This window comes from Struthio camelus, chromosome 19, assembly GCF_040807025.1.
Source record: "Struthio camelus isolate bStrCam1 chromosome 19, bStrCam1.hap1, whole genome shotgun sequence".
In the NCBI taxonomy this organism is placed as follows: domain Eukaryota; kingdom Metazoa; phylum Chordata; class Aves; order Struthioniformes; family Struthionidae; genus Struthio; species Struthio camelus.
The window spans coordinates 2,929,036-3,073,214 of record NC_090960.1 but is presented as its reverse complement, the minus strand read 5'-3'; the positions used below and the strand labels follow the sequence as shown (position 1 = coordinate 3,073,214).

The 144,179-nt window shown below is 42.6% G+C and overlaps 2 protein-coding genes and 2 long non-coding RNA genes across 7 annotated transcripts; 2 read left to right on the top strand and 2 right to left on the bottom strand.

Moving 5' to 3' along the window:
- The first annotated feature begins 83,273 nt into the window (after positions 1–83,273).
- Positions 83,274–118,162, top strand: KCNJ16 (potassium inwardly rectifying channel subfamily J member 16). Of its 4 annotated transcripts, none has more exons than XR_011135458.1 (3): positions 83,274–83,393; positions 113,647–115,510; positions 116,392–118,154. XR_011135458.1 is itself a non-coding variant. In XM_009679016.2 (2 exons), exon 2 carries the CDS (start codon positions 113,721–113,723, stop codon positions 115,008–115,010), a length of 1,290 nt encoding a protein of 429 aa, XP_009677311.2. In that variant the 5' UTR covers positions 83,294–83,393; positions 113,647–113,720; the 3' UTR covers positions 115,011–118,162. The 4 variants fall into 4 exon arrangements, 2 of the variants coding, with proteins under 2 accessions (XP_009677311.2, XP_068769618.1); XR_011135459.1 differs by lacking the exon at positions 83,274–83,393 and adding an exon at positions 95,846–95,944; XM_009679016.2 differs by having other exon boundaries at positions 83,294–83,393; positions 113,647–118,162.
- Positions 90,092–93,641, bottom strand: LOC138061598 (uncharacterized). The gene is made up of 3 exons (XR_011135462.1): positions 93,593–93,641; positions 92,451–92,513; positions 90,092–91,051 (listed from the first exon to the last, which is right to left on the bottom strand). It is a non-coding gene; the product is annotated as an uncharacterized lncRNA (long non-coding RNA).
- Positions 116,758–129,172, bottom strand: LOC138061597 (uncharacterized). The gene is made up of 3 exons (XR_011135461.1): positions 128,614–129,172; positions 126,545–126,622; positions 116,758–116,896 (listed from the first exon to the last, which is right to left on the bottom strand). It is a non-coding gene; the product is annotated as an uncharacterized lncRNA (long non-coding RNA).
- A 2,529-nt stretch (positions 129,173–131,701) lies between these two features.
- Positions 131,702–142,310, top strand: KCNJ2 (potassium inwardly rectifying channel subfamily J member 2). Its single transcript, XM_068913516.1, has 2 exons — positions 131,702–131,859; positions 136,848–142,310. The coding sequence occupies exon 2, from the start codon at positions 137,064–137,066 to the stop codon at positions 138,345–138,347; it is 1,284 nt and encodes a 427-aa protein (XP_068769617.1). The 5' UTR covers positions 131,702–131,859; positions 136,848–137,063; the 3' UTR covers positions 138,348–142,310.
- Positions 142,311–144,179: the final 1,869 nt, after the last annotated feature.

Below are 144,179 nucleotides of genomic sequence, written 5' to 3'. Positions count from 1 at the left end.
CTGCTAGACAGCAAATAAATGCCCTTTCTGAAGATGACATTTTGTCCCATCCATTTCGGGCATGGGCATATGAATGCGCAATGAGAATTTCACACTCCCTGGTGTTATCCTAAATCTGCTGCCTTTAAAGTTTATCTCTGCCTACAGAGAGGTGATGTAACTCTGCATTTTCATGCCTCGTATTGTGTCTTCAAAATCTGGTGAGTTTACAGTTGGTCGTTTTTCGCCCTGGGCTGGATACATCCTTCCTCTACCCTTACAGCAGATCCCAGAGAGCAAGGCCAGGAGCCGTGCCTGTTTCCCACGACACCCCCAGGGCATCTCCGCATGGGGCCAGGCCAGTCCTTCACTTCTGCCAGGGCAGTGGGAGGGGGCCATGTGCTTTTCTTCATGTCTTTATAAAACCTGTACATGAGGGAGTCATCACAAGGTAAGTGCGAGGCGTGTAAATCTTGGGGCTGTTTGTTGTGATGGAATCTGGGCAAGAAACAAGACTTGGAATTCACCATGGAAAATACTTTTGAATGCAGTCGTGGAAGAAACTCTAGCGTAGGAATTATTTTGGTATACAATAAATCTTTGTAGTTCTGCTGTCTCACTTGTCAGCTCTCACAACCAGCCTCCTCCCCGGCCCAGACTCTGACAGGTTGAGCTTTGGACACCGTGCCCAGCTGCGCCGTGAGGAATTGACTGGATTTCTGTCTTTTCCTCTGTTACTTTCATAAGCCTTCCACGCTATGTAAATCAAAAATATGTAAACTGAAAACATTTCTTTTTGTTGATAGGAAGAGAGAGATTGCTCTGCATGCACATGGGAATGGCTTCTTCCTAGACCACGTGTGTACTTTTAAGTGTCCCAAGTCGGCGCATGGACTTTGAGACCTCCTGTTGCAGATTTTAAGCCCTTACCCTGAACATTCCCCTGACAGATGCCTGAAGAAAATTCCCCTCCTTTCCCCAAAATATTATGGCACGGGCAAATTAATGACTCAGGAAAGGGAAAACAGCATCTTAAGGTTTGTCAACAAATGTGACCCCTCTGGAAGACCACTGGTTTCATTTGGCCTTTGCGGGGTGAGCTGAGAATTGCTCAGACGTCTATCGCATAATGGCGGCAAGAGTCTGCTTGACACATTTTAACACAATCAAAGCAACACAGAAATATTTCAGTGTAGACTACTAGCAGAATGGGAAAAATGCAGATGCATAGTAATTAACCTTGTCCCTTGAAATTTGCTTATGCTATTTCTTTCCTTCTTTAATCATTGTTTAAAACCTTCTGCAGGGATGGGAGAAGTGACAGGACGCTTCAAATAAATGTCTCAGTCCTAAATACAGTTTTGAAACAAAAGAAAATAAAAGCAAAGTGTTTTGTGCCTGACTGTTAGTGGCTGGCATCTTGTTATCGGATCATCAGCTAAATGCAAGTCCAAATGCTAATAATTATGTAGCTAAATATCCAGTTCCTTTAATTTTCTAGATCTTCAGTTTGTGCTTTACTTATGTCAGTGGGATTAGGTCAGCTACATCTCTTAGCCCTCTGACTCAGATTACTCAGAAATCAATTTCTTCACTGGATGGGTAAAATTTTATTTTAAGTGGGGAAACTGGATACGTTTGCTTTGAAAAACAATTATTTGCTGCATAATGGCAGAAATTCCTCTGCAGAAACTGCTCTTTATTCTTCACGGAAAACACCACGAAGTTTTTGGAAAAAGTGCAGCATACTTTATTTGAAACCACCGTAGCATTTTTTCCCATTCGGCTTTGTCAGGAGTATCTTTAAATGGGAAGTATTTCATTCTATAGATGGTTTGAGTTAATCGTTTCCCCTTACAAGCATACTCAGAGACACGTTTAGTCAGACTTTGGAGGAGTCGCATCGTGTGGCGTGAATGGAAAGCTACAGGCATCTGATGCAGAAGGACTAGAAACAGGACCAGAGCCGGCAGTCAAAAACCACAGGCCTGTACATGACCTAGGAAGGAAGCAAAATGATGTTTCCGAAACCCATAGCATATAATAATTCACTTTAATGTTCCGCTGTTGCCTTGCTTCCATGGCAGGGAAATAAAAATGAAAAACTTCCAGTGAGCAAATTTACTAGAGCAAACTTGTCTTCTGGATTTCTGGCTGTCAACTGAAGGAGCAGTGCTTTCTGAGCAGTGGTTCTCGCAGAGGAAGGGCAACCTTGAGGCCGTGCAGAACAACTCTGCAGTGCAGTAAGGACGTCCCCGAGCCAGCTTCGAACGAGCCGTGCCGGCTGTACAAGAGGACAGGGACACAATATTTCAACTGCTTCAGGCCAGTGTCAAACCCTCTGTAGGGGGAAATGGTTATCCTGCTCCTAGGACTGCAGCCCCCTGGTCTTTCAACATGTTGAAACAGCAAAAAACCCACACTGAAACAACCTGCAAACAAAGCAATAACAGGACCTAGCTTCATGCAGCAGAGGAGAGATCGTGTTGCTACTCTTCAAAACAGGGAAATGGGATTATTGGCTTTAGTGAACAATTTTTCACCCTCTAACAGGTATGGTCACTGTATGCCATTAAAAGCTTCTGAAAGTTTCCCCTCTTTTTTTTATATGTCTTGAAGAGCACCAAGCTGTTGATGCCTGATAGAAATCTTCTGACAGCAAAACAAGGAGCAATATCAGATTTTGGTTTGTTTAGATAGAAATGCTAACCATATTCTGGAAATATAGTTAGTGTTACCAGTCTAGAGAATGCTCTTTGCCAAGAGGCAAAAAGCAAATTGCTATTTAAGACATCATCAAACTCCCATTGGGCCTCATCATGTCCGACAGATTTGTGAGTCATTAAGAGGAAATATTTTACTGCTATCCTGTTTGGTCAGCAGGTGGAAGGGAAATAGCTCTTGCAAACCTTGGAAAAAATAAATTTAACAAGACTTAAATTTCAGCATAGTCTTAGTGCTTTTAATCTCAATCTCACTGCTAGTTTCATGCAGGGCCAGCAATTTTGTGGCTATTTTACAGATGAAGACAATAAGACAAGATTCTTGGCATAAGGAGACTTTTTATCATTTTTGTGCTACTTTCCAACTTTTCACCTAGTAATATCTTCTTAACAAACCTAAAGAGCTCTTTTCTTTTCTTTCTTCATTTTACCTCCAGTGTTTCAGAATTCTTACCCCTCGTCTCCAAGAAATTTTGCTGCAAGATGAAAACTATCTTTCTGCAGCCAACCAGAAGTAGTTCTTCTGAAAACTACATACTAAGATCTGAAAAAGACTTAGGAAGTTCATAAACATCACAAAAGGGATGAATTTCACCCCTAAGGAAAAAAAGAAATTGCAGATATCTCTCTTTTTCAAAACCCAAGGAAAATAAGAATGAATTCTGCTGAAGAAACCTGATACAACTATTTCCCGATAGGATTTTGGGAAATTAAAAAAAAAAAAGAAATGTTCCAGCGCTACAGAGAACATAGCCTAGCTGCAAGCCCCAGCCAGCTGATGTTCTAATGAACAAATTGCAGCATCACTCACTTCATGTGCCGTTTAAGAACATTAACTCTCATGTTCTAATGTTCACTTGCTTGCCAAATGCATTTTTAGGATGTTGCTGTCCATTGCAGAAGACTTCACTAAGACTCAGCAACACGAGAAACGAGTGTCATCATAGCAAAACATGGCAATTACTCACAGCACCCAACTTGAGGTACCTCACTCAGCCCTCCAGTTTCCAGTTTCGAGAGAAAGACACAGGCTCCCCTCCGTGAACGGAGCTGCCGTCTGCAGAAGACTCTCTGTCTTTGCACTAGGGTACATAACCTGTGAACTAGTCCATTGGAGGGGTTTCCCGCCTTGCTGATGAGGAAGATCTCAAGTCTGGACAGAAATTGTCCAGGAGAAGAACGTTGTGTGTTTTTGAGACAATCCTATAATAGTGATCAAGCACTCAATATCTACCAAGAATTCAGAAAGCCCCCATATTATTTGGACCTGACTCACATGGGTTTATTGCATCATTGCTGTTAGCCTTTTACTTCCCTTATTACAGTCTTCTAGAAGGAAAGAATAGGATAATCCAGCTCCTTAACCAACCTTGAATATAAATTAGCTTTGAAGGCCTTTCAGGGACAATTTTCCTCACTGTTTAAACATTTCTATTCTGAGATGGATATCTCAGAACAATAATGAAGAAATGAGTCCATTGTTCAGCAAAGTATATAAAAACTCTAAAGTTTCCCTAAAGATGTTCCAAAGTGATATATGATCTTGGGTGCTCAAATCTGAGACATACAAGAAACATTTTACAGTATTCCTAAATAAATTAAGTCCCTGGTTTGGTTCCAGCAAAGCTGATGAGAGAACAAATGTATAAAATAAAGAATGATCCTCTGACCCTCATCATGTGTTTTTTTCTGTAACTCCATTCAAAGAGAGGCTTTTGGGAAGTTCTGCAATGTTTTGATGGATGCGCAAATTTCATTTTCAGGTTCCACCTGGGACTTGTAGTAGCCGAACAGCGAGGAGAGCAATTGTTTTTGTGGTTTCTTTCTGGCTTGAATTGCAGGCTGATGCACCAGAAGTCTTACGAGAAATTCTGATTTGTTGGGATTTCCTGCTCAATTCTGCATACAAAGGCAGTCCAGGCGATTCAGCTGACACAGTTATTGGAACCTGCAGATGCTTTTCCCAACACAGATTGATTTTGGAACCCTGCTTTTCACCCACCACTCTTTGTTACATCCTACGTACTTCCTGTATGATATAATCTGGATATATTTTTTTACTAAACATCACTGAGTGTTATGAAGTGCCATTGTATCCTGTTAAAGCACTGCCATTCCAGAGAGAGCTGTATCTCAATAGCCAGGAAGATTTCCAGTTACTGAGATTTAACAAGTTACCATGCATCAGCTGAGCTGTAGGAAATATCCATATGCGCTTTCTTTTGTTTTCTAAATCTGGGGCAAATGCAAAACAAAGCATCTTGTTTTAAACTTCTCTCACTGTGTGCTGAACAAAGGTGAATCGCCTTGCAGTGATCATGAAACACATTCAGGCACATGTATAGCTAGCGGGTAGTAACTCAGTAAACCATGGGAACTTAAGCAGGAGGCTGAGCCTCATATATTAGAGTGTGAGACAAATCTTAAAGTCTTACAGAGACGACTTAGCATATTGTTTTGCATATAGCATTGCACTGCTTTATTAGAAGTGGCAGTGACTTATTATCCACAGGAATAACAACATCCTAAAGCACCAGCTCCTGCTTCATGACGAGACGTTACCATCTACGACTGCTGAGGCTGTGTGTATCATTACTGTTCTGACACCTCAACCTGTTTAAATACTTCCTCATTTATATAGTGATCAGCAAGTCACCATAATGCCTAAGTTGCTATTCTTCCAAATAGCCAGTAAAGGCAAAAACACAAAAAACCCCAAAACAAAAAAACCTTGGCCTTTGGACTGGGAGGTTTGCCAAACAAAACTCTTTCATTCACTAATGGACGTGCATGGGGCATTTTCCCACCGCTCCCTAGATTAACATTACTCCACACAGTTTTTGCTTTCCTTTGCATTATCTGCATCCTTCATTTCCACTGCCAGAGCAAACCTCTGCACCAGCTAGGGGCATAGGAAGCAAGGTGAAGGAAAAACCATACCTACGAAGGAGAGTAAGACCAAGTTTGCTAGTAGAAAATATTCAGCATGCATGAAGAGAAAAAAAATCTTGATAGCAAAAAAACAACAGCGATAAACATCCAAAGAAAGAGATAAACTAAGGTATTGTGGTTGCAGTGAATAAACGAAAATCTTTGAGGATCAAGAACACATTAACGTACTTAAACGAAAAGGAAGGAAATGTCTATCGCCAGCCTCATTTTATTTGCCCACTGGGGAGGGCAAAGTTGATGGCTTGTATTCTGAGATTGTAACTGGGAGGAGACGTTGCTTTTAGTGGGGAATGTCCACTTGAGGCAGATAGTCATTTGTTGATATAGGCTAAAGCTGTCGCATCTCTCTAAAAAAGCCTCATGAGATAGATTTCCAGCGACACAGTGCCTGACAGACAGGCCGACTTGGCAAGCTCGCTTCTTGGGGACAGGACGATTGAGGTCTTGCTTTGGGGGCGAGGGAAGGAACAGCTTCTCTCTCAAAGCCTCTTTCAGTCCTCATTTTCAGATTTATGTGGAACTTTGATACGGTGATTGGCATTGGCAGACAGATTTTTTTTCCCAAATAAAGTGCTGAAACTGAAGAAAGTCCACTTGCCAAAAATCACAGCTTAATTGCAATGAGATATGGAACTGAATAAGTTAAATCTGAATTTTGGCAATATTACTCCTAAAAGGTTTACTGTACAATGTGAGTCACAGTGTGGTTTGGTCTTTTGTCTATGCAGAGTTTGCAGTATTTTTTTTTTCTTGCAGAAGCAGAAGATTCATCAAAATGTATTAGCCTGATGGCTTTATCAAGTCCAGAGACCCAGGCCTGGCAGTTGCATACCCCTATCGATTCCACAGGAGGTGAGAAAGTCCTGCAAAAGCACCTCACCAACTGTGCAGCAATATCCTTTTGGGGAAAATTCTTTCCTGATCCTTGCTTTAAAGAAGTGATTTGAGATTAATGTAAAGACCATTTGTCATTTTGGTTATAAGAAACGCTAATGGCTTTACCAGCCTTTTGCATTTTCTACAAATTAAGCTTGCATTATGAACGTCTCTGCTAAGCACACTACACAGAAACAGGACAAGCCTCCTCTGAATGGTAAGGACTCAACTGACTCACTCATCAGTTCACTGTTAATTGTCAAATGTGTTTATTGCATGGGAGAATTGATAACCTGTAATAAGATGTGATGGATTTAGCCAGCTGTGTTTCTACATTTTCAGGCTGGTGTATGTCCAATAGAAACCAAGAAAGTTACATGAGTACAAAAAAATAAGCGCAGTAGTGTTGATTCAGCAGTGGTGTATTTTCTTCTCCTGATTATTTTTGTAATAACAAGTGTCTGATAAGTGGGCTAAAGAGTGACTGAGGGATATGGGATTGGAAAAGAATTACCATGATGTTTGTTGATATTCCTCCAGTTAATTGGAAATGTAGGCTAGTCATGGAATAATTTAGACTGGCAACATGTTTCACGAGACTTTCCTTCTGAAAAAAGAGAACATGCTGTCTATATTAGTAAGCACGCAATATATTTAGATAAGTAAATGGAGTCAGAACTAATACTGCCTCCATGAGAAATAAACGGAGACAGAATCCACAGCGGAAAATGTGTCTGCTTCTGACAGACATTTGTATTAGCCATGGCACTGGAGCAGCTCAGTATGAAATTCATCTGCTGGAAAACCCTGCATGTAGATCCCCGCACTTGCCCGTCTCTCATGTGATGCCCTTTCCTTTTCAGCTGAAGCGGGAGGCACGCGTACAGCCTTCTCTGCCTCTTGTACGTGACCACTGTCCTATCGCCGAGCCCTGCTGGGTACCGGCAAACCTGGCTAAGCCACCGTGTGCAGCCAAGGAACATCAGCTTGAAAGGAGCCAGCTCAGACATTCAGCTACCAAAATCCGAGATGCCTCTGCAGGGAAGACTTTCAGCTCCTGACATACCAAGGCCTGAGGACAGTGTGGTGGCACCCTCATCTGGTGATCTTCTCCGTATTTTTCCTCTTTTATTAGTGAATTTCCTCCTACCAAAATCCTGCCAAAAAGTTAACCACCCCAAATACTGGGAACAGTCACTTGATATTTGCAGCTAACCACATCCTCCCGAATCTTTGTCGTTGCCTACTCAGAATACGAGCTCTCAGAGACCAGTTCACTGCCCGCCCGATGAGGGCTTGGATTCAACCAGAATTCCCGGGCAGCCTTGTAAAAATTGGGCATGCTTTGTGAAAATCTGGTACGGTCTTAAAAACTAGAAACGTTCGGATGATGCTTGACTCTAATGAATGTGTAGTGACCATAAAGAGCTAACGAGACATAGCCGTGTCGGCCCTACCGAAATCATACAGTGATTAATCATGCAATGAAATAAGTATACATAATAACAGTCTTCACATAAGACACACATGTCTTACTAGTAGATAACTTATACAGGACACAAGATTACTGAGCTTAATACATCAAACTTCATGAAGGCCTTTGATCTATGCCACATGGGGTTAGATTAGAAAATGCATGAAATGAATACAGTCTTTTCAAATTTCAGGGAAGCTATTCCTTGATCACAACAAAGATATGAATCAAGGAGATTTCCTGAAGGAAAATTCCAAAGTTCAGGGCTTTGACAATGCCCTGAAATACAATTAGGATGGGGTGAACCCCAGTTTGCTCTTGAATTCACCTACATGAACTGAAACTGGACACAGAAACATTATGGCAGTTTCCGGCACATTTTCAGCCTGGATTTCATTAATATTTTGCTGGGGCTGGGATTATTTTGCTCATGACCAGTGTTTGGATCGGCTTAGGCTTTGTCTGGAAGCTGAAAAACTCTCCTAATGGAGGCATCCTTTATAACCTAATAGAAAATGATAGTGGTCTACAACTTTTTTTAAAAAAACAATCATTAAAATTTAATGCATAATTATATCCCACTATGGAATTCTACAAGAGCATTAAAAATAACCCAACAGGAAGCATTAAAGTACTTATTAAATTGTACAGGTATTTACAGTAATTTCTGTATAGGAATCTATTAAATTTCCACAGCACACTCCATTCCATTTCTACCAATTTCCACAGGATTTTTCCAAAATGGTCAGCTATTTTTTTTCCAGTTTCAACGAAAAAAGAAACAAAGAAGCCTGCTTCTTATCTAAGGTCGGATTACATCAGCATCAGGTTCTGCAAAACACGGCACCAGACTTTTAGCTGGTGACGTTCAGAATAAATCTGCTGCCGCTATCAAATCTGGGCTCACGGGCTCCAGCACCTCCTCTGCCTACTGCTCACCTCAGTTCACTTTAACTAGATTATAAATCCATATGTGACCTGCTTTTGGCTCACGTTTACCAGTTAGTCAAGTTGAAAAGCTATTGTTTTGAACTTTGGTATATTTTAGTAGCTGTAAAATTAGCTGTGTTAGTTCATAACTTATGGGAGGGGTTCCTGATATGTTATTCCCTCTGACATTCTCTTTTGGAGATGGACGGAAGAGCCAAGGACTGAGGTCACCGGTGCTTTGTGTTCAGCAGCCCAGGGAGGATCTGCAGAGCTTTCCAGCTGACCGTCTCCCAGCGACGGCCAGTTATGAAACTGGATGTCTCCTTGGTGCCCTGGAAAGCTACAGACTATCTTTGTTAAAGATGCTTTTTCCAAAATAGACCCTGTGTTTCAAAGAATGACACTTTCTGATTCCCCAGACACAAAAGCACAACAGTTTCCATTACGGAGCTTGTCTCCTCACTCCAGGTTGTGCTGGCCCTGAGGAGCTGCTGTCTAGGAGACTACACAATGGGGCTGCGCAGATGGGTCAGGCTTCACACAGCTGGTTGCCAAAAAGACTTCTGGGAACAAAGACGCTCCCTGATTTTTCTGCAACGGTAGTAAATCTCAGACAAAAAACCCAGAGGGAGCTGTTGGCACATACCATGCAGCCATCAAATAGCAATCCTGCTCACAGGTCAGCTTCTTGACACGCAGGAGTTTAGAAACCATTTAGCACATAAAAACTGGTAAATATGTATCTATAACATTATATATATACACATATATATGTATATGAGAAACTTATGCATATGGAAGCAGGGCTAGGCATATCATTTTCCAAAGCTGAAAATGTGGCACTCGGCCTAAGTGCTGAACCAAGAGCAACCAAACTGATTGCTTTAAGGATCATTATAGTGAGTTCAATGAAGGCCTGTAGAGATGCTTACATCCACGGTTGTGGTTTTAACAGGGTGGTTCTGGCTAGCTGTTGGATAGATGCAACAGCATGAAACTATGGTGAATGACAGTATATTCTTTTCAAAACTTTATTCAATGATGTACTGCCTGTGTAGGTTGCAAACTTCCCAATATACGAGGGTGCCTTTGGGTACTGAAAGGTAAGCAGATGTTCCTTTGCAATTAAGTCTAAAGGAGTCACACATGAGCACTGATTTTGCACTCGCTGGTACAGTTTTCTGAATTACTCCCAGAAATTAACTTTAACTTTGGTTTGAGAGCTCACAGCTGAATGAGGAAAAGTTCTCTGCACCTTTGTTTTTAAAATTTTAAAAAGGTTCTCTGCACCTTTAATTTAAAAAAAAATATATTTTGCGTATTTGTGAGACAGATGGCTTGTCCACAGCTACTTTGTGAACTCCCAGCAGGAGAGGTACCACCTATGAAATAAAACTCCCTGAGCCAAACATAAACTGGAGATCAAGGAAATTTTAAAGATCTGCTGCTGTCCTCATGAACCTTCAGCAACTGCTCAGTTCATCTCTCAGTGAACGACAGTGTCTGTGCAGAGCCTGTCTCCATGAAAGGGACGGGTGCTCAGGGAGCTACGGCAGAGCTGTTACAAGGAAACCCTGACAGTCAGCGTTGTATCAACTTGCCCATTAAGTGCTTGATGGACTTTGGTTTTCTCAGATGAGTTTTCTGTTTGGCACTTACTCACCTCTAAGCTACGCTGTGTGTTAGATAACTTTGCTTGGTCTGCATCCAGCCCTGGCTCCACCTCGGGGAAAGCTGCTTTGCTCTGCATCAACAGGCCAGGTTCGCGCAGGGCGTGCACTCCTTGAGCGATGCGTGAGCTCAGAGCGGCTCCCTTGGCAAGGCAGCAACGCCTCGGCTCAGGCACCGCTCTTTAAGAGGTAGCTTCTTTAGTTTCCAGAGGCAATTTGTGCTTCTACTTGCACTTCCAAAAATCTGGTTCCCAGCTCCGATTGCACAGCACAGAATTAGGCATGGGCCACCTAATCTCCCTCGGGGCACAGTTACAGGTTGCAACGTGAAAGCATGTCCTCTGCCTCCTGGTGACTCCACTGCGTGGACACCTCTTTACTCATGTCCACAGCAAAGCTCATACACGTTTTTCTCCCTGCATCTGTGCATCAACAGCTTGTTTTGTTTCTCAAGATGTGGAAATGCTTCTGATAAACTCGTTAGCTTGAATTAGTGCAGAATGTCATTTGCGTGACATTGCTTTAGTGTCATCCTTGGAAGTGCTGTCATTTTGTACAGCAACACTATACGCCTACATGAATCACACGTCCCCACATACTGCCCTGCACCTAGGAGTACCATGAGGATTAATTCCCCCATTTCCTTACAGAAGAAAGATGCCGTTGTCGCACATTGTGTCATGACAAGGACATTTGTCATCTTTGAAGAAATGCTGTTGGTATCATTCAAAATTGGCTCTGTTAGGCACCATGGAGTGCGGTGCAGACGTACACTAGCCCTAGGTCCAGATGGGAAACAGGGAACTTGATGCTCTGCCTGGGCTATTGCACTTTGCTTTTTAGGCTATTGGGAACAGGCTTGTTATCTCCTCACAACACTGGTTGTGCGTTGTATCTATCTCTATCTCAGGAGTCTCTCTTTTACCATGTCTTTAACATCCCTCACATACTACAACAGACTTCAAAACCCTCAAAGAGTATTTCCCTCTCAACACACAGTAAGAGTTGTGCAGAAAATGCAAGTGATAGCTTGTTTTTTTGATTTTATACTCTCCATAAAAGTCCATTCCATTTGGAAGGAGGAACAGAGCAGTGGAGAATCCAACTGTATCCATTGGAAATCTTTCAGCTGACTCAAGAGGAGGATCAAATCTCCGTAATGTAATAAACCAGACAAATGAAAAAGATTCTGTAATTGAGGGGAGGTCCAAATCTCCTTCATGTCAATTGGCAAACTCACTGGATGCTCTTCAAAAGCATATTCTGTGCTGACCAAATAAGCAATGCACAGGATCAGCAGCTCAGCAGTTTTGGAAAGATTGCACGGTAGGAGAATGAAGGGCTAAACTGCTAATCCTATCATGAAAATATAACTTAATCTGGAGTTACGTATGAAAGATCAAATCCAAACCATAGTAAACTCAACAAATTTGCCTCTATCTGCTTCTAGTGCTGACTGGGGAGATCTTTGTCTGCTATTTTGATCGTACACGGTCTGTAGTTGTGTCTAATTACCCCAATTATGCTACGTGCACAGTATTCATTACAGGGGACTATTTCTTCCTGAAAGTCTAATCCCTATAAGAGGATTCCCGGCCTCTCCCTGGCAGAATCAGAAATCAGGCTGTTCACATTGCTCTTTGGAAAAAAAGGAATTCTGATAAGATTTGCATCTGTACCGCAGTTCTGAGGAGGAACTCCTCACACGAGACTCCCCAGCCTCACTGGATAACTAAACAAAGCTTTATTCTGGTTTAAAATGTTCTGGTCTTCCCTTTCATTTTTTCCACTTCTTTGCTTTTGTTTTTGTTCTTCTTAGAGACTCCTGTCATGTCCTTGTGGTGTACTCATGGCATAGTCATAGGAATTAAGCTTTTTGGGTGTTGAACTAGAATACGCTCCACTATATTGACTCTAAGCCACAAATATCTCACCACCAGTGGCCAATCTGCCCACGGGGCCCTAACAGATGTCTCGGCCTGTGGCACTGATCTTACACGTGTCCAAGCAACATATTTTTACTTTAGTGAATTAAAAACACACCAAAGTCAGACCGCCCATGTCCTGGAAGGGGCAGCTCCGCTGAGCTTGGCTGCAAGTTTTACCGTTATCTACCAGGACTGTAACTGAAAACATAGATGCTTATCTAAATCAAGCCCACAGGCACACACAGTAAATAAAGAAAACATTCGTTAGCTTGCCTTTGTTGTTGTTGAAGGAAGCTCAGCTAATTATCCACAGCAAGCAGAGAGAGATTTTTACAAGGCTGAGGACGCTGGCATCACACCGGCGACGGATTAACTCTTGCCCTTGCCAGGCTGTGAAGCCCGTGGCAATCTGTGCAGTTCACTCCGACCGCCCCTGCTCCGGAGACGCCACCCCGGCAGCAGAGACAGGACACACGGGACGGTCCCCAGGGAGGACCTGCCGCACGGCTAAAGCTGACGCTTCACTTGGATATCACGCGCCGGGTTACCGCAGGAACTCGGCCCGGCTCTCCCTGCCTGCTGACGGACACAAATCAATTAAGCTGCCCGATCAATTAGTGCCTCAAGCTGCCACAATGGGAAGCAACATGATAACGAGGCTAGGCTCAGCCTAGGCCAACCAGCAGGGTTCGTTGAACGGCTGGCCTCACTGACGTAAACTACCGGGGAATAACGAACAAAACTCGTCAGCTCCTCTGCCGTGAAGTCACCCGGCAGCACATAGAGAAGAGAAGAGAGAGGGAAGAAAAACTGCTCATGGTTGGATGGACTTTATTTTCCTTTGCTTTAAAGGGACTCTCCACACCTCCTCCGTTGCAGGAGCAGAGATTGGCTCATGGTGCCACGTGAGCCAGGAGGCCCCTCTGCCACCAGAGAGGAGCTGGTCAGAAAAATAGACATCAGGCAGGGACCACGCCATGAGGCAACCGCAACGCCAGCCTGTCCAGAGGACATAGAGGCCACGATGGCACCGACCCTTCGGACCCAGGACAAGAACAAGCTGGGCAGAGCAGAAGAGACTTGTCGTCCCCGAGCTGGCAGCCCACTCCCCTAGGTCGCCTGCAAAGTCATAAACAACCTGTGTCAGTGGAAACGATAGGTTTGAAAGATGAAGCATTGCACAACATAAAAGCAGGAGATTCATGCCCGGTGTGAGGGTACATCATGTCCCACGAGCCCCGATTGTCCTTCTCCAGTTTTCAGCTTCTTCGACAGGGAATCGGTCTTTAAAGCTGTTCACGAAGCATCTGCCTGACTGATAGGGCTATAAGTATCGAGGAAGGACAGCTCTGAACCAGGCCTGAGCTACTCCAGGGTTAGCAGCCACTCGTTAAAAACAAGCTGAAGGACCACTCAGCTCCGGGCAACAGAAGTGGTTCTTGGAAATCAATGAAGGAAAATAAAGCGTATGCTCAGCTGCATGGTACGCAGCAAAGAGGCTGTTGAGGAGGAAAGCGTTTAGCTCCCGGCCTTCACGACGGCAGTGATGAAGGTGCCTGCGTGTCATGCGGCTCTGTGCACACGTGGGCTGCCGCTCCCTGCAGCAGTGGGCACCGCATCTGGCCAGGTGACACTGGCGCAGGTCCATCGGTGGGGCAGAGTCACGTGCCACACGCAGCCACATGCAAGCATGGGTTTAAAAGCATGCAAAGAGCGCGTCTGCTAGCGATCGCCCTGCGAGCGCGCTCCCCGGCAGCGGGGCTCGCCAGCCCTCCCCTTGTAGGTTCTTCATAGAGACCCGAACTGCTCAAACACCCCTTTCTATTCCCTCTCGGAGCTGCTAAATCTCTCCAATCTCCTGAGCTAATCTGGGCTCATTCAAACTATTTTGAGGCCATGCGACAACTGGAACAAACCTGGAGTAAACATTTTCTAGCAGAGAAGTCCTTGCCCTTTTGTGCTCTGCTTATACAAGGGACTGTGGCACTTCAGGAAAATCTGAGGAGCTCTGTGCATGCTGGAGCCATGGGGTATCTTGCTTAGCACATATGTAATTTGTTAATGGGGTAATGTAAGCATGATTGGCTGCAGATGTGGCAGCAAATTTAAGCACTGGGTCTGCATCAGAATTCCTTTAAGGTTGCTAATATAGCAAACTGATTGATTAATTAGCTTGTGAGCCATCTGACTTCCCGCTTTTGCAGCAATATCTGTTGGAATATCAAGTCACTTGACAGTGAGTAGAGAAAAAACTATCCGAGATGCCATACATACCAAAGGCAGCAGATTAATTTTTTGACCAGCCAAATAAACATTTCATGTCTGATTGAAAAATGTCTTGTTTGGAGATCACTGCAGCATAATTAAATGCAGGGAAAGCAAACAACGCAGCTGCCACCTCCTCACTGCACTGATCACAACAACAGTTTGAGGGCTGGGGGAAGCAAGCCGGACAGGCCAGCTTTGCTGAAGAATTGAGTTTTTGAGTGTGTAGTACCAGAAACCGGAGCCAGATTTTCAGTCATGCTCAGCCTCCTTCTCTTGCTCACTTACAAGGGGGGGGGGAAATAAATCACCCAATGCTCCAAGCACTTGTTTCAGCCCAGAGATCTTTTGATAGGAGGCAGCATGGTGTAGCAGGGAGAGCACCCAGGACTTCGCCAGGCTGCTGCTGGGAAAGGCACTTTGCTGAAGCTCTGCCTTCTGCAAAGAGGCATTTACTGGAGGGTTCCTGGCTGCAGGGCAAGGCAGCAGCTTGTTTAAATAAAGATATTTGCTCAGAGGAAGCTTATTAATTCTCACTCAGTGTCAGCAGCAGCAGAGAAACGGCATGACGAAGAAGTTCAAACACTGGGGAAATACAGTCAACCTATAAACAGGAAGTTTAAAAAAAAAAAAAAACCAAAAAAACCCAGCCCAGTGTCCTGCCCTTAAGCACCACACATTCAGCCACCCCTGTGCTGCTTTATTTCTCTTATTGGAGGCAATTTTAGTTGCTTGTCCTCAGCTGAGCCTCTAATCCTTGTCAGGTGGACTTGAAGGTAACGAGGCAGGAGGAGCATCTCTCCCTGCAGAATATTTCTAATCTGCAGCTCAGAGCCACACAGAACTTCTTGTTTTTCTGCTGTTGTGTTTTGGAGTTGTTCATTGTGTCTGTGGTGACTGCAAGTCAGGCTTTAGCTGTGCCACAGAAAAGGATATCCCTTAAAGCGTGACTGAGCTGGTCCTTGCTGCCTGTGCTGCCACTGGTGTCATGGATGGAGTCCTGCACCCGGGTTTTTGCCTAAGGGAAGTTGTTTTTGGCCTTGGGCACTGCAGTGTAAGACAGTGACTGCTCATGCCCTCTGCTGGTTGCATTACTGTGACTTCAAGGGATTTTGTGCAGTGACCCCTTTTTAGGGGCGAATGCACGTAATTCAGCCCTGTGCAAGGCCCTGCAGCTCTAAAAGAGCAGAATTTGCTCCTGAAGGAGAGAAGTGAGCAGGCTGACAGAATTTCTAGCAGATTTTGCATATGTTTTTCTCTCTCTCTCTCTCTCTCTCTCTCTCTCTCTCTTTTTTTTTTTTTTTTTTTTGCAAAGATCCCCTATTAATGGCACTCCGTCAGACAGGATCATGCACAGCAAGCGGAGATGGGCGAGCGGCCAGCAGGGTGACGGACGTGGACCGGGACGGCCGAGCGGGAGATGTGATGGGGTCAGGAACGTCCCCCCCGAGCCGTTTCGCTGCATCCGCGTAAGAGGCGGGTAGCGCGGCAGCAGCCCGCGGGGCTGAGCGAAACCCGCGGTGCAGGAGCAGCGCCGGCTGCCCGGCGCGGCAGGCAAAGGGCTGACGCACAGGCCCCGCGTGCCTGCCAGCACAGCCGGCTCCCGATGACTTCAGCGGCTGAGAGAGTTCGCTGTGTTTCTCCCTCTTCCCTTTCGGCACAGGAATTGTTACTCATTGTGTACACAATGCCAGGTACGGTTTATTGTGAAACAGGGAATGACACGGAGCGGCTGGGCATGGGAATGCAATTGATTGGAACTCTTGATTTCCTATATGACTTCAAATTATAACAATCCCAGATATTAAGATTTTGGCACTGGGACCGGTTTGGAGGATAATTATGTGTTATGATTTAATTTTCAGGAGCTGCTGTTAGTGCCAAATCTGCATGGCTTTCCTGCCTCCCTCGAGAGCGCTTGGAACTACAGGTTCCTTAACTCCCTCATTCCCTTGCTAGCTGTAACTTCTTCTCAGGGTCTTCCACCTTTCTCTGAGTTTTTTGGGAAAGCCTCTATCCCAAACTGGGAGAAGTCACGCTCCCCCTCTAGGGTCCTTGTCACTGTTGTCCATGGGCAGAAAAAAAAATTAAAATGCAACAGAGTTGGCATCCTTGCCTTTCATGCACCGTTCAGTTCTGAAAGTTAATGCTCCCCCAGGTTCAATAACTGATGTCTGCGTCAGGGTTTTAAGGATATACCCCAAAAACCCTCCAACTTTACCACTAAGGACTGAAGAGCCATTTTCTTTAGTACTTGGTATAGAACAAATAGGCAGTTGAGGAGAAGTGCTATGTCCCCGGGGCCAATGTCCCCTGTGAATGAAACCCTTGGAAAGTGGCTTTACACATATGCCCTGAAGGAGCCTTTTGGGACGGGAGGTTCCCCGTGATATCGCCTGAGCAACACTGAAGCTACAGGAGTAAGAAATACAGCTGTAGGTGCACCAGCTTGACCAGCCCGAGTCTGCAAACCGAACCGTGCCAGGAGCCATTGCCTTTGCAGTCATTTTCTACCGTGTAATAACTAAACAAGCACAAAACAAACTGGGCCTAAAGCATGCAGGGGAGATTTCTTTCACTGCCATCCCCAAAATCCCTGAAACGTGCAGCAAAGGCTCTCGCTCGCAGAGACGCTGTGCTCGCGGCTCATAATTCATCTCCTTCCAAGCCTCTTTCAGCTAAAATTGCTCTGGATGTTATCTTTGCTGTGATTCACTCCTTCACGCCAAATATAATTCTGAAATGATGTTTTACCTTCTGTGACTAACTTCAGGCTTTGCGTCTGCCGGCGTTGGCGCATCTCGGAGGCAGCTGAAGGACAAGGCGAGGAGGAGGCAGGGTCTTGGGCCATGTGTGGTGTCACCTGGAGCAGGCAGCAGAGATGGCGTGGGGCTACGTGGAGGAGTGGTGGGTCTGGAAGAAAGAGGAGGACTGAGATGAAGCTTGCATTCAGCTCTTTTCCTCCTGATAGCGAGGGCTGGCATCAGCATAACACTCTCCAGACCCAGCTTTCATCACAACCGTGTGATAATTTTCATCTCTGAAACAGCCTGTGATGCTCAGGGGAGTCGGGCAGCAGCCCAGACAAGAACTGGTGCCTGGAAGAGACCTCCTGGGTGGTTCAGTTTTGTTCTCATAATCTCAATGACCATGGTAAAATCCCTTTCAGAAACATATTGAGCTCCATCGAAAACAATGACAGGTTTTTGTCATATCAGAAGGCTCTTTCCCAAGCCCAGGCTTGAGAGGTTCCAATAATCAAGAACCACGTTCCAGTTTTCAGCTTACAATGTTGCAGGACAGCCAGTTTTGAGATCACGGAATCTGATGATTTTATGCCGCAACTCACGAGCGTTAAAGTCTACAGGAATCAGAAACAATTTGTAAATGGTTCATGAGCAAAGAAGACTCTCAGAGGCAGGGAGATAACTCCAGACAGTGCGTGAGCTACTCCTTAAAAGTAATTTCAAACACAGAGCAAACAGGGCTGCCTTATTTCTCCAAACAGACAGGAGTATAGACCATGACTTCTAAAAGGTGGGTTGTAATTTTGGACGTCTCAGTCTGGGGAGACTTTGCTTCACGTTATCTAAAAATAGTCCGTTTCTAGGAGCAGAAGCCCCCTAAAAACTCTCTCCGCTCCTGCGTGAAGCGGCACGTTTGCCCAGAGCACCAGGGTTGCCCAGCTCCATCGGCAATCTCGGTCGATGCACCGTGCCGTGGGACGCTGCGGCGCCGGGATGCGGTTCGCAACGGCCCTGCGAGAGCGCCTGCCTGTGCAGTCTGGGCTGCTCGAGTAGATTTATTCTCATTTCCTGACAAAGCAAACCATCCCCCTCAGGCTTACTTTTAGGGGGAAAAAAAAATCAATCAAACACTAAAAACATGTTAAAATAAACAACACACACTGAAAATCTGTTTTCCCTTGTTTTGCTTAGTAGGAAGTCAGCAGCCTCGACAGGACTTTGATGTGGGGATACACATTTGATGTCAGCATTAACGACAGGCAGGCCTCAAAAGGCTCCGAACGAGGGTTTGAGTTCACACAAACACTCCCACGTTCGCATACTTATCCGAAAGGGCATCCAAGCGCTTGGAATTGCCTGAGTCTGCAAAACCCACATCTCGAGATCTTGCAAGAACAGGCTCTCACAGGACACCTGCTCTGAGCCGTAGCCAGAACAGCCAGTGCGCAATTATTATTTTTCCACTTTGGTTCCTGTTCTGGCTGGAGATTGAAATACAAGGTGTAGATGCTCTGGGAGTGGTTGGACTTGCAAAGGTTTGATCTGAACTTTGTAAAAACTCAGGTAAGCATAAAAAGCCCAGGAGCCTGCATGAGCTTCTTTTATATGGAACTAGACAGTGGAGGATTTTAAAACTTCTGAGCTACTGAGCGCGGAGCTGCAGCCACCCCCGAAATACGATGGAAAGGTTTTGCCTGCAATGGGTATTTGTGGCTACTCAGGCCCTAGGATTTGCTTTCTCTCCTTGCTGACGTCTCCACCTAGTATTATCGCTACAGTTATCAAGGTGGCACAATCCTCTCAGCCCTGCTGAAAATCCTTCTCGAATAGTCGTTGTCCACCTAAAGCCACTTAAGTCAGGAGGAGTTTTTTTCTGGAGCTTCCGGGCTCCCTTTGCACAGCCCTGTGATTTCCCGTTGGCAGGCGTCTGCACCTCACGAATTCAAAAAGAGCAACTTCTCGAAACTCTCAGTAAACACAAACAAGCATAAAGACGTCTTAACGTTAGATAAAGAAGGATTTTTATGCCTGGGTGGTGCAATGCTCCTTTAAAGTGACGCTCTCGTGCCTGTTGCAGCAGAGCTGGCCTGGAACTAACTAACCTTTCAGCCCTGCAACTTTGGCAGCAACATCCACTTGTACCAAGCTGCTGCTTGACCATAGTGGCGGTTTCTGTTGACACCAGATGGTTTTCATATAACTCAATATTTTAGTTCTGAAATAATAACACTGCCAATTGTGAATGAATTAAATTGTCTCAGCCCTCGCTTTCCCACCAATTATAGTGAATTATGAACAACTCTTGAATAAGAGAATCTCCCTTCCAGTTATTGGTACTACAAGATATATTAGCCTTGTGGCCAGCTCTATATTATTTGACTGATTTATAGATCTATAACTTACGGAATTAGGGGTGATCTTTTTTTCAGAGCTTTAGCTCCAAATGGTTTCTTTTTCCTTTGAAAATCATGTGGAAAATGAAGATGATAGATTTTCCCTCCATATATTTTCAGACCTCAAATAACATTCTCACTTGAAGCTTTCTATTCTTTATCCTTGCCCTATATTAACTCAGAAACATGCCTTCCCAAACACACACTCCACCTATACTGAAACAAACTTGAAATTTCCTCAAATACCGAACGACCAATACGCCTGCAGACAGCCAGTAGAAAACTTAGGAGCCTCTTAACAAACTTATGCAAATAGTGACTTTTTTCCGTTGACTGCCAAAACTCTAGAATCACATTTTATGCAAAGAATAGTGTATTATTAAGTTATCAGCAGAAATCATCTTGCAGTAACCGCTACAGTGCTGTTTGTAAAACATCTTTCTTATAAAAGAAGGAGCAGATTTGTTTGGGACACAGAAGAAGACCCACAATATTTCCCCCTTTTCAAAACTGAACTCACACAATTCTTAAAGCTAGCACTGCAGAAACATTGAAGTATTTTAAGATTATTCTTGTGTTACAGCACTGCTGTGTCTAACCAAAAGTGGAAAGGTTAAGAGTCAAAACGCCTATTGCAATGATGGCATTCCCTCTCCCATCATTTCAATCGAAATTATTGGCATCTCCATGGGAGAGCTGAGATTGAAGGATTGTTTTAGCAGGACAGAGATGCCAGCTCTTCCACAACTATCTGAACCAAAGGCAGACTCTCAGATTTCTCCAGAACTAATCTGTACTTGGAATTGTTGACAAAATTAAAAAAGAAAAGCAGCCTTGTACTTTAAAAGTTATTCTAGGATTGAAAAAATCTAAGAGATTTAGAGATTTTAAAAATGTTCTCTTTAAAGAAAACAGGTTCTTTGGCTTCCTCTTCTGAAGGCTGCTAATCTACTGGAGAAGATGTCTATGAGGAATTCTGCTGCTGTTGGGCTGGAGTTCAGTTAGATTTAAAGTTATTTTTTCTGGTAATATCTAATAAAATGAAAACCTGACGGTAAAGATACCTCTCCCTGGCCCACCTGCAAATGATGTCATGGAATTTCTCTGTTCCCAAAGTGCTGCCCAGCCAAACGTCTCATTAGAAAAGGGGGGGAGGGAGATATTTGTTGTGAAATAACAAAAAAAGAATATTTAATAGGTCAGGCTTGCAAAAATGCCTCCAGACAAGCCAGGCCAATTGGGGTCAGTTAAGTCTCCCAGGGTACAAGGCGTTAGTAATATTTTCCATGGGCTAAGTACAAGAAAGAAACTTTCCTCTGGGTGTTGCTCCAATACCTGTGCTGCCTGCAATGATTTTTTTGAAATCCTGGTACGAAACAGCATCTGCTGTTGGAGCCCTTCAAATTGGGTTATGAAAAATAAGTGGCACTTTGCCTCTTTTCTATTCTCTATTCCATTTTCTGGATCACATTTTCCTTGAACCAGAAGTCCTCCCTTTGCTCCACCTCCCCTTGCCCTGCCCGCTGTCCGGGCGCTCACCGTTCACGCGGTGCTGCTGGCTGGAGGACATGGACGTTGTGAAACAAGCTGCCTCGCTGGCTGCCAGTGTGGGCTTGGGCTCTCTGCGTTGTCTGCCCCATGTCTGCAGCAGCTGCCGTTGAGCTCGGAAGTAGTAGCTGATGAGTGGTAACGCTACTCTTCCACTTCTATTACACCTTGCGCCTGATCCCAGGAGTGTCTCCGGAGAGGGATGGCCTGGGCTCAGTGGTCAGAGAGGATCACGGGTGCTGGAGGATGGCACCCTCTGGGGCATGGGGCTCTGCTGGCTTGAGGTTCAGCACATGCTGAAGAGCTCGGTGCCACTCAGACCTTGTGGCTCACCTCAAGCCCCCTAAAGAGATGAGACCCGCTCTGCTCTTTGGGCAGATTCAGGTCCCATTCTTGCTAGTGGCTGAGATTTAGGTTATCTGCTGTAACTGGGATGGGAGCTGTGGGTCTAGTCTACCCTCAGTTCCCTCACGTAACCTGAGAGCCAAAGCCAGGCTCTTTAAGGGGACCGTTCATGCCACCTCCAACAGGCAGGTATGCTGGGATGGGTGGCAGCACCCTCTGGAGATGCCCAGCTCTCTCCTTGGCCTGTGGGCTGGGTTTAGGGGCATGGGGCCTGCCTGAGTGTCTAACTCAGATGCTAGGCATGGACATCTGCTCCTGCCAAGCTCCTGCCACGTGTCCTGCAAGCAAGTGGCTAAGAGAGCGCCTCTAAGCTGCGCTGACCGTCACTTGTGCAAAAAGCAAGGGAACGGCATGGCCAGGAGAGGGACTGCAGGGCACGACTGGGAGGCACCTTGCCAAGGAGACCTCCAAGGAGCCCATCCTTGATGGCACAATCACCTCTAAGGCTACATATTATTATTAATGGGGTCCCTGAGCCTGTGACGACTTCTGGCCGAATGCCACCGAGCCACTTTGCGTTTCCCGACCTCACATTCTCTCGCCATCTGCAGACGATTATTTCCAAGCTCAAAGTCCACCGGCTCCTGAGCAGCTCGGTCCAGTTCTCCCAGTAGGCTCATCTGATGCGGTGCGCGCCGGGGAGGAAGGGGGAGCAGTGGCATTATTCATCTCAGGAGCGAAAGGTGCTCGACTCTGGTTTGTTTTAACGGCACAGTAACCACAGGCTAGTATTATTAACTGGTCCTCAGCCACATGCCAAAAATCCAGTCCTGTTGTGAGAGGGAAAAAGGAAAAAAGCACTTGAGAATCCAATATCTTTGGTGCTAATTTTAGGCATGTACGCTGGCATGAGGAGCTTGTTTCATCCACTCAAATCTGGTGCAGTGCCACAGGGTCAGATTTACAGACTTTTAGTGTCTCAAATAGCACTTCATGTGCAAGAAGCAAGGGGAAAAACACTGGGTGCCTCGTCTTTGCGGGGTTTGAGCTGAGTTATCCAAACAAAGTTACTTCAACTGTGGAGTTATTTACAGGTTGGCTCATAAAAGTCTTAGTGACAGATTTAAATGAATTAATTTTTCTATGATTTTCATTCCGTTTTCCCTCCCTCTCCCCCTTCATCCCCTCTAGCTATTACATGGAATTACAGGAAATCTTAGTATATCACATCTTCAAAGAGACACAATGAAAAGCAATAGCAAAGATATCCATTTCTTCCTTCTTTACTGTTTTTCTTGGCCTGGAATACCAGGGTGAGGCTAGGTTTTCCTTGCAGCACCTCCAAGCAGCGCTCAGGTCACCTCGCCCAGACCCCGAGGTCCTCTCCCCTCCTTGGGCACTGGGACGCCATCTGGCAACCCTGCGACAGTTGCTCAGTGCTTTCTTGGTCCGTGAAACTGCTCTTCATGACTACCTGAGACGCCGACAGCGAGCAGCCGAAACACAGCCCTTTCTGTTTTTCTGAAGCGTTGAAGAAGGAACGTAAATGCATCTCCTAGAAACCTGCGTGTTTGCTTGGACCCCACGGAGCAAAGCAGCTCCAGGGGCCGGAGCTCAGCGCAGAGAGGGGACGCAGCGGGAGCAGCCCCCGGAGCCCAGCGGTGGCCGCGGGGCGGCCGAGCACGCCTGGGCCCGACGGCCGCGAGAGCCCGCTCCCCAGGGTGCCGTCCAGTGAAACCCTCCGCTTCCCACCACAGCTTTTGCTGTACTGCTTATGCTCTACTTGCTGCAGCTACTTTGGATTTAATTACATTTCCAGCATGTCCAAAGTACTTAATTGTGAGTAGTTAAACAACATTTAAGACACAAGACTACCTCTCCGAATTAATGCATGTACAGATGGTTCAGAGCTACTGTATTCGCTCCAAAAGCTCCATTAGTTGCTTTTATATATATTACGTGATTATTGAAAGAAAGCATAAAACTAGATTAAAAGGGAAAGGAAATCAAATAATGAAGATGGTGGACATAGCTGGATTAAAAGAGAGAGAGAGAGAGAGAGAGAGAGAGAGAGAAAGAAAAACACAGCTACTTTCATTGCCTTCAATGAAAGAAATTTGCTTTTTAAATGGAATAAAAAATGTTTCCACTGAAACTTGGGCAGAAAGTCAGAATCAAATAGATATAATTTGAGACATAGACCCAAATGAGGACTTACATTACTGAACTTCTTTCTTCTAAATGATCCTTAATTTTACATAATGTCACAAAAGCCTCTTAAATAAATATATACTGTTTGAAGTCACGTAGTTGTAAAAATCTTTTTTTTTTTTTAACATAGGCAAGTCAAATGAGAATGGCGTGATCTAAGAAACACAGTATAAGTTTACATGCAAAGGAGGTACTCCTGCTAACACGAAGAGTAAAAAAGGTGCAATCTAGAGTGACTTCCAGACCCTTCCACAGAAGTGTATAAGGGAAACCGGATTTAAATAGAATCAGGTCCAAATTCCTCATCCGTACTGAGGAATTTGGGGACGTGCAAAGGTACATGGGGGATCAGCTCTAGATACGGCTGAGATGACCTAACATTGCCACTAGCCAAACCATAACGCTGATCTCCTCCTTGCAACATTCTGTGTTTTCACCACAATATAAATTAAATTTAAGGCCAGTGATATCACCGTTCCAAAATCCCCTCAGTCCTTAGAGTAAATACAACCCCAGTGTTTTGAGCACTTGTGTAAGTCCCTGCTAGAGAATAATAAAACACTTGTTTGATGAACCTTTATCTTTTAGACGTAGACGCATCCCTGACACAAAACTCCAAAGGCGACATGAGGGTTAAGTACAGGAAGTCAGACTGAAAATTTGGCTCAATTAAAACAGATTTAGACATTTTTTTGGTCTGTTGATGTAGCTAGGGTTACTGGGAAGTGATGTCGGTCATCTCATGCTATCATCAACATTACTGCAGATGTCATTAAGTGAAACGTTTCAGGTGTCCTGGAACATGATATGGTCCCAATCGAAAGAGATGGCCAATACCTAGCTGCGGCTCTGTTGCGTGGTTCTTGCTTCCCAGAAGAAGGTATGATGATGGACTTGGGCAATGCTAAAATGAATTATGGAAAATAGTCCCCTCTTGGGACACTGCCCGGGCTATGGTAAAAACCAAAGCTCTGCCCCGAATCACTAGAGCAAAGGGAGCTGCAGAGTCCTCAAGCCAGCAGTGACCAGGACACATGAAGCTCCTTATACTTCACAATGAGAGGCTCAGAGATGCCAATATCTCTGCTAATGCCCTTTTTTACCCACTTGAAGTATGTTAACTGTGAAGACAGGGAAATGGACTTGGATGTGGGGCCATCCCGTTGCATGTTGCATTCTTCCTCTCCTCGGTTGTTCCCTGCCAGTCACAAAATATAAACAGACTTTCACTGGATTGAGCAGATATGGAAATAATTCAATGTTTTTTTAGTCTCATATTCTGAGAATCTGTAAACTGTAACAGCAATGCAAACAACAACACAAAAAACAGTGCTAACAACAACTTAACCTCTCGCAGGAACGTAGCCAGCACAGGAGCGAGCTGTGATCCTGTTTGGAGCGGGGAATTCAACCTTTTCCAAGGGAAATTTGGAGGGACAAACTGAAATCACCCAATGACGACTATGCCAGGGCACTCCTCAGTCCACTTGATACGAAGGCAAAAACCCCTTGCATATCCTGAGTATGCTTTTCAGTTATATTTTTCTTAGCAAATCCGGCTCAAGCCCCCAGGCTTTGGGTGGGCTTGTGCGCACACACACACATTTCCTGTCCCTCCTTGCAAAAACATCTGGATCAGTGGGAGCTTCCCGGCTCCTCTCCGTGCACCGCGTCACTTCTGCGTGGAGGTTGCACCATTGCTGGGTGTCGAAAGCCCAGCTCAGGCAGTCTGGGGATTATTCACCACATGGTTGTAAGAAAAGAAAAGGAAGTGCGGAAATATAAAGAGAGGCGGTTTGGATTAGCCATTGCAACCAGTTGGTTTTATCATTGACTTAGCTGGAAATGAATCTAGGCCATCAGCAAACATTGCGGACAGCCCTGTACAGCACTGCACTTTTCCAGGTACCCAGCCTTCCCTCAGGATACAGCACGAATGCCGAAAGCTTGATGAGTCTTACTGTCTTTAATCTGATCTTCAGAAATGAATGAATCCTGGTTCAAATCCAAATGGAAATCTTAAATTAGGTAGAGCATAGCGTACTGGTCGAGGTGTTTTGGAAGCGCAGACATGTGGCAATGAAATATTATCCGTCCGCGGATGCTAACCTTGCTATGGTTTGTTTGTTTTGCGACACCTTCTTAGCCCTGTATGGTTACAATTTAGTTTGACTTTTTTTTAACCTAAAAAAGAGTAAAGTGAGAAAACAGAGGGAAAAAAAAAAAAGTGATTTTTAAATCAACTGTCATTTCTGGCAAGGCTGAGGATCCCAGCAAGGTATTTGTTTATTATCAGGTATTTCCTCAGGATCAAATCCAGAGGAGAGAAGTCTGGTGCGAGTTAAAGTCTGCTTAAAATCCTTCTTGAAAAGAGATTTGTGCTAGGAAATTACCTAACCCTAGGCGAGCGAGCGGCTGAGTCAGAGGCAGCGCCGCGCGGCGCGCGCGGTCTTGCTTGCAGCAGGGCTGGCTTTTTTAGCTGCCCCGAGGGCGCCCAGTGAGAACAGCGGCAGCTCGGCGCTCACACCGCTCCTCAAAGCTCCCGACTGTTCCCAGGGAAATGAGCTGGCGGGAGGAGCGTGCCGGCCCTGGGCCCCCGCGGCCGACCCGCGTTCCCGGGGTGGCACGTCCGAACCCGGCCCCCGGTGCCCGTCCCCACCGGGGAGCGGGGCTGGGGGAAGACTTCCGCCTCCCCGTGATGTTTTCTTCATCGTTGGCTGCCGTGCATCAGTAGAGGAAAAGCCCTACCAGTTGGTCCCCGCCGCTTCCTGGCCACCGGGCTGCTGGACGCATTTCGCCGGCTCACGGGACAGGACATCCACTCTGGTTTTTGCAAAAAATTTCCCTGCACAGTTAATCCCCCCCCCTCTCCCAGGGCCACTTCACCCCCATGGGCAGGGTGAGCAATGTCACAGCACGCTACCAGGGTTGACGTGAGGTTTTGTAGGCAAAACATCCGCCAAGCAGGTTGTCTCGCTATTTCTTCAAGGTTGCCTCTAAAATCTCTGGCAGGATTATACTCCAGCTGGGAAATTTTACCTTACTTATAGAAAACAACGAGTACTTTTGGTGCCGGTGCCCGACCCGTTGCTGTTTGTGTTGGTTTAACTTCACTGACCCCCAAAACCCAGAACGAGAGTAACGCGCTGTTGAACAGCATCCTGATACGGGTATGAATTATGTGTGTAATACAGTAAATTACCGAGAAGCAAACATTCAGCAAGTCTCCTGTATGGAAACTATTTCTTCTTTCATCTCCATTGATCATTGACGTATCTGCTGACAGAACGTGGTTACGCCTCCAGCCTCTGATCCGTTCGAAATGGCTCAGAAATATGTCTCCATGCAGTTAGGGTTTTCCACTGCTAAGAAATATCTTAATGCTAAAGGTTTGTTTACAAGGGGTGACTGTTTCCACTTGCTGGAGCATTTAAAAAGTTGTTTTTTCCAACCACTAAGTCCATCTAAACATTAAGCGTTTCTTAAGTTGGTTTTCCAGCTCCTAGACTGCTATAAACGTTAGCTTCCATCGGGTCGAAACAAAACAAAACAAAAAAGTTGCTGCTTTCACTTAGCCTCTCCTAATGCAAAAAAATAATATTTTTAAAGAGGCTTTATTTTCGCACGGCTCGTTGTGCAACCTCCCTCGCCGCCGCCGAAGGAGGCGCGGGGCCGCGTTGGCCAGCTCTCCTCGCTCCCGCTCGGCCGCATCTGCCCGGCCGCCGGAGGGGAGCCGATAACCTGGCTTCGCGATTCATTTCGCCTCCCCCAGCACATGGGAGAGCAACCGAGAGGCAGGAATTCGCTTAAAATGTACCTACCGGGGCTGGTGCACGCGTGGGTCTGCCAAAGCCACGTCGCTCCAACGCTGCTCCCGGCCGGACTCGGCCCCGCGATCGGCTTGTCTGCAGCGTTCGCGTCGCCTGGACGCGCGGCAAAAATGCGATTCCCTAAGGCAAACACAGCGGGGGCTTCTGCGCGGAGCGGTGACCGGCCAGCGCCCGCCTCGGTGCCCACGCCGCCCTGCCGGCCCCGGCCTCCCTTCCAGGGGGCTGCGAGCCACGTTACGAACCGCTTCGGCGTTAGGGTCAGTCCTTCCTCTCTCCTCCTCTTCCTCTCGTTTTTGGAGGGTGGGAGATCGGGGCTCTGGGAACATCTGGCTCCTCGGCAGGCTACGGTGGCTGTTTGCAAACTGTGACAACCAAAATTAGTCATTTCTTTTTGAAAATACAGGCTGCTGGATCATTATGCATTTCCAATTAGATCACTGGAAACGAATGATCAATAGTACAATAATTGCTGTTTTGGAATGGAAAACACTGTGTCTGGAAAACACTACTGTAATATAAAAACATAGCTTAAATCAGCTGTAAGTAATGCCACTAACCACTGCAGTAGCTGAACACACCCCCTGGTACTACAAAAAAGACTCCTATTCAGACACAATTTTTATTTACTACAGTGTTTTTCCAATCTCTGCAAAATTAAGGCACTTTTGGTGCTGGTGGGAATTACTTCATGACTTGACAGTCCTGAACCTGCAGTGAACTCGGTGTAGGCTGGACCTCCCTGTGGATTCAGCATCTGAATGATTAAATTCAAGGCCGGCCAGACGGGCTTAGCGACGCCTTTCATTACCCAGGAAGTTAGAGAGGGACTTTCTGATGGCCTCAGCGGGGTTCGGCTCGCAAGACACGGGCTGTTACAACTCGCAGCAGCGGATCCAGCCCGCCGCGAGCACCGGACGTGCCGCCCCGACCGCGCGGGGCTCGCTCCACTGCTCCCTTCCGGGGCCAGCCCTGCCCGCGCCGCTGGCACGTCACGCCGGGTCGGGCAGCGTCCAGCCGCCCGCAGCTGCTCTAGAGCTGATATAAAGGCATAAAGATGACAAAGTCTGTGTATCCTGGTCTGGCTCACACAGCAGAAATCAGTCATGTTCCCACACTTAGGCAACCTGCGTTAGTTCTGCTGGGTGGTCTAGTAATGCGCAGATCCCACGTTAGCCGTTCCTGAACTAGGGCCATATTCCCGATGACTTCAAATTGTCTCCCTCCTGGTGCATCCTCACGTCACATATGGGAAAGTTCAGGAGCTGGAAGCTGTTAATGAGTTGATCTGAGCCCATAAAACTCCTTAAAATGAGGGAGGGAACGTGTCTGAGGCGGCCTGCACATTCAAATGCAAATCCTGCTCTAAGTTTTTTAGCTCTAAACGTGTTATACTTATTACAAATGCCACATGTCAGAGTATCAGAAAAGTCCTAGATCTTTGGGGATGACTCAGAAGTGGAATCTCTTTGCTACCATCTCTACCATCCTCACACAGAGCAAGGAGGGATAGTCACAAACTGCAAATTGCATGGTGTGGACGAAATTTCAAAATTACGTGATTTTTAACTGGAAATCTAAAAGCAAAAACATGTTTTGCTTCTCAGCTGTTGTTATTTTAAAAGGTGCTTTTAATGAAGAATTTGCACGGACCTTTTCTTGATTAAAAGAAAAGCTACTTCTATCTCCAACATGTTTCAAGTGGAAATTGTAGCTACTTGCTCATGTTAGCCAAAAATGTAGAAGCATTTCACTATGATTAAGCAATAAGTATCTGCCATTCTTCTCTGCAGTCACTACTCTGTTTCCCTTATTATGTTGTTCATTTAAATGTGACCACAACATCCAAGTTTCCTATCATCAGAGTTTATTCTGGTCTTTCTCATTTCCCTCTCATAATCTAGCAATCTTAATTTATTTTGTAACTCGCAGGCCACTCAGAACCACCGTAGGAAACACTCCACAACAACTCAGGCAAATGGGAAATAGACAATGAGAAGAATTCGACAGTGTTAAAAAAGCCTTTTCCTTTAATATATTTTCCTGATATAAATCAGCCCAAAATAGATAGCACATCGCTGAACTGCTTCAGCTACATGCGCATGCGCAGCTCTGCTGGACAGAGGAGGAGGACAGCACAGGGCAGAAGACCAGCAAAACTCGTCTCCAGGGGAGACCGGAGCCCTTGCACCAGCTCCGCGGACCAGAGGCACCAAGTCCGACGCTCCTGGCGGCTTTTTGTTTGGAGGCAGCCAAAGTGGGAGTAGCGTTCGCCGAGAGCCTGCAGGAGCAGCCGTGTCTGCCTGAACCCTGCCTGCTTGGGTGAAGCCCCGCTGCAGGGAACGGGGGGCTCGACACCCCCAAGCAACAGCAATGTTCTCTGAAACGGGCGCATCGGGACAGACGACACCAATTCCCTTCCCAGGACTAAAAAAAACCAGGGCTGGTAGAGATTATGCAGTCCTGGCAGGTTCGCTCTGCTGGGAGGCATCTCCAGACTCCGGCAAGGACGCGAGCACGGCTGCTCTTCAGCTCGGTTTCGGAGAGCACAATGAGCGGAAGCTAGCGAAAGTTTATCATCAGTCCCTGAAACGAGGATGGTTGACAGGAGACGACACATGTTCATGCACCAAGCAGAATCCAGAGACTTATAAATGGCACATTTTAGAAATGGGAACAGGATATGTTTTTCTCATGGTTTGGGAACAACGTGAATACTTTCTCACACGCTGGTGGTGAAATATTTTGGCACACCTGTGCATTTCGAGAGGTCTATTATACTCCAAGGTCTCCTAGTCAGCTGTTAAGGACTCTTTTCCTCTCTAAGAACATGGATTGATTATGTGGAAATATGATTTGGTTTTGTATTTGTACTGGATCACAGATCAGAAGGAAGTTACAGTATGTACTGGCTCCCAGACTAAGCCTTCTGCTCTGTGGTTGAGGAGCGAAAGACAAGCAAGGGCGATTCTGAGATGTTTACACAGCTCCCTTTTTCATTTGTGACGATACCGAAGAGGCAAAAATTGTTTACATGCTACAGAGGATGTTTTAGCAGTGTTACTTCCTACCGAAATGTCCTCGAGCTGCAAGTGTTGGCAGGGAATGACTTTTCCTCATATCTTTGACTGGTCCTCTGTGTCTCAGGAGAGACACTAGCTATTGTTAGCGTGCGGGGCTTTCGATCTCATCATCAGCTCCACCAGATCTAAACAAATCATTGTTGCTTCAGGGTGTCTGCATCTAATTATTACAGATGACACAATTTTGGACTGAGGGAGCAACACTCTGCAGTAACGCAGTGATAGCACTGAAACGACACGTGGGATTTCAGCCCCTGCAAGCCCGCGGTGTGAGAGCGGACCGTGGCGCCCGCTGCCTCCCACTGCCCCGGCTCGCCGGAAAATCAGTGCCATCACTCAGCATCAGTTGCCTTTTGGTACTTCTCTTGGAATAGCGACTTGACTGTGTTTAGACCCAAACCCTTTATTTAGTTAAGGCCGGTTAGCGGTATATGTTATGGCATAGCACTCCCATAGGGATCGCGGGATGGGGACAGCATGGAGATATTCTGCTGCGTTAGGGGCCTGAATCCGCTGTCACCTCCTGCTCTGGGGGCTGACGGAGAGGCCTGAGCTGCAATTTCCTTGTGTCCAAACAGGACCTCGGCTGCCTTGGCCCCGGCCAGCGCCTCGCTTATCACTGCTGGAAGGAAGGAGCCCGGCGAGCGTAGGCTTAGACACCAGCGTGTTCCAGCATTAGTGTTTCGGCCAAACGTTCGAGTGTGCTGAGCTCCAGCAGCTCCTGATGTATCAGTGCATGTGTCTCGTGTAAGTATGATAGCAAAGCCCTGTGAAAGAGAGTGACTCTGGAGGTGTTTTTTGAAGCTGTAAAACACAGGATGGCTGCAGTAAAGCGAAGGGTTACAGTTTTCCATTCCTATGAAATAGTTAAACAAGGCACAAAAAGCCAGAGAATTGCAACATTTTCCTCATAAATGTTCTTTAAAAATGTTTTCAGTGATCATTTGGCATAGGAATATAATTTCCATCAAAACCTGTTGAGGGATAAGAATGGTTTCTCTCCATTCTCTGCACAACTGGGAAGAATAATTTGTCCCTGCAAAAACTATAAGAAATTTTCCAGATTACAAATCAAGCTAAAATCAATACCTGGACACACATGTGCAGACACATGCACACACACACATACACACGCACTAATCAAGCACTGTTTCCCTTAGTGCACTTAACTGTTCATGAGAAGTGCAGACCATGCCATGCTGCAGCCTTTAAAGGGAGTCAGAAGAAGTAAAATGAAAAAACACATGAGGCAGCATCACGCACAGCGGACTGAGCTACCTGTATTTTATAACATCCACTCTGTTTCCAATTTCATCAGCTTGGCAAATGCTCTCCTGGTGGAAATAATTGAGGCCTGAAAGTCCAAAGCAATGGAGGAAATATCTAAGCTATGAAATGTCAAGCTGCTTTCCAAAAGGGTTCCAATCTCCAACCACATCAAGAAGGGTGTCTGAAAAGACAATCAGGCCTTTGGTCAATTAAATGTCTTTTTTACTTCTTCTTTTGCTTGGGAACGCAGTGGCGAAGGAATGCTCGGCACCACCGTGTGGTTATCCTCTATGACCCTGCAAACCTTGTTTTTCAGCTGCAGGTTGATTTTTTTTCCCTCCTGAACTATTTGTCTATTAAATAAAGCATAATTCAGATTATTCTAAGCATGCCATTTAGGATTTTGTTGTTTTCATTTTATTTTTGCTTTGGGAAGGTGAAACCATCAACATTTACAAACTGAAGCCAAGGAAGCAAAACCTGAGCTAAAAGTAAATATTCATTCTCCAATTAACTCCTACTAAAAACACATTTCAATTGACCCAAGAGCATAGCGGTAGCCTTCTGCGCGGTGGGATGAATTTTGTACGACTCTCATTCACTTTTACTGCCTAGCAAATCTTTAAATATAGTGGTTAAGATTCAAAGAATAGCTACTGAATGCAAACTATGAGGTGTCCCAGGAAGGTGTCTAATAGCCTAGATACCAAAGATCCTGATTACTTGCTTTTAAAACCCTCGGCACTTCTCGTGGTCAGCTCTTCCATGTGGTGATGGTTGCTCAGGGCTGCGGATGCGGTAACTGAGTAGCAAGTCTTCCTGCGTCACATGAAAGCTTTTAAATTTCACGAAAGAGGGAAAAGAGGGATGAAAGTATTTTTAAACTTCAGAAAAAAAAGGTCAGCTTTATTTTCCCAGGGGAATTGAACTATATTAGTTTACATCCTGTGGTATGAATAAATAAACAATCCCTAACCAATTTCAGGCTTGCCGCTGTTTTGGCTGGCAGAACCTTTGCTAGACTAACCCCGTGCCTCCCAGCTCCCATTTTCTTCTCTCATTCACTTCCGTGCTGTTGAGCCTCCCTCCCTTCTGTGCTCCCTCTCTGCTGATCGCTTTTCTTCTGTTTTCCAGTCTGCTCTGTTGCTGTTCTTGTCGGAGACACTGTCCTTTCCACATATGTTTTCTCCGTGCTCCCCACACTGTCACTCCCTACTGCTCAAGTGTCTTTTGTCCTACCCGCTCCACCAGCCAGGTAGTCTCCATGGAGGAAACACGGCCTTGCGATAAATAACGGCGTCTGAAATGAATCCACTGAGTCCTACAGGATGGCTCTGGGTTCAAGTCCTTGCAATCTCTGCAGCCCCCTTCCCTGGGCCGCTCCTCCTTCCCGCGGCGCTGCGCGGGAACACGGCTGCAGACACCGGCTGTGCCCCCACGGCACGGCTGCCGTCAGGCCTCGCGGCCCCGGCGCCGCCTTCCCCAAATCGCTAACAAAATGCTTCGAACAGGAGAGGGGCCGGGCTGGCGCGCGGTGGGTGGCAAAGGACCTCTCTGCACCACGTTTCTGTAGTGCGCCGGGTTTCTAGAGCTCTCTGCTCTTCAAGCCAGCAGAAAAGGAGGTACTAAAATAACAGACTGCAAGGTGATTAAAAGCTGAAGTATATTTAAAGAACTCTGAATAACAATAGGTGTGTCTTCTAAGGCAAAAACGGCATGCTTTCACGCTGAAATCAAATAGGCCCGGGGGAACCACGGCACATCTTTTCTTTGCCAAAGTAGACTGATCATATGGTAACAGCTGGAATTTATACGGTTTTATTTTACAGAGTATTAGATCTGCCAATCTGCCACCTCCTCCATCTAGAAATATGGAGATATTAAAGGGATGGCTGCAGAGAGTTCTGGGCACGGGGAAGGCAACGAGATGTAACCAAGCGACAGCCTGGGAGAGAACTCAGGATACGCAGGCAGAAAACACCCATCCAAAAGCGCAGCAGCAGCAGGCTTGGGGACTAGCTTACAGGAAAGCAGGGTTAATTACACAGGGTTATAAATGAGAAAAAATGGCCATTTTGCTGCTTGTTGAGGAAGCAGGGGTACACCACGGAAACGGGAAGGCAGTTTAGAGCTGTGACGAGCTTTGCTTAGGCTGAGTGTCTTGGGGCCGCTGGGTTACACCAGCTCATTCAGGTGCTTTAACTGAGCCCTGGAGGCACCTCCTCTCTTCTTGATGCTGGGTGGTCACTACTTCTTCCCATCCCTCTGCTATAGCACAGTTCAATACCGGGAGTGCAGCTCCTTCTTCAGGATTGTCTGTGCAGGGCAAATGTGCTCGGGGCATTGCCCGCGAAGAACCGCAGAGGGACCCTGGCTGGCCCCAGGCTCCCTCCCGCTAGCTGAGCGGCTCCTGGGGCTGCCTCCAGCCTTGGCTGTGATGCCCAGGTGGGTGCTGCACTCGGATCATACAAAGCGCCTCGATGGTCTGTGGGCGTCGAGGGTGAGCATCCCTGGGAAACCTTTGGGGAGCTCGTTCTTCATTTCACTGCAGGTCCTTCAAACGCCCAAAGCTCGTGCTAGCTCCTGCAGCGAACGCATGAGGAGTCCTGCTTCTGCTTACCCCCAGCCTCCTGCCCAGGGCTGCAGGGTGCTTTGGGACAGCAGAAGCTGCAAGTACCGCTGTAAAACCAAATGCTCTCCCTAGCCTAACCTAGCTCTGATACTATCTTTGCTCAAGTACAGCTAGAAGGCGAGAAAGCCATGCTGGAGACTACCGTTCCTTGGAAACCGCTGTTTATCCCTTGCCTCTCCACCAGGACACAATGGAACAATGGGGCCAGGGCAGCCCCGAGGCCGGCGGTGGCCTCCCGGCTGCGGCGGCATTGTTCCCGCATGGGAATCTCCGTGCGTGGCCCCGCTCCGTCACCATGTGTTTCCTACCACTGTTACCCTGCCTCTCCCTCCCCCACTCCTTCCGACTCTTTGTTACTCCCACTGAGCCTGCGGCTTACTAACTGAGCCTCCATACAAGCCTGGGAAGGAGGGAGGTATTAGCAGCCCTTATCTTATGGATAGGGCCACCGATGCAAAAAAAGGAGGAAAATGCCCTTGTGAAAGGCACACCAAGAGGCCGCGCCAGCGCCGGCCCTCGGGCGCAGCGCTGCCTGCAGGCCTGCTTGCTCAGCAGAGCGCTGCAGAGACCTAAGCACCAGACTGACCAGTGCAGCTCAGGCAGGAGCACGTGTTTATCAGCTTCCTGGTATGCCTGAGCTAATGAGACGTGCTGGGAGGTAGAGTTTACTGGCTTACCCCAACGACACTAAGGGGGCTGTGATGCCTTTGGACAGGAGCTAGTGTCCCCACAAAGCACTGGGCTAAACACAGGCATGTGCTTCATCAGTAGAGGGGTACTCGGCTCCAGCAACGGGAGCTCCTGTTCGTTCTGCGCAACACACTTTGCAAGGGCACCTAAAGCCTTCACCGTTGCAAATCTCAAAGAAAAAAATAGCATTTTCAAATTGCCTGCAATGGCTATGCACAGCGGAATAAAACAGAGCAAAAGCCCACGTGACGTAATCTCCAGAATATATTGCCTGCTTAGCCGGGGACTTGGGGGACTCCAGCCCCTCCATTAGCACTCGCAGGCACAGCTGCAGGTCCTTCCTGTTTCACTCTGGACTGTATCTGTATCTTCATTAGCATGATTTATTTCTGCAGAGAAACTTATCTTTCTGGCTAAGAGTCTAACGGGACGGGCTGACAGACAGCCTGCCGCACCTCCTCGGGAGGCACGTGTGTCAGTAAACCCGAGGGCCTTCTGTTATTAACAGGGATCAGGCAAAAGAGGGACATAGGGGTCTCCGGGAGGAAATTGTTATCATTTATTAAATCTGACACCCTGCTCTTAAGATATATATGTATATATCTCCCCATATATAACCCAATATAATGGCTTTTGCAGGATTCAGAAAGTGATGTTGTTCCAGTTGTCTGAGCTGGCGGCTTCCAGTTTGTGGCCATATGGTTGGCTGTGAACTTGACTAATAAAAATGGAGCAAACCTTTTTTCTTTTTTTGTTCTTCCTGACCCTAGTCAGTGCCATAAATACCTGTATGTAGCAAAGGGTTTATAAATAGCACAGTAGCATCCACTGACAGCAGCCCGGTGCTAAGTCCGACCGGCAGGAGCTAGATTGCCGTAATGGGGAACTGGAGCAGTCTGGGAGAGGAATACGCAGCCAATAAAGATTTGTGAGGCTAAAGTCATTCAGAAAGCTCAATTCTAGGCAAAACCGTGCAAAAAATACCAGTCTGCCATGGGACAAGGCTCTGAAATGGAAACACCTTAAGCCAATATTGCCCCTCTGAGATAGCCCTGAAATTCCATATATATTTATGGTGTAGCTGACAGCGAGCTTGACTAACACGATGTGTCTGGATGTCTGGCCCAATCCAATAATAACATGAAAGAGAATTTTGTACATATCCTTTGCTGATCCTGAGACTCGGGACTTGGTTACTTTGGAACTTTTTTTGTTCAATGATTGTCTACAAATTGTCGGATTCTCAAATGGATTTGTTCTTCAAAATTATTCCTAAGTTTTCTCAGCAATAGCCCTTGGAATGCAAGACCTTTGCAATTTAAATACTATTCATTAGTTATTCAGTTCATGTGGTAATATTCTGGTTCCCTTACAGGATAGTCTGTGTTACCAGCTTTCAGAAGTATTCAAAAGTCATGAGTCAACCCCCCAAAGTCCCGGGACTGGCTTCAAATCTTCATTATTTTTAGTAAAAACATAACAGAATTGTGACTTTTTAATTTGCCTTCTTGCTTTTGAGTTTGTAGAGCTCACATATTCAATCTGCTAGAAACCAACTTCCAAAATAAAGCAAGCTGCAGTTTTTCCCACATAAATTCAGCACTTTGAAAGTTATTTGAAAATAAAAGCTTTTCTGGGAAGAGAACTACTGAAGGCTGGTTTTTGATGGCTTTTTAGCCTGCTGGATTCTTTGATGTCTAATACAAGTGCGAGTGCCAGTTGATGCTTTTCCCAGTTGGGACTTTCCTAATGTTGTTCTTCAGGGTCGACTCTCTGATGCTTACAAATGGCTGAACTCACCCTGCAGAGGGCCCTTCTGCAGGGACAGTAACAGCCTCGCTCCCTTCCACCTGGCTGCCTGCGGAAGGGACACACAACTCCGGGAAAAATCCTCTGACAGTGGTTCATTAAGAGCTTGTATTTACAGCAGCCAGCGTAATGGCAGCCATTCACAAATTGCACTGGTTCACTTTAAAATAAAGTATTTCCAGGAAGAGAATTTTGGGTATCGGAAGCTGAGTGGAAAGGTAATCTTTATCTCAGCTATGATTCAGTGTAGCAGCGTCAGCTCGGAGCTGAACCCACGCAAAGCAGCCTCCCTCTCTCCACCCAGTCAGCCTTCTCTTTTCACTTGAAGAATAAAAGATACTGAAAAACTGAAAAGTCTCAGGGGGAAAAGTCAATTTTTCCTGTTGAAATATAAGTGATTCTTCCAAAGTCTTGTGAGAGACATTTATGTCCAGGGAGGCAGCAAATGTGGAGGCTCGGCTGAGCTGAGCATCCTCAAGAATATTTGGGATTTTGGTTACGCCATCTATTTGCAGCTTAGGACATTGCCAGACAAGTTTAAAGACATCTCACAGGCCACCAGAGAAGGGTCATAGACCGCAAAGAGGAGAGGCAGATGGAAAAGGCAAGACCTTAAAGCCTGCTGGCCTCCCTTCTGTCCGTCCATGAAGATGCGTACCACAAGTGCTGCTCCTTTTTACTTCAGTAACTTTCTAGATGAGAATTAGTTCCTCTTCCTCCCCTCGTTTCTCTTAATCCTCTGCAGTTGTCAATCTCTGCCTCATACTCCTATGCTTACAGAATAGTAAAAAAGGTAAAATGTCGGTTCCTCTGTGCGAAGCATCACTTGGGTGAAGACAGCAACGCAGCTGGAGACACACAGGCCTCCGAATTCTGTCGCACCAGCATTCGAGATTTGGTTTAGTTACATGAAACACTCCACTTTCTTCATTTCTACATTTCAAAGCCACTTCCTCTGAACACAACCCTTCTTTTTTCCTCAAAATTTTAATGGAAAATCTTGCGTACCTTTTTCAACCAAGAGGTCCAATTCTCAGAACTAAGGTGAGAGTTTTATTTCTCTTTTATACCCTTGTCATTCCCTCTTTTCCCCTTCTGTGCAAATCCTTTTTCCTTTTTTTCCATTGACAAAGGAAGAAGAAAAAACTGAAACAATGATAACCATAGTTTTCACCTCCAGTTCACAAATTTTCTTTTTGCTTTAAAATGTAAAAATTGTCTACCTTTTGCACAAGTTTTATCTCACAAGAGAAAACGATGAAATTACATATAGGCATTCACAAACTGCATCAGCAACAGCAGTATGTATCTGAAGAACTGCCTTTTTTTGATTCTCTAAGTAAATTCCTTCATGGATAGAAGCAGACAGGAAATCATTTGAGCCTTCTGCATATGTCAAGCCTCTGCAGTAAGGTAAATGTTTTTCCTACAAATAATGCCTTGCATGTTTGATCAACTTTGTAACCACAATATCTATAAGCGCCTCAAATGTTAAACAATGCGCCAGCCAAATATATTTACCAGCCAAGAGATTTAAAAGCCATTCTTGACGTCAAGCTGTGAAGATCAAATATTCTAACTTGATGGCTGCCAGTATGGGTTCCCAACCATTGTCTAGATCCAAAAACCATTGTACTTGTTTTTGTTTTTGTTTTGGCATCTAAAAATCAGTTTCTCTCTCAGACCACTTTTGTTCTTACATAAACACATTTCTAGTTCAACTTGCTGATGGATATTAATATAGCTCTATTTTAAATCTAATGGTAATATCAGCTTCTCATTAGGGCATTACATTTTAGGGAATCTGTGAGTTGTACAGTAGAGCCTTAAGTCAGCGGCTTTTCCAGAAAGTAAGGCTTTTCTGTTCCTAGCGCCAAGATCAAAATTCAGAGATTTAGCTTTCCTTTCCTTGATGGTCTTTTTTTCTCAGGTCTAATTATACCACAGTCTGTTCAGATACCTTAAGAGGAAGCATGTACTCGTGTAATATTCCTTTGTCTTTTTTCTGTATTTGTTGTCTCTGTCCTCCCGGAGATCAGACGAGGAAAGCTCCCCTAACATCATCACCCCTTCCGCGTGCTCTGGACTCGGGAAAGGACACGAACCCTCCGCGTCTCGGAGAGGGAAGCCAAGACGAGAGGAGCCCCCATTCCCCCGTGCCTGTAGCTCGGGACTATCACCATCTCTTATCAAGGTAAAACTTAACCAGTTTGGTCACTGTGCAAACATCTAGCAAACAACCTGGCATTCTGAACAGCTTGTAAATAAGAAGGGCTGGATTTGTACTGAAGATAGATGACAGTTCTCTTCTCTTTGCAGACTACAGAACAATTGCAGAGATACAGGGCTGGATTCTAGTATCATTCCTCTGGCTTAAGGATAATCGTGCTAACCAGTGAGGCTGCTTGGGCTAAACTGCTGCTGAGCCAGAGCAAGTGAGTTAGGCTCTGTCTCTCCAGCTACCACCGTCAGGGCAGCACATGGTGAGCAAGCACCTCCCAGTCTGGCCTGACATCTCGGAGACAAACACTCCAACCTCTGCAGTGAGTGATGAGCACTTATGGCCTTCAGGGAATGATGACGGGGAGTAATTATTATTCATAATGGATAAGGGTTGCTGAATCAAAACTAGAGATAATCTGAAATGCCATTACGTTGTTAAAAAGGCAATAAGCTTCATCTGAATTTACTCAGCTCTGAGGTGCTGACAAAATTTATGGTGAGGACGTCATTTGAGGATTTTCTCCGTCTTTCTTTTCAGCTTTGTTTTAGGAACAAACTTCCCCCCCAGGTCCAAGAGAGATCATGTGTCCAAGGCTGGCTGACAAGGAGGCTCCTGGCACCGTGGCTGCAGTCGCAGATGGGGCTCTGGTGAGCAGCGGCACTGGGCCATGAAGCAAGGACTCGATCAGGTGTCCTAGGCTATGGCCCCTCCTGACCTCAGGGACTGTGCCCAGCAATGCATATAACTGGTTAATGACCCTACATGCAATAATTACAGCATGTTCTACATTTTAATTAAAAAAGGAAGTCAAAGAAGAGTAGGGAAGAAGAATGAAAGAATAAAACCTGGCACCTGCCATGTTGTTCAGAATGAGCAGTAAGAGAAAAAAAGTACCTGGCTTATTCATCCTGCGGACAATCCAGACACCACACTGCTCTGAAGTGTCTGCCTTTCCCCAAATTTAGTTACTCAGTCTGATGCTGTTCAGCCTTTACACCCCAGTTCAAGTCTGAGCCGGATGCCCATGATTTAGTACTTGTTGTGTGTCCAGGAACACAAAATGTGTTGCAAGGTACAGAGGCCATAGACTACAGTTAGCATCCTCTCTTGTAGCCCCTGAAATACAAATTAACTAGTCTGGTATTTGATCATGGGCTGTTCTCAAAGGAGTTTTTTATTCTCTACTTTTATTTTCCATGGATGCTGCCAAGATTGAGTCCTCTCCAGGACCCCCTCCCATCCCATCCAATCCCCCGGTTCTTCATCCTTGCTTTTAGCTTTTTATTTTCCAGATCAAAATTTGGCTTCTTTTACCCCTTCTCTTCCACTCTGGCTTTTGTGGCCTGCTTGCGAACTTGCTTGTGTATTTTATGCAAGCCCATGAAATCTCGCCTTGCTGGCACCACATAGTCCTAGCGTTCTCAACAGTTACTGGGTTTGTATTTTTTTAATACAGAGCTGTTCTGCCTTACTCCTGCGTATTGGACTGCCATGAAAAGACTGTAAATTAATGAAATATCTATTGCAGCTGACTCTAAATTATCCTAAAAAAATACAAGTTTAAGTCCTACTAGTTCTGATTAGCTCAATTACCTGCCAGTACAGGATTCTTCTTTATATTTCCTAATTCTTTGCCCAATCTATTATTAAATGTCTGAAGGAATCGCCTTCCTCTACTTTCATTGAGGAAATCATTCCAGTGCCTAATAGCTCTCCCTGGCAGAAAAACTCTTCTTAAAATCTTTTTGCACCTCCTCCCTTCACCCGGGCTACACTAAACAATTCCCGTCTGTCCTCAAGGAGTATGTCTTTACATATTCACAGATTATTATTATTTTTCCACTTTTATAATGTTTAGCCAAGAAGTAGTTTCATTTCGAAGATCTCTGTCACAGGTACTTTGAGAACATCGCCTCGTTACCTGCGGAGTAACCACCAGGGACAACACGTCCACTTTCTCGTCTTAGTTCTGAGCGTTGGTGCTGAACCCCACTAAGGGGCTGTTTGGGCTCTACTCTTGATTTTATATGAGGTTTTGGACTGACAGTTTTTGGGAGAAGACACCCAACCGTGGCAACGTTTCCTCTCCCCTCACTGGCTAGGGAGCTATCATTTACACAGACTCAGCCACGATCCAGCTGGTCAGGACACCCACATTTGTAAATAAGATGCAACTAGCTGCTTTTGCTCCAGGAGACATGGTTATCTTCTTAAGGGCAATCTATTAGGGACTGGTGGCTCACCACGAGGCGGTGCACAGCAAGCTGGGGGAGAGACGGGATTACTGAGATGCACAGGAGTCCTTGGTCTGCTCAGACTGCCCGTCCAACAAAATATGCATTACATAAGTTGTTTTATTGCAGAAATGTATTATAACAGTGCAAAAACTGCCTTCATGGTCTTATGACAACTCTCAGGCATGACTGCTGTGTCTAGCTAATTCGTCCTCGAGACGTATTTGGTGAAATGACACAGGAATGTAGCATGAAGGTGTAACCTGAGGGACAGTGACAGAAAGACCTGTTGCTTGATCGGAGACCTGGGAAAACAGGAATCAGTGGTTCTAGGAAAGAATAAAATTCTTGTGCTACAAACAAATCTATTATATTATCATAGTAATGTAATATAGTAATTATTTCCAAAATATGCCCACATGCATCAAGGCTCTCATGAAAGTGTTTCATGGTTTGCAGGCTCTGACAGACTATTAGAAAGACCATTAGTATTAATTTTTAGAGAAACAGCTTTACTTTCGCTTCTAGCAACTTTGATTTTAGGTAAAGAATGTAACCTGTGGGCAGAGCCCATCTCAAAGATGTGCCACAGCTCAGCTTGCAGCAGGCATTCAGCAGCTCTTCCGGGTACCCGGGAGGTGTGAGTGCAACTGTCTGATTCTGCTTCAGGGCTCATGAAGTGACTCACACTTAAAAATGGCATTCTAAGGAACTCTAATTTCACAGTGAATCAACTGCGCTTAATTATTATTTATAAGGTGCTTTGCTTTTCACATCACCTTTGTAACAACTAGATATTGTTGCTGGTACTGCCTTCTGTCAGTTGTAATGGTTGCAATACAAAAGCAGCATCTAGCTTGTGTCAGATCAGGTGAGAGAGACAAAGGCAATTCTTTTCTCTTGTTTATTAAAAATACTACTTTCTTATACAGAAAATAGTTTGGACTCTACTGCTCCAGTCAATCGTTCATTTGAGGTGATGAGAACTCCTTACTTCGTTATTATTTTATAAAGTGCTCTCTATCTGAAATGATTTAAGACATGACCGGGGGCTGGGTGAGATGCCTGAACATCGACGCCTGCCAGATTTCTGACTGAGGGGAATTTAAATGGCTTAGTTTTAAATTCCCAGAAAATAAAATAAAACTGTGAATGCTCTGAATGGAAATTACTCTCCGCTACAATGGCATCAGCAGAAATGCCAAGCTTATCTATTTATAATGTTATCTGTGTCTAAATACCCATAAATAGCTATGTAAAACACTGCAGTTATATGTATATGTGTGTGTATGTCTTTTCCAGCCACTGAAATGTTAAATCAATTTTATAACAAGTTGCTTTTCCAGCCACTGAGTGGCCGTAAATGTTAAGTGTTTTTACAGGCGATTTTTTTCCCCAGCTGCTAAGCAGCTTTAAATGTTATCAAAAAAAGTTGCTTTTCCAGCTGTTCAACCACTCTGAGCATTTTAATGGATTTTTTTTAACTTGCTAAAACCTATTTATATTTTACTCACAAAGCAAGTGCAAAATTGTCCTGGCTCTGTCTATGTCTTGTTTTTATTGTATTTTTTTCTTTTTTGAAACTGTGAATAAAAATTCTTTCTCTGTCTGAAGATTTTTTTGGGGGGGAATAGAGAAGGGGCTTTGGTTTAATGAGTCCAAGATGAACATTATGAGTTCATCTTAGCATTTAGATACCTCAAAAGCACCGTCCTTGTGGTATGTTCAATGGAAACACTGTTCTTGCGGTATGTTCAATGGAAATACTGTACTTGTGGTATTTTCAATGGAAAAAATATTATTGTGGCTTTTCCAATTCAGGAAATGCTGGTCGGTCTTTAAACCAGGGGAAAAAGAGGGAGTGGAGGGTGAGAGAGCTAAATTGAGGTGACAGCGAAATGGAAGAATTATTTTATTGTAACGAGGTGGGGAGAGATATACGAAGAGTTTAGGGCAGGAAAATGGAAAATTCTTGTGGCCCTTGAGGATTCATAACAGTGGGAGAAGGAAAAAGATCTGGGATAGAGTTAAGGAAAGGTGTAGGACAAAGTTAGGAAGGAAGCAAAGAACTGTCTGAAGCAAAAATGAAAGAAAGAAAAGAGACAACACAGGAAGGGATGTGTTAGAAAAAAGGTGGAGTAAAGAAGAGAAATTGCTTGCTAGATTCAATGACTGAGCACATGCCTCACTTGAAAATACGCAAGAATTCCCATTATCTTCGGGGTCCAAAAGTCAAATACTTATAGGGACGTACTGCTGCCCTGAGAGCTACGGTCAGAGAAGCGAGAGCATTTTGCTATTGACTCTCCTGGAGCGTGAAACCCCTCCAGAGCCGAGCCCTGCTGAGCTGGCCTCACCGTGGCCACACTGGAAAAAGATTTTTAATATTTCAGAGGCTCTTAACCAAGGTTAGGTAGTAACCAAAGAAAGGTAAAAATTAACCGGCCTTTCCCACTAAACTGCTTCAGATTGCCCGAGAAAATAACTTCAGCGCAAAGCCTGGTTTCAGGAACAGAATTAGGTCTAATACATTTTTAGCAGCTTCTGTTTCGGGCTTCTGCCAAGTGACAGCTCTACTGTCCTGAGGCTTCTGGGTTCACAGAAGAGGCCCCCAAAACCAGCCAGATTGCAAACTTCTCTATCAGGAGACACTCTCTTAGGGTGTTTCAGCTCTGTCTGTAGGGACGACAGCAATGCAGTTTCTATCCCTACCGCACTCTTGCTTGAGAAAGTCAAAAGAGGTTTTGACCCGTGTGACCGAGGACTCCAGCTACAAGGCAGAGGAGGAGAAGACTTGCTCTCACTCATCGGTCATGGGGTAACTCTAAACCACTGTGATGTGGCCTGGCAAAAGCAATCTAAGAAAAAAAAGTATTTCTGTGAGAAGAGAGACGGCCACTGTATGAGACACTGGTGAGACTCCATCCGGACTACTGTGTCCGTTTCTTGGCAGAAGAATACATGGATTTCAAGTAACCACAAGCAGAGTAGGCTAAAAATCACATTTCTGGCTCTAAAAGCACTAAGATTCTGAACTAACATTACAAAAAAAGAATAACGGGAGCAAATTCAAATTGGTTTTGATATCAAACAATAATTCTTTGGGAGAAAGATGGGATTTGGTTTAGATAGGAAATAATCAAGCAGTTCTTTCCAGTCTGATATGCCTAATTTCAATGATTTTTAGCGGTATTTTCAGGGGAGCCGTTTATGTCGTATAGGCTTTAGGTGGGATTCAGAGGCCCCCTCAAATAATATAACATGTCCAACAGAAAGTACCAAGTACACACATAAACACCATGCTTTGTCCCCATCTATTGAAAGTACATATCCTGTATTTATGCATATTTATATAAGTGTAAGATGCCAGCTGATCTGCCTTTAACATGAAAATAATCTGAGATTTTCATTTGCTCTAGTACTCATTCAAGAACTACGCATCTTCTCAAATCTTTACAAAAGATTCATCTTTCACTGCAGTTTTAATGTGTACTTTAACTGATAGCAGATTCATTCAAATTTGTATTAAAGTCACTTTGGCCATGTTCACATCCCTTTGTCTTTGCTTTCTAAGAACTTTTGAGTTATCAAGTTTTACTGGCCAAAAATGTAGTAGAGAGCAAATTTCAGAATCACACACAGAAGTATTTACAGAAACTGACATTTCGGTTTCTACCAGGAAATATTTGCACCAGATGTGCTTACACATGCATCCATTCAGGACTGGAAACACCACCATGTGATTCATCTGACCAGTCACAGTTAAGTAACTCAGATCAAATTTTGAATAATCATTATGAGTCCCCTGAGTAAATGGTTCAAAAATACAATGTTTACGTAATAAATTTAGACGACCCAATAACTTCTAAGGACATAGCCAAGTCAGTGGACAGATTTCTAGTCTCTTCAGGAACTTTAGATCAATACCGTCATGCATCAATTTAGAGAAAGTAGGATTTGCTTGTAGATGGTCCACAAAGAGAAGAGAAAAAGGCACTAAGTGGGTAATACCCTAAACACTACTTATCTTGCTGGCGAGTTATTATAGTTGTAAATTCTGTTCTATCTTCTTTGCCTCATGACATCTGCCATTTCTCCATAAAACAAGTTAGCAGCTTAGATCATCAAAGAGCAAGTTGTCTAGGCTTACAATAATTTTATAAGTCTGTTACTAAAACACATGCATATTTAAAACTTTTAATTCTCTCCTGAATGTTGGACCATCCGGTACTAAGCACTTAACTTACTTTGCCAGAGTGATACAGCAAATCTGAAATTATACTTCAAATGTAATAGTTCATTCAGACCAATGTTAATGCTTCCGCTAATAGACAACTAGCATGTATGGATGACTTCCTGTTTTTAACTCATCGCTTATTTTGGTTTATTCTCTCCCTCAGTTCAGACAACAAGGATTCTGATGCCAGCAATCGGTATTCTGGATTTGAATCTATCTTATTGGTCAGCTTGCCATTTTGCAGTATTTCAGAAACATGCATAATAGTGCTCTGACGGAAACGTTCAGAGAGTTTGACCAAGACGCGTACATGTGCCACGTGTCATGGCAATGCTGCCTGCTCGTCCTCTCCAGGGTACCACTGGTGGCGGTGAATCCGAACAAGTTCTTTACCAACAGGTTGAAATTGAAGGAGGTCGTGCCAGAAACATCGACTTGGCCTTCTCACTTCACCTCCTTTGCTAGTGCAAGATTGTTTAAGATGCAATCTTAGTCCTCTGCTCAAATAATGGAGCTTCTCCCACATCCTTTGGAAGAATTTTCCACAGTCTAATAAGCACTTGGAAGTTTATCCTGTTATTCAGCCTAAACTTTCCTTAAGATTATGCTTTTAGTCCTTATACCCTTTTCACCATGCTAAACAGTTCGTCTTCTTAGTGTTTACAATCCACAAGATTTCCTTCTTCCTTCCAAGAAGTTTCCAATCAGTATTTATAAAATGGAAAAATAAATGACAAACAGAAGGTTCAGTAGAAAAGAACCTCCTGCACTACAGCAGTCAGATGTTTGTGCAACAACTATGCGGACTTCAAAATAGATATTATTTCTATAGCCTGGCGGTATCCAAATATACCACTGAAGGTGCTAGACACTTCTTTAGTCCAAACAAATCTTGAGAAATAGAGAGCTACATACCTTGAACTTGCAAAATAATGTGTTGTGTTTTTTTTTTTAAATAAAGCCAAACAAAACCGTGGATTTTTTTTTTTTACTATTTTGCTATTGTTATTTTTGACTGAGCATGGAATGACTGAGTTTACATGGTCAAGGGTTTGTTTGTGAAAAGGAGTTGTGTTATGGTGCTTGGGCATCATGTCCATATAAACAGTTAACCTCCCAGGATGCAAGATCTTTGTTGTGTCTGATGAAGGCAGACTTTCATTAGGCCTTTTACCACCAGCTCTTGGAACTCTTCCACTTCATGCAAGTAAAAAAACCACAAATATTCCTCTACTTATATCAGTACCAGAAGCTGGAAGCATGGAATGCTTCAGAATGCTTTGAACCCCATAATTGTCTCTTGTAATAATACATTTTTTGCATTCGAACTCGTGAGTTATCAAGGAGAAAGAACGTAGCAACTTGGTTAAAATAAAGAATTAAATTATGGTCGTGGAAAAAAAAAAGGCACTTTCCACTGCTCTCAAAGGAAAGTGTCTTTGGGAAAGAATGAATCAGAATGGATCTTTCTCTCTCTCCATGTGACTTTACGTTGTATTTCATGGACGTAGGAACGGACAATAGGAAGCTCATGGTTGGATAGGCCTGAGATAAAGGTCCACTGTGTTTTGGAAGTATTTTGTGTTGTAACACCTTTTGTAAAATATAAAAATAGTATTACTAAGTTACAGTTTTATGTACTGTCTCAGAAGTGTATGAAAGAACAGGTAAATGTTATCCTCATGTTTTATCCCCCAAACATGGAGCTGTCCTGTCTCTTCTACAGATCACTATAACGCATCTCCGCTCCTGGGCCCTCCTCACTGCTGGCCCATCGCTTCTCGGCCCTGCCTGACCTCTGTTGTGTTCCACGTGGCACCAAAATCACTATTTTTTGCCTTGATTTTTGCATGTTGATTTCTTTAGGGTTCTTAGATCTAGATTTATATCCAGAAGCTCTTTTACAGGAAAATACCCAACGCTATTCAGTTTTGATTGTATATGTGGACAGTGGGCTCTGAATAACTGCTTAGCACTTGGCTTTTTTCTTCTGGGATATCTTCCTTCCACAGACTGTAGAGGAGAAACATCATCCTTTTATCACCATGCTCTTCCCAACCTGTACTGGGGAATTCATCTTGGCAGGTCCTCTAATATTTACATAAATGTAACTCAGGAAAGAGTTTGGCCACAGGAACTTCAATCCTCCCACCACACGATATGGCAAAATGTGTTCTCTTCCTGAGAAAGCCCATGACTAGGAAATCAAAGGGAGAAAAAAAAACAGAGCGCAGCCAGAAGAAGAAAAGATATCTTTTAAAGGGAGTTCTAGTCACTGCTAGCACCCTCTCATTTGCTTAGACCCCACATCCATAACATATATAAGAAAATGAAAAACAAAACCAAAGAGATGAAACCTAGCTGTGTTATAAAGGAAATTACAGTACAATCATTTTGTACTAAATGAAAAGAGTATTTACATCTGGAAATATGTCCATGAAGACAGTCTCTTCATTTTCTCTAGATTGATTTGATTATGTTTTCTGAGTTAGGGCACCAAACTTGAAAACAAAATGAGAACCGTTGACCCCCCGGGGCTCCCACGTTAACTGGAGGGAAGATTACCATTGTGTAACACCACCATGTAGGTGGCCAAAAGCATTGGACCCCAACTGGTTGTGGATGCTGCGCAAACACATCCATTTTAAAACTACCTGCTTTTGAGAGCTTAGAAGGTAAGAACCCACGCAGACTAATGCAGGCTTTGTTTGGCTTCATGTGCACATGATCCTAAATTATCTTTTGAGAGGGAAACGCGAGTTTTCCGACACGACTGAAGCTGTCTGTAGCTGAACAGGTCCCCAAGTCTCCGAGGCCTCAGTCACGACAGGCTGCAACTCGGGACGGCCGCAGACGCTTGGACGTGCGGAGGAGCTGCAGGATAGAAGTGGGGCAATGCAAAGTAGCTGGATCGGGATGAGGAGGCTATTTTCAGCATTTTAATATTGATTTCTATTTTTAGGAATTTGATTATAGAACGGAAAGCTAATTCCTGGCTCAGTCCCATCAAAACTCAATGACAACTGTACTTCTTTGCTCTCTGCTTCCGCAAGCCAAGCCGCGTAGCCCCGCGGGGCAAGCGCTCCCTCATCTGCCAAAGGAAAGCCCCGGCGCTGCCCTTCCGCTCTCGCCCGGGGTGCCGGTGGGGAGCCCCCCGCCTGTGGCCAGCGTGGCCATACCCACATCTGCCTTAGCAGCATCTCCTGCCAGGGCACGGCAAAGGACCGGAGCGGAGAGACCTTGTCGACGGACTGGTGAACTCCTTGACGCTTCTGCAATATGGATTAGCGGGGAGCAAAATCTTTTTGTTACCAGCCTGCCTTTGCTATCAAGAGCGGAGTCAGATAAGGAAAAAAAGTGGCCATTTCCGTAACTCTGGTTTGTGTCAAATCTGCCCATTTTGGCTTTGCTGCCTGACATGGTAATAACTCTCTGCCACATATTATCAAGCGTAATCAGTCTCTGACAGAGCCGCACCGCACACGGCCACACACAGAAACGCAGGGCGAAGGGGAAAAGTGAGACGGGCTTTGGGAGAGGAAGGAGAGTTTTCTCTCTCAGAAGCCCAGTGAAAACAAAAGCAGAGCAGCTCCCAAATCTACAGAGAGCATACAAAAGCTCTTGCATATGACTTCACATCCCCTCAGAATTATGTAAGCCAGCTTTCACACAGTTCTCAGCTGCTTATGAGCCGGAAACAGCTCACGTACTAGCCCCTAAGAGCTGCGCTGCTGTTGCTCGCGTGATGGGGGTTCCTCGTCTCCCGCGAGAGCCGAGGGTGTTTCACTCCCCGCTCATACCGTGGAGTTTACCTGCCTTAGTCACCCCCACTAAAGTTACCCAGGGAAAGTGTGGGCAACAAATAAACAAAAAGGAAAGTCACAGGCGTTTTTCTCTACAAGGATCTTCTCGTTCTGGGAACCTCTGGGTTCCTGCTGCTGCATGACTTCAGCGGCTATAGATAGTGGAAGCTTTCTCTGCTCTTACTGCCTCAACAATGGGCTTGGGAACTCATACAACCTTTCATTTCCGCTCTTTTATTTGTAAATTACTTTCCTTTAAGAATGTTGCTATTTAATAGATTGGTTATGATGCCAAACGCTTTAATAAGCGCTATGCTTTTTCCTCTGCAGTTTTGTTTTTATTCTAAACACGATCTTTTTCCTAAACAGATACTATTTTATGAAAAAAAAAAAGGCCAAATATGACCAGAAAAGACCTTATTTGTTATGGAAAAATTATAACAAAGATTTCCTGTGGTTTTTTTTTTTTCCTTTGCTCTTCCTGTTGTTGGTAATAAAAGAATTTTTATTGTTCTTTGGTGGTAATCCTAGCTTTATGTTGAAAATCAGAAAGGATTTTTTCCTTCTTTTTCTTTTCTGCCTTCGGTTTGGTTCTCTGGTTTATAGCCTGGATGGAACTAAACCAAGCATTGAAAAGGCTTGCCACACACTGTCAGAAAAGGCACTCCGCTGTCTCAGACGGCTCGGGTGGCACGATGCTAACGTTGCTTAGCAAAATGTTAGTTCACGTAAAATGACTAAGAAGGCATTAGCAGCATCTGTGCACATTCGGAGGTCATTTCTGATCTTGGTTATATACAGCTGCAAGCGCACAGTGAAATTGCGGAATCTGGAGGAAGTAGTCCAGGTTTACCCCACGGTAAGTGACATCAGGAACAATACTGTGTACAGCTATTTGGAAGATCGCACAAGGCACGGAGACTAAGCACAGCTGAAAATTCTGCACTGACATTTTTCCCTAAATAGAAATGGCCTTTGCAGAAATGTATTTTGGGGGAACAGGTCATATTTCTTTCAAAATTCTTCCTTTATCTTCCCTCCTGGTCGTGGTGGGGGAAATCTACAAATGGTTAGAATTTTTATGACTGCAAAACTAGGAAATTGTATTTTATTTTTTACATGTGAAATACTGGCAGCTGAAATTTTTCACAAAAAATCATTACAATTTCATGACTAGTTTAATTGATCCATTACCTGAGCAAAATCCTGTGCTAACCAAGATAACCTTTATTTTCCTCCCTTCATATAAGCTGTTCTGCCAATATTTCTATGAATAGTCTAGGCTTGGATCCTTGTTTTCTTGTAAAAAAAATCCTATCCTTGATTAAAAAAAACCAGACAAAGACAAACCAGCAAAGAGAAGCAAAACAAGAAAAGACACCCTTATCTTCCTCCTGTTCAGAATTAAGATATTCTAATGATAGCATGGGATAGGAAAGACTTGTGCTTGGTAACTCTAGTGGGATGGGATCACATTGCTCCAGCGCTGTCTTCTTGTGCAGATAGATCCAGCGCGGCTCAGATCCGCGCTTCCAGGACACTCCGTGGTTTAAGCGCATTTCCATTCAGCACAAGTTCCTACACGTCGCCCAAATCCCTCCCTGCTCAGTCCATCATCAGGAGCTCAGAATATGAACTAAGCAACATGAGGGACATGGACTGGAGCACTGAAAAGTGCTTTTCCACTTGCCTTTACCCATACATGATAATGTTGAGAGGAAACAATTAAAAATAATGCCTCTTTTATTGCAACTGTGTCTACAGTCTTTCAACATGATGACTCTGGCAAGACTTGGAGAGTCATCCAACAGACTAATAAAACATCCTTAAATATCAGTTTTGAAAGTTAATTCATTTGGAGCCATACTTTTTTGCCAAAAAAATGAACTTTTTTGCTCTGAATGTTTGTCGATTTTTCAGACGAGTGGAATAACACAGCAGTCCCAGAAAGTCTTCTGGAAGTTATCAATATCTAATTTGCCACTTTAGCCTTCTCATTCACCCTGTAAATGAGCTATGCAAATATATCCTTTGTGGTGGGAGAATGGCAGAGCTTTAATGCAATGTCTGAGCTCTTTGGGAAATGGGGTAGAAAGGCTCTGCTTCAGATGTTTCTCTCCTCCTGCCCCCACCCCAAGGAAAGGCTTAGACAGTGGAAATCACGGAAGCCTTGCTGACTTTTGCAACAGCACTGAAAGTAGTGCAAATAATGTCTCCATTGCTCACTATTCTAGATTGAGAGTGTATTTTTCTTGGAGCACTCTTAAGCTTTGGGTTCTTTTCATGTTCTTTAGCCATTGTGTTTGCTTCTTCCTTGTTTTCTTATAGGGAAAGCTGAAATGACTTACAATCAAAATCTTTTTTTAACAGCTTTCTCCTGTCGCTTTGGCAAAACAATTTAAATAGCTGAAGTGATACAGTGCCACTTACTCCCTTCTCATACAGTTTCCTTTTCTATCAAGAAATCCTGCTCAACTTGGGTCTGATCGTTTGCCTGTGTGAAGAGGAACACCTCAAGTGTCTTGAGTAAAACTAGAGAGATCTGCACCAACTGAAAATTTGAACTTGCACTGTTAAGTCAAGGGACAAATATATTTATGCTGGGCTCGATTCTTTCAGCACTGCTTGTTTGTTTGTTTTAATTCTGCAGGATCAGCTTGCGATTTATGCTGGTACAACTGTGAACAGAATCTGGTCACCTAACTGAAGGTGATAATGACCAGCAAGTCTATAACTGGAGATAAAGCGGAGCCACAAATTGCTAATGTGCTCCACACTGTAAAATGTGGGAGGATACAAGAGCCTAGTTTTACCCATTCTAGAAATAGAAGCTAACCATGACACTCCTACGTGACTGCAGGAGTGCTTTCTTGTCATTTCAACACAGTGTTATGCAGACAGATCACTTCCAAACTTGGGAGGGCTTCCAGTTCAGGGTTTGGACTCATAACCTACCTTTGCATACAGCATAGCCTAACCAAGATACCTTTGAAAAACTGGCTGTAGGTCAGGCAGTTCCCAAGTAGCGCTCCGCCATGACCCACTCCCAGCCAAAGACTTCATCTCGATGGTGTAATATTCTTGATAATCTTCCTTAAAGATTATATTTACTCTGAAGATAGACATATAAATCACTTCACTTGAAACCCAAGCACATATATGACAAATATGGTATTTTTAAAGGTTATTATTTTTCTTAATGAAAGAAAAGCAAGAGGATGGGGTTGGACTTTTATGATGTGCAAAAGAGGTTGTAACCACAGAAAAATCTGCCTCCAAAAGCCAAATATTATTCATTTTGGTGGAATGCACTGTTAAAATAGCTCAGCCTTTTAGGAAGAAGTAGGCTTATGTAAACCATCTCGTTTACTTTCTTTTGAACAGACAACTTAAATCCCTTCTCTATGTACACATGGTGTCTTCATCATATATACATATATATACACATATGCATGCACATACGCACACACACGGTTAGTTGTGGTTTTCAATGTGCTCATGAAGCACATTTAAGAGAAGAGGTAATCCCAGAGGTAAAGGAATGCTGTAATACATGACAATTTGCTGGTATCATTGATGAGGACCAGTAAATCCCAGTCCTTTAACAGGATCCAAGAAGTTTACGCACTTTGCAAGTCCAACACATATTTATGATAACATTAGAAGTGGCACATTAAGCATCGAAATATCATACAGATTTATCAAGGGCAAATTATGGCTGAAAAAATCTGATTGTTTTCCATGATGAAATGACAGACTCAGTAGAAAATGACACAGCAGAGGCTATAATATGGATCCTCCTTCTTGCCTTTATATGGAAATTTGCAATGCTGTTGAAAACCCATTTTCCTTCTAAATGAAATTTTTGTGGAAAGTATGTAAATTTAAATTTATACAGCTTTCACAGCCTGAATACTACAAAATACTTCAAATATCTTGACACGATATTCCAAAATCCAGAGATCTTTCTGGTCTTTCACTCATATAAACCTTCCTTCCTTCCTTCCTTCTTTCTCTTCTACATTAACACCCATATTCAGAAAGCCTCTCAGCAAATGCTTAGGTCTCCCACATTCACATTATTAGTGTTAAGGTTACCAGCTTTCCTGAATAAGGATGTCTCATGAAGAAGTATGCTGCTGTTCTGCCCTACAGTCAAGAAGCTAGGAAACGGCGCTTTGAAAGTCAGCAGGAGTAACATGCAGATTAAACATTCATGTTTCTATTTTTCATCCTTTGATTTTTGTCCCATGAAGCTCTAGGGGAGAAAAAGACTGAGAATATGATGATTTAATTGAAAGTTTAATTTGAGAGAGTTCAAAAACATCTAGAATAGAGGACAAACGAGTTACAGTGTTTTCTGTATACTTCCTGTTTGTTAATTTGCATGCTTCTGCTTCTCTTCTCCCACCACTTTCTGTCCCCATCACTTACTTTTCTTTAAATCCTTTTTAATTTTTGCTGGGAGCAGATGAAACACTGTGGCTGCTTTTCTTGGCCTAAGGAAAAGTTATATGTGTGCAGTAAAACTACTCCCTGCTATTATCACCTGAGGAGTTGTACATATAAAACCAGTTTTTATTCATGAAAGAAAAGAGAATCGGAAATGCTTATAAGTTGCTATAATTGGTGAAAAAGACTAAATTCAATAAGTGATTTTCTCCACTGTTATAAATGGCAGTAGACACTTTCTACCTCAAGTGGAACTATGTCGATTTACACCACGCAAGGATTTGACCCACAGTAAGAAGGGGAAAGCATTTTTTTTTTCTGGAAAAAAAAAAGAAAAGAAAAAACCCTTCCTGGAAATTAAATCCAGTGAGTTTTAAAGCAGAAAGTGTAGAAAGACATACTTGTATGAAATTTTGGGTGTGAAAAATGACAGCAAGGCAAAACAGTACAGAAAGAAAATAATGCAACACAGGTGACAGACATTATGGTACCTTTATGATTAATCTCATGATTAGGTTATCCTTATGTATATGGAGTCATATGCAGAGTTTTCAAGGCATTTTCAAGACAAAACAAAAACTGGTAAAACTGGCAATATTTAAGGTGCTAGATCTAAGATGATTTATGATGATAGATCCCAGGATAGTGGAAATGGAACTCTCTTTCAATTTGCTTCTGTGGGATCCATATCAGATTTAATAAATTACTGATTCTTCATCACTTTAGGCTCATGAACTTAAACTTCCTTATCTGAAATTAATGTTACAACCAGAGAGCGAGAGAGAGATTCCCACTGCTTCCCGGGAAAACTTGTTTTTACAAAGCAGAACCTTTATGAGAGACCAGTTGTTTCACATTTTGGCTTGTACAGCACCCTCTCATCCAGTAGACAGTGGGATGCTAGCAGTTTGATGATGGGGGGGAAAAGGGCTTTGACAAACATAAAACCCCATCATTACCTCATTTTGGTGCATTCTACATTTTTTCCTAAACAAACTCCATGGAAAACTCATATAAGAAACCATAACTTGTTAAAAAAAAAAAAAGGAGAACCTACATATGTTAATAAAAATGAAAACCCACACATTTATTTTTTTCTTAATATGTGAATGCAGGGATAAAATTACTTCATTGAGATATGCATGGCATGAAAAAGAACAGAGGAATAAAAGAAACAGTTTTACTCCAAATCTACCAATGTCTAAACCAATTTGTCTGGAAAGAAAAAAATACTATCTTAAAGCTCTCCTATACCAGAGTGCCTAAAACTGATACTTGAAACGGATGTACTGCTCATACCACTGAACAATTATTTATCATTACCTCTTTTCAGTCTTCCCTCTGGTCCATGTAATGATTTTTCATTCAAACTGAAAATATTTGATAATCTTTAAAATATTAATATATAGGCAACTTGGAAAATATGCCAGCATGATAAGCAAACGAATCACTAAACTGATCCTTAAAAACCCAAACCAAAACAGTAAGCCTGAAACTAAAATGAAATCACTATGATTCATGTCTGATTCTATTCAGGAACTAGAAATGCCTCAAGATCAGCTATCCTAAACCTAAAAGCTTTACAATTATGATAATGCTTGTGTTGCTATATTTTACAGTGTTACTCAAGAATGACTCAAGTTTTCTCACACATCAGTAAGCTGGTTCTGTTGTTTATGTGCACCAACTCCCTTCTCTGAGGAACTGTTCACCTCCAACATTAGCCAAGCATAACAGTATGGGGTTTGATACTGCGGCAACACGCACAAATTACATCCTAACAACGACCACGATGCTGGCCTTATTTCTGTGGATGGTAACAAATATAGGTATCTATTTCTTCTCACAAAAATCATTGCCATTTTTTGGTCCACTGTTGTACAGGATGTTGATCTAGTTGGAAATTGCTCTATGGAAATCATTAGAATATGCCAGCTAAAGTCAAAAATACGATTTGCCATATTCTAATTTCTTGACAGAAGTTCACTGAAATTTATCTGAAGTCCAAGATGAAAAACCTGGATAGCAAAAAAAAAGATGCCTACTCCAGAACTAACCAACTCTTGGGCCATCTCTTGGTATTCAAAAATGCCAGCAGGGTCTACCCAGTTCCCATCAAGGTACTGGAGAGTCTAGGTAGAATTGGGGTAATGCTCCTTTTGGAGCATTTACTGAAGTATTTATTAATCGCCATTTACTCTCTGCCCAGCTCCTACCATTTCTTTGGATTTATAGTGCATGCTTTGCACCATCTCTTTGTTTTAGGTCAATATCACTCAAACTAATATTGCTTTTGGAGTTCAACAACAAAGCATCCACAAGGTGAGGGAGCAACAGTACTTTTTTGAAGCTCATCCTTTCAAAACACTCAGTGTTGTACCTGTTACTTCAGCTCTACCACAGAATGGCAACTCCCCGGAAAAGTGCACACCAGCTGTACAGAGAAACTCAATAGCAGATGGTGTACCTGGATACACAAGACAGTTTCCTGTGGGCCGGTGAATATGTGGTGTTGTGAGTTGCAAATGACTCCCTCTCCTTACTTTTTATGTCAATTCTTGATATGATGTCAGAAATAAAACAGCTTTAACTGATTTAATTCTTTGTCGTGGCTGAAGAGTCACTTTAGGAATGGCAATGAGCAATATCCCATTCCCTAATGCAATGTCAATCCAGGTCTGTGAACAAGATCTAGCATTTTCTGACTCTGCACGTAACCTCCTTACTCAAGTTTATACCACAGTTTCCAGAAATCACAGTCGATACGGTAATGTTATAGAAGCTGTGGTGCTTCAGCAACCGCAGCAGCTCCCGGGTTCTTCTCCTAATATTGCTCCACATTAATTCTGAACTGTACACCATCTGGGGTTGGCTACGCAGAAGACAAAGACTGAATGAGGATTTTCTTAGTTGTGACCAAACATTTAAATCACATGGCATCCTTTCTGTTCTCATCATTAACCTTTCCGGCAATCATACATTCTCCTTAAACTCTGCCATGTTCATTTAAGTGCAAGGCAAACCGAAATGTATATCATTTACTATTTAATAGTCCTTTAAAGAAAAAGGACATTTCTACAGAGTTGGTTTTGTCTAAACTACTTTTGGTGAGCAACAAGGTATTTAACTTTTTTTCTTGTTGATGTAAAAACAAGTGTCTGTCTCTCTGAAAAACTGGGAATTTTTATTGGAGACTTTTGGGCAAGAAGTAAAAATATTTTGGCTCCAAACCAAAAACTTTAAGCTTAAAATGGCAAACCTCTCATTTTCAGCCAAACAATGAAAACGTTGGTTTTGGCTAGACATTTTTGGTTTTTCAACAGAAGGGATTTTTTTTTTTCTCAGTCAAAAATTTTCCATGAGGTGAGGGATAAACATTATGGGTAAAAGCCTAGTGTAACTGGATGGAAGGAGTAAAAAGAGAGATAAGCAATAAAAACAGTTTCTCATAACCATCATAAAGCTACTGTTACCAAGGTCTGTGACAAGCTACTGCAGCAATCCAGTGAAGAAACCCTGAAACCTATAGCCTGGTTTATTTATATCATGATTCATGGTCACTGAATGTTCTATAAACAAATTTATGGAGCTGTTTTTCTCTAGATCGTTTCCTTTTTTAGAACATCATCACTAGGAAAAGCACTTGCAGACTGTTCCTACCTGGACAGTTTTCACAGTTGCCCTGATGGTCTCAGTTGCTACAGAGACAACACAAAATCCCATGCGCTTGTGAGCAGCCTGTTTAATTTATGAGAAGCAGAGGCATCCCATGCAGACATCTACAGGCAGAAGAGACACTTGGTCACCCCCTTTCCCCTCAGTCCATGCACAGGCATATTCTGTAGTGAGAAAGGTGTGTATTTAGAGATGGTGAAGACATTACAGACCATGATGGGAGATCCTCACAGAAATGGGGCCATCCTAGCACCTGGCATGATGTGGATAGTGTGCCCTGCACAACTAATGAGCACGCGGGCTCTGTAAATCAGTTGCTCTTCCAGCACGAATTACACTCACCTCCTCTGTCCCTATGCTGCTCTGCTGCCCACCCTCTGTGCCTGAGGGAGGGGAGAGAAAGGCAAGGAGGTGGACGGAAATCAGTATCTCAAGGAGAACAGGCTCAAGATCAGGTGTCCCACGTGATGAGCCTGGCTCAAAACCAGGTGCGTACATGGAGAGGTGAGCCAAGCTCCGTGCCAGCTCGGGCTGTGCCAGTGGCGTGGCAGAGAGCGTGGGCCCACGACTAGAGGCAGAGCAGCACTGAACTCTCTGCCAACAGGGTGCTAAAGCACCTCGGCTAGGTCTGCAGCTTGGTTTGTGCCAGGTTTTCAGCAACAGAGATGGCCGTTTCAATGCCACTGTACAAGCAGGTGCTCAGAGGCTTCTTGGCTGACATGGCGTGTTTCAATAGGCAGCGGGTAACCGCTGCGAAAGGGGCACAGCAGGAAAATCGGGAGGGGAAAAGGATATGGATCCTCCAAGTTAGCAGAGAGAGAAATGAATCCATGTTCTGCAGCCAAAAGCTGGCTTGTAGTGAAGATCTCACTGAAGGCGCATACTTGGTTTCTTTCAATTATTTTTTTTTTTCTGCTTGACTTTCATCTTTAAAGGGCATGTTTCAGCACAGTGCAGGGCTACATCTGAACAGTAAACTGAGCAGTGTCAAGAGAAGAGCATGCCCTTGAGTCACTAGGGAACGTCCCAGTGTTTTCCTTTTCTCTTTCCATGTTTTCAGGATATACTCAGTCATTCACAAAGGCACTGCTGTCTGCGTCACATGTGTAAGTCTGACTAAAATGGGAGAAAAAGGGGAGCTAAAATCAAAGTAAACTGCCAAGGGCCAGTGCTTTCACCCTCTATTTTTTTGCAGAGTCCACTATCAGAAAAATTTTTTAATCATTGACTCTTTTAATATTTCCCAACTAGTTCATAAAGCTGCTTTTAGGACATGACGCACAACAGCAGTTTAAAGCCATAGATCTTTCTAGTTAATCTAAAAGATTAAGCACCTCACAGCCACTGGAGAGTGTTCCTTGGAACTGCAGTATTATGGCCCTGGATAAATCTGGTTTTATAATCCTGCTTAGTCTCTATACTGATCTGGATAAGCAGAGACCCATCAGTTGAGAACGAAGCTCGGAAAGCATGATTTAGGCAAAGGGAGGAAAACAGCACATATTTTCAACAGGGACAGGAAGGTGGCATAGGATGTTAAATCACGTTAGGAACAAAACATAATCCCCAGTTGCCCTTTACAATGATGCTTCCAACAGAGTCACCTTACTATTTAAGCCCCTACAGAAACAGCTTATCAGCCTGGAGAGGAAGGCTGCATAAGAGGAGTAAGATGAGCAAGGAAAGCTCCAGGGGGGAACAATGGTCTGATTGCAGCATTGCATGGGGATGTAACAACCTAGCTGCTGTCTCTGGGAGCATCCCTGGTTTTTCAGGTAGGAAAAGGAAAATCAACCTTAGAGGCAGTAATTACGGCTGACTGCTCATGCGGTGTTTGATTATCTGGGGATTACCAAAGCACAGGGCATGTGCCATTTCGCGATCACAAGCAGAACTCATCGAATAACACAAAAAACAAAATCAGGTGATTGCATTTCCAAACATTCACTAGCATTTCAAAAATGGCCCCTTGCATTCCTCTTAAGTTCCTTTTTGCACAGAAAACGCAAGTGCCAGGTGATCGTACATAGGGTTTGCAGAAAGTGGATGTCGCAGGTCCAGAGGGAGGTGGCTGCGCTGGAAGCGCTCACCCTCACAGCCAGCCTGGGTACAGCTGCCACCCTGGGGCACTGCGGGGGCCAGCCTCACCTGCAGATGCCATGGGTCTGAACGTACATGACTGCTACTGCGCTCAAGGAGCTTGTAGGGCAGCCAAGAGACTTACTCCTGAGGAAAAAATAAACTATACTTATCTACCCTCTTCACCTTGGGGAAAGGACCAAGAACAGAAGTAAACATGAGCACAAATCAGTTGATTATTAGGAACCCTAGTCTGCTTGCCAGCACTGAAACATGGGTAGATTTATTTGTAATAGAAACTCCTTGTGGCCTGGGAACTCGGCTTCTAACCCAAGCACCTCCCTTGCTGCACGGATAAGTCTTTAATAGCTAATAGCAGTGATATTTTAGTGGGGATTGAAGTATAGTTGTTCTCCTTTGCTTCACCGACTTGTCCCTTACCAGCTTTCTAAGAAGGCTGGGAGAAAACTTACTGTGTTACAGCTGTTCACAGTGCAAGGAAAGCAATCCCAAAAGGCCCCCTTTCACAATTCCGGGCATGGGGAAAACAGTTTACCTGGCTATGTCAGTATGAGTCACTGTGCAATATCAGTCATAGGAAACGGTTAAAAACAAGCTTGCTGTATATCTGTCCAGGACAGAGGTGGAGGTGATCTGGTTTAGGGTTCCAGGAATGGCCTGGACAACCTCTCTGTTTCCTTGCATCCCTATTTACATGACTTCTATGTCATACTGTTCAGTGCTGACAACTCCCCTGGTTTTATTGCCAGGCTCACATTACTGAAAGCTCTCCGTAAAACTCCTGCTCCTTGCATCAAGCAAATAAATGGTACCTCTCGCTTACATTACTCACTCACACTCTTGAGGTAGTGTCACAAAAGCTGCAAAGAGGACATATTCTGCACACAATATTCTGCATTAAAAAGCCCTCCATTCTAAAAATGCTTCATTTTTTCTAGGAAGTTTTTGATTCAAGTGTGACTAGCTCAAGTTTAAAGTGTATGAAATCATTCATCTACATCACCAACTTATGTACTGTATAACTAAAGCACTGATTTAAGAACTAGAAATATTTGTTGCAAGTAAGGATCTTAAGAAATCCTTTTTTAGCACTTGTACAGGGAACACTTGCTTGTACAAATACTCATGAATAGTGTGAAATACACTAGAAATATATCTGTAAATCCAGGCTGCCTGTATTTCTGGAAGATCTGCAGCTAGACTGTAAGTTACTAACTCTACAGTACAGAAATTACGGGGAAAAGTTCACTTGTCTGTGTTTTGCAGAACACCAATTAGCTGGTCACAATGGTTTTATATTCTGAAGAATCTGTGAACAAAGCAAAGAGCACTAGATTTACATTTGCAAATATGGATTTTGCAGTTAATCCACAAAGAAAAATCAATTTGAATTATACAGCTTTATAATATATAGTCTTTGTCTCTTTGACTTGATGCAAAGCTTTTGGCAATGAAGACAGAAAGACTGAAAGTGTTGAACGTACAGAAGTTGGATCCTACTCATCTCCATAAACTTTCCATAAACTTTGTGACAGCAAAACTCAGAAACAAAGAAAGAAGCTTTTAGAAGACAAAGCAACTCATGAAAATCTTTACTATGGGACAAGAATTACTGCTGCTGTTATTCAGTTCCTATAAGCCCCTCTGATGAAAAAGAGCTCTTCTAACGCCTGGTGCAAAGGACGAGAGATCATTGTGATCACAAGTTTAGCAGATTAAGAAAATATGTGGATAATAAGTCTCTAAACAGAATGTTGGCAGTTGTTTTAAGCTAGCTGGAAATCATCATATCATAACAGGGCTGGAGCTGACCACTAATTTATATATGTATTTTAAATCATCTCCCTTATAGTTACAGGACTTTCTTAAGAGTCTAGTAGGGTTCACTTTGAGAGAGAGGAATTGCTCTAGAGGAGCATAAATTGCTTATTGAGCCCTGTGCTATGGAGGGAAGTGCTTTAGTACATCAAAAGGCTGGAGAACAGCAAAGGAACCTCAGACTTGCAGGATGTCTGTTGGAAAGGAAGGTGTGCTTAAAAGATAATAGTACTGAAAAAGTTTCCAGGTTTTCTAGAAACACTTTCTATAATGAACACATGTCAATTACAAGACCTTGTTTTTGCAAATTATGTGATTTAAATGAACAAAACCCTATTTTTGTCACTAGAGAATCTGGCTCCCTTTCCCAAAGGAAGAGGCCATTTTTCCACTTATGTTTAGCAGAAAACAAACAAAAAAATCCAAACCCTTAAAGGCCAGTAGATATTAAACCAAACAAAAGCGTAAGAACTGACTCCAAGCCAAAGAGAACGTCCTGAGTTCTATTTTCCCTCAAGGCCTTGGCATCCCATCCTGACCACCCTTCTGATGCCAGTAACTTCACATATGCAAGTGTTTCCCTTTGGTTTACTTGTGTGAGTAAGATGGTGCTTCACATGCAAAGGACATATTTCCATGGCAACAAGATTCTGGAAATCAGCAGTGGCTTGGTGCTTTTGGCTGAACATTTGGATAATGCAGATGGCTGTATGTACTGTGATTACTGGACTATCTTTTTGGCTCACAAAACTGCTACGGGTCCACGATAAGCAAAGATCCAATTTCTAATGCAGTTGTCATTATCCAGAAACCTAGCTATCATGAGGAGACTTGGAGCCAATTTCTGCACTGAAATCACTTGAGCTATGGTTGCAGCAAAGTTTTGGATGTAGTATTCCTATTACTCCCCTCACTAAAAAGTTCTTATCAAATATTTAGCAGAAGTGTCAAATCAGCACTGAAAACTCCTCATTTTTCTGCTCCTGATGTTCTACTCTCTCCATTAGCTTAGGAGAAAACTATGTCACTGTTGGTGTTAAAAGAGTAAGATCCAACAAAAGCAAAGGTTTCACAAGCTAATACAATTACTTGAGTCTCCATATTGTCCCAATAATGACTCTAGCTCTAATTCAGAAGATATGCCCTGCCTGGGAAACAATGCGAGGTTGAATGAGGACAGAGTAAAGAATGACATGTCGTAAAAGCCTGACGTTCTTGAGCGCCAGCAGAACCGTTCTCTTCTGATGGGTGCTCTTGGGTAGCTAATTCGAGGCATTTGGAGCATTTGGTATACAGCTGTTCTGCTCAGAGTGCACAGGCAAGCGTTTTTAAGCTAAAACCACAAGAATGAAATGATGATGCCATTTGGAATCCATGTTCAGAGAACTTACCTCCTTTGACTACGTTGCTGGTTTTTAGAAACAGAATACAGCTTTTACCCCCTCCCTTCCCTCCTTCCCTGCTGGTTTTCCTTTTGTACTTCTCTAAGCATCCCGTCTTGCCAGAGCTACAGATACCAGAGGCGATGCAGGCTCGCTCTGACAGAAGATGGCAGACAGAGCAGTTCCAGCCATGTTGGGTGGTGCCAGTAGTGGGACAGATGGAGGAAAGAGAGGGCTAGTTTGGGGAGCCCTCCCTTCCTTTTCATTAGAGAATCTATACCTGAAAGTAGTTAAAAAGTATCTTTTACTTCTTGCCTAACTAAAGCACATACACCAGGCAAAGTACTTCGTAGGCATGTTACAGTGGCAGGCATTGGCTTCAGCTAGAATTGCCCCACAGAAGAGGATAAGAATTAGCAAAGGTTTTCTCAGGGCAGATTGCTCCTGATTAACCTGCTAACCAATGTTTTTCTGACAAGCAAAATGCGGTGGATGCAAATCTACTTGAACTACCACATGCAGAGATATTCATTAAACTAAAGAAGATAAAGGCTACTATAAGAAATGGAAGGTGAAAGTGTTTGGATCAAAGGGAGATGGTAATATATATGAGACTAGAATGCAACGCAGTGATTTCTCAGGATAAGTCTTTGGATTAATCTGATTTTAAAATTTTTATGAATGATCTTGGGCATATTAATAAGCTGGGGTTGAACTGGAGGAGGGAACTATCAGAAGGAAGAACCAAGCAGTCCCAAGGGACTGAGTAATACAAGTGAGGTGGAAATTTACCAACATGTAATGTAAAAATGTAAATGGTAACGGCAAGAATTCTTGCTACATATTCAGAATATATCAGATAAAAAAGAGAAGAGGAAGATGTGGTTGTGACCACAGGAAAAAAGAGGAATCCAATCCTAGGATACATCAGAGGAGATATTCACAGATAAGAAAATATTACTGTTGTTGGGTTATTGCTGTTTTTTTTTTTTTTTAAACCAGAAGACTACGTGTCTTTTTTCTGAACTACAATCATTTCTTTGATAGCACGTGCAGTTTTCTTTATTAGGTGGCATGGAGAATCAAACACAAGATTGCTGCTAAAAAAGGGATGTTTTCTTCTATAACTAATACTGAAATCTTTGAAATGCTTGATTGGGAAGTGTAGGAATGTTTAACTGGGCTTCAAAGAACAACCTATTTGTGGGAAATTGCAGAATCCCACAGTGCCTTGAAAACTGAGAGGCAACTCCTAACTCCCCCAAAATTAAACTCTTATTGGACCATAAAAGAGCAAGGAGAGGTAGTGTCTGTTCATGTGCTTTTTAGCTGCATCTGGATTTACATAAATGGATGTCTTTTACTGTACTCACAAGCAAGTTGTTATTGTAACTGCTCCCCTGTTTGCGATAAAAAGACAAATGAACAAACAAAAAAGGTATAAAGAAAATTTAGGATTTTGAAAACCTGTTCAGTGGTTCTACAGAAGTACCTTGCCCTCCGAATAGGTATTTTCCTGAAAGCTGGAGGGTTTGTGGGAGGATTTTCCAAATGATCCAAAGGAATATGGTCCAGTGATCCAACTGGAGGCAGCTCTTTCGTGTCCTAGGCTGTTTGCTAGGTCACTATGACACTAGCCTAGGCACACGGCTGAGTTTGTGGCGTGTTAGTGGGAAAAACTAATAATGTTCACTAACTACAGTTACAGGATGAGTGGCAAACATAAAGCACACTGCCAAATGGCAGTGCTAGCCATATATCTGTTTTATCAGTCACGGAATTAGCTATGTTTCTGAAGACACGACATACCAAAGCACATAGCCCCAAACCGCATAATTAGTTGGTCAGCCAGGGGCAGGAGTGGTTAGCAGTGATATAGTGCAGTTTTCCTTGGAAAGCTAAGTTAATCCTTGAAACACAGAGCTCAGTCTCTGGAAGAATTACTGTTGAAGGAGCAACGGAAAGAAATAAAGAAATGTCAAAAGAATTTCAATACAGTTGATCCTTGAAGAAAATGGTGGATTGGCTCTGCCTGGGCTGAAAATTAGTCCATTAGCTCCCGTGGGCAAGAATTAATGAAAGAGCTGCCTCCAGTTGGATCACTGGACCGTATTCCTCTGGATCATTTGGAAAAAATATATGAAAGGTGGTACTTTGATTAAATGGAAGGCGTCGACTGAATCTTGTATCAGCTTCCCACGGTGACCCTTTGTGAAGTTCCTCAGCAGGAAGCTTCATGGTTCCTTTATCTTTCAGTTCTGTGCATATTAAGTAGATTTAAATGTAGAAATACAAGGGAAGAGAAAAAAAAAAAGCAGAGGAACTTAGTCAAAAGACTTGGAAGACAAAGGGCACTCTGTCTTCAAGCCATTTGTGGCTTATCTACTTGAGTCTCGAGATCAGATTACCATATTCATTTATTAATGTCACTTAAGAAATTTTGTGATTTAAATTTGGCAGAATGTTTCCTCTAAAATGTCAAGAGCGAGCTGTATTAGGTGAGGAGCATGCACTACCGGCATGCACTGTACCCAACTCTGCATGTTGCTTGCTTTTTTGGAGATGAAAACTTGTTTTTAAAATCAAGTCATCCTGCAGATAATTTTGCTGAAATACTCCCCTGTGTTTTCCAGAAGCAGCAGCAGAAAAATAATCTGCTGCTACTGAGGGAGGACGGAGATTTAAATTCTGTCCAGTCTAGTGATACTGCTCTAGCGCAGCATCACTAACGGAAACGTTTTCTAATGCAACTTTCAGACAAACTTCTGAGAGGAACATCAACTCCTTCCTTACATCTCAGACTGAGACTCAATAGGAAAGTTTCCACAATCTTTGTCCTCAGACACCTTTGCCTCCTTCACATTGCTTTGCTGCTCTGGGTGTTCCCTATTACAAAGTGGAAACGCAGTTATGGTAGGAGTTAAAACAACAGGGCTGAGGCACTCCTAGATGGGAAAGCGTTTACTCTGTCTGAATTGAAAATTATTTCCAAAGGGGCACTTCTGTAGGCCAAATTTTACTATTAACTGGTGAAACTCACTTAGTCATAAAACCCTGCACTTTGAACTGGCACTGGTGCTACTTTTTTGGGACTCTCTTCATTTCAGGCCTGTACTTTGTGAAGATTTCTACCAATGCTTCTTTTCATATGCATCACTGAATTCTGCTCTTTTGCTGTCACACTGAAGCCTCAGCCCATGTGCTGATAGTATCAGAGCCTGTTTGTACAAGCAGAGCCGAAATAATTTGTCCAATTTATTATATCTGTTTTGAATTCTAAGTTTGTCCCACAAAAGGCTCTGCAGGATGGGATGGCTGCATACCTTGACAGACCCAACCTAAAGTCTTCCCCTGTTCTTAACAAGAAACAACTTTTTGGTGTAATTTTCTGTCAGCTGCTCACAGTTCTCCCCTCTCTCCCCACATGAGAGTTTATCGAGAACCTATTTCCCAAACAGGTTTAAAGGAGGTTACAGAAAGCCTGGGTCTGAAACTCTGCTAAAGTCAAGTTCTCCTTGCAGCATGCTTTAAGGCTATTAAAGAAATGAGATGGCACTAACTTAATTTTTTGATAAATCTGTCTTTTCTGCTTCTTCTCACTTCATCATCCCCATGGGTGCTTAAACACTGATTGTTTAATAATTCATTTCTAGCTATTTTCTGGTATTAAATCTGCCCAATAGACCTACAGTTTCCCCAAACTGTCTTTTCTCCCTTTTTTATGATTTCTTTGCTCTTCTCATTTCCTTTGAGATCTCACAAATATTCCATGAGATTGTGAAAGTAATTATTAATTGTTGAGAACTTGCTTCAAATTGCTTGCTCAAATACTTGTGGATAAAGTTCACAAGGCCCTAAGCAGTGGCCATTTCAGCTGCCTTTGTCGCATGTTATTTCCTTTTCTTCATTTTTCTGATATTTCTAATATATTTTTGGACCATCTTATCACTAACTTTGATATCCTTTGTTCACTGAACTCATTTTGCCTCTTAATTTTCTTGATTTTTCTCTCTAAATTCTTGTGCTACTTTTCTATAGCTATCCCTAGTAATTAAAGTGCTTTTAGAAGTGTATCAGGTTCATTCAAAAACTATCAGTTTTTGAAAACAAAAATGTCTGATGCTGTCCTGCAGCATTTATTCAACTATTTGCTGTTTTGAAAACTGCACTTCTCACATGCTCCCTCATCTCAGATACTAGGGCAGCTCTTTTGATCTCATTCTTCAGATTTTTCACACCCTCATCAAGAAAAAGAAAATGAAATAAGCACTTAGTTTCATACATTTTTCAACAAAAAGGTCTTTGAATACGGTGCTGAAGCTTCTAAGTCACTTTGAAGGAAAACATTGACAGAAAGGAGTCCACATTTACACAGAGAAATTGTAATAGGAATACTAGCATTCTTGCTCCATTCTCCCTAAACCATGCATGCACTCAGTGCCAGTTACTCTGTTTCTTAACTGTCCCTGAAAGCTTGCGAATCCAACTTTATCTGGATTGTTATGTTTCTTCATGCTGTTAGTATTTCCATCTGTTCCTGCACTTCAGTCCAAATCAAAATTAGGGTGATGTTTAGCATGTACATGCTGTGCATAGCTCGCCTGCCTATTTTTCACTTCCTTTTCACATCATTCTTAATGGGCCTTTAAGGACATGTCTGTATTCCGGCAGTGTTATTTATGGTTCTGACATCATCCCTCAAGGTGACTAGTACTTTGCTGTAGAGTATTTACTCCTTTATAGTAAATCTGCCTGCTGCTTTCTATAAAAACAGGAAAACAGCTGCAACTTTTATAGGTGAGAATGAAGGTTTCTCCCTCTTCTTTTAACATACACTTCGTCATGGGGAAGTTAAAAGTGATCTTGGGAGGAGAAACAAAAAGCATGAGTGTGGTCTTTCATGGTTGAATTTTATCTGTATTCCTTCAGCTGACTTTAAACAAAATGCATAAAGCCACACCAGATGTTTTTATTATCATTCATTACTTACATGAATGCAATATGGGCAAGCATGGTACAGGGTAGAGGGAAAAAAAAGGCAGCCTTGGCTCATGAGACTAGATCTTTCTTTAGAAATGTTTTGTTAAATGGTTACGAGTACACACAATGCCTTTGGGTCAATCAGTGTAGAGAGAAGCAAAATCAAATAAATTAATAAGTAGGTAAGTGGCTGCTAGTGTCTAAAGATCAGGAAGACTTATCCTCATTTACACTAACGCTAAACAGCCTGATCAAGCCTCACCGTGTTCAGCTTTGCCAAAATATAGGCAACAACATTTTCAAGTGCAAACCAGACCCCTAACAAGATCCCATTTTGAAAGGAAACCCTCAGCTTCCTTTAAGTAATCTTGAGTAAGTATATTGATATGAGAAAAAGGACAAGAGATCTTAGCTTTAACACTTTGGGTAATTCGGGAAAGAGTGTCTGATTAATGAAACATTTAGATTAGTGTTTGCAGATAACACATGTGGAATGCTGGGCACCTCTCACATGCACGAGAGAACCTGAAGCTTTTAATATAGAGTACTACCATGCTGAAGCAACAGACAGCAAGTTCATGCTCTGCTCAGACAGTTGCTGAGCAGCTAAAAGAGAAATGGTACGGCAGGAAAAAATATCTAGTCTCTCTGATCTGGGCAGATGGACTAGAACTGCGAGACCAATGACCGAAAAACTTTTAAAAGTTCATAAAAAATGCCATGAAAACACAAGCACAGAGAGTATATTTACTACCAATGCAAGGGAGAGTTGGGAGGTTTAATAGCTTTCTTTCTACTCGTCATTCCAAGAGCTCACTTGGTAGTGAGAGCTTGCAAATACCATGCAAAGACTGGCTCTGAAGCAGGGTTTCCAGCACCTGCATCTAACTAGAAACAAAATGAAGTGTAATTATTGTTAGTTTGGGGGCTTTTTTTTCTCTTCTGTAAATGCAATTTTAAAAGAAGCTGCTTATGTTACTCGCACTTGCATCTGATCACAGGAACAAAGTGATATGATGTAGTACATAACACGTGCTTCAATCCAACAGCCTCCAGCACTTTATGCACTTAACACATTGATGCTTTCTGACAGCTGGGAAGATCTTCTGAATGGCTGGGGGTTTTGTTCAGATGGAAATTCCTGAATATTATCACCTCTTGGATATGCCTTTGTATCAGCATTTTAGGTGAGAGATTCTCATAAATGAAGCCCTTCTGTTCATCAACGGGAGGACATCAATCTGTCCATGTGCCAGTCCATTCAGGTAAGTTTGTATACCATGATGTTTACACACTCAGAACAACCTGGAGTAACTCCAGGACCAAACCAAAAATCAACACACTTTTGATGCAAAAAGTCTCCTTGCTCAAAACCTTAGTGTTCCAATAGAGGCACTTAAACCCATAGAGTGCACTCTGGAGGTGCTTTTGTCCCCTTGAATAGATGTAAGAATCACCCTTCTTTTCCCAAATGCTGGGTATGGTGTCTGCCACAGCACATGCAGGTCTATATGTTATCTTGGGGGACTTAGGCCCATGAACCTTTCTGACTCAGATCTCTCTTCTTGACAAGATAAGGAATCCAGAATATTACTGTTTTATCAGAGCACTGCTGAACAGGCCTCCAGGGTTCAATAGCAACTGGAGGCTTTTTTTTTTTTTTTAATTGACTTTTCAAACATTATTTCTGGACCTTTAAGTAGCTTTTCCTCTAAGTATTTTGTCCCAGATCTTAATTGTGAGAAACTCTTATCCAGGACTCACACAGTCCTTCAAGATCACAAGATTAATCTACTGCTAGAAAATCATTCATAAGCCATACTTTCACCTTGTTTTTGAAACTCAGTTTAAAAAGTTGTCCAAATATTGTCCAAACAACACACTTCATTCTCTTGTGGAACACAGTTAAGTGAAAAAACAAGAAATATTTCAGATTGTTAAAAATATGGTAATCTTCCGACTATGTTCCATTTTCCTGACACCCACTTCATGGTGCTACCAGGTTAAAGAACATTATGTGATTTGTATTACTATTTGAACATGTCTATTGTAAATGCCCTCTGACATTTATACCTAGCTAATGTGTATATGTAAGCACAAATGTGTCTACATAAAGACAACTTGTGAACAACTTTTGTAGTGAAAAAGCTACCTCCGTCGATCAGTTTAACTTGCTGATGTATACAGACTGGATACTGTCACTGCAGCTTCATAAGAACTTTAGAATTTGCTCTGTCCTTTGTTCCACTGTCACCTGGCCAAATATTTCAAATATTTTCCTTTAACAAATGTGTCCTTGTGGGGGAAAAGTCCATTAGTAGCAGAGTGTTGCATCTTGTCAGGAACAGACTTTAATGGCTGTTTGAATTTTAACTATTATTTGCTAGCTATTTTTGTTCAAGCCAACTAAGACCATTATAAAAGCCATTAAATACCAAGTAACTGGCCTCAATGTAGCTGCGGGGTATAACCTTGAGAAGGAGCTGAATTTATTCACTGCAAAGCAGACTTTGTCCCTTGTAGACTTTTAGAAGACAAACTTTTTTTTCCCCACAGAAGACTGCCTAGAACAATAAAAGTAGTCTTCTTCACCCCGGCATGGCCGAGCATCATCTGAAGGTAACATGACAAATTGTAATCCATTTCCGTATTTAAAGGATGAATGAAGAGCCTGTAAAATATTTGGCACCGATATGCTACAAAACATGGGATAGAATGCAACTCGCTGTTTGAATCAGCGGCAAAGTATACCCTGCAGAAGTACAGAAAATACGAGGCATACCCCCTGAATGGCAGGGGAGTTACGCCAGCCCTCAAGGATACAAAGGGCAGACAAGTCAAACCGAGATCTGCATTCTCTTGTCCTTTTCCTCTGGTTGCTACTCTCTGAGCCTGCACGGGAGTACAGCATCAGTTTGGTAATCGCTGCCTAGTGAAGCACCAGGACATCAACAGAGGAATTGTAGCTTAAATAGAAGTGATAGGAATGGGTGTGGTTACCCATGGGCAAGCAAAGCCCGGACTGTGGATGGATGTTGAAGATCCCAGACACAAAAGGTCTCCAGGACACCTTCCATGTGTCAAAGGACAGCTGTGTCAATACAGCTACAGTTGCCTACCTCCCAAAACACAAGAACACAGACCCCCCTCAACCACAGCCTCGCCCAACAGCCTGTCCTGCTGTAACCTGAGAAAGGAGGCTGAGATAAGAAGGGGAAGTGCTTTCCATCTCCTGACCCAGTGTTTGAGTGAAAGCATCCCATCACAAATCAAGGGAAGAAATAACACAACCCCTAGCAAGATTTATTTTCTACATTCTTAGTTGCTTTCTGCAAAGAGCTGGGGACCATAATGAGAACTGGCAACATTTTCACTTATACAACAGATCTGATGCCAAGCCATTTAAGTTGGATAGAACTAATACATCAAAATACGTAAAAACTAGAGAGAGAGAGAAGTTAAAGGCATGATGCCTATCTGAACAATCTGCATATGAAGATACAGGTGCAAGGTAATAAATGCAGGTAAAAAACTTAGTGCAAGATAGGAGAGATATAAGACATAGGTTAAAATAACTAAAATTTCCTGGTTATTTACTTATGGCCTGATCAAAGTCTACTGAAGAAAACAGAAAGCCTCAGTGGGCTTTGGAATAGGCTGTTAAGACATTTGCACCTCTGAAATGATTGCTGGATGTAACCAGTGCACTGAGACCAAAGTACAGAATGGAAAATTAAAAATAAGCAACACGTTAACTCAAATGGGAGCACAACAGAGCTCAAAAAGTAATTTTCCATGTGAAGTCCTTAACTCAGGAAAACAACAACAAAAAAACCAATCCAAAACAAAACCCAGCCCTCACAAGTGATGTTCAAAACAATGCTTGGCTAGAAAGATGAGCTTTACACCAGGTTCCAAATGTGAGCAAACTCCATAGCTGGAGACGCTAACCTGAAAATGTTCTCGCTTCACTGCATGAACCTATCGCTGTTGGGGTCAGCAACATATTGGCAAGGTGTACCACAGAAACGTTTCACCTTACTGAACCAGAGAGTGTTGCTGGTGACTGGATGGCACAGTTAGTAGACCATTAGGCATTATCTGCTGAGGTAATACCAATACAATATTGAAGGTAGCCCACGAGAAATGTTATTTACTTTAAATTTGAAAGGACTTGTAATGTGAACATTTAGGTATAGCTTACTGGGGCTCTACGATCAAGCCACCCAAAACTGAGGTTCTAGTTTATCATATTTAGCTGACTGTCCTAAGGTAAATCACAATGGACTGTTTGGATTTAAGCTGCTTGGTAAAAAAGCTAGCAGTGGATGGGGGAGCAAGGTAGGGTTCCCTGCTTTGGATTATCTTGCTTGTACAGAATTGGCTCTCCCTTTCACTTAAAAGCATAATGCCATGTAATTGCACAGGGCTGAAAACCCTACAACAGTACAGGTAAAACTTAACCTGCTTACAGGAATCTTGGATCATCTCTTGAGTCTGAGTGCAACGTCCCAGTTGTCACTTAGGCCCAAGAAAGCATTTGGGAAGCAGCTAATCACAGCTACACAGCAGTGGTTTTCACAGAATGATTTTTTTTAAAAGTGCCTGAGTTACAAGACTAATTTGCTTCTAAATATGTTCTTTTTTTATTAGAATCAGCTCAAGAGCTTGCACGACTTCAGTGATCTTTAATGGGGAGTAGTTTGAAGTGAAAACATGTTTTCCATTTGACTGAGAAAGACACAGCAAGGAGCAGAGCACTGGAGATTATTGAAAGCGTTGGGTGGTTCTGGGAGGCCAAAGGCCGACTGACTTCAGATTTCAGTGGAGTGTAATAATCCCCTAGAAATGCACAGCCTTGTCTGTCTTATTGTGCAATTACAGAATGGAAATTGTAAAGCAGTTCTGACCTGTGGGTTATTGACTGTGTATCATTAACATAGGTATGACATGATCATTAGGCAGCCAGGTACTACCAGCTGCATCCAGAGCTACTTAGAGAGTAATCTCCACTTCCATTTTCGGTGCTTCATTAGGTTGCAGTATCTCTTACTCAGTTTAACAACAGTTTAACTAAATACTAGGAAACAATGCAGCTGGTAAACTTATTCTCTGATTCATACATAGTGAGTTAGTCATTTTTCCCACCTCAGGATATTTATACAGTTCCTTAGTGGCAGAAAGGATTGCTATTTCAGGGCCCAAGAAGCTCAACTGTTCATTGTTTTCCCATTCAGCAGCATCTGTGACATATGATAGACTTAAATCTTTATACTTTTAAAACGACTTACCAACATAGGAGCATGTTGGCTTGTTTCATATTACTTTATCTATTCACTTGTATCTGGCTGCTAAAATAAATACTTTCCTCTAGCTGCATAGCTTTCCTTTCTGTGTGTTGCAGGAGGTACACAAAGGATGCTTAGCAGCACAGTGTTTCTCCTTGCATTTATCCTGAACATCAGATGCAGCTATAGCCATCCTGAGAGCCATCTCAAGTATCTCTCATGTCACAGAGATACTACTGCATGGACAAATCTGAATCCTTCTGAGGACTCTTCCTACCATAATGGCATACACCTCATTGTCCTGAAAGATTTAGTATCCACTGGGGATGCAGCATCCCTATGATCCTGAACTATCCTTCGGATTTTTGCATTTAGAGAGCCAGATTACTTTAGGCGCTTTATGAATAACACAATGTTGTTCATATTGATTTTTCCTTCACCCTAACCATTTGCTAGATGCCTTTCTGCGGACAGATTTGAATGCTGTTAGTGAACTTGTGAAAACATAATCTTCACTATTAAAATCAGGTCATAAATACCCCTGGGCACAATGAAATGCCCTACCTGCAACTCTTCAAATAGTTTCCACTACTGTTAATTCTTTTAGGTGTATGAGGTCTCACACATGTCTATTCACTAAAGGGGTATCATCTGGAAGTAGCTGCATGTAACATTTTGGCATCAAATAGCTTGTATATTGAACACCTAGAAGTATTGCTGGTGGATTTATCAATGCACAAAATTCTTGATTTCCTGGAATAGCTCAACTGGAGAGAAACCCCAGCTTTGAGTAGGAAATTGAACTTTTCCAAAGTTCACTGGTGTTGGAGGTCAAGCTTTAGTTCAGTTCATTAGAAAGATAGATGTTAAATTTAGGAGTTACATTTTGGGAAAGTTTAAGAAGTTTTGGGATCTGTGGTTTTGGCTTAACTCATGCTTTAATCAAAAACGACATCCCTGGGTGACAGAGTCTTCAGCTCTCTCACATCTCTCTCAAATACACATTCAAGTGGTACAGAAGCTATTTCAGTCTTGAAGAGGAAATTCAAGACATGCCTATTCCCATAATACAGTTCCATAATTTGCTCCACTTCATAAAAAAGCCTCCACTTTTTTTTTTTTTTTGGTCCCTCATTCTCATTACAACCTTCTGGGAGTGTTTTTTTTTTTTTTAGTAAGAAAAATATTGTTTGATTACAATGGTCAAATTAAACACATTTGATTCCAAAGGAAAATGTAAATGAGGACTTTCCTGGTTTGTCAACCACGACGTCCATTAAAGTGGTTGTTACTACAAATGATATGATATAGATATGCTTTTTCGGATATTAATATTTTTCTTTGCTTAGGGTTATTTTACGTACTTTATTTAGGAACACAATAACTAAAGTAATGTTAACTTTAGAAAACAGAGCTTCTTCAAGAAATTCTTGCTCACTTGTTCAGTAACACGGGTTGTTGTTGCTCTCTGAAAAAGGTCTGAAAAAGTCCACTCAGGTATGAAGTTGCATCTCTAGAAATACTTTCACATGGCATCCCTTACAAATGTGACTCCATGTGCAGTCACCTACTGAAATTTTCAGGCCCAGAAAGGTGTCTGCACCTTGTGTTAAATACACAGAAAGCCAGGAATTCACTATAAGGGCACCTAATGTGGAATTGTTACAGAAAGCCAACTTGTGAAAAGCAGCAGAGCTGCTCCAGCGCTATGCTGTCCTCAAGCCACCTGCTCGTCGCAGGAAAGTCATAGGACTGTGCTGTGTCCTCATTAAAAAAAAAAAACTTCATGCAACAATGAATTTTCAAGATTGTATTACAATCACAGCCAGAAATCTGTGAATCATGATGTATTATGTAAGCAGTATTTATAAATACTTATAAAAAAGGAATTTAGCTACTAAAAGTTACGTTTTCATAGCAGGTAAACACAAATTGCATTTTATATGTGGGCGAATGAGGACACAAAAGAGTTGGCTGCGGTCATGTAAAACCAGGAAGTGATCTCAGGCTTCAAGTGTGCTTTTTTATTTTAACACTATTCTGTACAGAAGAGAAATTTAGCAATATATAGCATTTGCCATGCAATATTTATGCCAAAGAACAAAAGAAAGAAGAGAACGCAGGCAAAAAAAGAAAAAAAGGATGCATCTCAATATTTGTAAAGACAAGAGAGTATTTAGTTCTTGGGAATGCCATACCAAAATATCAACAGATTGGACAGCATTCAGAAGTGACCAACAATAATGTCTTTGAGCTAGAGGGACTGATTCATAAAAGTACAAGTATATGGTTAGTTTGCACTCCTCGTTTTACCAAACATAACATCAGCGTTGGAAAGGGATTGTTTAGCGGGGTATTTGAAAAACAGCCATAATTAACGGGATGAAGTCAAGGAAACAAATGCCCTAGATAGCAGGGAAACTTTCTGACACCAAGATCTCTTAGGCTGCAATAGCCTGCCAAAAGGAATGATAGAAGCCACATCTCTTGGAACATTTGAAACTAACTTAACCAAAGCACTAGAAACTGCAGCACAGAGAACAACGCTGGCTTGGCAGGGGAGTGGATGAGATTATTAAAAAGGTCTTTCCTAGGATTGCAGAGGGGCTGCTGCAAGGGGACAGAGCTATTTTTGTCTTTTGTGACAACTGTTTGATGAACAACTCTGTTTCCCAGCTGCCAATGAACAAGAGGAAAGTGTTTCCTGTGAAGTAAAATCCTTTCTCCAAGGTGAAGAATCAACTGGAGAAAAATACCAATGTCACATTCCAGAGCTTCATTCCTTATTGTGCTTGGCATGTCATTTCCCCTGTTCTACACAATAATTAGTCCATTCCAGGACAGAACCAGCCTGTTCTGTCTAATAAAATTTTATTGCGTTGCTTTTCAAAATAACAATTCCTATACTGGCTCTTTGAAAGCCAGAAAGGCACACAGGCAAGAAAAAACATGCCTACAACTCATTAAAGCTACTGGAACTGTTGCATAAAACAATCTGACAATGCAGCACAGTTTGCCATTCCAATTTCATTCCACTGATTGTTTTTTTTTTAATGAAGATCTATCACCCCAAAATAGACTGTTTCCATAAGAAAGCACAAAGATGAAATTGGAAATAAAAGTCATTAAGTCTTATTATGTGTATAGTCACGCCAACACTTTTTTTTTTTCCAATGGCCTTCTCAAATTCTTTTTTCTGTCAGTTATGCTCTCTTAAATTCTGTTGGAAAGGAGAGAAAAGGGATAAAAGGAAGTGGTCAAACCACCATGTTCTCCAGTGTTGCAATAATGCGAAGCTGACTGTTTTCAAAGTTGTCAGTGATTCTTCTACAGGTTAAACCCTTGGAAAGACCACTGTATTACTGACAGCGAGCCCTTTGCCTGTGTTCTGACTCTGACTCTTTCACCCCGCAACTTCCAAAAACCCAAACATCTACCAGACTCTGGAGAAGAACTTGCTTTGCCTCAAAGACACCAGAACTGCCCATGATGGCTCTCATCTCAGGCTCCCAGAATCTAAATGGTTTCTGCAGAGATTCAGTGGCATAAAAGAGTCACCCTAAATCTTGGTGCAAAGACTGGTGGCCTTTGTCTGGCGAGCTGCCAGCACAGATCTGTCATCCTCCTTCACTGTTGTATCTCTCTAATGAACAGGCCCTTGGCAGGGAAGAAGTTAAGCTTTCACTATCCTGAAGTCTCCTTTTGGCCCTGCCTGAGCTCTACAGTGCCCTGATGAACACAAGCTGCAGAGCGGCAGGAGGCGTGTGGCGAAGCGAGGTGCAGGCCTCTCACCCTGCCTGCAGGGCACCAGCTCGGGCCACAGGCTCCTTCCCCTGACCTCCTCGGGCTCCGCCATCCCCAGACCTCTCGCTACTGCGAATCATGGTGCCGCATGGCTCCATGGCTCCCAGCGGCTACCGAGGCCTGTCTCTGAAGCCCCATCAGGCTGCGCTGGTGCTCTCGCACACCCTCGGCCGTTTCTGCTTCGCTGAGCTGCCTCCCTGCCCTTCGGCCTTTCCTTTCCCTGCCTCCCTCCCTCAGAGCCCAGCTGCTCCCTCACCGCCCCGCGCCCCCCCCCCCACAGCGCTGACGGCCGCCGCCTGCCGCGCCCCGCCCTTTACAACGGCCCAGCACGTGCCCTCGCGCGGCCGCCCGCCCCTTAGCGGTGGCTGTGGCCGGGGGAGGGGCAGGGGCTGCCCCGCCTCTCCTCACAGCCCGGGCAGCGAGAGGCTGCGGGGCGGGGCCGCCCGGTGAGGGAGGTGAGCGCCCTGCTGTTAAGCTGACAGGGCGTAAAATACCAAATAACCGCCCCCCCCCCCCCGTGGCCCCAAAGTAGGATCAACTGGCTCAAAGACATTCCCAAGGGGCACTCAGGTGACTTGTATTTAAGAGCATCCACTGATAAAGCTTGTGCCCCGAGGCAGTCTCCTCCAGGGCTTGGTTCTCCTCCTGGTCATTTCGTTCAGTGAGAACAACTCCATTTTCTCTTGTGGTGGTTTATTCTTATTTTTACTGATCTTTCAGGCTTCCCGTCACAGCAGCTTCCCCTTTGCAAATCAGCCAGATTTCCTTTCTCAGTCCTGTATTCCAGTTTGGATCTGTTTGTACTCAAAACAGAGGCCGGTGTGTGCAAGCTCTCCATGCTACACGGGGAAGTCACCTCCAGGACAGAGTTCCTGCGGGTCAAAAGGGCCTGCCCTTTTATCCCAGAAATGCTGCAAAGTAAAGGAACTATGTTTGCCAGGCTTCTTACTTTGCCTAAGAACGTTAAAGAACTGCTACCTCCTTTTTTTGGCCTCTTTCGCCTTTTCCTTTGCAGCCTGGAAAGCCCAAGGTGAGGTCTGTGTTGGAGAACTAGGGAAAATGTTTCTGAGGAGGCTGCAAGTAAGTGCTTTATTAGGTGGGAAAAAAAAAAAAAAAGCTCCATTTAATTGGCTCTGTCTGCAGTGAGATAAGTGCATCCTTTTCTTGTTATATCAGTGGAACTCAGAGTCTATAATTTCTTCTCTCATTCTGCTAGATAAGTATGAATGACGCTAACTCGTCCTTGGCCCTTGCGCCGGTAGATGAGGCAGTCAGCCATATACAAAGCTAAGAACAGCCCCAACCTGGATAAGCCCCTTCAGCAAACACCACCCCAGAGGGGCTTAAAAAAAAAAGGTGGGTCGTTGCCAGGCACGGCCCATTACACACACTTAAAGGATGGTGCACAGCCAGCGCACACTGATCCTGGAGGCATAAGCTACTATTTAGGCCATGCATCTCCACAGCTTCTGTACTTGCAGGCGGCGAGAAGCAAGCCCGATCAGGCCTGTGGTATCGACTGCCTTTGTACTGTCTCTTTCTGGGCACTCTTTGTTTGCCTGTTTTATTCTGCTAATGCTGAAAAGAATTCAATTTTAAAAGGGAAAAAATGGAAAAGAAAAGCATAGTGCCATTGAGTCCTAAGAGTGCCATTGAGTCCCTAACTCATTCCCCAGCTGTTTGCTCCGAGGCACTGGAGAGTTATAAATAGCCAGGAGCAAGAATGCAGAACAGTGGTATATACATTTTGTAAAATGGAGCTCCGAGCAATGTCCTGGTTTCAGGACCAGTGAAGTCAATAATGGCCTAGAATCTACCTCCATGTGCAGGTTATTATAACATGGAATAATAATAAAAGTGTTCCTGGATTTTCACAACTTCAAGCCATAAAGAGGAGGGAAATTGTATATTTACTTTGCCTTCCAGTCACTTTTTGTAGTTTTTATTGTATCTTTTCCCAGAGAAGAAACGAAAGGAGCAATGTTGTTCATCTCTGGGTAAAGAAGAAAGAGGAGAAAGGGGAAAAAAGACACAAAAGATTTGAGTCTGACTTCAGTTCTGCTGGAGTCATTCAGGCTTAACAATGCTGTAGTGAGTAGTAAAAATCATGTGAGCAAGTCAGTATCTGGTTCAGTGGTTCCCAATTATAGACAGCTTAGCAAATAAAGGAATCAATGATAAAACCACAGCTGATTAATATACATTATCTGCCAGTGCAAGCAGTGGTTCTTCATTTATTGCTAAGCAGAAGTACCATAAGTCATTCTGTGAGAAAATTTGAAGCATGCAGAATAGTTAGTAGAAAGTGTTAAGTGTATTATGGCCTAGGGGAAAAAAGAAAAGATAGAATGGGGTCTCATGTAGTATGTGACTGGGTACAAGGATTTATGGATATAACTTCTCCTGCTAGGGAGGAACTGTGTTGTAAAAGTCAGTATTGCTACATTAAATTATTCCAGTGACAATTAAGAGAATAGCAGTCTCCTCAAACCAAGATTTGTGTGTAGGAGAAGAAAAAATCAGTTAGCTGAAATTTCCCTGTTGTGTTGTAGTTTTTTTGATGTTTTTGAGTGAAGTAGAGTTATGCTGATTGCAGTCTTTTGTCCTCTCTGCACCCCTGTTTCCCATCCATAAAATGGGACTGACTGTTCTTATTACAAGGTGGAATCTGTAGAGTTGTGAGACTGTAAGATATTTTGCTAATCAAGAGCAAAATCTTTCCTAGAGAACAGATATTTTTCCAGCCTGCCTTGAGGTAGATGACAGATGACATCTACCACCTGACAGATGACAGATGCTCTGTCACTGGTGCAGCTAACACCCTCACTGCCACTGATGAGTGTATTTGACCAGGAGAAGCTGTGAGATGGTCAAGGCACTGCTTGAACACCCAGATTAATTTCTGCAGCGTACTATTGGCTTCCTGGCCATTGACTTCGGAAGAACTTCTGACTGGTTACCTGAAGGTGCAAAGGAAGCAGATGGGAACCGAAATAAAGAAGATGACAGACAGAAGAAGAAGGACTGTCTGAACAAGTCAAGGCTAAAAAGAAACACAGTGGTCTATGATAATTAGGCAGTGCAAACGGCTTGGTTAAAAGTAGGAAGAGCACAGGCAAAAAAACCAGTCCATACGCAGCTGCTTCACTTCCAAGTAGTGTGCTTTGCACATGCTACTGAAGCTCCAGCTTGTGCAATGGAAACATTCATTTGCAGGCAAAGGGAATGTGGTAGTATCTATTCCAAGATGATCTTGTTTTGATTTTTATCTTGTATGTGTTCTCATCTCCTGCTTTGTAGTGCTACAGACTTATCTTTCCTGCAAGCATGAGGCTGCACTCAGCAGTGTGTGGTAATTAAGGCCTTTGAGGGTCATGCATATTTTATTTATTACTTGTTTTAATTGTCAAAAGCTTGCCCACATAAGATAGAGTCTTGCATTCCATGTGGGACTGAAATAAGGGTCAACACATTCTTTTAGAGCCCCACATACTAAACAGACATTAATTTGTTTTGAGCTTTGCACGTTTAAGATGGGCGTAAATCAAGATGTACAATGGGGAAAAAATTTCCTCCATATGTTGGAAAATTGAATGGAGACACTAACTCTAAGTGACAAAAATGATTAAATGATTTGTTTAGCATTTATGTAATGTATGAATGCACCTTGTCTGTGTTAAAGCAAAGTAATGATTGGTTTTCCACAAGCAAGAGCTGTGAATTTTAGCTGTATTCCCTTTTGGGATTCTGAAGTTCTCAGGTTCCGACTTACACAACAGCAAAGTCTAAACGCAGACCAGTTTTTCATCCATGAAATGGAAGTTAAATAACGCTTGAACGAAGTAGACAAAACAAGAAGATACTTAGACTAACTGGAAACATCAAGATTTGAAAATTACCTGATAGGAAAAGGGAGGGGAGGGGGATCAAAGACATCCCAGGGAATGTAAAATTCCTTCCCAGCGCTTCCTGTTCTCTCTGTTATGCTAACCAAGGTAGGATTAGGTTTCAGCTGCCAAAAGAAATAACATTTGTAGATTTTTTTTGGTCTGGGGAAGTGGGATAGAGAGATTTAAGACAGCTTTTTCCAAACTATTTGGTTTTTGTCAAGCAGTCAAGTCTAGTTATTGTTATTAATTTGTATTACAGAGCTACCAAACTGAGACTGGATTTCCATTGTATTAGGTGCTGTACAAATATCCAGTCAGAGACTGGTCTTACCTCAAAGAGCCCATAGTCTAAATAGACCAGACAGGCAAAGGGCATTTTGCCCTTAAGCTGTATAGCTGCTTAGTAGTTGAGTTAGGAATTACACTCGTCTTCCTGAGTCATAGCCTAGTGCCTCAGCTACTGGAGTACAGATCTAGAGAACAGAGCTGTCACTGAAAGAAATGAGCCTGTCTTCTTGTTCTCACACACAAGATGGGGTGAGATCGGTCATTAGGTTCTTCAAGCCCCTTTGTCACCATGCAAGCAAAAGCTTTTGCATCTATTTTAGGTCTCACAAGTGCGGTTCCTTGCGTCACATTTGCAGCAGTTCAGAGGAAGAAGAGAAGCTAGAGGAAAAAAATTAATATAGTATTCAATGCTCATGGAGCTCTCCAAAATCTGCTTGCGGAGCTTTACGCTGGACTCAGCTCAGGGCAATCTCTAGTCTGAGCCAGCTCTTCCGAAATCACAAGCACCGTTCAAAGGGCTTTAGGAGCCTACCCTGCATAGATGCTTTTGTCAATCCCATCTTCACAGCCCCAAATATCTTTGTAAAATTAGTCCTAAAGAGCCTGAAAGGTAGGGCGAAATACTTGAAATTATGCTGAACCTTTTAAAGCTTCTGTAATGTTGCCAAACATGCCACCTTGACACATGGAAAAGTAACTCAGTGAGAAGAAATTACCGTCTTCTCTGATACTCCCTGGGCATCTGTGTTGATGTTCTCAGCTACCGCAAATGCAAGCTTAATGTGAGTTAGTGTAACTGGCTGTCATTGATGGCTGGCTGCGTGAACTGGAGAGGCCTCGCATCCATCATGAGCACGCGGACAATCATTGCATCTCAGCTGGGGCTCTGTAAGCACTGCACTAACTGCGCTAATTTGTTCATCTGTTTAGTCCTTACAGTTTGCTGTTATTTTGGATTCCTTTTATAGGTCCATTTCATATAATAAGGTTCCAAAAGGGGCAGGATGTCTGTGTGGGGGATATGCATTCCAGTCTGCTCCTCACTTTATAGTTTACAGAACCATACCTGGAAATTCAGATGGCCTAAATTCATCAGTAAGTGCCTAAAGGAACAGCCTAAAAACGTAATACTGTGAAAAGCAAAAAGAAATGTCAAGTAAACTTTTTGAAAGGTCCCAAAGCAGCAGAGGCTCGGAGTAGGGAGAAGGCAGCATTCCTCCCTGTTTCTCATCTGTTTCCAGATATCTGCCTGGCATGAACTGACATGTAATGCTACATGCTATGTGACCCTCTGACAGAAAAGGAGATTGCACTTCTTGTGTACACTGGAAGTCTTAACCTTGTTCTCATGCTAATATCGAAACAAAAGACTTTCTATAGAAAAAAATCTGAATGAAAGGGAATGTAAGTATAAACTTGAAGCTGTTTATTCTAAAGTGGTATTTCAGTGGGTAATTCCAAGCCAAACCTATGTGCAAATATTTGAAGTACGACTTGAATTTTGAAGGGCTTTTTTTACATGGGAGAATTTCCTGCTTCTTGTTTTTGAAATCCTAGCCTAAATGTGCACAGGTGACTTCAGCTTTCTGCTGTGCGCGTCTGAATTGCAGACAGGGAAGTAGTTGGGCAAGCAGCAGATTGGCTGTCACCTGTTTCTCAAGATGCCAGCAGTTAGCACAGCAGACCCTCTGAGTTTGCTCACAGGAACAAGCTGGGGTAATGTTTAACTTGGGTCTGCGGAGTCTGTGGCTTTTACCTTTCTTTATTATTAACCCAGCCCCTGTTTTTCTTTACAGTTGCACAGCTGCTGGCACACAAGAAACAAAAGGACCCTTGAAATAACTTCCTCATGGAGGCATGAGCAAAGGTAAAGTACCTTTTATATTGTTTCCATACTTACACATTTGAGAGCAGTTAACACATTTCTGTGTTTGCTTTTTCGCTAGGGCAGAACAACCTGTCAATAACAAGAGAAGTATTGTGTTATTGTGTCTTTTTTAAATTAAATCACTAGATAGGACCAGCTGATTTCATCCTGATATGACACAAACCGAATAAGTATCTATATACGTAGTATAAGAGTAGGCACAGTGAATCCTTTCAGTCATTAACATTTACACAGATACATGCACACTCCCTTCCATTGCTCTATTCTTCAGGCTGATAGCCTTATCTTTGTAGCTATTGTTTTCCTCTTACTTTTCTCAACTGCTCAGGTCTGAAAAGATCTGCCTCCTTGTCTCCCTGTGGAGAGGCATACCTGTACCATCAAGATCTGAATTTACACTAGTCTGTTTGCTAAGCTCCCACAAACAAGTTATACCATTGTTTTGGGTACGTTCTGCACCCTTCTTGCTTTTTTTCTCTTCTCCTGGGTAAACTGTGAATTAGGGAAGAAAAGCTTCTTGGTGAAACAAGCACCCATCAACACAGTGTGGAAGTGACTGGGGACACTTGTACCACAGTTGTTCTGGTTACTGTATCATTACAGTATGAATACTTTTTCTAAACAAATGTTAAATATGTGTGTGTGCTATGCAGTGGCTTGGAATTGTTTTGCAGAGAGAAGATTTCACTTCCTCAACTCTGTTTTCATTTGCTGTGACATAAATTTACATGGAAAATGATTTAATTGCACTTTAGCCAAAGTAATACATGGAAGGAAGTTTGAATGAAGATGAAAAGAATGGGAGTTAAAACAAATTCTTAAAGATTTAAAAAGTAGCTGTTAATTGCATTGTTTCTGATTGTATTATTCATGCTAGATAAATATAATGCATTGTTTATAAATGGTAACATTTTAAAAGGAATGCGTTATACAAACTTCAGTAAAAGAAGAACAAACTTGTTCCCATTTCCAACTACTCAGAGTTCAATTTCACTCCATGAGTAGTAATCTGATGAAATGAAGCAACAGAAGGGCTACATCACTGATTAAATCCTGTAAGTCAGATGTGAGTTCCATCCTACAACTTCAGTAGACTATCTCAGCCCCCATACATTCTTTAGGAAGACCCAAGTGCAATTTCCCCTCTGAACTGTGGTGTAAGCATGTGCTGCTCTGTGAGGATGAGCGTGTCCAAAACTATTGAGTACCACTGGAGAGGAGATTTCTACTAGCGCTGCAGCTACTCCGTTTGCATATTTATTTATATTACAGTAACATTTGCAGCATGGTAAGTCCTCAGAGGAAGGCAGTTCCTGTACATTATCTTTCAGCTGTATTGCGAATATGGGCCCGGATCCTTGAACGTATTTGACCTGTAAATGCTTAAGAATTTGTGAGCAGAAGTTGAGAGTCACATTATGAAATGTAAAAGTGGCAAGATCACTAAGTGTTATGAAGACACACTAAGTGTTATGAAGACACACCATCTTCATAGCTCCCAGAAAGAAACTATAAATAGCTGTCTGAGAGTAGTTCACACATTTTTGGTTCTTGCAAACCTTATTAGATTAGAGTCAACTCAGGATGACTGAGAGCTCTGGTAGGTGCCCTGGCCTTCTCTCTATAAGACTGAATTATTGAGGGTTTTTTGGTGGGAGTGGAAATGGAGCTTATCCATGAATGCAGGCATTTTGGCATATGGGAGTAAGACTGTATACTATTTCCTGTTTTGATCAGATCCAGCTGTTTATTTAGCCCTGAAGATCACTGTGGCCATAAGCAACGGATAATAGAGATGATAAGGTGGCTAACAGATATTTCCTAAACATCCATCATATACAGCTAGATTCTGTCACTTTACTCCCACTGAAGAATATTGAAATGAATTAGTGGAATAAATTAGTACACATTGGAAGGATGTCAGAATGCAGACCCAAGTGAGCGTGAAAATTTGAATCGTAAGAGAGAAAAGTAAACGAGTTGCATTAATTTTGAGAGATTCTCTGCATTTTTCAGTTGCAACTGGCACCTTGGTTATGAAATAAGTAGGAAGTCAGTTGTGAAGCTGTGAACCTGTTTCTACAATGGCTGAATTCAGATTTTGCAGTTCACTGAAAGATGAAGAGATAAACAAGCAAAGCAAACACAACAAAACACAAACCAATTTTCTAAAAGAATAGGAGAACTGGCAAGTAGATAAAGAACCATGTGTCTGTTCAAAGGTGACCCAGATCAGCAGAGGATGAATTTGACTTCTTTTTGTCAGGAGTTTAATGTTTGTTAAGGGTCCATGGGTTTCTTTCCATTGCCCTAAGGGTTTTTTTTTTTTTTTTTTTTGTAATCTGGCAATTCTACAAAGCATATGTTGGACTTTAAACATATTTGCCTAGTTTGTTCTGGGCGCTACTAAATGCAAATAAAGACCCTGGCATGAAAAGCAGCTGGAGTGAAGATTTGGCTTTATGGGGCGCCAAGGAGCCAATGGACCATTGAGAACTAGTATTCTCATAGGACTTGAAGGACCCTCTGCCCCTAGGTGAAAGCAAACACATCAGAAAGGAACAGGGGGAGATCTTCATTGCTTTCTCTTGGAGCTTCAGAACTGGTGAAGTGGTAAAAGAAAACTGTTACCTGACAACTGTTCCAGGGGAGAAAGTAGGAAATGAGAAGTGACTAAATTCTAGACTATCTGTATTAGAAGTTGGTAAAACTTGAGTTAACTGCTTGAGTTAACTTTTGGCTGTACTGCTGTAACAGAGCCAGCAGCAAGAATCCAATCACAGCAGGGCGTTGGTCCCTTCAGGAGGGTAGTTGGATTTTGTTTGTGTGTGTGTGTGTGTGTGTGTGTGTGTGTGTGTGTGTGTGTGTGTGTGTTTGTTTCCCAGTGCAAAACGTGTTTTGGTCTAGTTTACAGCCAGTTCCAAAACAATCTAGCCCTATCCCAAAATGGATAATATTAAAGGATAGGACAGTCTTGTTGCCTTACCACCTCATCTTGCTTCAGAAACATACACATAGACAGCAAAGAAAACATTCTTCTCAAGCACCACTGCCCCATCCAGGCTCTTTGGCATTATTCTGGCTAGTAAATAGATTAGACTTTGTTGGGAAACAAAGTGCAAAGAAATAACTCCTTTCTGTGATTCACTCCAGCTGTTTACATGCTTCTGACCCACCATATAAACTCTACAGCAAAAGAATCCATTGGCTAGCAGCAATGTGCAGTGTCAAGTGTTAAAATGCAGTGCTAATCATAAAAATAACAATAACACTATCCCATGATATGATCAGGGTTTCTTTTTCAGAAACTAATGATGTTAAAATAAATGGAATTATGTTACTTTTCCTTTTTTCTAAGTCAGTAAATTCCAAAAGAGGATTTGCCCCACTTCTACAATGTGCTTAAGGACTTACAGCGCACGATCAAGTGCAGATTTATTAGGAGCATGAGGGGTTGGCATACGGCATTCTCTGCTTAAAGCTGCTCAGTGCCTTTTCTTTCTGGTCAATGAGGATTTTTTTCATCTTAATCGTTATTCCTGAGACCATATGTGGCCTTGTATTTTGCAGAGCTTTTTCATTGCACAGAAAGAGTGATGAACACTCTTTACTATAAACCGCAAGGAAAACTAGTGTTATGGATAAGTACTGGGATAGGACTTAGAAAACGTGGACTGGAGAAAATGTCAAACAAACTTTTCTAATGCAAGGTTTTTCCTTTTTATTAATGTGGTCAGTGAAAATACTTCCTCTGACTTCAGTGGGCATTGGCTCAAATGACAGTGTCTCTCTGACTCTGTCCCTCTTCTGGAAATTCGGCTCTTGCTGTGCTGTTAGAGCTGGATAAGATCTCTGAGCTTTGCAAAACAGTCTTTTAAGAAGTCATATAGTAGAATTCCTCATTTTGAGTCAAAGCATGGAATACCTAAGAAAACTCTGGGACAGTGGAAAGCAGGAAAACTAAATAGATGTTAGGGGAGGGCAGGTAGGTTGTGCAGGCTGAACTGTTTACCTTTTATAGCAATCAGAACCAAGTGCACAGGCTGTGCTGGGTAACACCGGGTCAAGAAGAGAGTACTTTTGGTTCAAGCACAAGGAGCAAACATTCAGTAAGGACACCTCAGACTTTTACGATACTTCATTTGATAGCCTGAATCAATTTCCACCGCTAAGCAAACAAAGCATTTTATTATTCTTATATTTTGAAACACAAAATAAATAACATACAAAACAGTGAACTGCAGATAAGATGATTTCACACGCTTTGGAAAGCCACTCTAATCTACAGAATAGAAAACACTGGCACAGTCCGTGCTCTGCAGTATCACACATTATAGATCTTCAAAATTATGCGTTGTAATGTACAGACAGATTGGATGGCTTTATCAGAAATGTTTAGCTTGGGAACATCTGTATGTGCACATGGTGTAAAAGTGGTTTGTCTGACAAGAATATTTCTCTGGCTCCTGTTTCACAGCCCTTCTTGATGCAGCTTTTTTTTATTCTTAATCTGCTCTGCATAATGCTCTGCTTTGTTCAGCACAATGGCATGGATGTTGCCAAATATAAATGAAGAACTCTATTGGAGGAAGAGAAATCCAGTTTTTTAAGTAAACTTTTCCACCAGTGTTTAGAAATTTCCTCTCTCAATAGAAGCAGCAGCATTTCTTTTCAATGTTTCTTCTGGCCAGCTATCAATATGTTTTAAGTATGTAACACAGAAAGCTGGAATACTATGTAGGTCCTGATTTTGAACTGCAACTTAAAAGTTTATATCTTTGCTGGATAATTTCTTACCTGAAAAATAAGAATACTCAAATTTTTTGAAGTCATAGGAAGCTATTAGTTTCCCAGCTCTATTTTCTCCCTCCAAAAAAACAGCTTAAAGCAATGAACAAACATGTTGTGAACTAAGTTCATTTATTTGGTAGGCAGATTATTTTGCAATAGTGGAACGTGAAACAGAGTTGGCCAAAAATGAAATTGCTAATGTTCAAGAGAATGGCAGAGATGTTTGATAAATCCATTTCTAACCTTCATTAACCTAAAGGGTAGTTTTGTCTAAATTGCCAGATCAGATCCACAGATTGTTACTGAAAATAAATTTTAGAAAATCATCTTTGTTAGTCTAAAGCAAAAAGCGTCTTTTCTCTTTATTCTGTTAGTGCTGATGAAAGGTCTTAGCAAAACAACATTCAGAAAAAGAAATTGCTTGTTTGGGACTTTGGCATATTTTCAAAATTCAGACACTTTCACCTTATCTCTTGTTCCTAGATCAAATTCAGAAAAGCCTCTTAGATTAATTTATTTTCCAGGACAAAATCATATGAAACCTAAAATGAGAAAAAGGCTTTTTTCCCCTCTCTCTTTCCTCTCCACCGGGGAAGAATGAGCTAATCGCGTTCAGCCTGAGTGGGCCACACACGGCAGGCCCCGGCTTACGGAGGCGATCTCAGGTTGTGTGCTAATGTGTGCTGTTCTAGCTAACGGCTAGAACAGGTGGGTCGCGAAGCTGGAGCCGATCCCACCGGGGAGCACGGGAAGGCCGACGAGCGGCCGCGGCAGCCCGGCGCCCCCCTGCCCGGGGCGGCGGCGCTCGGGGCGGCGGGGCCGGCGTGGTGCTGAACGGATAGCGCCGGGCCGGGGCGCGGGGGCCGCCGCGCCGCGCCGCGCCGCCCCTCCCTGGCAGCTCCCCTCCGCGGGCTCTGGAGGTATTTTGCAAATGAGGAGAGGCTGTGCAAAATGTGCCTGCAGCACTTTCTAGAAGGAAAGTTGTTTAAAACAGTATTTCTGCCCCAAAGTCCTGCTTTATTTACTGTGCTCTGCGGAACCTAATTTCTCCAACCCAGTGACAATTACTGTCATTTTAAGTATTCAAGTAGTACTTTCAGCCACCTTTGTGCTACTTTACTAACACAGAACAAATTATCAATCTCCAGCCCGAATTGCTTACAGCTTAATTAGGTATGACAAACATTACTTCTTATGCTAAACTGCTGCAGGGGGGTGTTGTGTATTGTTAAATAGCTGCTGCATTCTGCCCGAGAGAGAAATCTATTTATGGGTTGTATTTTATGTTGTAGAGTTTGTGGCTCTGCTTTGGAAACAGCAATACTATAAAACCATGCTGAATTATTAAGAATGTTCAGTCACACAAGATAATAACTGTAAAATAAGGGGTCAGACACTGGCTGGCCCCATGTGGTTGGTGTACAGGGACTGAAAGCATAGGTCATCCTGAGTGCAAGAGCTACTGCTGAGTAGCAATACCTAAGTGGTCAGAGACCATTAAAAATTACCCTCTGGCCTGTGGAACTGGCTGGATCTAGACAGCTCAAAAGTAATGTAACGCCACTGGAGAGACTATACTTATGCAATGAGGGGCTCTGAGAAAGATTTTCTGACTCACTAAGGGATCTAGAAATGCAAATGTTAGTGAAAATTAAGACTTTTGCTTCCTTAAGTACTTTGGAAAAAAAATGACGTACTGATTCTCAGTAACATCATAAGACCTAGGGGTTAGCTATGCAGTTGGTAAGGGCTGGGCTATTTCTATTTATCAGGTATCATCCCATTTGAGTTCTTCTACCAAGGACTGAATATGTAGGATTTCCATGGCAACATATTTCTGAACCCATGCTACCGTCAGACTGGCGCGTGTCAACTGATACAGGGATGCAGAAGGTAGTAACTGAATTTATTCAAGCAATCACATTCTCTTTTCCAAGGCTAATGCATGTGAATACTGCGTTAGCAAACTGAATTGACAGGGATTCCATCTCAATGAACATGTATAATGTTCCAGCCCAAGAGAATAGCATTTAATTGATGAGTGGGATTATATTTACACAGCAATTATAACAAAGTCAAAGTTGGCTTTATATGAAAGACTGTTTGCTGTAATGTCTTGCTGTTTGGTTGTCCGGGAAAGCGGTTCCTGTATGGCTAAGAAAAAAATTAGACTAAATGCACTCAGCTTTTACAGGTACTTCTTTTCATATTTTGCAAATAGCTACTTCATGAAGCCAACTCTGTAGTCACATTGTGGTTGCCTTAGATACATACATTAATTTACTCCATTATAACTTAGATGCTGATTGTTTAACTGCACATGTATTAATAGTTATTCACTGTTATCCTCAAATGGCTGTTTGGTGGCTGATGTAAAATTAATAAGAGATCATTCTAAATACCATATAAGTCAATGGGCATCTTCTCCTCATTTCATTCAGAGCTGGAATTAGCTATCCCCATTGCAGTAATACAGCAGTGCTCCCAAATATTAATTGTTTGTCCTCAAGACACCTCTGCAAGGTAGGGTAATGCTATTGATTCTATTTCTCAAATGAGAAGCTGGGCAGAAAGGTTTCCTCTGAATCATCCAGCAAATGCACGTAGAGGTCCTGACCCTGATCGTCCCATCAGTCTGGATTTCCTTCCATGGTTAGCGTGATGTGGAGAGAGGAGTGGTGCATGCCTGACTTTGCTCCAACATGGAGTTGGATTGGTGGGGAGAGGAGCAGCTGCAAGCAGCTAGGAAGCAATTTCACGTCCCGTAGTTCTACGTAGTCCGAGAGACTAACTGTTTACACGTCTTCTTTTGATACTTAACATGGAGTTAGGTTCTGTGGATGGTTCTAGAAACAAGACGGTGGTGAGGAGTTAAAAATATCAGCTATCTGTTGTATCAAAAAGGAGAAATATGCATGACACCTTTGTTAGGCCATCTGAATACAGTCCCTGTAGACGTTAAGAAGAAGGAAGAGCTGTACTTAGAAGCCTAACTGAAGTACCATACTCGTCTTTCTCCTTTGACTGTACAGGGAGCCAGCACCTGGCATCCTCGAATTCCCAAGTGGTCAGAAGTGTTCATCGTTCTCTTCAACTCTGACACCAGAACGTGTGTTTTAGGTCTATCTTTGGTACTTCAAAAGAGGTCAGAGGATATCCCTAAGTGGCTTGCCTAAGGGCATACTGTGCTAGAGACAGGGAAATAGACCTCGTCTCTTGAGCCTTCTACTACAAAAACACTTTTCTTCTCTTAATCTAGGCATTCACTGTTGTCAGTCTCATTGCCATGGAAATTGTCTCTGTAGCTGGTATTAGAATTACGTTGTTGACATCATTAGTAAAGCATATAATAGATAGCTGAACTACTCTGATATTTATCTTTAACAGCTATTGAGACTCCAGAGGCAAATTAGAAAAACCGTAGACTCTTTATTAGTAGAGCTGAATTTAACTGTATTTAAACTTCATTCAGGAATTAAAAAAATGACCTTTCTTAAGGTACTCTTTCTATATGAAGTATGAAATAAGGATATTACATTAGTTTGATCCTGGTTCTTATTATATACACACAGTAGATGAGAATGCAAAAATTCCCTCATTCAGTTAGGTACTGTTGGATGTCAAATCAAAGACCAGGTGCTCCACAAGCCCATTTCCTTTCTCAAGTGTTTTATGTTTCCCAGCCCTGTAATTCCCCCCAGGAAACCAGAAGAAATGTTAATTTCTTACTCCTCCTTCCCACTCCCCCCCCTCCCCCATTAAAGTAACAGCTCTGGTCATTTGAACAATCAAGCACATGTTCTTACACTGTCTGCACCTTATGCTATCCATAAATGGTGATGTAGTAAGAAAAACTATAGAGGAAAGGAAAGGAAATGACATTAACCTTTTCCATCTGATAAATAAGGGCTCTATTCAGCTGCAATAATCCACATCCTTCCCTAGAGACCCAGTTAATTTAATACCTAAGGGCTCAGTTCATTTAAAATTATTTCCACACTGGCCAGCTGATTTCTTGGTGAATTATTCAGTCCCCAGACTGAAATACTCTCCCTGTGCAATAGCCCATGTGAAAGGGCTAGAGCTCTGCTGTATTTCCCAGTAGTGTGAATATCCCGTTAGAGCTGCCAAAGGATCTGTGACATCCACAGAGCTTCTCTCCTATCTATGTCTACTAAATTTAGTGGGAACTTCTGTACTGACTTCCATGAGCCCACCAAAATTTAAGCACAGAAGATAGCTTACCTTGTCCCATTTGCTTCTCTTTTCTGCAAGGAACTTGTCACCTCCCTATCAAACTTTATGCACCTGCAGTTTATAGATAATAAAAAGAAAGACTGAGCTTTGACTGGGTGGAAATTGGGAGCAACAGACCCCAGCCAATCTAAAAAGAGGCTGCTTGGATTATGCAGGTATATATGAGGTTAAAAGTTATTGGGGTTTGAGGGAATGGACGTGGATCAATGACCTCTGCATTCTTGTTTGTGTGACCCACACTCCCAAAGACTAAAAGCTGCGAATTCAAAGGCTTTTTCTTTTTTTTCCTTACACCTTTGCAATATATAGATGGCTCCACTGTGACTGGTATCTGCTCAGACATACCTGCCCAAGGAACTTGCAAAAACAAAGGACTGTTTCTTTGCGTTGGGGCAGATGTTTTCAAAGCAGCACAGAGGAGCAGGGCATACAAAATCCAATTGCAAATCAGTTGGAAACAGTAATCTGAAGTCACTAGCAGTATTTGAAAATCTGAAATTTATTACATTGGTTGTATTGATCCATAGCAGCCCATTGAAAGCCATGGGAATCTTATCGTTGGCATCAAGGAGTTTTGGATTAGGTTCCTAGATTATGAGACATGTTCCTTCCTCTTTTTTCTCAAAGGGAGTGTAACTAAATGACTATAATAAACTGAAGTTGTGTGCAATTTTGCAATCTTTCCGATGCTGTAATAAGCTGTACTCTGAGGGTTCATTATTAGACTGTCTTGAAACTTGTTAGTTAAACAGGAAAAACAAGAAATCTGACCTCACTGTAGTACTTAATTGAAGTGCATTTATTGACTGATTTTAAGCTCTCATGGCAACTCTGTTTGCTAAGAACTATGGGCCAGCTCTTAGCTCATATGAACCCCTTAGCTTGTGGGGCGGACACAGCCTAGTAAAATGGGGTAGAGAGGCTGTACAAATGCTCCACACAAATACGTGTACCACTCCAGGCTTGCATCACGGGGTTGGATGGAGACTGAGCAGAAAACTGTAGTTGGAGATTGGCATGTTCTCCCTTGCTGCCATGCCGTTCAGCTTCTTTCCTCCTCCAGGAGCCCAGGGCCAGCCAGCCCATGAGGGGTCAATCAGCCAGAGGTAAAGCAGGAGTGTTGTACTGACCTTGAATTCCTGGCACTGCGGTTTTGGGGCACGAAATGGGTCAGCAGACCTGTTAAAGATAAGCAGATAAAACATCCTTGGATCTACCCTGCCTCCTTTAGGAATTCTGCGTGTTGCAAATCTTCAGAAGGATCTGAATCCCTGGCCCCATAATTCTGTGGAGGTAGGACTGCAAATACTCTCATATATGAGTGCCAAAGCAAGCTACAGCTGGACCCCTCTACTAGTAAATCTACCTTTGATACTGTAATGCTGAGACTGGTGGATTATGCACATGCTTAATGTTAATACATTATTATCCCCATCTCATCTGTATTAGAAATTAAAGCAGAAACATGAAGACCATTGCCATGTTATAACCTTAAGAACAGTTCCTCACTTCATACAGCCACTCAGCAGGCACTGGTGCATTCAGCTATGATTCATTATTACTGAGCTTTGGTGCTGGTCATGACCAGTTTTGTCTGGATTCAGTTATCCTGTTCCACTGGCAGAAAAGACTTCTGAGCATTTGTGTTATCTCCCTGGAAATCTTAAGTAGGGAGCTGAACGTGATCGAGAACGATTGCCTGATACAACAGACAGAAAGAAAATGCATTCTGAAGGAAACAGGGGAGTAATGGAAATCAGTCTCGGAGTAAATGGGCATAGCCTTCTCCCCAGTATAACAAATATTGAGGAAGCTTAGCTAGTGAGAGATGGAAATAGGCAATATTGTATATAATGTGATACTGATTTTGTGTGATACCCAGTGAATTCACCTAGAATCTAGTTCACCATGTTAAATTAAACTTGCTATTTTTTTCCCAGAAGTTTTGGAACACTTGTGGCTTTGCTGAGCTGTTGTTTGTCAGCCTACTGAGTACTGTAACGTTAGCCATGGTGACGCAGGTAGATGAGGTTTATGAAGCTTCATTGTTATAAACCAGCTGCAGATCCGACCCAGAACAGATAGGGATTCTATTCAAGAAGTTTGTGTTCAGATTTATGCAGATGACTGTCACTAGTCTATTGTTTGTTCACTTGAAACGGCGCGGTAAGGAAGAGACAGCTACTCTGCAGAGGACAGGCCACGGAAATTGCAGATTCCTGCCAAAGCTGCCACCTCTAAAATACCTAAAAAATATTAGAACACAAAAGAAGCTTGCATCTCAGTTCTTTCAGTAGATCACAGGTAGGAGGAAGCGTAGGAGAATCAGGCTATTTAATTAGCCACCAGCCTTTTGGCTCCTCTTTCTTGGCTTTTAGTAACAAATATTTCTGCCCAAGAGACTGCAGAAACAAAGCTCCCTGGACAGGTGGGCATAGGCACAAGCAGCAGCAATACACAGAAGTAGAAGCAGGCTGAGCTCATTTGTCACAGCCTTAATCTGAAAGCCCTGTTGTTAGGGTCAGAGTAGGATCACTGGCCCTGGCTATATCTTGGACATAATACTCTCTAATGGGCTGCATTAAAAGATTCTATAGTAGCAGGAGTTTCCAGGAACATACGTCCAGGTGAGCCAGAACACCTGTGAAGGCCTATGGAAACACACACCTTACAGTGTGGCTCTGTATACATGGCTCTTTTACACTGACCTCACTTTTGTGGCCACTAAAGTCTGCCAAAGATCTTTCCCAGCTTTTTCTGAGAGATCTGGCGGGGATTACTATCACATTTCAGGTGACAGTGACAGAAGACCAGCTGCTCTCCGTGCAACCAAGTCAGAGGACGGAATAGGACAGGAGCTTAAAATAACCTATATTTTGTTGAAAATGAAGGCAGGCCAGCAGCAGCAGAGGATTCTGGGAGAAAAATGAGGACTTCAGACATCCACTGGTGGCTGTTATTATACATAATATTTGGATAAACTCCAAGGACCAAAGACATTTGTGCTGCATGTAAAAAGCCCTTTCCACTTTTACAAAAATATCCTTGTGAAGGCTGCCTGAAAGGGGGCTATAATTATCTGTTGCATCCGTTTTCAGAGAAATGGGGAACTAAAGAAAATAGATTTGGGGTCAAATTTATTCCTGGCCTAACTCCTCTTGTTGCTTCAGAATTACTACAAAGAATACCTTGAGCAAAAAATTCTAAAAATTACCAGGTTCCCAGATGTAGTGTATTTCTCATCAGTTCTAATGTGCTGAAAGAATGGGATTTTCTGTGAACTTTTCCCAAACAGTCTTTCATTTTTTTCTCTCTTTGAGAGGGGGAGGAGTTGTGCCTAAAAAAACAAACCTAACCTGTAGTTCTCAGCCCTGCCAACCTGTCAGTCCAGCCACGCGAGAGAAAGAGAAAGGGAGGGAGACAGAGGAAAAAGAAAGGAGGGAGTGAAACAGAGATTCTTTTAGATCTCAGCAGACGTTAAGGTAATGCACCATTTCTCATTTCCTCAATTATATTCCTCTGTGTGTGTGTATATGTGTAAATAGAAATTCTGTTACCTTAGAGAGTTTTAAACCAACTAAGCAACCTGTACAGGGATAAATTGTTTATCTTGTTCAGCTGGAAGTGTGTTTTGAGTTGTAACCTGGCAGCTTGTTAATTATTGTTTGGAAAACACAGTCCTCTATAACATTGGGATTCAAAAGGAGAGTTCATGTTCACTTGAATATTAAAAATAGGCAGAGCTGTAACATTAACAATGATGTCTGTATGAATACATGCTTTGGGAAAGATATTAAGGCTTGTAATTTCAGTGCTGAAGTTCGCCTCTAATTACTGAAGATCAGGATAAGAACTTGTCTGAGGAGAGAAATTCTTCCAAAGCTGCCTATTGCAGGGCTCTTACAACTTCTGGAGCATTTGGTATTAGCCACTGGTGGAGACAGGATACAGGACTAGACAGACTGTGGATCTGATCCAGTTTGGCAATTCTTACATTCCTCCATTCCTGTCTGTCCATTTCTGGTGGGGTTTATCCAACTTGTCATTACCAGAGGAGGAACAAAGCTAAGGTGCAGCAGAATTGACCGCATGAATTCTTGAGTTAGGAGGGCAGAGCGGCAGAGGCACTTTCAGCTCATACCAGAGGAAATTGAAGGTTACAGACTGTGAGAAATGTTGGCTGAAATGAATGTGAGTCAGAATAATCATTCTGTCCCAAAGTCTGCCTTATGAGTCTGGTCTAGGCAACCAGTTTGTTGGAACTCTTGTAGTAGAGAGGGGCCTGGCAGGCCTGGCACTCCTGAAATACAGGAATGGACACAATTTTGTTAGCTGTGAGTTTGTCAGGAGCTGTGTGAATGTGTATGTGTGCATACCTGTAGATGTATAAGGAGTCTGCTGAGAGATACTGATGCCCCGTATGCCTCATAAGCATGCAAACTAAAAGTAAGAAAAGGAATAAATATGTTTGTCCACCTTAGAGATACTCCTACTTCTATTTTTCTAAATCATGAACAAAAAATTCAAACTGTACTGAAGACTTTTTGATGTCTTTCTAAATAGGTTGAGGCCCTGGGCAGGTTGCACAGAAGGCAAACTGGTGGATAGGATTTCTTTTTCTTGCCATATATTTAGGGTTTTCACTCCTACTGCCAAAGTATGCCTATTGGACATAATCTGTCTAGTAACACCAAACAAATGGGTGGAACAAAGTTGAAAGATGGCAGAGAAGGACAATACAATCATCATGTTGCTCACTGCATGGTTTGTAATGCACTTGCCAGGGGTTTGATTACATAATACTAGTTTCTGCATGTTCCTTGTTGTTAAACTTTAAATACTTGTGCCTGTGCTGTAGTTTCCAAAGGAAGCTCTTTTCTGGTGTGTTCTATGGCAGTGGCCACAACAGTGTTCTGAGCCTGCAGAGGAAATACAGGTGATCCAGATCATAGAGCTGCAGTCTTTGAGATGGTCTGTCCACATAACCGTTATTATAAAAAAATTTGCAATGTCCCTGCATTGCATCACATTCCTTTTTTCTGTTAGTCTTGTCTCCTGGGAACTTTCAGCTGGTATTTCTTATTACCCCTGACTCATTCCCCTGTGTGGATGGTGACACAGAGTGAGACTATAAGCTTTGAATTGGGCACGAAAGAATCTGTTTTATAGATAGTGTTCTTGGGTATATTATTAAATGCTTTCCTGATAGAGTCAGAATGCAGAAGGAAGTGCTTTCTCAAGTGACCTAAGGAGATGGAGATGGAGAAGAGGAAGTGAATGCTTCAGTTTTGGTGGGGATAAATATTCCTGCTGCTAGTTAAAATAACACAAGTCAGTCACTGAAAGAAGGAAAGGAGGAAAATAGCTTTCATGATCTGCAGAGACTTTACTATCTGCCCTCACAGCTCATTTGCATTTTTTTTTTTGCTTTCTCTGCTCTTCTTTGGTCTCCTTTTACTTAGATGATTTAAAGCAGCATAGAGAAAGCCTGGGGCATCTACCTGACTCTTTCTATAATATTGACAGTGATTTTTTAAACAGGAGCAGACAAGCAGGTACAAACATTTTGGTTCCCTTGTTTCACTATTACATTTGCAAGGGTATGAATGGAATGATGCACTGAGATTGGTGCCATTAAATCAGCTAGCCAGGGGCTGTCAAAAGCAAGATTATAGCACCGTGTTGATAAATGGTTTAGCACTGCTTAGCAAATATCAATTGATCGGAGTTAACCAACTGTAAACTTGCTAAGTTCCGTATGATATTAAGGCAATCTCTATTTTAGATGAGTTTCATTAGTGTAGCCATAATGACTCAGCAGTACAATAAAAGGAAAGAAGTATCAGCAATATAAGTTAAATTCTTACCAAGATTTCTATATCCTTCCTTTCTGCAGGGAGAAAGAACAGGGTTAGATGCATCAGTCATTTATTCAGGAAGCCCTGTTTCTAAAGAAACAAACTTTTGCAAAGGAATTGTTACCAGACAAAAGTGTTGAAATCTTTGAGAAACTCCTCTGCCATAAGAGGTTCTGAATAGTCCTTGGAAAGCAGCAGTTAGAGAACACTTCCGGCTCTGAGAAAGTTTCTGCCTTTCAGAAGGATACTTCTAATTCATATGGCTCAATATTCTCTGGCATGAATATAGTTTCCTAGACTGGCTGATGCCTTGTTGTTCTTTCTTTCATTAGTTACCCTTTATTGCCATGAGCATTACCATTCTCGCTACGAGCATGAAACCATTTTTGGTAACCAGAATATCTGTTTCCAGTAACTTATTGTGCAATGACAATATGAGATGATAAATATAAACAATCCAGAAAAAAAAACCAAAAACAACTTCAGATTTCTCTTCTATTTGCTTTTTAAATTGGGACAACAGTTTGATCTGATTCTTCATCTCTCCTTCTCACGTTGTCGAAGCAGACTAGTTGTCCTTCCAGTCTGCCAGGAAGATATACTGTGGCCAAAAAGCCATTGTGCTGCTTTACAGGAGGAACTGTTCATTTTCAGCTCGCAGTCATGAGAGTAACATTGGTTCCTCCTTCTAAAGCAGTTAAAAGTCCTGCTTTAAGAATGCAGACAGGGAAGAACATGATTCAGCTACTCAAAAGTTATTTGTGGTGACACGCTGGATTGGAGAATTGGAACAGTGGAGAGACTTTCAGCCCTTAATTTGCTGTGGAAGGATTCAATTGAGGAAGCATTGAATTTTTTGTTTCTCTTTCCTGTCAACATGGTAGAGGATGGTAGGTCAATACTAGCCTGAGAAGATCTAAGAATTGACGTGATAAAAATCAGCACTCTGGGAAGCAAACTGAATAGAGGCAATTTCAGTGAACAATCATTTTCAGACAAGTTTTCCTGCACTCTAAAGTAAAACCAAGCCAGGGATTCACTAGAGAATGTGAAATGAAGACTCATCTGGATAAAAGAGTACAGCTATCTGGAAATTTTCCATACATAAGAACTAAAGGCATCTCCATTCCTGAAGCAACCTCCAACACAGAGGCTCCCCATTTTTGTCAAATGTTGTGTCTCAAAATATTTTCAAAATTGCAGCTAATTTTGTGTACATCAACATAACAGCATTGATTTTTGTATCATGGTACCAGCATCATCTCATTGTCTCTTTTGCAAGCTTCCATCCCAGCAATGATCAGACCTGAGCTTATTTTACTAACCAGATTTCTGACGTGGCCAGATGGCCCATTTTGCTCTCCAAGAAATGCTGATCCTTAGCAGCTATGGGAGAATATGCACATGATATAACTGGCATTCTCCCACTCAAAGATAGCTCAGATGAAGACAAATCTGAACAACTGAGATATTCACTTAATACATATAAAAGTAGATGCCATAAAACACAGCCTACTTTCCACCAGAAGTCTCAATGGGAAAATTCAAACATTTCTATTTCCACTCACAAGCCTTAACCAGCTGCTTGACTATTAATGAATATTCTTTTAGTTTTCCACAAGTGAGTGAGAACTCTTTCCAGGAGTGGTCTGTGGTGAGATTTTAGTACACTCTTGTTTTGGCTGGACTAAGAATTTTAATCTTTTCATGGCATTTTGTCACCACAGCTAACTATTCCTAAAAGAAATGAGGAAATTGGTGCCTCATGCAAAAACAAATATCCCTCAATTTCTGTGAGTTGCTGTAGCTGAGATCTCAAAAAGATTTGATTCAGACTTTTTCAGTAGAAATAAATAAATAGACTGTGCTTCATTTTATCTACATGAGCCTGTTCAAGTCAAATTCAATGACTGGGGCAACAGAGTTTTGGACTGAGGTACAGTTGCCTTAGCAACAATCAAGAGTGAAATCAGAACCTTTTGAACGGCCAGTGGAATGTGGTTCTACTTGGATGACAATAGGTCAAAGTATTTTAATGGGTAAAAACGTAATCCGGTACAATAGGATTTATTGCCACTACGTCTTCAGATAGACACTGTTCCTGCAAATTCTTTAGCTTGTGACAGCCTTTAACTGAAATCTGTTTAGTGGAAAAACTTGTAAAATGCCATTAATCATTTTGTTTTCCAAATCAACTGAAGAGTCTGTATGTCTCAGGGGGTTAGAAACAGTGTCTTCCAAGTGAGTGAAATTCAACCTCTCTGCACAAAGCTCTAATGAATGGGTTTGTTCTGGGCACAATAAATGGTTCTAAGAACTAAAGGTTTATTTCTTCAGGGTGCTGAGTACTCTGGTCCAAGTCTGTTGGAGAACTTTAGTACTTGCTTCACTTTAAGCTTACAAAATAGTTTCCAGTGATTTCTAGGATGGTTACTCATGTTCTTAAACCTGTTTGCTGATAGTCAGGATCTTGCAGGATTAAATCCTAAACGAATACTGGAAGAAAAGATCCCCTGTTCAGCATGGCAAGAGCATGGGGCAATTTTTCATCCCTTCTGCTGACATTTTTCCAACTTCCATCACAATAACGATCCTTTTATTCTGCAAGAGCCTGGAGTGCCTTCTAAACTAATAAAATGCAGCCACTGCTATGAGGAACAATGTGTAAGATGAGGATAGGAGAATATTATGCCTGCAGCTTTAAGGAAATGTCAGATTAGGGTGCCAAAGCCTTCATCTCCATGCCCAATCCAGAAGCACAGAAGACTTGGCTTGGCTTTCTTTGGGATGTCAGTACAGGACTTCTGTCACACACAGGTCCAGAGCCATCTGTTTTGATGACAAGATAGCAGAAATGGCATTTAACATTCATTGCAGGCGGGTACCCCATTGTACCTTCTACCAATTTTCCGTTCAAAAAGATAGATGTCATTCTCATTCATTTTCCTTTCAACGTGAAAAGCAGATCCTCCTCAATCATTTGTATGTGCCATGCATATCCTTTCATTGTTGATATGAGGGTTTTGCAACAATAAAGCTTAAAGCTACTAAGTATTCCTCTCTTTGGAATTATTATGTGGTTATGAAGAACAATAGAGCCAGACAATGACACAACCTGTTTCTTGTCCTCCTTGATGGGAAATGGGCTTTGAGTTTTGTGAGCATGTTCATAAACAGCCAAGGGTATGTGAGAAGAGGAATGACCTCCAAGCTGAAATTTACGCAGGAGAACAAAGAGATCTCAAGTCCTGATTTAAAAAACACTCGAAGACCAAATCAATGGCATAATGTCATAATTATCAACACACATCATAGTGTTGTTGGAATCCACTTGCCGCTTCTGCCTTTAAACACAAGTTCATCTCCTAATTGCTGTGCAGCTGTCAAGCTTCTTAAATGATGTTTGTGCTGGCAGTTAGCTGGGAGATAACTTCATCTATCTATCTGCCATTCACATGAACTGAAGATTCATCCTTGCATCTTTCCTCAGGATGTTTTGTGACATTATTGTTTTCAGATTGCTTTCCCCTTGTTACAGCATTACTGGCTCCCTTCCAGATTACTTTCTAGTCTTCTTAATCTGTACTTTTTCTCCTGAGCACAGTCAGCATTTCAACTGCGCCCAGACTAAGAGACGCAAGTGATGTGGTTTGCTTCTTCTATGGGAAACATTACTTTGTTTTTCGCAGACTCCAGTCCACGAAGATCTTTTTAAGTAGATGCAGTATAGCACTATGCAAAACATTCCTAAGGAGGAATGCCACCAATCCAAGTTCACATGATTTGGAGCTTGTCAGGCCTTGAAAGTCATTTGAAGATTAATTAATCATCTAGTAATTTGTGGATCTTTTGAGTGATTCTGGCTTAGTGTCAGAAGCAAGTGATGTTGTTAATTTGTGAAGTCGAGAAAAAACAAATTAAGACCCAGGGAGATATAGGATAAAAAATCTCCCACTTATGCTGGGTGTAACACTTCTGAATTTAAATTTGTTGACTAATCATTCATCTAAATCCCAACCAATTTGGAGTGAGTCAGAGGAATATTCAAAGTCAATTTCAAACCAGAGAGTGAAATGCTCTTTAGGCTACATAAATAGTTCAGTAGCGTGCTGGAATCTCTGCTGGTAGTATCCCTGTAAAGTTAATGTACAACAAACGAGAAAGAGAGATTATTTTCATAGGCCCATAGCACCTATGAGAAAAAACAGAAAAGTTGTTTCCTAAAACAATTCTTGGGAATTGTTTTGGCAGTAAAATCAACTCTACTGCAGTTTAGATCTTTTCTTCTCATGAGTGTTGACATTTGCAATGTAACAGATTTTTATTTGATGTATTTTGCTTAACATCATCTTGATAAGATCTGTTCACTTGTTCACAGCGTTTGCCTTTGAGAAGTAAAACAGGAAAAACATGGCTGTTTGAACAGGTTCATCTTGAAATGAGCTGAACCTGCCGTAAGTATCTTATTCAGTCAGTAGTATTGCTGAGTGAAACTCTTCCAAGCAAAGCTCAACCATAGATGCATAGGTCTTGGGCGCTGAGGGAGGCGTACTCAGCCTCTGTGTGAATCACTGGAAAAAAAAATCGTACTGAAAAAACCTAAACTCACTTTTATTTTAAAGGCAACTTTGATTTATTTATTTTTAAATAAGCACTGCCACTTTTGGAAACAGTTTGTTATTCTGCATAGAAAATAATGTATTAACTTTCACTGAGACACCTGAGGGATTTGCTGGTTGAATAGATTCATTATGGTGGGACTGAGAAACCAGTTTGTTGCATTCCTCTGGTGGTTCATTGTAAAGCCTTCAGCAAGTATTTTACCTCTCTGGCTGCAGTCTCAGGAAGCTTTGAAACAGGCTTAAGTCCACTCTTATTATGTGCTTATAGTTAAGCATATGTTTGAGCGCTTTTCTTAGACTTAAACCCAATGCCTTAGTTCTCAGATCGTCCTCCTGCCACATGCCTGACTTGGGATTTCTCTCAAGCCCTTTGGAAGCTGAAGAAACCAACTGTGTATGATTGAGGGGCCCTTTCCTTGGGGAGCACATGGAAAAAGTCATCAGGAATTTACCAATAAATCACTCCGACAAATGCAGGTTTGAAATGCAGTGGTTGAATCATGGAAGCAGAAATACAGCAGAAAATATTTAGGAAATGAAATTAAATATTCTTAGTAGTCATCAGAAATCAAATAAAGAATAAAATAATGACAAGGATGTTAAATTATGGCAAGCTTTTAAAATTTAAGGTTTTGTCCATCGTGAAAAAGCTTATTTCTAAACTGTGTGGGCCTGACTGTGAAAGCCAAATTCGGTGCCCCGTATTGAAAAGGATCGTGAGAATTAGGCATGAAATCCATCTATTACACAAGGTTTTGAATGGAGTGGAGAGGGGAATTTCCATACATGGAGTCATATTCGATACACAAAGCTTGCCCCATTAAATATTTGATGCTGACCACCACGAAGGAGTAGGTACTGGAATAACTGAAGCACAGCTCTGATTCAGGATGAATCTTCCCATCTTCAGATGAGTTAATAACTTATCTAATTATATTTAAAAGGTGAGGGAGAAGAGACAAGATTTAAGAGGAGATTCTGTCTTTCTCCATATTTCTTAAAATGCCAGTTGTCTTGCCTGTGTTCATCCCTGAGGCATCAAAGCCTCATTCAGGTGGTCAGGAATAAGCTGTGGGATTGCTTCAAGAGCCCAAAAAGGAAGTCATGCAACCCACACACTGAGGGTAAAAATAAGATTCTTAAATTTACAGTCCAAACATACACACACGTGATTTTCCACTTCCACATTATTTTAATTATCTGCCTTGCAAAACACCAGCATACTGTAAATTAGACCACTGGACTCAGGAAGAGAATGACAATTGAAAACAAGGGTGGCCAACACCGTGCTTGGCGTAAGATTTGAAAAAAATGACTATTGAGATTCAGAGTAACCTGCCTTTCCAGATTTCATGCAGCCATGCTGAGACCATTCTGAGATCATGAGAACAGATACGCAGAGGTTCAACCATCTGCTCTACAAGGTGTCAAAAGTAATGTCTGAAAGAAGCATCCCATACCCAAAGTTTATATAGATTCTAGTGGAGTTAAGTACCTAGTATGGAAAGCGAGCGCTCTGCCAAAATCAGTATACCAAAGAAAATGAAGATTAAAAGAAAGCCCTTGTTCCTTAGAAAGTATTGCTGTAATTCCAGCAAGCCATGCCAGTTCTGAAGAGCAAGGACAGATACTGCATGTGGTGATACGAAGAAACCCAAAAGCTAGCTCTCATTCAAAGCAAGTGAAATCAAAGAGAACCCCTTTGCTGACTTCAGGGATTTGGATCAGGCTTCTGATCTCTGAAACCATGTAATATATTTCACAAGCTTTTAAAAAGTGGTGACAAATATAGCCTGAAAAATGTGGAAGTGCATTTCAGTTTGGATGAAGTATCTAAAACTTCGGATGCCACGTAAGACTATGGGCTTGGCTGAGCCGCTCAAGTCATAAGCCCTAAACTAAGCTGCATGATATCCTCTACCAGATGCAGGAGAAAATCCTACTGAGCCATTTCCGAAGGGGACTACAGCCATATCCGTATTCATACATGAAAGAAGAGTCATACAAGGCCACTCAGAAAGGCAAATAGTCATTTCTGACTCTAGTAATGATTGATAAATTGACTTCTTGAAGCACAGTATTTGATTGCTGGCTTTACGTTTGTCTGACTACATGTGTTAGTCAGTCACAGAATTTCATTGTGCTTTTCCTAAAAAGAAAAAAGCACTGATATATTGTTTGACTTGATCCTTAGCCAATACTTATCTCAACTTCTTTGATTTGAGAATCAGTCTAGAAAGCCTGAGACAGCAGGGTTGTTTGTGATATTTGCTAAAACATTAGGTCAGTGTGGATGGGATTCATTTTATTTACTTGTTTTGTTTTGATAATTTTTTCCTTCTCCCTTCCGTTTGTAAGGAAGTACTGTAAAATGATATTTTCTCTGTTCCACCCTACTTTGATTTTGAAAATTTAAAGTCTTTACTGATTTCATTGGCATTTCAGATATTTTATTAGGTGGGATGAGATAGCTTCAGGGAATTATAATGGGATTCAGGCTCAGGTCAGTGGCCCAAAGTTGAGATCATTAGAAACTTGCAAGTGTTGCCTTCTGCACCAGATAGCCCTTAGAAGTTAATAACTGGTATCAAACTACATCTTAGTGACTAACTTTGTACTAGAGGTGGAAAAAAAAAAACCCAAAACCAAAACAACCCCAAAGAACCTCATGCTTCTTAGTCTTATCTTACTTCTCTCATCTATTGAACAGAGCTCACTCATTCTGTTAACTTGTGATTCTGTTTTATTCTGTTCTATTCGTTATATGAAATACAATAGCAAGGCATCTGATCCGAAATCCATTGACACCAACACAAGTCTTTCCATTGTCAGAGCTGCAGCCTTTTGAATTGGCAGGGTTAAAACTTGTACAGGGAACAAGAGGGGTTCTCTGATCTTCACATAAATCTTTGGTTAAAGCTGCATAACCTTTTCTTCTCTCAGTTGTTTTTTATGTGTGTGTACACACACACACACAGAGCGCTGTAGTAACATAGGAGAGTGCTGGAGTACACAGAACTGCAGGAGCTAACTTTAGTGCCAACAGAAGTACTCTCAGGCATCTCCTTACCTTTCTTACTCAAGGAAACATGTTTGAATAAAGAGCCCAACTGGAAAGACAAGAATGTCTTATGTCACAGTGCTCTTCCCTGGATATTTGGTTTACAGTGTACTCCAGAAAACAGGAAAAAAGGAGTATGCTCTCTGCCTCAGGGAGCAGTGCTGTGCAATGTGATGTAAAGCAAAGAGTCCCTGAGATTGGAAGAACCCCTTTGCAATATCAGCTCTTGCCTGCCCGCAAAACACACGTTATTAATGACCTGTTGTGTTTTGAGAAAAGATATAACAACACTGAATTGCTGCAAATAACATAGCTGAGGGCGTTGGCCCTTTAACTGAAAGTGGTCAGCATTATCTAATTTGATTCTATCATTGTTCATGACCTCCCATTTACCTATTGTTGAATACATTATTATATTACATCATGTCTATCAAGGGCTGCAACAAACTGTTCTACTGTTCCCTGCCAACAAGATCTGGTGGAAAAGTTCCTCGAAGAATTTTTCTTTGCCTCTGTAGACTGAATGTAACCCATAGGCTCAATGTGTGGAGAAATCCCACTGCAGAAATCTGCAGAACTATTGAAATTAACCGTCACTGTACTCGGCGCAAACATCAGTGTGTTGGGGGAAGAGGAAGGAGGACATCATAATTAGCACTAACACTTGTACTCTGTTGCCTCACAGCTAGCTTGCGTTAAAGCCAAGGGGATTTCTCCTCCTGAGGTTAGGGAGAGGCTTGCTACTAATTTCCACAGGAAGAAGACTGGATATAAATGACATCTTTTCAGCTGATCCACGTCTGCATATCTGCTAGGTTTTCAGGTCTGGGATGTGCACCAGTTACACCGTCTTTAAATACTGAGGATCCAGGGGCCCAGCCAGAGGTAGAGACTCATTGATCCTCTCAGCTCAACACTAAAATGCACATACCTCATACCTGGTGGGAAGAGAACCGAGAGGAGGGATTTTCAGGCAGGAGGAGATGGCTCCTGTGGATGCCGTTGCTCCATTGCAGGAGTGGGTTGTGCTGGCCACACAGCAGGGTCACCTCTGAGGGTTAGCCTCAGGAGCCCCTGTTGACTTTGTTTCCCTCCTGTGGTCTGGGAGTTGGCTTAACAAGGCAGCCCTGGGCTGTTACAGCTTAGCCCCTGACGCTGCTGCAGGTGCCCTGGGGTTGCTCCCAAGCTGCACGCAGCCCGAGAGCCACATGTACCTATCCCACAGCTGCATTAGGAGACACTGATGGGTGCACAGTGGGTGCATCGTTGTCAGGTACGTGTTGTGCCTGGCCACCTTTGTACAGGAGCTGCTGAGAGCTCTCTTTGTCTGCTAATCCACTTCTTCCTGAAAGGGTTAAGAGGAGGAAGGGAGTCCTGAGAGTGAACAGTTTTGAATTTGCACCCCTGCCAAATTGTCTGAGACAAAGAATGGCAGCGAGGCCCAAAATCAAAAGTTTCAAGTTGCCAGCACTTTCCATTTCTCATGGTATTTCAGTGTTTCCACTGCTTGTTCCTGGCTAAAACCAAGCAGTGCATACGGTGCAAATAAATTAAAGTAGACATTTTCAGGTTTCTACAGATTTCAGGAGTTGCTCTGAGTTGTAGGCAGGGGGCTGGTTCACTTTAAATCTGTCCTGTGGCTCTGAACCTGGTGACCAGCCTTCCGCAGGAGCAACTGGTTCAGAGCCTGTTCTCTCAAAACTTCAAGGGCCAAATTTCTTCTTTCCTTTTTTTCTTAAGGAGATCTGGTTTCACTTAGAAGAATTAAATGTCAATATATCTGTTACTGTGAGCTGTTCCAGTGTAGATTACAGCTCTCTTGCATGACTTCAAAATCTGCGCAAACGTCTGCTGCTCTGTGCTATTTATGTCTGTCTTTTAAAATGTTTAATAAACACTTTTATATTGATACTTTAAGTCTTCTCTTTGTATTGAGGTTTGGAATATGGAATCCAGGAATCTTTTTTATCCAGCTCTGAGCCTAGCCTATTCAAAGATTATTTTTATTTCTTTATTTGGAATCTTTTATTTGAAAGAAATATTTTATATACACATATTTATATATATATACATATACATGGAGTGGAAAGGTGTTACTTGTAAGAGGGTGCTGAAAGTGCTTGTAAGACTGAAAAGTGTTAAAAACGTGGCAGAGTCCTGTTGTAGAGCAGCCCTACCAACCTCAGCTGCACTCAGTCATCTAAGCTGAAGTAATCAGAACAATGAAACCTTTATTTTAAAGGGAAAGTTGAGGCATTTAAAAGCTTCACTCTGTTGGCTTCAAAGATGTTACCATGGATCTAAGAAGGTTCTGTGATCAAAACTCCCAACTGGGGTGTGATCCCACTTCTGTTCAAGTCAGCACAGAAACACATTCTGATCGGAAAGTGTTCCCAGTCAGGTTCTTCTGTGTGAACCCCTCTCCTATGTCTCTGATTCCCAGAGGTCTAGCTCTGTGATTGTGTCTCATTCATTTTGGGGAATTTGTCAACCCCCGCCTCCCCTTGTAGAGATGTGCCGTAGTCATTTGTGGAGATCTGAACTGGGATGCTGAACATTGAATGTAGAAGAAATACTTATCACGTAAAGTTGTGTTAATGGTGAGAATTATGGGTGTTTTCAGGCCTGATCTGTTAGAGAACAAGAATATCAAATACCTTCTGAAACTGAGAACATCTCAGAGCTTTTTTACTCTTCCAAAGGAGATGCAGGAAAGGTTTAGCACCATAATGATATATCTATCTTGCGGGCTAAGAATTAGGCTTGCAATCCATGCAGGCAGCAAATTTAAAAGCATGATCTTGTGCGTCCCGAAGATACCTGTTGGAGACTGTTAGCTAACACCTCTGTAGGCTAGTCACGTGGTAGGGATACGGGCAGGAGATGGAAAAATGGTGAATCATGACATGTTCAAAACCTGCTCTGGGGATCGCATTTCAAAGCAGTATGGAGAGAAGCAGGAAGGACTGGCCGTAAGTATTACGAGAAGTTAGTTCCCTTTCCAAAGAAGAACAGTGAAAGGAAGGAAGGAAGGAAAGAAGGAAGGAAGTGCTTCAATGCTATCCTATAATAGATTTATGTAGATTTTGTGTTTTTGTTTTTGGTTTTTTTTAAAGGAACAAGTATTTGAGTCAATTCCAAGGCAGCTCAAAAGGCTTCAGTTCGTCACGTTGCTGGTCTCTGAACTGAAAGTTTTTCAGGGTTACACAACAATGACTAAAACTAGAAACCTTTCAGACCATTTCCAAAATGAAGCAGGAAACTGAGGTGACTGCTAAACCAATGCTAGAGCAAGTTCCACTTCAAGGTGTGTGGGGTTGGAGTGAGAATACTCAATTTCATTTGGAGGTTTCAAGTTATTTTCTTTTTGATTTAATCTCATTCTCAGAACAGAATTATTCTGTAACCAAGCTGTTCACATTGTTTTGTTTAATGTTTTACAAACAGGCTGTTGACTGAAGTTGTCACTGAACAAAAATTCACCCCTACTTGTTTGCATAATTGGAAACTATAGTCATAAAATGGGTATAACAACAATTTGGTAGGTATTAGGTTAAGGTGCAGTATGAGAATTAAGCTAATAAGATATTCAGCCCTAAACTCAAAATATCATGATTAAATTGAAAATTGAATTTACTGAAAGCCTTTAAAAGGCGAAACTAGATGCTTAAAGCTCCTAAGCTGCTATTGTTCTGAGCAAGTTGATGAAAATCGTAGTTCAAGTTCTTCTGCTACAGCTACTGTATCCAAGAGGGACTAGATGAAAATAATAAATACACTAGAAAGACTTGCTTCTGCTGTTTCCTTTGTAGAGTAGCTCTTCACTGAGTATAAGTAGATGTTGGTTTAGTTCCTAGTTCAGTCACTGCACTGCTTTATGGCTTTTTAAATATGGGAATATTACTTACTTCCCATATCTAGCTGGGGGGAGTTTTTCAAAGATACCAAATATACAGACCCCATGAACAGAGCAGCTCTGTGTCTCCATGTTTCAGTAGCCAACACAATCTGATCCTGGTCTTAGGTCAGATAATTAATAATACCTGGCTGATTTTCTGAACTCGGAGACTGATACATATACATGCTTTGGAAGGAATTCTGAACCATCTGTGGCATTTGCCCTAATGGAATCACTAAGATTTCTCTATTTCTATCTCACTTCTATCCTGCCTCGCTTCACTGCTCCGTTTTTGGCTCTGATAAGTTTTTCTTTTTTATGGAAATATGTTTATAAGAATGATTAGCAAAAGTACTGTAGATTTCAGCACACTTCCTGCACTAAAGAACAGAACAAAATGCAAGGGGAGGTTCATGATGTGTGCATACATGTCCAGAAACATCAACAACAAAACTCTATAGAAAGTAAAAGCAAAAAAAAAAAAGGGGGCAAGGGTTTGTGTGTTAGTGTTAGAGGAAGGTGAAAATACTTCCTGGCAACATCTGAGAATCATTTGAAGCAACTGATCCATGAGCTTTAGTGAGCAGAGAATGTTTTTGAATCCTCCCCCACTCCCTTTGTTAATCTTTACCAGGTAGTAGAAGCTTTAATGTAATTCATAGTGGTTTCTTACAGTTGTGTAAAATATTTTGTCCATTTTGAAAAACAAGATTTTTGAAATGGCTTTAAGATTTCAGTTCCTAAATCTGATTGTAAGTCTGTTTAAGATTTAGTAATAATAGTAGTCTTCAGACTGTTCTGCAAAAGGCAGTGTGTCTCAGTAGACTGAGCAATGAACATCTGGCTTCATATCCTCACTGCCTCTCATCTGAAATAGGAAAATCACGTGCCTTCTTATTATCCCCATGAATGAAGTGTGGATCATAATACTGACTTACATAATTCAGAAATATTGAAGGATGTTATTTTATGCTGTAAAAATGTTCTGAGCAACATCAAATGATGTAAAAGAGTTAGTAATTATGATGCGTAACTATTATTGTGCTCGGGACACTCTAAGAGGTAGCCTGCAAAGTTCAGATTTGGCTCAATTTAAAGCACACCCAAAATACTGGGCAACATTTTTAGATGGTTTTGATTGACTTAGGAGGCTATTTCCTAAGACTTTAAAGCACATTTGGGATCGTAGGTCATTTGGGGCATGTCTCCACTGTGCAGTGCCAAATGGCTCCGAGCAAACAAATTTTCAACATGGAGAGAGATTAACTTAGATCCTAACAGCAATACATAAGTGTGTTAGTTTTGCCCTGCACTGATTCCTTCTACTCCATTCAGCTCCTGAGCTAGAATATTTGGTGCTGGTTTAGGACTCCCTGCATCATGTTCCCTTTCTTATTGTAGACACACAATTAACTGTTTGCATTGCAAAGTCCCATCCACCATCTTATTGTGTGGCTTCATTTATTCCAGTCAAAAACCCAGCACAGGTATTCATGAGTGTGTATAAATATACATATATATATATACTAAAAATCAAAGTGAACTTTTCCACATAATTGCATGTGTGACAGAGTGTGTGATTGTTGCCAGCACCAACCAAATTTAAAGATTGTGCCAACAAATCACCATTTTTGAAGTATGATGATTTGCTGATGGCAGCAGCAGAGAGTGAAATCAACACAGTAGCCTTTGATTCATGAACTGTTTTGTCCCTTTTAGAGTCCCAGGATGTTTGCGAATATTTTCAAGGAAATGTAGTTTGAATCAGTCAATAAACAAAAACATTATAACCCTAAGTGTGTTTTTCATTTCATATTATATTGGTTCCTGATTACAATTTGTTTCATTTTCACACCTCACATTATGAGGTTCTTAAAAAAATAACTCAGTAGTTTCCAGTTTTTGTTTGTTGTTATATATGACTTATAAAATGTTAGGTCAAGAGTCTTCAATGGAGTAGGCTGCAGTGTTTGTTTAAAGCTATGAGTAAAGCAAGTTATATGAATGTTTCCAAAGACTATATTCCAAGAAGTATTTTTGGAAACATTAATATTGTGTTTTTTAATGAAGGCCACATTCTGAGGCTACGACACCATATGTCACATTCATTTCTGTACTAAAAAAAAAAAAAAAGAAAAGAAAAAAGAAATGGAAACTATGTTTGGCTTTTAAGTGTTTTTGGAATAGTGTCTGTGCATGCTTGTCATTGTTCCTTGGATGGGGGAAAAGTTCTTGGTCTGTTAATCTAGTCCATCCAATATATATTACACTCTGTGGGCCCAACTCTCTTCTGCCTTAAAGTGTGTGCAGTCATTTATACTCAGGCAAAGTGAATGAAGAGCTGAGGAAAAAGACTACCACTGGGAGTCTTTTTTTGTAAATTCATTTTCCATGAATATGTTGGCTTCATTGTAAACCTACATGTGAACTTTTGTCAGCCGAAAGCAGCTTAAAAATGTGGAAAACACCTTCCATTTTCCATTGAAAACTTGCAATTTTTGGAAGAAAAATTACTTTTTTTCCTTCAAAAATATCAGTTAAAAGCATGACATTTGTCAAAAAATGTGGGGTTTTTTTCATCTAGCTCTATATACTGCCACTCTTCTGATTTGTCAGTGCTTTGTATGGTAGGGGTTGGGGTATGGTACAATGGGCTGGAGACAATGCAGGAAAAGGCATTTGCTTTTTTCAGTGCTGTATCCTACCAGTAATTCATAAGCATCCTGTAATTGATTTCTTCAACTAAGTCATTCCTTTTTTATATGATTCCAGTTGATGGTGGTCTCAGTTTCTAACATAAGTTCTTGTTATTAGTCACTAAATGTATAGCCTAGCGCTTTGTACTGCTGCATATCACATGGTTGCCATCTGCAAAGACATCCTTTTTTTTTTTTTCTGATAGAGGAATCTCCTAATTTACATCACTTCCTAAATCTGTGTCATCCACAAATTTCATTGACATAGTGAATGTTTGTGTCAAAGTCATTAATAAAAATTTTGGATGCTTTGTGGCAGCCAGAATTTTTTTGCTTTAGGGAATGATCTGTGAGGGTTTCCAGGACCTCAAAGAGGTTTCTTTTTCATTTGAAATGTAAATACATTACTGCAAATTGAACAAATATGTCTCTCTAGCCCTAGCCCAGTAAAGTTCAATTCCATGACTAGGTGTTTCTGAGCAATACTGAGTACAAATAATGATGAATGATTGTATGGTTGCTACATTTTCTAGTTAAGACACATTAGCACAGAACTTGTCTGCCCATGCTACTGAAGTCTTATGGCTAAATGAAGGTGTTTTCCTAGGCATTTCTTCTAATGTAAGAAAACAAACAAACCCACAACAGACAGGAATAATTAACTCACTCAAGTATTTGGCTCACCTTAAAAGGGTGTGTGCATTCCTGTGAGTGTTCATGAGAGCCCATCCTGATTTGAATGCTACTTCTCCAGAACATTAGAAGAGATACCTACAGTGGGGTCACCACAAAAGTTTCTGATTTTTGTTTTCATCTAGATACCAAATTTTAAGATAGGTATGGAAATTTCTAGCTAGTTGTATTTCTAGTTGCCTCGTATTTCCAGGTTCCCTGAGTTTTTGAGTTATATTGTATAATTAATGTCAGAGGCTGTATTCTTCAAAAAAATTGCTCCTGATGCCCACACAATGGATGTATTTAGTTTTGATGTTACAGAGTCCCGGCACAGGAAATTAAAACAAAAATAAAATTTTTATTTTATTTCATAGATTTCCAATGAACAGAGAAAACGAATAGCCACTGGGACCACACGTGTTCTGTAAACTGATGTCACAGGGCAGATATGAAAAAGATGGCTGAACGGAGTGGTTGTTATAAGCCTGTAAACACACAGGGAAATGAGCTCGGTTACCAAGGCTCGTGTCAAGAAAGTCCTGAAAAGGGGATGAAAAGACTGCAAAAGCGATTTCTCCACAAGGATGGCAGCTGCAATGTGTACTTCAAACACATCTTTGGGGAATGGGAGAGCTATGTAGTAGACATATTTACCACGTTGGTGGACATCAAGTGGCGCCATATGTTTGTGATATTCTCACTGTCCTACGTTCTTTCTTGGTTGTTCTTTGGACTAGTCTTTTGGCTGATAGCAATCCAACATGGAGATTTATTCAACGATGAAGGAATAACCCCCTGTGTTGCAAATGTCCATAGCTTCACAGGAGCATTCTTATTCTCTCTTGAAACCCAAACGACCATCGGTTACGGTTACCGCTGTGTTACAGAAGAGTGTTCTGTTGCAATCCTCATGGTTATCCTACAGTCAGTATTAAGCTGCATTATTGACACATTCATAATTGGAGCAGCCTTGGCTAAAATGGCTACAGCTCGAAAAAGAGCTCAAACCATTCGTTTCAGCTACTATGCTGTAGTAGGTTTAAGGGATGACAAATTTTGCCTGATGTGGCGCATTGGTGATTTCCGGCCAAATCACATGGTTGAGGGCTCTGTACGAGCTCAGCTTCTGCGCTACCAGGAAGACAAGGAAGGGAGAATGACAATGGAATACAAGGACTTGAAGTTGCTAAATGACCAGATCATACTTGTTACTCCTGTAACAGTTGTACATGAAATTGATAGTGAGAGCCCCTTGTATGGTCTAGACCGGAAAGCTCTGGCCAAGGACAACTTTGAAATCTTGGTTACGTTTGTCTACACAGGGGATTCAACAGGAACTTCACATCAGTCAAGAAGCTCCTATGTCCCCAGAGAGATTCTTTGGGGCCATAGGTTTAACGATGTCTTGCATGTGAAGAAAAAATACTATAAAGTAGATTGCTTACAGTTTGAAGAAACCACAGAAGTTTATGCTCCTTACTGCAGTGCCAAGCAACTGGATCGGAAAGAGCAAGAATGGAACAGAACTGAGAATACACTGGAAAGAGAAACAGAGACATCAGCGCTGGAGAACAAGTCATTTAGTACAGACCAAAAGTCATTTAGTGCAGTTGCCCTGATCACCAGTTGTGAAGATCCAGAAGACCCAGTGACAACTGTCAAGCAGCCTTCTGCAGAAGTTTCTTATCAGAAAGCAGCTGTGACCTTAAGTAGACTGTCACTGGAATCCCAAATCTAGCTTTCACTGCACTTAAAATCACTTGCAAACTTCACCCAGCATAGCTTTTAGAATAAAAACAATGAACATATGCACAAGTATTTATATTATAAACCTCACTCTGACAACATGCCTACATTGCAGTACAGAGCTCAGCTGCTGGAATGAGCTTCATACTGGTTAGCGTGGGTATCAGTAACAGATTAGCATTGGCACAGTAAAACAGCTTACACTGGGTTGACTAGACAGCTACTGTACTTGAGCAAACTTATTCTCAACTCTTTACTACCCCACAGGGATCAATGTTGGACATGCCAAGAGAGAGATAATGATCTAGTCAGGGAACAAAAACAATATAGTGTGCCCTGTAGGTCAGACTTTTCGAAGCTGCTTAATTTATTTGGAAACCCAGCTCCCAATCACTCTGAAACTCCCCCACCATCAGAGCAAACAATTGCTCTTCCATGACAAAGGCACTCCTCCAGCAGTTCAAATGAAGCCCCTGTCCAGGAGTCATATTGGTAAATGTGTGGGGGTGTTCATTATGGGGGGGGGGGGGGCGGGGAGTAAACTGGCAAGAAAACTGAACCCAGTATTACTGGGCAGCTCGGAAACCTGCTTACGCCCTTCCCAGCCCTGTGGGCTCCACAGTTGGATCCTGGAGAGTTTTTCTCAATTTCTGGTTGTGAGCCATTCCCAGAACTGCCCCTCCCTCAGCAGTTTGAGGTAGGTGGTATATTAGCTGGCTCAGGGCTGCATGAAGATTTTGTTTCATGGCTCTGATGGCTGGGAAGGTTGGCCAAACCTGCTCATTTGCATTCTTCAGAAATCAAAACGGGACCTCCAGTTTGAAATCAAAATCAGCAAAATCAGATTGAGCCTCAAAGAGGAAGATCAGCCTGGCTTTAGAATGAGCTTTCCAATACTTAGACTAAATGTATTTTCAATTCAGAATGTCAGCCTTGCTTTTATTTTGGTATATTATGCTTCTTTAAAAAGAATAAAAAAAATCAAGTTGGAGACCAAACAATGTGATTTTGTAAAAAAGAAAGATTTTTATTCACCTGAAATGATTTTGTAAAAATGATCCATCAAAGAGAAATTCAACATATTCAGCTGTCAGTTCAATTTGGGAAAAAAGCTAAATGTCAATATTCTGAAGTTGCCTATGACATGGAAGTTCCACACTCTGCACATCTTTGTTATTATCTAATATGCAATATCTCATCATGCTTTTTTTCTGATGATTGTGGTTAATTTGAATCATGTTTTAGTTATCGTTATAACATAGAAATAATTACCTCTCAATATTTGCCTAAAGTGTGATTTATCCATGAAGAAGCTAAGTGTCTACCTACTGGTCAAGGATCTCTAGTTATTGGAACTCTTTTTGTCTTCACAGAGTAGTTCATTCCATCCTAATACGGGTGTTTAGAGAGCTGACCGCAGTAGGATGGACTTCTCCTGGAAACGTCCTTCCATCTCTATTAATTGTTGAAGGCAATGAGATGACTGTTGTGGAAATGTTGGCTAACAGACTGCTAAATTAGGTCAGATGAGTCTATCCCATCATTCTGACTAACTGAAAGTTTTTATGAACTTATCACATATAATGAAGAAAAATGGCATGCAGATTTTTTTTCCAGAGACTTACTGCATACAATAGTACTGCTGCATTTTTTAAATATATCTTGCATTTCATTTTTGCTAACACTTTTATTTTGGATCCTATCTAATCCCTTTAAGTAAAATCAAGCATATTAACAAGCCTGGGGGTAGATGGTTATTCCTGGACTCATTAATTATCCTATCTTATATGCTGAATCATTGGGAACATCTGTCTATAACTGCAGTAGAAAACATCTCATCCTAGATGTATCAGTGCTGGCAGGCATTGGGGAAATAATCTGAAAAAAAAAAAGGGTGGTGTTGCAAAAAACACCATACAGGATGTATAAAATAGAATATAACTGTCAAGACATGTGAAGTAATCCTTCCACACTTTGAAGGATCTTGGCTGGATTACGTTATTGGATGTTGGGGCACCACACTTCAGCGAAGACATGGAACAATTTGAAGAGAATCCTGAGATCTAGAAAGCATGTCAGTGAGAAAGCATTGAAATAAATGAAGGTGTTTGAGTCCAAAGAAGAGAAGAGGCATGCAGGAGACAGAGAAACAGTCTTCAAACACACAAAAAAATACAACTCAAGAGGGACAGTCTGTTTGCTATATGTGGTGGGTAGGACAGGAAATGAGTTTAAACTGAAGCCAAAGAGATTCAAGTTAGACATTAGGAAAAATTGTCTTCAGGAAGGTGGAAGAGCGGTGGCACAGATCTTTGGGAAGGGTGTGGAATATCTGTGGTGGTGGCTTTCAAGAGCCTGTTAGTGAAGCAGTTGTCAGGAATGATACAGGAATGGTCAACCCTGCCTTGAACTTTCCAACCATGTTTTATTATGATCCTATGATTTTCAGAAAAAAGGAGTGCATAATATGAACTCTACCTAACTAGCTCACTTTACAAGTACTTACACACGAGTATTTTCTTAATTACATAGGCAAAGTTACTCAGAGGTATGAGATATTAGTGAGATATGCAATCAAAATCCCCCAAATATCTTAAAAATGTGCATATTTCAACTACTGTTCATAAAGGTAGTTTCCCTTATTAAGCTGTGAATCTCAGCTGCCTTTCCTTCTCCCCAGTATATACCGTGTGAGCCTCTTGTGGTGAAGAAAATTCTTTCCTCAGAATGACTTTTCTTTAAGTGAAAGTACCAGGAGTCAGACTCAGAGTATGGTCATATGCTTCTTGGTACAGATAGATATAAATATGTGAGCATGTATAGTAATGTATGCTTTGGCATACAAGTCAACCACTAACTGATGAGGGTCAGGAAGAAACTTCTCTCCTGGGCATGTTAATTCATAACAGGCTACTATATGGTTTGTTCTACTTTTATCTGCAGCATCTGATACCAGCCAGTGCTGGAGACAGGATACTAGGTGAACCACTGGCTCAACCAGTCTGGCTTATCCTGTGTATCTCTGTTTGATATTTTAATTTCATTTATCACAGTATAAAAATTGTGAATAATAATTATGGTAATGCATGCATTGCATTTTTATGATTAAAGACACAGAAATAAACATGCCACTACCACACACTGTTTGAGAGCACGTTTTATTTTTCTTCCTATCAATCACAGATTTAAGCTTCCATATCTTGTGCACTAAGAGGTCATGGAAGGATTTATAAGATACAGAATAGTCCCTTCACATGAAAAGATGCCGAATCACAAGCAAAACCACAAAGTTATAAATACATTCTCTGGACACTTAAACGTGGAGTGTTAGTTTTGAGGAACAAGCCATCCACAAAATTTCTGTTATGTATGGGTTCACAAAGCCCCTCTCCACACACATACACAAACACACACACACACACACGCACACACACACACACGCACACACTCCTGCATGGTGGTTGCATCCAGAGCTTGCATAACATAACCTGCAACTTTCTGGTCTGTTGGAGGATCTTTAATAGGTTCAAGTGGAGAAGACAGGACTGGATAGAGGTGTGGAAGGATCACAAAACCACACAAAGTGTGGAAATTCCTTCCATAGCTGTCGTTTAGGCAGGGTCTGCTGCGCTTTTAGTAGAGCTGGTCCTTACATCCTCCTTGCCTAGGAGAGGACCTCTGGAAAGACTGTTTCAGTGCATTGGAGTAATATCTCCTGAGTGAGACAGCAGCTTTGGGTATGCGGGGGGGGAGGGGGAGGGGGGGAATCCTCCTCACTCATCTGCTGAGGATGTTCCCCAGTGATTTCTATTTGGCTTTTCTTTATCCATCCCCATTGCAGAGCTGTGCAATGCAAAGGCAAGCAAGCAAGCCTCTCAGAGCCCTGGCAAAAGTAATAACACATGCATCTTCAGAGCCGAAAAGCAGACTTAACCCTTGAGCCATCTCCACTGAAAGGGATGAAATTCCCCATCAGTTCGAAAGTAAGTCTCTGGCCAGATGACCAGATTAAGCAGAATTTTAACAACAAAGATAAAATAGAAACTGGCTTGCACTGGTCTCCTGTATCGTAATTACAGCTGCTGTTATTTTCTCCTGGAGAGTAGCACTATTGTTCTGGGTCAAGGTTAGTTTATGTCAAAGGGAATATAATAAGAGATTATTATTATAATTTTTTTTTCCAGATCTGCCCACCACCATTCATTAAGGCAGCTGGTGTTTCCTTCCCCACTATCATATATCATTTAGTGCATATTTTCTGTGAAGTTCATTTTCAGATGTGGGACATACATAACGTATAATCCATTTGTTTAGTCCTTGTTTCTTACACACTGTGCAGGAGGTCTGACTTCAGCTGCCTTCCTAACATGTAGCATTACAGTTACGCAGTTACACTAATTTCAGGAAATAGCAGGCACAATTCAGGGTGTCAGAACTGTTTGTGTGGGAAGAAAAACTTGGTTGTAAGCTTCTTACAGTCTTATTATTTCTTAAATCTTTGCTGATTTAGAGCTGGGAACCTGCAAATACAGAGTTGGTGTCTCTGTGGCAGGCCTAAGAGGCCCATTTAGGGAGGCATCTGACAACAAATTCACTTCAGTCAAGAGGAAGCATGAAATGAAACAAGAATGCAACGAGGAGCAATTACAGTTTTAGACTAGGCTGAAAAATGTGGATCGATGTTTTCATGAGGCCTAAAATAGGAACATGGGAGATACTTCCGGAATTTAAATCCTTTTATGGGCTCAGTCCCGGTGGTTGAGGAGGTGACTGAGAAGGAAACGGATAATCATCAGTAAGAAACGGTAACAAGTTGAATAATTCTGTTTTCTGATCTTTGGGCTCATGTTGCTCCCTGGAAAGCTAGGATTTTTTGAAGATGTGATGTTACCACCTGTCAGTCAATGTTTGCTTCACGCTTCACTCTCCCCACAAAATCAAGTTAGGTAGACGTGCCAGAAATGTCCAAGAATTTCCTGGGCCCAGGTGCATCCCTGAAGTTTTGTACCAATCTGGGACGAGCACAAACCTAACCTAGGATGCCATCGGCCACATACGAACAGCAGCGGTGCTGTCGCGTTTTGCAGGCGTTAACCAGCATCTCGTTCGTGCTCAGAGCAACAGCCCCTGCAGGCGGGCGCACAACCCCAGCACCGCCACCACTCCCATTCGCTTCCACCGGGAGGCTCCGCGGCCGGCGGCGGCCCGCGGCGCTGCCTCCGCGCCGGCCGCGCAGCTCCGGCCCGCGGCCCCCGGCCGGAGCCCGGGGCCGCGCCGCGCCGCGGCCACCGCGGCGCCACCTGGCGGCCGCCCGTGGAGCGGGCCGCCCCCCCGCCCCGCCGCCCGCCGCGCACGGCCCCGCCGCTTGCGCTCCTCTTACTCCCGTCGCACGCTTGCCAAGAGCGCCTGTTAAAAGGACAGGGCCGTAAATTAATTCCTAAGGCTTCGGCCCAGAGCATAATCCACCTCCGCTTATCTGTTTCAAGCATTTCTTCAGGCGTCAGCTTTACAATATTGCGCAGCATTGGAGGGTCATAGTAATTCAGGAGATACGGCATGCTGTCCGGTTTGGTCCTGCCTAATATATTTTTCGGCCATTCCTGAAGGGCACGTAGAAAGGAGGAGTTATAACCACGGCATAAATGGACAACCTGTTGTCAGCAAATACTCGGGACTGCCTGACTAACCTAGGCAACCCTGGGACCAGTATTTAGGACTTGCTATAGCTGCTCCCTCAGGCTCAGTAGAATAAATCAAACTCAGAAAATAAATGATTTTGGTGTAAAAATTGATTTGACATGTGCTCAGTCCGGCTGATTTATCCTATATCATTCTTCTTTAAATATAGAAGCAGAAGCAGGGAGGTTGCTTGATTTGCCAGCTTAGGTATATATAGCCAGTCCAAACTGGCTACGCTCCACTAGGAACCTTTCAAATAGGGCAATGATCTATTTGTGGCCAAAGATACTTATTTCAAGAGGTATCAGTGACAAGAAGCAAAAAGCTGCTTGTTCGTTTGGACCAGGGAACGTGTGTGCGTGTAGAAAGGCAATGCTAACGTTTATTATATAAAACTACACACAGATTCACAGAAGGACTCCAAAATAGAAATGCCTTAATAATTATCTCATATTCAGTGCCATGTCCACTTCTTAACGCACATTTTCCATTGAACAGCTTCGTGCGTTCCCTCACGCATGGGAGTAGCTCCAATTAAACATCTGCTGAACCATCTATATCATCAGCCTTCTTCACATCCTTTCTTCAAACTCTCCTTCGCAGCGGCACATGTAGGAAGCTCCACAAGTGTCAGGCAGCTGGTCGGCTGTGACTACTGGGCATTGTATTTGTTCCTTGTGTTTCCCCATCTGTGATCAAAGGGTGTCTCTCAGACTTGCCTGACAGAGGACAGACTATTTTTTGGTCTCATGTTCATTCAGTGCAATTCCTGCTTAGCCCATGTGCCAATAGGAGCTGATGGCCTCTATGTGACCATCATATAAAAGAGCAATAGATGGGAGACAGTCCCAAAGCCCCCCTAATACCACTGCTGTGCTCTGCGTCTCACTGAAATGCCCGTACTGGGTATATCTAGCACACTGTTCCGCATGTCTAGCATACTACCTTTTGGGTGTGTTGTAAATTTTTAAATTTAGACTGCAATATGCATCATTGTAGTAGGCATAAAGGTTTCCATGTCCTCAAGCAGGCATGAAAAATAGGACTTATGCATAAGCGGGTAAGTCTCATTTCAGCTCTCCAGGTGAAAATCAAAAAAGACCCTGGTGACTGTAAGGGAAAACTTCCTTGTCAGCCCAGATCAAGGGCCTTACTCATGCGGAGGAAACGTGGCCCCACCAATTTCAATAAGACGGTTTCCAGAGTGAGGTATGGTAGGATGTGAGTTGGGAACCAGATCGGGTAAGTACTTTATTGCAGTCTCTGCAATTACTCACTGTATATACTAATTAAACGTCTTCTCCTCAGTAATCGCTTTTTCCATAGGCAAACATCCCCCTGTCCTTTGCCATTTGTTTCATTTGAGGGAGTATAGTGGAGTCTCACTCCTGAATTGGCAACCACTGTTGTGAGAAGGCTCATAATGCTTTGCCTCATTGGGTCCTATCTCTCTTTCCTCCTATTTTATTCTTCTTTTTGGAGAGGTACTAGGTAAAACAATAAAAAAAAGAACCAACAGGGCCATCAAATTTAGGCATTCATCATCACAGTTCAACTGGCCAGAAATGCCCACAAAACAGCAAGCCTGCACACCTTTATACACCACAGACCACAAGCCATTTCCCAACACCCTCTAACGAACCTATGGCTGACAGAAGACCAAAAACCACAGACTTCCCTTAATATGGTCTGTACCAAAGATGCAGAGGTATGATTTTGAAAACCCTGCGTTGGCATTAGCAGTCCTCAGGAAGCTGGGTGCCAAGCTCAAATAGGAAAAATCACAGCAGAGCGGAAGCATTGCATGCGAGGGTATACGTCTGCACTTGCTGATGCCCGTGTAATGTGTGACAGAAATTGCTGCCATCGCTTTCCTGGAGTTAGCTTTAATAAAATAGGACAGTGCCTGCCAATTTCATTTCAAGTCTCATCCCTCTGAAATATGTGCACTTTCACCAGCTGTATATTTGGTCCAGGGTAATTACTACAGTGCTAATTTTACCAGAGATGATGAAAGCGCTGGAACAGCCTAACCATATAAAGGGGGGAGACACATACAGCTGATGCACAGTTCTGGATCCTTTTTTGAGCAAAGGAAGTCATGACTTTGACTTGCAGATCTGCTCCTTAGGGAGGCTTCTTCTTACAAGAGTTATTTGAAACACAACTGAGGTTAGAAAAGAGCAAGGTCAAGGGTACTTGTGTGCTGTAAAATAATAGGCACTGAATATTAAAGTGTTGCCTTGTGGTAAATTACCTTATACAGATTAAATTACTCAAATAGGCTTGCTTGTTTTCTGTTCTCTCCTGTGAGAGAAAGACACTTCCAGACACCAAAAGCACAGAGATGCTTGAAAGTCTTCTGTTTCTCTCTAGACCTTCCAAAAAGATTCAAATTCAATTGAAATTTCTAACAAAGATTCAGAACAGATATTTCTTCTATCTAAACCAGTTCAGCTTGAAAAAATTACATCAAAGTATGGTCAGAGAAGCAAACTGCCAAAGCTTGAAGAGTGTGAATAATGCAAAACAAACAGCTCTCTGCAACATTCACTTATGCTTTCAAATCTGCTCATCTTGTGCACCTGCCCTGGATTTGCTTGGTGATCCTGGTGACCAGAATCACTGGGGGTGATTCCAAATACCTGCTGGAAAGCGCTGAAGGAAACGTGAGCTGGTTGGGGATTTCTAACTTAACTAAATTTGAAGGATTTTTTTTTTAAAACTAAACACCCGGAAATGATTGGCAGTGTTGGCACTTGACCCTAGGCATTGGAGTCACCCAGTTAGAAAAGAGGAACAAAATTGGCCCATTGTGCTCTGTTCTGCTCTGCGCTGTAAAGGCTTTTTATGTCACCTTTGCTGTCAGAGGGCACAAGCACCTTCCAGTACTGGAACAAGCGACACAACCAGCCTCTGTTCATTCTCTTTATCTCTTTTGTCTCTCTTGCTTTCTCTCTCTCTCTTTACTCTTTGCCACTGATTGCCTCTACACGTGATCTCTGGCCTTTGTCAAATCAAGATAGTTAGAATGGGAGTGCTGAATGCTCCTTCTGCCTGAGTCCATCACCGAGTGTCCTTATGCAAGCACTGGGCTCCACAATTAAGCATCTGCTAAGGGTAAAGAGAAATGCGTATTTAAAACGCCAACCCAGGCTGCAAGCAGAGAAAGGACTAGGAATGAGCCCTGCCCCCTCGCAGAGACCATGCTCTCTGCAGCACCCATTCTCAGATGTGAAAAGCAAGCACTCTCAGATGTGAAAAGCAAGCACGGCTGTGTGAACCCTGCAGAGGTCCATGGGCCGGTGGTGTCGCAGGCGGACCATGATGTCACCAGTCTCCCCGCCACTTTGGGCTGCAGCAACTGTGATGCGTCAGGAATTTCCATGCTGATTTTTTAATACTTGATGAGAAATGGCACAATCCTTTTCCCTCCAGTCTCTGTCACAGGGTTGCTGAATAGGGTTTGGGCATTAGCTCAAATAATATTGGAGAACTGAGGTCAACTTTTAAAGTATTAGGGAGATTACAAAGAAATGCACGGCTCACACCTTCTAAGGCACAATGCAGGGGTAGGCATTTCCTAGCACAAAACCGGGGAGAGCCACCTTCTGCGGCCGTCCCTTTCCTTCTGTTTATGCATCCTGATCAGGCAGAAATAGAGCAGAGGATATGCAGTTTGGCTAGAATTTAAAGCAAGATGCCGAAGGGTGAGTGAGGAACCCTTATTCCCCTGTGAAGCTACATGAGTGAAAGGCAGAATTTAGCCTGGAGGCACAAAATGGCATCAGAAAAGCAAATAAGCAGCACGAGATCATGACAACGAAAGAAAGGAAACTGTCGCGTTTACTTGCTGAAGATTGTTTCCTCTCTGACGACAGATTTTTCATATGACAGAGGTCCTTTAGTGGGTGGGCCTTGGAAGGCTGGTCCAAATAATCAGTCCAAAACAATATCAGGAAGTTTAACCAACAATTTGAGCTCGGTTTGGTTTTACTCATCTGTTCAATTTAAGTTCTGAGGGAAATTTAGAAAGGTGCCAGCTAATTTAATTTGTCTACCTCCTTCCTAGCCATGCAAGAGTTACGCGTGGGGCTGGACTGCCATTTTGTGCCAGCAATCTACTCCCCTGATTGCCCGGACTGCGTATCTCGCAGCCAGGCTCCTCCGTGCTCAGCTCGGCTTCCTGACCGGTGAAATGCAGATGCAGGGTAGAGGGATGTGATGTGAATGCATGACTATAAAAGGTCCTGAAGCTCTGAGAGTCGAGACGAGGCTGCAGTACGCCAGCTCCAGGAACTCGAGGGCTCCCTTTGGTGCACCCACGAACAAGGTGCAGGAACCGCTTCATTCGATCAGAGTTGATGGCGCTTTGAAACAGCCAGTACACACACACGTACGGTTACCTTATCTCCTATCAGCGTGTCTTCCGCTATATGCAGTGAATTCGGGCATGCTGGGGCAACAGCACTGGCATGAAGACAGAGGTTTACATTTGGTGCAAATAGGCACAGTGCTGGGCTCCTCGGGAAAATGTTTAGTGTTTTCTATTATATAACTGTTTTTCCTTCTACAATGGCCAATGATCTAATGCTCTTTTTCTTAGCAAAGTTTATTTACTTTCCAGGACAGAAAAAAAACCTCTGAAATTGTCATTTATGTTGTGGCCATGGACTCCAAGCAATTTCTTGAGTTCTGGTAGAAACTGATAGAAAGCACTGAGGACATTTACATCTAAGTTAATATAATAAAGTAAAAAATGTGAGGAAGTGAAGGGAGCAATAGTTTATGCATCTAGCAATGTTAACGCAAATCAGATGCTTCTGAGTTTATAAATGTACAGTTTTCACTAGAGTAGATGCACTGACAGTGATAATAAATTGATCATCGGCAGAAATGTAACATGGACATTGCAATGCAGGAAAACCATGTAGGATATTAACAGAGGTTCTCTCAGTCACTCCTGGGTACAATGTTCTGCTATTGGAAGCAGGATGCATTGTGTACCCACATATTTTACATCATCCTTCTCTCAGGAAGAGAGAATGTCACCTGAGAAAGTGAAGCTGCCCAGCTTGAATCACTTCAGTGGACTGAGTTGTGTAATACAAATGGGTCAGTGGAAAGTTGCAGAAAAGGCATGTACCTTGCATGAATCTTGCTTAGAAAAGGCAAAAGGTTTCTAGCTGTTTCTATCGCAATTTGCTTTTTATTCTCTCCCACCACTCCCTTTCCCATTGGAAATTTTCCACATTCCCGCCTATGGTAACACTCACAGTGACAGAGCCAAAGCAGATCCCTGCTTCATCCCTTCTCTTACGGCAGTGGTGGAAATAGGGGAAACATGAGTCAGTAAAGGTTACCCCTTCCTCATCATGCACAGAATAACAGAATACCGAAAAGGTAAGTTTCTCTTTTTTTTTTTGCGAATCAGTTCGTTGTTGTACCAGAAGTTTCAGTGGGTAAGATGGTGGAGGGGCAGACAAGCGGACCAGAAACAAATCTTTACCTGCAGCTCTCCCCACTGGGTATCAACCATTTATAGCGATCAACTGGTCAAAATTGGTTAATTCCCAAGGAGGGAGGGTGAAGCTTTCATTCCTGTGCACGGGGAAAGAAACCGGTCACTATCTCCTGAGCGCAGTGGATGCCGCAGATCAATTCGAAGGTTGGCTGAGCCACCATGTGGGCTTCTGAGCAAGTAAGTGATCTCACTAGTGAGAGCCCGCAGTAGGGAACTCACCGCAAAGCCTATGAATAGCTACTCCCTCGATAGCCCTCCTGCTTGTATACAGTTTTTAGATCATCAAAAGTTTGCAAGCCAGAGAAATACAAAGATATTCTTACCCTGTCCTGTTCAGCTGAGCATGAGCCTTTCCTGGTTTTAGAAAATCTAGCAGGCCGGTAACACTAGCAACTGAAGTTCTAAGGAAGAGAATGAAAGTGTAGTCATACAGTTTTGTATGTGTAAATTGCTGGCTCTTAACCCTTTTCCTTCCAGGAATTGTCAGGTTCCCTATGTCAGCTCCTTGGGCATGTTCTCACCACTCTGGCAAGTTTTATTAACCATTAACTCCCTTTCCCTTGAGATATAAAAAGAATGGGAGCCATGGAAGATCGTTAGATAACTTTGAGAGTAATAGGAAAACATTAGCCTTATTAATATTTATTTGCTTGAGCAGTTTTATCACTTAGACTAAAGTACATTAATCCCATTTTAATGTAAATGAGAGTAAGACCACATCTATAAATGGCTTGAGACCTCTCTGGACCCAGGACTTCTAACTTCAAATTCGACAGAATTTTTATTGACCATCATTGCAAGACAGAAGGCTAAGAGCAGAGAAGATTTAATGCTTTTCCCCCTTTGCACTAATAGCAGATCAGCTAGAAAACTCCATAGTCCAGAGAAAACTAAAGAGAACACCCAAAACATACATTCCCCATTGTTACCATCAAGGGCAAATTGCCATAGATGATGGAGGGCTGGATGAGATAAAGAATATTGTCACACCACAAAGTCTGCTACCTGTCAAATGCAGTAACGTCACTGCATTTTCAAGAGATTATCCATAAACCTGAAATTATGAAAATACTTCAGGCAGCATTTCTAGGTGGTAATGCAGGTGTCTGGCTACAGCAAAGCTTCTAGAAAATTAAGACTGTGCAAGGTATACATTAAATAACAGAATAACATTTCCTAATAATTTTCTAGGGCCTTTGACCTTGTAGAGGATCCTCACATCTGTTAGGATCTGAGAGAGCTCACTTTTTACCAAAAGGTAGTCAACAGATCTTGCTGAGCCGAAAAGCTGGAAATTAAGGATCCCTTAAATCAGGCATCTTCTTTTATTGAGAAGTGACCCACAGAATAGTTGGAATTGACCCCATGAAATATAGTGTTGGAAATAAGTTTTTTCTTTGGCAGAACTTCCTGGGTTGCTCTCGGATTCCTAGTTATATACAGATACTGTTAGCTATGGATTACTAGTTGTAATTCATTATTTTCAGATTTCTTCACCTTCCCCACATCTTCCCACATCCACCATCTGCAGTAGCAAAGACTGAAAATATATACTGTAATATCTCAAAATACAGTCAGTGGCTGGAGATTTGATTTTAGAATAAGACTGAGATCTTCAGCAAGGATTATAGACACAAAGTATCTGGGAAAGAAAGGGAGAAAAATGTGAATGGTATGTGAATTCCACTATCCTCAGATACATAAAACAATTCAATTTCCTATGTCATATTTCACCTCTTCTATGAACAATTGCAATATTATCCGATATAACTGTGTCACTGGATGCACATCTGTATATCCTATTTTCTTGCAAAGTACAAAATAACATTTATTTGCTCTCTTAAGTCTTTCATCAAACATGTAACTGTCTCTTTGTGGAATTTTCATTGGATTTACCCATTCCTTTTATTGCAAATGTGGCTTCATTTTCCCTTGGAGAGCCCAGCATTAGACCTATAAAGATCCAGTTAATGTCTAAACCCCAGGAGCTTACTGTGAATGGGGAAACCACCTTTTCCTGATGGATTTTTTCCAGTTGACTTAATGGTTAGAGAAAAAAAGGCTAACTTTTGCCAGTTTACATGCATGGAAATGGTGAGACCAAGAAAAACAACAACACAGTATTTATGGCATTTCTTCTCATCTTGTGGAAACCGACAGCTACCAGTAAAAGACCATGTTTTCTTTGCAAGTACAATAGAATCAAGCTATTTTCAGCTGGCAATAAAATCTTGAGAACCAAACCAGATTTGGCCACTTTAAGAGATGAAGACTAATGCAATCTGATAATTAGGTCATTTCACCGTCAAGACAGAGAAAGCAATTTAATAACATCTCCTGTGCATTAAGACAAGGGCTAGAGCCCCTGGGTCCCAGCTGGCAAGGACTGTACCTGCAATACTCCTGTCAAGTTTGTTTCCACAGGGCATCTGCAGATCTGCAAAGACTGAGGGAGAGGGTGGTTGTGCGGTGGGCAGAGGTGAGAATGATGCCGGAAAACAGAAAACGGAGGGATACAAGTCCATTCCTTTACTGATGTGTTGCCTGGCTGAAATTTGTCTAAGAAAAAATGTCCTGCTGTTTTGCTAGCTGCTTTCCTTACGCTTCCTAGTATGCAACCAAGATTGTTCTGCTTTCCCAGAGCCCCTTCTTATCCTTGCTCCTTCTGCAGGGAGAGGATCTTGCCTTGGAAACTCCTCAGAATAGGACCATCTCACATAGCTCTTCTCATAGTTCGGTAAGGAAGTTCCATAGCGAACCAGTAAGATACTTCAGTAGCTAGACCACATCAAATTAGAAACCCGTTCACTGAGAGGAGAAAAACAAATCCTTACTCACTCTTGAGGGTTAAGTTTTCAGCTGTCTCTCACCCTCTTTGTCCTGGCTTGTTGCAACAGGAAAGGGTTTTTTAGAAACTTTTCTTGTAACTCAACTTCCCTGTTTGGGGGGTTTGGAAGTGCTTCTCTGCTGAAGTTAATGCAGACAATTGTAACGCTTTGTTACAATTTATCATTTTCTGTATAATAGTTTATAATCAATATTTCATTCTAAAAAGAGCTTTCTGGGCAGACTTGCTTGGACTTTAAGAAAGCTGTAAAGTAGCCATGATGTATATGCTGTAACCCTCTTTGGTGCGAAATACTGAACAGCTTGACCTGCAAGTCTGTACTGCTGTGAACAAGTCTTACTCATATTCGTAGGTCTGGTATCTCTGGGTTCAGTAGGTCTGCTGGCTTTCATCATTCAGCTTGAATGAGTAAAGCCTGAGTAAGAGCCTAGAAGGTCACACTCTAATCTGTAATATCTTGTGGCTATTGTGTAGAGATTTTTCGAGCCCACCCTCCAGCAAATTGCATGTATTCTCCTCACAGCATCTTTTAGCAATACTGTATCACAGTTCTACTTTATTTTAGATGCATCCATATGAGCACATACTTTATCAAGGTGGGTCAAATGGTTGCTATTTTAGCTGCTCCTAAGAAGGACACGTACATTCAAGGAAACGAGGGATTTTTTTTTCTCCTGTGGAGCTGAAGGAACTATGTAGTATGTGTCCCTATGACTTTCTGATCCTATGGAGAGATGATCTTGGTCTTGCTAAATGAATAAAATAATTGCAGTCATTCCCTCTTAATGGATTTTTTGCCAGATTCATCACTTATGAGAAACTTACCTCTGTTATAGGACTGATGCCTTTCTTCCAATTAAAAATGAGCAGAATGACCCAAGAATAACTCATAAATAATATGATTGCCCAATATATTGTATTGCTTAATATACACAAAGCCTTGTCTTTTCTTCCCCTCTCCATCATGTAAAGATTGCATATCCTGCACACACAACACGGGGGACTTTTATAACCATCTGTATTTAGCCATTGTATTTGTTGCTGCAATAATGCAGTACTTCCTCATTCGGAGTATAGGGAACTCGGCAAATACTGTAAATGACAGTAACGATGGTCAGTGGCAACTGTTCAGTAACAACTTGAGGGAACATTTTCTTAAAGCCTTTACTCTATAAGAAAGCATTTGGGCAAAGCATTTTCAATGACTATTTAAAGAGTGCTAACGTCAAAGTTGAAAACCTGCAACACAAATGAGAAGGAGGATAGTTTAAGGAACCTAAGTGGCTGCAGGTGCCCTACTGCTGGCAAAGGCAGAGAAATGTCTTCAGAGCCTGTTCTGGACACTGTGAAAAAGCTCCCTGGAGCAGAGCAGCAGACCTGCTTGGACCACACAGTCCCTCAGCAGCTTGCAAGCAGAAGGCCTGATTACTGATCAAACAGTGCCTCGTCCCACAAGCATTCGCAGCACCTGTCCTCTGTGTGCTGCAAGGGCTACCACTTCAGTGCTGGGTGCAATTCAAGGTGTTTCTGCCAACTTCGAAAGCCTTGTGTGGTCTGCAACCCCCAGCATTCAGCAGGCCACCTTTGCTCTTATTTTTCCAACACAACACACTGGGCTCGCTGATGCATTTCAGCTGTTAGCACTCAGGAACTCAGTTTTCCAAGGGCAGCAGGAGAGTTGCAGCAGAGGACACCTGCCTCGGAAACTAACACCCCTTCACTGTCCATCAGAGCCAGAGTTTGGCAAACTTCAGAGCGTGCTTACAAGGCTGTTTTTGTTCCTGCAAGGCTCTCAGCCAGGCATTTCAAACTTGTTTTCTTTATCAGATATCTTAGGCCATGTCCACTCTAGGGAGGACAAGCTATTAAAATCATTCTGATTTTTGCAGATTTTAATGGCCGGACAGCAAGCTGCCACAGGTGATCTATGAAACAAAATAAATAGGTCCTAGATACTGCAACCAGGCAAATAGTTTTCTTGCTTCCAGCCTTGCTTCAAAGGACTGTAGTTCAGGGATCAAAGCTCTTGTTTTGGAAGGGATTTCAGATTTCAGTTAAAGAGAATAGCATTAAGTGTAATTGTTGTGCTGCGGTATGCCTTTAGTGCATGTTAGGGTCTGCTATTTGTGATTAGATACCTTTCACCTCAGCATTCCTCCCTACTCTATAAATAAAGAAAGATGGAAAGTGGCTACCAAAGAGACAAAACTATTTTTTTTTTCCTGCTATTGTTTCTTGCCTGAGACAAGAGAACTGGCACAAACAGACGCGCAGGTCCGGCTCGGTTCCCAGGGAAGCCTGTCTGGGCAGGGGAACCAGCCGCGGCAGGTGCTCGCTGCCTTACCGGAGGATGCTGGCGGGGCGGGCCCGGCCGGGCACCGCGGGCCCGGCAGCGAGCGAGCGGCCGCCCGCGCTCGCCGCAGCGCGCCGCGGGCGGAGGGTCCCGGGGCGCTGCCCAGCGCCGCCGCCCCCGGCCGGGCCCCCCGCGCCGCGCCGCGCCGCTCCGCCGCTCTCCCCCGGCCCCGCTGCCGGCGCGGCGCGGCCCGGCCTCCCGCCTCCCATTGGCGCGGGGCAACCCGAGGGCGGGGACGGCCGAGCCGCTATTAAACATCACATGGCAGCCCGCAAAAAAGGGGTAGCGGCTCGCCGAGTGGCTCAGTTGCAAGCGGTGCGGCGGCCGGCGGGCACCCTGGGATTGGCTCGCTGCGTCCCGTCCCCCCCCCCCCCCCCCGGCTCCTGGATCTTACACCCTTTTAGCTCCGTACGCACCTACTTTAAAGCCACCGGCAGGTAAGGAGCGTCTTCTTTCTCGATGTGTTCGCAGCGCCCGCAGAGGCGCCTCTCCAGGGCGGCCGTGGCTTGCGGGGGTAGGGGCGATGTGCTGTGCGCGGCGCGGTGCCGTGACATTTCTGAGAGAAAGCTGCCCTTGTTGGTGAATTTGTCACACTTTTCGGCGTGGCCGTTTGAAGGGGGAACTCTTGCGTTTCTCATGCACCAGACACAAGCTATTCTCAGCGCCTACAATAATTAGATAGGTATGCTGGGAACACTCGAGCATCTGCTTGCAGCATCTGTTTATGTTCATAACTTTCCATGCACCAGCTGCTCCCCCCACAAGATATTTTATTCTGGGGAAGGGCTGGAAGTTTGCATGACAACTCTGCGTTGCAGCGCTAGCACTGTTCCATCCCTTTTCATTCTCTCCGCCTGTTGTTTCCTGTACAAGAGAAAGGTCAAAAGTATCAAGTCTTAGCGATCAGATGCATGTTTCTGAAAGGAGTGTCCAAACGTTTCAGCGTGGTGTGAAATGAGCCTGTAACTTCATTCATGGGCATTATGGAAATGGCAGATTTTCTTTATTTTTAATCATCCTGCCAAAAAAAGCAAGAAGGAAAAAGCATTGTAGCTGGGGAGCCTGAGAAGAAACGGTATCATTTTAATTTAGTTCATGACAGCTGAAGGAAAAAATACTGATAGGAAATAGTAGATTTATTTATGGGGGTTCAGTGAATGCTTTATCATCTTCAAGGGGCTGGGTCCGCGCAAGAAGCGCAGGTACTTGCCGAGCGCAGCGAGTACTTTGCACCGATGAGGATGTGCATCTTTGTTCTCTCCCACCCTGCAGCCACCTTTCCGCTCTCCAGCCTAGAAGCAGCCAGGACTTTTTCCTGTATTCTCAGACTTACCTTTACACTTGTTTGCTTTTCCATCCTCCAGCCGGTGCATCAAGTACACCCCCTGGTGATGACTATTTCACTTGTAGTTATTTTGTCATCAGCTAGAAATATCCTGAACCCAGCTCCTTTGCAGCACAGCAGATGCAAATGCCACTTGTGCTTTCCTTTCTTCTTTTTCTCCCTGCCCATTTTCCTACATTGTCTGCTCCTTCTTTCTTTTTTTCTTCTTTTTCTTTATATGTATATATTTTTTTCACTGCCTGCCTGGGGACAGATCCTTCTCCTGAAGGCAGCTTACCACTTCGCTGTCAGTGTAACTCGAGTCCTAGCCAAATCAGTGGAGGAATCACGGGGTAAGGACTTCTAAGTAACACGAGGATGTGGGGAAAGGTTAGCTGGGTGGCTGTAGCCAGCAGTGAGAGAGCGGGGACTGTGGGAACACCGCTTCGATCACGCGAAAGCTCCTTTGTTCTGTTTACTGAGGAGAGCGGGGAAGGCGCTTCGCTAAGGTGGTGGTTGTACTCTCTTAGCAACATGTGCCCGGCACACACACCGCAGGGCCGTTTGGCGTCAGCTTGGGAATAACCGCTCAGAGAGCTCATTAGTGCTGCTCCTCTCCTCTCTCTTCCCCCTCTTTTGGCACTTTACAGGTTTTACTCAGTATTTAAACCCTTCTACCCAAATTCCCTTCGAGCCCTTCATTGCAGCTTTTAGCCATGTGGTGTAAATATCTTGAGGGCAACATTTGCTAAGGGAGAAGCAGGGGTTTGGGCTCCCGTTCGTGGCATTCACACAAATGTTGGTTCAGAAATGCAACAGATGCAGCGCAGCCCCGTTTTTCTCTGCTCTTCCAAGCATCTCCTCGCAGCAGGGCGAGCCTTTGGCTCTCTGATCCCGTCCTTTCCCCGTAACCAGACTGCGTCGGTCCAAGGGCCGGTAGTGGTGAGCTGCATTGCTCTACCTACCTGCATATTCTGTTCCAGGAGAGAAGGCGATCTGAATTTAATAAGAGTAAAACACCAGTGATTGAATTTGCACCTGCGAGCATGTGTCTGGCTGCAGTGTTTATGAGCCCAAATTATACAAAGATTTGAGTTGCCTTATGGGTTCTGGGTTGTCTTTTGTCTGGCATGGGTTGCAGGACGGGTCCTGCATCAGCTTGACATCTTTGGTGACACTGAAACACTGATACTGGTGGGGGGAAAGCAAACTTGTTTTGCTTTTAAGTAGCAGGTGGATTAGCAAAATTAAAAGTACCATTAGGTTTTCATGCTAAAAGTCTCTAGTTTGATTGTTTGTGGGGTTTTTGGTCACCTCTACTGAAACTGGTTGCAGGAGTCCGGGCGAAGGTGCCTGGTAGTCGATCCAGCAGGTGTTTTACAGGCCCTGCATGGACACGAGTGGGAGCAAGATCAGAGCCGCCGCGTTGCACCGGCTGGCTGGCTGAGCTCACAGGTATTCGTAGCGTTCCCTTCGCTGTATCCTAGCTACTCGAAGCACATGCAAGAAAAGGCAATTTGGGCTATAAAGGAAAGAAGACAACTGTCCTGTGACCGGTACTGCAGCGTGTGGAGCATGCCAGAGCTTTGTTGTATAAACTTCAAGAAGCAGTCTGTAAACTTAGCAAAGAGTGCCCCCAAGGCACACCTCCGTGGTTAAGGATCGCTAGAGCCAAAGAGGTGCTTCCACGGGCCGCGCGCTGCCAGCCGCGCAGCTATAAAGCAGTAATGCTGTGCAGATGTTCAGCAGGTAGGACGCGTTCAGCCGTTCAGAATGGAAACCCGACAGCGTAAGGTACTGATTCGGTTTCCAAACTTCTAAATTCGGCAAGCTGTCCGTGGGAAGCTGGTGTAACGGTTTCGCTGATTTGTGGAATTCAAACAAATGTCTTCGCGTCAAGACCTCTGCGGGGGGAGTTGCCTATTCTGGCGCTTGAGACTTTTGCAGCTTATCTTTCCCTCCACCACAAGTTTTCCTCTAAAATCCCAGTGAGATTGCGGGGTGGGGGGGAAGGTCTGCAAACGAACTGTTTCCTAGGCTGTATATTTCCATCAGCTGGGAACAAAACACACTTTGAACATGGAAGTTCCACACGGATATGATTATAGGATGTGGTTTGTGAAAGTGATCAATCTGCAAACCAGTGAAATGATTTTTCAGGCAATTTTTAGTGTGGAGAATGCATTAATTCACATTCCCCTTGTGTTTAGGTTTTTAAAAGTGTTTTTAAGCCCACCCCAATTTTTTTTTTTTTTTTTTTTTTGAGGATGATATCCTGGCAGGAATGAGAAACTCTGTGCTTAAAAATGGGGGGAGGGTGAGTGAATTTGTTCACAGTGTGGCCAAGATAGCCAGATAAGCAGAGGGGTAACTCTACCATCCAGCAAGTCTAAATTAGTAAGTTCTGCTCAAACAGGGCATTACCAAACCTGTCAAAAGCTGCGAAAATGTATTGTACATTGCTGAAGTCACAGATGACTACTCTCAGCAAATATGTGTCGGGACTTATTCTTGCACAACAAATAGAAGGAAATAAAAAGAGAAGGTGAAAGTAAACCGTAAAGACAGTCTATGGCAGAAAACATCTCGCACGCAACTGTGAACATGATGTTGTTTTCTGTTTGCCACCTGCTCTTTCCTTGACAAGTGTTTGCTGACCTAAGCCCTTAAAATGTGGTTGAAGGATGTGGAAGGACAGGGAAAGTGTTTGAAATCCCTTAAATTTTCTGAAGACCTTTGCAGGGTTTTAGGTGCTGCTTTTTGGAAAGGAGGTAACAGCCACTGCCAGATGCGAGTCAGAGGGACCAGCCACAGACTGCTGCAACTGCTTTGCATGCAGAGGTCTTACTCCTCGGAGAGTACAGTTGTGCTGTTTTTTGGGCAAACTCAGACAAGTTTTGATAATACTGATTACAAAAAGCATCATGATTTAATTCTCCACTAATGTAAATGGTATTTAAATCTCTTCTATGGCAAGTGCAGGGTAGACGTTCCTCATTACTTGGTTTTAGTTTTAGTTTTATTTTCTCCATAGAGTGTATGTGTGGATGGAGCAGTTGCATTAATACATCTTGCCCCCTCTGCAGTATTTCAAGTACATTTCCTGATACACAGAACATGACTTAATGCATGACGCACTTGTTAAAAGCTAAACCTGGGTCTAAGCCAGACCTCCCTGAAACAAGTTTGGTGGCTTCTACCCTCAGGAAGAACGTTTTGTAGCCTCTCTACTGAGTCGTAATTGCTGACATTAAGGACCCACAGGATATTCGGAGATGGAGCTAGCTTCCCTCAGCTCTGGTGAGGAAGATGCTGTCACTTGCTATTGAAGGTGTTACAAAGAGGCTGGGCCAGCCCTACTCAAGGGGGACTCCTTTTGCTATTCATGGTAGCAGGAGCAGATGAGGGCTGGTAAAAGGTTTAGTTTGGTTGATGCAACTTGAGCCTAATATGAGCATGAAAACTTTCCAGATCCTGACGACTTTATGGAGTTACAGTTATTAATGCAGCCTTCACACCTGCCATTTGCAGAGAATGTACTTTTTTTTTTTTTTTAACTCTTGCTTGATAAAAAGCCAAATTCTATGCAATATAATTTCATGGAAACCATTGATATTTTCCAGGTTTATTGCTTTTCTCAGTACACGTCTTCTTCCCTTTTGCATGTTCCCTTGTTTGTCTTAGGTGGAACAGACCATGAGACAGACGTTGCGTATCACTAAAAACTACTTCAATATTCTTATTTGAACAAACATATGTTTGAGCTAATTCCTTGTTTCAAAATAAACAGAAAGCACAGCTGTAAATATTAGATAGAGTCTCTGCATGCCCTGCTTTTGAGTGAATATTGCTTACAGACTTGTGTGACATGATCACTTCAGTGCTTTCACCGGGAAGAGTGATAGCTTCTTTATATTAATGATGTCAGTTCTGTCAATACATAACTGCACTCGGAGAACTGCTGCATTCCAGAAAATGCTGTCCTTGAGAATAAGGAATCTTCCTGCAGATTCACAGGAGTCATTTGACTCAATTCATTTAGATTTAATTCATTATCGTTCTCCTCCAAGATCTAATACGACATTTCTCTTTCTCTTGCAGACCATGCCCTCTCTATGACGGTTACTTGTTAAGCTAACTCTGCATGCCAGAAGACTGTCCTTGGTTGATCCAAGGGCTTTTGGGGACTCCAGCCTCTCCCCAGTTTTTCTGTGTGTGTGTGTTCCTCTAGAACTTTCAAAACTGTTTCTCCAAAGGGTTTTGCAGAAACTTAGACTGTTTTCTAAAGCAGAAGCACCTCAGTCCACAGCAGTAGTGATGGGCAGCGTGCGAACCAACCGCTACAGCATCGTGTCTTCGGAAGAGGACGGCATGAAGCTGGCAACCATGGCCGTTGCCAACGGCTTTGGGAATGGAAAGAGTAAGGTACATACCAGACAGCAATGCAGGAGCCGCTTTGTCAAAAAAGATGGCCACTGCAATGTGCAGTTTATTAACGTGGGTGAGAAGGGACAGCGATACCTGGCAGACATCTTCACCACTTGTGTTGACATCCGCTGGAGGTGGATGCTAGTTATCTTCTGCCTGACTTTCATCCTCTCCTGGCTTTTTTTTGGCTGTGTGTTTTGGTTGATTGCGCTGTTGCACGGCGATCTGGAAAATCAAGAAAATAACAAACCTTGTGTCTCTCAAGTGAGCAGCTTCACTGCAGCCTTCCTATTCTCCATTGAGACCCAGACCACGATCGGCTATGGCTTCAGGTGCGTCACAGACGAGTGCCCCATTGCAGTTTTCATGGTGGTTTTCCAGTCTATAGTCGGCTGCATCATTGATGCCTTCATCATTGGTGCTGTCATGGCAAAGATGGCTAAGCCAAAAAAGAGAAATGAAACTCTAGTCTTCAGCCACAATGCTGTGGTGGCCATGAGAGACGGGAAACTGTGCCTGATGTGGCGCGTTGGGAACTTGAGGAAAAGCCACTTGGTGGAAGCACACGTGAGAGCACAGCTCCTCAAATCTAGGATCACGTCGGAAGGAGAGTACATCCCTTTGGATCAAATAGACATCAATGTAGGGTTTGACAGTGGGATAGACCGTATATTCCTGGTCTCCCCAATTACAATAGTACATGAAATAGATGAAGACAGTCCTTTGTATGACTTGAGCAAACAAGACATGGACAATGCTGACTTTGAAATTGTAGTAATATTAGAGGGCATGGTGGAAGCCACTGCAATGACTACTCAGTGCCGTAGCTCATATCTGGCAAATGAAATCCTCTGGGGCCACCGCTATGAGCCTGTGCTCTTTGAAGAGAAAAACTACTACAAAGTGGACTACTCGAGGTTCCACAAAACATACGAAGTGCCCAACACACCCATCTGTAGTGCCAGAGACTTAGCAGAAAAGAAATACATTCTCTCTAACGCAAACTCCTTTTGCTATGAGAATGAAGTGGCCCTCACCAGCAAAGAGGAGGACGAGATTGATAATGGGGTGCCTGAAAGCATGAGCACAGACACTCACCCAGACATGGACCATCACAACCAAGCAGGGGTGCCTCTAGAACCGCGGCCGTTACGGCGGGAGTCTGAAATATGACTGAAACTTTTCCTCTCTCGGTTGAAAGGAAAAAATCTCTCGGTCAAAGGCACATTGACCTAAGAAGTTGGCCCAGAACAGTTTTCAGACAACGGTACCGTTGAAGAGTGGCGTAAGGCAAGCAGACCTGAGAAACCCGGGCTGGTTTTAGGGCTGTCCTCAGAGGAGGGACAACAGAAAATGAACTCTAAACACAAAGCACTAAACATGTCTAAGTATGAACAGAAGGCACATATGTTGTAGAATAAATTATGTATATATTTTTTTACAAAACTTGAACTTGCAGGCAAGCTTTGGTTGGGTTATTATTATTTTTTTTCAACTTTTTCCAGAATGCTTCTCTCTAGGGAACAAGAATGTTTTTAATGGCATAACAAAGGCAAGAATCTGCCTTATTATTATTATTATAATTATTTTTTAAAAAGCTGCTGCTAACTACATGAACACAAATGGTTATTTTTGTTGCAGTGTAGTTTTTATTTTCTCTTGTGTAATTTAAAAAAAAAAAAAAGTCAGTGTTGAACTTTTTGGGTTGAAAAGCTCATGATCACTTCAGAGAGGCCAACGTTGCCAGAAAGACGAAACTCCTTTTGAGGCCAGTAGTTTGATAGCTAGAATCAATTTCTCTCTTTCCAATTACATAAGGGGCATTATGTAATATCAGGCCAATCAGTAGCCTCCAGCAAAACTATGATTTTTGGGGGGAGAATTTAATTCTCTGTCTAAAGGAAAATGAAATAAAATATATATAGACATATTAAAAAGTACTAGAGTGAAAACTACCTAAATGGATACCAAAGAAAATGCACAGTTTTGCACAGTGGAATTTATTTTTTAAAAAGGAGGAAAAAAAAAAAAGGAACAGGCTGCTTTAAACAAACAAAAAATTTCGAACCTCAGACACTTTCTTTGGTTTAGATTTTTCTTTTAAGACCTTTATTTTGCACCTTATTCTAAAAGCTTAGGACTCGGATCTAAAGTGAGCTAGGAATCACCCCCACCCCGCTTCTCTTCTGTGGGGAAACAAATTCTCTTCCTTTCTTGTAAGGAGAAACACAGTTGGGGGAAGACAAACAAGCCAACATCTGTCCTCCTGGGCCGCCCCCTGAGCCGGGCTGCAGCAGAAGGTCAAGCGTTACTGCACACATTCCCAAGCCATCGCTAGACCTTAGTGCTGACCCAGCGTCCTGAAAACTGAGCCATCAGATGCGCTGCAGGCGTGTGACCGAATCCCGTTGACTGTCGTTATGTTACCGGTTAAGCTATGCCAGAGACATGCAAAGCTGCTGATCTATGCTAGAGGCTAACTCTGCTGGAGCAGGCGTTTCAGGCACAGATGAGCTGAGCAACATATAAATCCCTGGGACGAGGTTTTGAAGAGGATGGAAGAGGGTAATGGAGAGGAAAAGAGAAAAGAAGTTTGTTCAGCACTTGGGGATGGCACAGAGATTGTAACGTTTTGTCAAAGTGCTGCTCTTCAGCAGGGCAAGGGTGTCGGAGAACGCGCTAGTCTATTTGCCAGGTCATTTGGAGAGGGCTTATTTGAGGAGGATAATGCTGCAAAGCAAGCTCCACCTCCTGCCTCCTGTTCTTTCTGCAAGCATCAACTCCAGGGTCAGTGGATGGGGTATGTCACTGAGCCTTTGAGCAAATTTTGTGACCTTATGTGAAGCTCTAGCTCCAATGGTATTTTGGCTCCTTTGCCCAGAATGCTTTAAACTTCTCTGTGCCTCGCAGATCAAGGATATAACTGAACTGCACTTCACGTTTGCTCACTTGTGAATCTTTTTCAAGGAGCAGGTGGAGAGAGGTGGTGGTGGGGACAATAATCCTAGTCAACTCTTACAGTATTGGATCACTGTATGCCATTAAAAAACAGCTTGTTCTAGGTCTAATGTCTTCTGCAAACAGACATCTGTGAAGGCCTCTGGCCCCTTCCAGCCCTGCCTGAAAGAAATGCCTGCAACGAAATGGTTTCTGATAAGATGGTATCTACAGTGGGTGGGTTCGAAACTGTGGAAATTCAACGTTGTAAACATAGATTTGGCTCCTAGAGAGGGCAGATGATTAAGTGCAAGTACTAAGGCTATTACCAGGGTGGGGGGGAAGTAAAACAAGGGAAAGGCTGAACATATAATGCGACTTGATTGCAGTTTCTGGGTCAACAGTAGTGAAGACAACTGAGTGCTGCTAGTGCTGCTATTGGCATATTTTTGTAAAAGGAAAATAACTAAACCAAAGAGTATTCAGTGAGAAGAGGGTGCATGGAAACACAATAGAGGAGGGATGGAGACGGGAGGCTGACCAGGAGAAAGGGGACCTTGTCTCCAAGTCAGCTTCGCCGGGTGCACAGTGCGCCCACTAAATGATACCCGAGAAGTCTGAGGGAAGGGTAGGAGACGGGGGAAGGGGAAATGCAGGACTTCAGCTTGTTCCCTTAAAGAAAAGGAAATTTAGAGAGAAAAAAAAAAAGACCTCCTTCCCCGTAACATTTCTGGTGCAGAGGTTTTGGGTGTTTTTTTTTGTTTGTTTAGTTTTTCAAGTCAGTTTTTCAGAAATATTTTTAAAATGTACATTTTATAAAGTTTATCAAGTATTTTCATATTTAAAGCCAAATGTAAATAGAAGTTGGTAAAGGAGGACAAGGAGAAAAAGAAAAAGAAAAGGCCACAAAAAGTATAAATTCTGCTTGGCAGTCTCGGCTAGCTAGTACCTAGATGCTACCGGTTAGCATGTTTTTTAGCAAATACTTGCAAGCCTTATAGGATTCCTAATGCTATGAACTTCTCTTTATTTATTTTTAAGCATGGACTTTTAATTTGAAAACATGTTCTAGTTACTGGCATTTTTAAAAGTTACCAGCTTTCCGAGTGCTAGTCTTGTCCAGAGCGCGCACTGGGGTAATCCGTTACCCTCTCTGCCGCATTCTTTTCTTTTTTTTTAATAACCCTTTGTCTTTGCTGATTGAATCTTACATTGCAGAATTGCACTCAGCCTCTGGCTTTTGGAAGCTGCTAGAAGAGACCTGCAATGTACACTTCATGGTACCCTTCCCCCTTGTCCATCACTTCTATATTTCCGAACATGCCTTGGTAAGCCCAGTATAGGACAGACTATTGTACTACACTTCTACAGCAGCAAATTGGTTTAGTCATTTTTTAAAATATTGTTATTTTTAAGGACTATGCAGTGACTGACAGTGTTTGTTCAGTTCCTGATGATCCTGGGCCAAACTGATGTGTCATGAGGGGCCTGAGACAAATGCCCTTTAAAACTGACTGAGCTCTACCCACAGGCTCCAACAGGCTTTGGTTTGGCCTCTTTATCAAGGAGGAAGTTGGCTCAGCTGGCTCGCACAGAAGGTTTATACTGTATTTTGCTTAGGGCTTGGGGGGAATATGGTATTTCTGCCCTTCCCTGAAAATACTTGAATGAGACACTTATTGTCTAGAATATAATACTGCATACAGTGACAAAAAGCATTTCTGAGGCAGGGTGGGATCTTTTCTTTCCTCTGTCTCTTCCGTGCGAGTTGTCTTTAGTTAAGTAGCAAGGGTAGAAATCATTACTTATTAGCTGTATTTAATGATAACTTTCTCCCAGTCATGATAAACTCCTGTGTTGTTAGTTTAGCACTTGCTCTTCTCGGAAAAGACAAAGGGTCCAGATGTTTTATTTGTTCTCTTAGGTCTCCTTTTTCATAATGGATTACAAGGTAAAACTGAGAAGTACTGTAATGTCTTTAAATTATGGCTGCTCATGACCATTGTAAAGTAGAAGGGTGCTGCATAGTTGCCATCTCACAGCCAATGAGAAACTTATTTTATAATGACTTTTGGCCTGCAGCTATTGTAAGGTGAACAATCTAGGCATTTGACAGTTGTCCATTACTATTTTCCTGTTTGCAGCCTTTTTTGTATCAAAGTCTTCCTAATGTACTGCACAAATTGTGGATTGTACAGATTTTTATATATTATGTCTTATTTTATTATTTCTAAATAAATAAAAAAAAATTGAGAATGAACTGGTGTATGCAGCCTGTATGTGAATGTCCTGGGGAGATGGGTCAGGGTGCTATTATATAGTTGTGTTTATGACTGTCTCTGAGCACAGTCATTGTCTGAGGCACTTGAGTAAGAGACAGGTTATTCCCTCCCTTGATGAACAGCAAGAGGAAAGGTGCTACTATCGTTACTTGCCAGATGGGAGCACAAACACGATGCTTGCTGGACTCTGCAGTGTCTGGCAACTTGCACCAAAGGAAGATCTGCCCCAGAGAGACTAAGTGATTTTCTTCAAGTCATACCTGTAGCTGCAGAGCTCCAGGTCATTAGCCACATGTTGTCTGAACATGGAAAAGAGCTTAAAATCTACAAATACACTTCAGCAGAGGGTGGGGAAATTGAAAATGCAGAGCTTAAGCAAGCTCACTGAAAGATTTGGAAAGGGATTACAAAACTGAGGCGGAAACTCATCTTCAAATCCCCGTGTTTCGTGTCTCCCTAGAACATCCCTTTATTGAAATGATGCTCCCCATCTTAGCTAAATTCCAAACATGTTTGTTGTATTCTTCACACAGGCCTTATTTATTTGGACTCCTGAGCCTGGTGTCACAGACATGGAGCTGGGTTTTTGTGTAATGGAATAGTAACTGGAATAGGCCTTGAGTAACTGAGAAGACACTCTATGCCCATATTAGTCTGGGTTGGAAAGCTTCCTTCCCCACTGTTTGTGTGTGGCCTCCAGGAAAGATGTCAAGGACGCACAACTGTGACTCAGCTCGGGAGGTTCTGCTGATCTAATTGGAATCAAACACGCTGCAATGTCCAAGGACGACCGTGAAGGATTTAAACCGAGTTTTGACCCCGTGCTGAATTTTCCAACTTTTATCAGTCCTTAATGCCATTTAAATGCATCTCTGAAATGATGCCTCAGATGGAGCCCTGACCCTATCTAAAAGGACGCCTTTTATAAATTCAAATTCACTTTTCAAAATCTAATCGTCTTTTGGAAGGCTTATAATACAATAATTACAGGGCTGGATTTAGAGATACGGATTAGCTGTCACAGCCTGGGTCTGCTTATTCTCCCCACTGAAAAGTGTTCCTGCATGAGAGCCACTTGCTGAGCTGACCTCTTTGATTTGAGCTGTGGGGGCAGCAGGTTGATGGACACCCTCTGCATAGTCCGTCCGAAAACGGAGTGGCTCACTTTGATTATATCATTAGCACCCTCTCCTGTTAGTGACTATCCCTTCTCCTGCTGGCCATTCATTCCTTCAGGTTTAGGTGGAGCCAGCATAAACACAGCAATGAAACACAGACAACTTATTTCAGTAGCTAGCAAGCTAATGACTAAACTCTTCCTCTTCCTAGATGCAGCTAGCAACCATCAGGGATATGCTACATGGATCTAGACAGCATGAGTAAAATGACGCAGAAGGCGTAACAGCGCGGATGTTGGCATGCTGGCAGCCGAAGGATACAGCTGATGCTGCCCTCAGTTTTCTGTGTGGGTGTTTCTGCGGTAGACAGCACAGAAAGGTGAATTAGAGAAAGGTGTGTGCTGCAAAAGATCCCCCGTTTTCCCAGTTTTGTCATCAAACTAGTAGTGCTTGTTGCTTCTTTTGACATCCCAAGCTTGTGCTGAAGACTGCAGCCTTCATAGCTATAAAAGGTGTGCAAAAACATATAATAATGTTTAAAGATATGTTCCTCCTTTCAAAATGTTTAAACGAAGCTCATGACTTCAGGGGAGCCTGATTCATGGTTTGGGATTCTTGGCAAGTGGTGATTATCATATAGTGAAGATTTTGGATGGGACATGCACTCT

Bases quoted from the DNA above. Each gene is read 5' to 3' on its own strand.
- KCNJ2 (XM_068913516.1), top strand. From the start codon at position 137,064: ATGGGCAGCGTGCGAACCAACCGCTACAGCATCGTGTCTTCGGAAGAG.
- KCNJ16 (XM_009679016.2), top strand. From the start codon at position 113,721: ATGAAAAAGATGGCTGAACGGAGTGGTTGTTATAAGCCTGTAAACACA.